A 144,179-nucleotide genomic window follows, 5' to 3' on the forward strand; every position below is an offset into this window, starting at 1 on the left:
GGCACGCTACAACATGTATGCATCTATTCTATGCTAAATGATTATGTGTAAATAATATGCTTTCCTGGCTTTATGTTTTTTCCGCATGATTTATGAATTGTCATATGTATCATAACCTAACACCTCCCTCCTCCCCTGCGAATTCTCTCACTCTCTATCTCTCTCTCTTTCAATCTCTTCCTCCTTCTTTCTCATATCTTCTTCTTCTTCTTCTAAATTCACATTCTGGGATTTGTTTTTCGTTTCTTCCGTTGCCCAGGTAATCCCCTTTTCAATTTTTATTTTCGGACAAGTGAAATTAGGGTTTTTAGTTCTTATTGGTTTGTTGATGTTGTGTTTACTTTTTCTGATGTTGTGTTTACTTTTTGTCGATGTTGTGTTTACTTTTATCCGATGGTGTGTTTACTTTTTCTGATCTCATGTTTACTTTTTCTGATCTTGTATTTACTTTATGTCGATATTGTGTTTACTTTTGATTATATTGTGTTTACTTCTACTCGATGTTGTGTTTATTTTTTTTGATCTTGTGTTCACTTTCTGTCGATAGTGTGTTTACTTTTGATTATATTGTGTTTACTTTTACTCGATGTTGTGTTTACTTTTTCCGATCTTGTGTTTACTTTCTGTCGATATTGTGTTTACTTTTCTTGATCTTATGTTTACTTTCTCATTATAAGGGAAGTAGGACCACCAGAATAAATAGATTTTTCCGAAAAAAACCTGCTTTTCCAAACCCAGAAAACGGATGGAATTCTAGGAGGTTGTCTCTTGCCTGCCCATGGATTCAGCAGATCGGAGATTGGCCCTCGAGTGCAAAGGCAGAAGGGTGCTCTCGCACTGCTTCCTAAGAGCAGCGTGGAGCCATCAGTGAGATACCACTCTGGAAAAGCTAGACAAAAACATCCAATTGGAAAGCTATAGTCATACGTGTGTGTATATATATATATCATGTCTTGTAACAAGGTAATAACTCTTTGTTATACTTTTCGAAATACCAACTATAACTGACATACCTCAAGAGCTTATGCTATTGGATTGTTGCACTCTTGATATAACTTAGGCAATTTTAAATGATGGTTGCCTTTTTTTTTTTTGTTGAGAAAATTGCCTGCAAAAAAATAGTATGGTTTGAAGAAACTAATGTGAGCTAAGAACAACATGAATTTTGAGGGCGGAAGTGGCCAACAGATGGTTAGTTAACCCTTCAATGTGTGTGCGAAGGTCTGAGAGTAAGTTGTACTCTTTAGGAACTGGTTTTTAAATCATATCTCATTCAAAGTAACATAAGAGCTATTTCATCGGCTTAAGAGATAGAGGGGTTAGCTCTAGATTGTTCCCGCTTTCTCATTAGTTTTTTAGCTTTCAGTTAACTATAGAATGCATTGGGAAAAAACTGTGTACTTTGACACAGTTCACCAATTGTTCAAGTAGAAAGTTCCTCTATTAGACTTTGTTGAATTCATCTGTCGGTTCTTATCCTTATTGATATGAAATGGAGAGTAACTAAACAACTTCTTAGAAAGTTTTGAGTTCATTGCCTTCTAGTATTTGGCATCTTGATAGGACCTTTAATTACCGCACTTCTAGGATTGCTACTTTACTTCTTAAAATTTTATATTCAGTAGCATCTTGTGAATCATGTCATGGCAGAAGTTTACTCAACCTATGTTACTACAACTGAAACAATGGATGCTTGAAGCGGACTCAACATGATTTTGTAGAGTTGGTTCGACATACCACTTCAATGCTAAGTAGACGAAGCAATTTTTTGACGGCGTACAACTTGAACATGCTATAGCTATACTAAGCTTCTTTTGACTATTTACAGGTTCACCAAGCTTCTTTTGACTATGTATATATATTTAGTCTCACTTTTGGATGTAAAAAAAAAACCAAACTCTTTGTAATTAGACATGCAACTACTTTTGATGAATAGAAGAATAATGAAGTATGTGTAAATATTCTAACTATATTTTGCAGACGTAAATACTTTAGCATTTTTTTCAATGTAAAAAAATGTAGATAATAATATAAATGATATTTTAACATTATGTTATTCTGTAAAAGTAAATAACTTTATAAACAAATCATTAAAATCAAAACAACACGTGCTTTTCACGTGCGTTTAACTAGTTTTATATAAAAACAAAAATTCAAAACCTACCAAATGAGTTGCAGACGGTAGAAACCTAAACTACGGTAGTATTTCTCTTTAGCTCTTTCCGGCCGCCGCCCGCCGCCCAACTCCCAACCGTTGTCTCCTTGTCGGAGTAACTCAATACCGCCGGTCACTCGGCTCCGGGAACGACTCAACATTTCTAACTCCATTGCAGGTACTTAATTCCTTTTTGAATTAGACATAAAATGATTCAGAAAATAGTTAGGGCTCTTCACTTGCTCACTACTTAATTCCTTGTAAAAATAGTGTTAGATGTTGTTAGCGTGGAGAACCTGATGGTCAATTGGTCATTTGTGTAAGTTGTGTTCTTGTATGAATGAGCTCTTTTACAAACTTTACATATGGTGTTTAGATGATTAAGTGTAAGATGGATTAATTTTGACGATATTTTGACTCTTAATAATTCACACAATCATTTATTTGTGGGAAATTGGGGTGATTTGCGAGGCACTTGAAGAATTTTGAATTGGAGTAGGTTATCTGAACTTATCAATTAATTGTATATGTTAGGACGAATTTTCTCTGTTTTGGATTATGTTATCATCTTTTGCGATTCCTTTTTGGACTCTTAGTAATTCAAACAATCAGTTCATGTTATCATATAAGCAGGGAAAGATTTTGAATTTTATTACTTTAGATATTCGCTATGCCTTTTTTTTTAATTGGAGTTTTGGCTTAAATTATTCTGATGTGTATTATATAATACTTAGTTAATTGCAAGTTATTCTGATGTGAAATGCCTAATCGGAGCAAGAATGTTAGTGATTGATTAGAACAATTATATGAAGTCTTTGTTGATATTTCAATGAATGAGTACAGAGAAGAGATTTCTCAAACACCAATGTTTGTTTAAGCTGACTAATGCCATTGTTTGTTGGTGTGTTCTTAATGAACTAGGTCATAGTTTTGTATGTGTTAGGATGAAATTTCTTTGTTTTTGGATCATCTTATTGTGATTCTGAATTTTCTATAGTTCATGTCCGAGTTTGAAGAGTAAGTGCAATTCCTGCATAGATAATAGACAAACTTGCAGATATGAACAGATTGGCAGGGGGTCAGTCAGGGGGAATGGAACACGGAAAGGGAGAGAGAAACTTGGAGATACACAGGGGTCTGGGAAGATATAGAGAGGGAAGGGTTACAATACAGTTGAATTCTTACCTTACCTTCAATTTTCTTAAAGGGTGACTAAGAGGAAAGGATAAGATGAAGTTGAATACATTCTGCAAGAATTTTGCTAAGCTACGATCAAAAGAGTGAAAGACTTTCACTAACATCAAGCTTAACAATGCTTGATTTTCAGGCACTTGAAAATCAAAAGTGTAAAACAGTAATGCTAGACATTTTTCTGGGTAAATTACAAACATTTTTGTTTTTGTTTTTTTCCTTAAGAACTTGTAACAACATAACAAAAGAAATTAGCATAATGCTTACGCATATTTGCCTTTCCTGAAATAAAAATCAGAAAAAGCTGCAATTAGCCCAGAAACCAGTTTCTTAAAGGGTGATCCAAGCATAGTCAGCTGGATGATACAAGGAAACAAGTACTAACTAGGTGTGAGTTCTATATGAGTCCATTAGAAACTTGTGCAATAAGTCTAGCATGCAATAAGAACCTGACTACTAGTTTTAAGTAAAAGTTGACTTAGAAATTGCATGCAGAATGCAGCTAGAATACATTTTGAACTTATTGTTTACTCATATTCTCTGCTTCTGATATGCATAATTCATTAATTCTAGTTTTTAATAGTCCGGATATGGCAATCTATCTGATGATATAAGTTGTGTGAATTGTGAAACTGATCAATACATCAAACCAATCAGTCTTGTAAGAGTATTATTACCCCTATTTTTAATTTTTGTTTTTTTTAATAGAAACTAGATGTTATTGCTCAAGTTCTATTCTATAATTGGGTTCTAAATGGAAGGTTAATTAGTCTGATGATATTTTGTTTTTCCTAGATTTTTTTCCCGTGAGTCTAATGCTTCGTCTATGTGTTAAACTGATAAAGCATGTCTAAGTATGGTTGGTGGAGTTTATGGATTAGGGTATTAGATATAATTTGCAAAGGAAGTCTCTGTTGCATTGATTAAAGTTAGTACATTTACTTATTCACTTTGGCCAAATTTTGCAAGCTAGCTTTCTTTTAATCAACCTGTCAATGTCATGTTGATAGTGTATGATAATAACAAGTATTTTTAAGTACTTTTTGTTGGGTTTTTTTTCTTAGCTTTTTATGACATGATTGTCCTAAGATTGATTAGGATTACTTATTCGAATTTTCTGATATGGTAAGTTTCAAATTGTTAAATATTTTGCTGGGTTTGTTTTTGGTGTTGTTTTATGTCTAATTAGTCTATACACACTTTATAATTCTACTTGAAATTCGTATAATCCTTTTTGATATAATTTAATTTTTCTGACTATCACCGTTCATCCCTCCATGGTCCAGGGCGGGGAACCCTCCTGGCCTGCCTCAGGGACGGGCCTGATCTATTAATATATTAGTTCGGATGTTAATTGAATGAGCGGTTTTATTGTAGCAGAGTATTAGACAGGAGATTTTTGATATTGCACAAAGGATCAAGATGTCTTCTATAAGAAATGCAATCTCGAAAAGAGCATATAAGGAGCGATCGCAACCGTAAGCCTACTTATTAAGTTCGTCTTTTGATTTGCTTTGTTTTCGAAATCCTTTTTTCCTAATTTTAATTTTAATTTTCGTTTTTGTTTCTTGTTATGGATTCAGGGATTCAAGGAAAAAGTTTGGGATCCTTGAAAAGAAAAAGGACTATGACATCCGTGCAAAAGAATACCACAAAAAGGAGGATACATTACGGGTAAAGTTTTCATTTCTAGTTCCTTTTACTTGTTGAACATTTGATTGTTTTTCTATCACCTTTGTTTTAGAAGTTGCGATCTTGATTGATTCCGGTTTGGATATTTTTTAACAGAGACTCAAAGAAAAGGCGGCGAATAGGAACCCTGATGAATTTTATTTTGGCATGATCAGATCTAACACAATTAATGGAGTTCATAGACCAGAGTAAGACATGTTCTTGTTTTGAGAAATGCCGTGTTCATAATGGTTTTCGGCGTTCTACTTTTAACCCTCTAGTACACCCTTTTTTTTTTATCAAGCTTCCCAATAAAAAACGTTCATAAATCATAATGGTTATGATCTCGGCATCCCCAAATTGCTTAATGTTCCTTCAGCTGTCATTGATTTGATTTTCTATAACCATAGGAGCGAGGCAAACAAGCATACACCAGAAGAACTTTTGTTGATGAAGACACAAGACCGAGGATATGTGCTTCAGAAAATTCTAAGTGAAAAAAAGGAAATTACTTATAGCTTAGTATTTCTGATATTATATATTTGTTGTGAAAGATATACAAACGGTTGCTTATTTTTCATTGTTGTTTTACTGTGTATACATTGCTGACACCATGTCCTCTCTGTTCACAGAAAGTGGAAAAGCTTAGAGCTGTGCTTCATTCTTCAGATAATCGACCCTCGAGCAAACACGTTTATTTTGCAGAAGACAGGTTTGTCTTTCAAACTTTGAGATTAAAGAGGAGTGGAGCTGTGGAGACTTAGCCTTCCCCTTCTCTTTCTCTCTCTATTTCTTATGGTTTTGATTGTACACTGGTAAAACTGTTTTCTCGTTCGATTGCCCTCCTATTTTCTCATCAGTCATCACTATATACAAAATAATTTTTGTAAAGAAACATGTACGAAATGTTTTGGTGCTTGTGATTTGAAATGCTTCTGCATTTTTGTTGCCTTTTCCCCATGTGACAAAAGGAAATTGCTAACTTAATAGCTCTAATTGAGGTATCTGGAAACCTTTTGTTAAACAGTGAAGAGGCGAAAGAGATACAATCAAAATCCTCAAGGGATGGAGAGCTTCGTACATCAGGGTCTGTACCTTCTGCTATCATGAGGTAAAAGGCTGTTTTAAAAAAAACTCGTTTCTTACTTATTTTGGCATTTTTAGTCCTTCGATTTTCCTTTTTCTCCTTTTTCTGAAGCAAGCTTGAGATAGGGGAGCCTTGTGTTTGTTTACCTTACCTTTTCAAAAGAAACATATACAAAATGTTATAGAGCTTGTGATTTGAAATGCTTCTACAATTTCGTTGCCTTTTTCAAAGTGACAAAGGGCAAGTCCTTCGTTTTTCATTGTTTTCTCTTTTGCTGATGCAAGAGGATTGATTTTCTCAGTTTAATAAATTTGTTCTTTTTGCATGATTTTTAACAAAAACGTTTGCATGTTAAGCCATCTTAGACCGAGTAAAAATGATGTAATAGCCTGTTGGTCTTGAATCTTAATCTCTTGGAATACTGAAGGACCTATGTACGCTGGTGTTCTCTTCAACATGTAGGACCTTATTTAAATAAGTTTGAGGTCCAATAAGGTCATATAAGCTAAATAAAGTCCTTTAACGTGTTATAAGTTCAATAAGGTCCTATAAGTTCCTATAACTCTATAAGTTCTAATAAGGTCCTATAAGTTTCAATAAATTACTGTAAGTTGAAGACCCTAAACATTCTGTCTTACGTCATCTGGAACTTCCAAAATGTTTGAACACTGTTGTGCCTTAGGAGACCCGGCGAGGTTTTGCTGAAGCCTAAAGGTATCGTCCCAATACACAACAGCACAACACCACAATATCTCCATTTTGTATTGAAAAAACTAGGTCGATTTTCTAGAACATGAACTGAAGTTCAGAGTTTTTAAACTCAACAAATCTGCAATTGATTTTAAAATTATGGTTTTATAGATTTTGTCTTGAATTTTATATTGCTTCTCCCAAAGCGCGTCCCGATTCGTTCCGCCCAAAAAATTCAATTAGTTCTTGCGGCGCGAGACAACTCTCTCTAAGGAACTCGGCAAAATAGCCCCGTAACTTCGGGAGAAGGGGCCAATATCTTATTACAAATAATTCCGACGTCTTCAGTAGAAAAAGAGGCATTTACTTATTACAAAGATGGTGTGATTTGATTTTCTGATGATTCAGTATTTGAATTATCACAATTCTGTGATCTTTAAAGCAAATTTAGAACGTTAGATTGTGGGTAGTAGTATTATAGTGATCTCTTTTGTTTCTTTCTTGTGCGTTGTGAACTGTTGTTTCCTTTTATATCTACTCATTTTATTATTTATTTTGGGCAGGAAGATGAAAGCTTCCTACAAGGAGTTGGAGGCAAGAGAGAAAAGAGTTGAAGATTTGGAGAGAGTCTATGCAGAGATGGCCTTGCAGAAAGAGCTACAGGTACCAATTCAAGCTTAACAACATCTAAAAAATTCTGATTATAATGCCCTGAGAGAGTAGAGTAGATGCCAGACGTTCTTGAGCCCCAAATTTACTGTACATTTGATTGTAGATGCCCATAATCAACTAGTTGATTTAGTTTACTGAGATGTTCTATTGTAGGGTTCAATATGTAGCGTTATTTTAATTTTATTTGGCATTTAAATAATTAAATCAGTACATACTAGAGCATCTGATAGAATTACAGTTGATATTAGAAATTTACTGTCTAATTTAGACTAAAGTCTCCCTCAAATGTCTGTTGAGCTGTATTTAGTCATCATGTGGCCAAATTCTATGTTTTGTGTCTCTTTTCTATCCCTTGTAAATTTTGTTCTGAGTTTTTATCTTTGTGTTGATGCAGAAGAAGGGTAGGAAACGCAAGCTACGGGAAGATGAGATTGTTTCTCCCACCGGTAGGCCAGTTTACAAGTGGCGGGCAGAACGTAAACGATAAAAATACCAAGTATTTTATAATATATGGTTTGTAATGTTAACAAATAATGTTCAGGTCATTTATTCTAGTTTTAGTTAATGTTAATCAACTAATAACTTTGGTAATATGTAAGAATGTAGACTTTGGGCTATTTAAGAATGCAAGACCAGGCTTGCTTAAATGTTTCCGTTTGTGCCATGAATGATGCACTTGGATTTTTTCTTGTTATATTGTTTGCATATTATTGTTGGATGTCAAAATGGAGATCACTTGCTAAGTGATGAACATGGGAGATCGGTGCAGATGCTATGAGCGTCTTTACTTTGGTTTGCCTCATACGTTGCAGATTACCTCATCCGCAAATCAAGAGAACACCATTTTGTGATAATGAATTAATGGTTATTTTTGAAACCCTCAAAAGAAAAAGAAAAAAAACTGCACCAGCCGGGAATCGAACCCGGGTCTGTACCGTGGCAGGGTACTATTCTACCACTAGACCACTGGTGCTTGTTGTCTTTCATTAGTAAATTAAACATTTAATATGTAGTAGTTTGTCCATGTTGAATAGACATCTAATCTTTAGTAAATTAGTAACCCGTACACTTTCAACTTTGTCCAAATTTACCATACCGTTCCACTCTAAGTAATTCCTTGACAATTTGATTGTATTCACTTGTTTAGCATTTTCGATTGTTGTAGAATTGTCCCTGATACCAATTCCAGCACTTGCAATGGTGTCCATAGGCAACAGTTTTTATGAATAGGACATGGGAACATATTTGCAGACACGTTAAGTTGATGGAGTTATAATATCCTCGCAGTTCATCCACACCCTTCCAGATCTTCAATACAACCGAAGACCGTTAAGTTTCAATTTCGGCGCACCTATATGCTTCGCTTTGAAGTACTCACCTATAAAATCGTTTGGACAATATATTTGACCTCAAGTATTGTCCAAAACAAAGTATATCCTCAATTCTGTTGTACCATATTACATACTCCGTATTCTAGTATTAGAGTTTCACTAATATACTATTTCGTAAATACATATTTGTACGACATATATATATTCTAGTATTAGAGTTTCATTAGAACACTATTTCCTAAATACACGTTTATACGAGATATATATCCTAGTATTAGAGTTTCATTAGTATACAAATTATACGTTGATGTATGTGAAAGCTGAAACTTTTCATTTAGAAAAGATCCAGATACAAATAAATAAGTAGATTTTTTTGTTATTATTATTTCCATGTTTCACTTACTTTTGTTCAACGCTTTATGAAATGACTTTAGAGTCTTTATCTTAATCGTAGTTATCTGAGGAGCTAAGTTTAATTTCTAAATGACTTGATCACCCCTGGGTAGGTTTAACTTTCTTGGGCTATTGAGGCCCAGTACACCTGTCCAAATTTTTGACTGCATAGGTATGCATGCAATTCTGCATGCATATGAGTTTCAACTGCTTCGTCTTAGCAGTTGCAGCCTTCCTTTTTAGTGCATTATTTTGTTTCCTTTTTTTAAATTTTTTTTAAATCTTTTTAAATGTTTTTATCACGATTGTTTTCCAAAAATAAATAAATTATAATTTAAGTAAGCTGCTAGCACGCATAAGGAACAAACAATTAAAGTAATTTAATGAACATTCATGTTCAAAAAATGAACATGTCATTTATTTTCTATCTGCTTCCTCTATTTTAGTTGATGTTGCCTATTTTCTCTTTCTATATGCTTCTAATTTTTCTGCTTGCTTCCTTTCGGCTTCCACTTTTTTCGCTACACCGGTCTCTTTTCTCTTTCTATCTGCTTCCTTATTTGCAGATTATTTTCTTGTTGTTTCTGCCTTCAATTCTTCTTCAATTCTTGCAACCCCTCTTAATACCACATCTTTCATTTTTCTAAATCGGTTTTTTTTCTTTTGTTGGCGCATTCATATTAACCTATTGTTGAACATTATTCTGTATAAGTTGAACATAAGACTTGAGAAAATGAACATCACACAAAAGTGTCTTATATATTTATGAACATTCTTAGTTTTATAAGTTGAATTTAGTTGAACACGATTCTTTATAAGTTGAAAATGATTCTTTATAAGTTGAACATGAGACTTGAGAAACTGAACATCATATCACACAAAAGTTTTCTTATTTCACTACAAGAAAAAAGGGTTTTCGTGGTGATTATTTTGGTCTATAGTAGCGAATATATTCGCTACGAAAACATTCCCCAGCAATTAGCTATTCGAGGCGATAGCCACCGTTGCTGTAGCCTTTAGTAGCGATTATTACATTCAATGGGGTAGACCAAAATAATCGATACGAAATACTATGTATAATAGTATCGCTTATTGTAGCGATTATAATCATTACAATTCCCTTATTTCACATGCCAAATATATTAGTTTTAGCGGCAAAAGAATCGATGTTGTTGGTAGCTATAGTAGGGAATGCAATAACTGCTATTAGATATCTATCGTATCGATTATAATCACTGCCATAGGTAGACCTGTCAAAAATCGACCCGACCCGAAAATCGACCCGAACCCGACCCGGAAATACTGGGTTCTGAACTAGATTTTGTGACCCGTAACCCGATTTTATCCGAACCCGAGCAACCCGAAAAGTAATGGGTCAAAACCCGACCGAACCCGTTTTGGACCCGATCGATTGAAAATCATTGCATTTATAGTAATAAATGAGATTATGAGAAAATTTAAGCATAATAAACATGTTGTTTTTACTATTGTTGTGTGTAATATGATTTTAATTTCAATTATACGTCATTTAATGGTTGGATTTGACTAAATATAAACTTGTGTAGGAAAATTTGTTAATTTGTGCCCATATTTTGTATATTTATCACCTAAAGTAATGAAAATATAATGCGCGTTTTAAAATCTCTCAACCCATTGGGCCGACCCGAACCCGAAAGTTCTGGGTCTTGAACAAGCATTTGTAAACCCGAACCCGAAAGTGACCGACCCAACTCAACCCGAACCCGAACGTAATTTTTGATAACACGACCCGACCGATCCGTTTGACAGGTCTAGCCATAGGTTATTTATTGTTGCAAATTTAAGTGATACTATTAATTTCGTAATTGATACATTTGCTTGGATAACAATCCAGATTGACAGTCTATAGCAGCGATTATAATCGCTACAAAATACTTAGGCTTGTCAAAAGTTGCCGCTATCAAGCATGTTGACAACTATAATTATAAATGAATATAAATTTAAAATCCTAGATAATTATAAGATAAAAAATAATATCACAAATAAATAACTCATATAGAGTAAATCATAAGTCATTACATAGGTGATATATAATTGTCTAGTCTTAAAAACTTAACAAAATGTTGTTTAATAATTTGCAAATGGCAAGATAAACAACTAATCAACTACTACAATGTAACAACGAAATAACTAATAAGTCGATAACTTCATGTGCTTCCCCAAATAAGTAAGACTTCATCGTTGCCAAATAAAGAGTTATCTGCAAGTCCAAAAAATGTACGATAATTAATATCACTAGTAAGAAAATATTTCTCTACAATTAATACACTGCAACATACAATACAAATAGCAAGCCACTCAAAAAAAGGGCAGAATTTCAATAAAGAAAGTAGCAAACTAATACAGAGTTGAATAATGGAAAATAAAGGGTAATTCCATAATCTTAATATAGGAAGTAAAGGTCAATGTATTAGTATGAGAAATCCATGATAAATAACAGTTTATTTTTATTATCTATCATTCATCAGCAAAAACTTCACAAAATAATGAATATATTTAGAGGTGATTTTGTATGGAGCAACATTTCTGCCACAGTTACAAGTAGGGGATCACCGCTCAAACGCTGAAGACAAGTTGGTCTGAGATTCAGGCAGACGAATAGCATAGTTCATTAACAAAGTCCAACTACTTGTAACTAATCTAACAATAACAAATACGGATCACAAGTCAATTATACTGAATCAATAAGAGGAGAGAAAGAATGACACTTAGACCTCACCAGAAAACCCTCATGATTCAATTTCTTAAAAATAAATAATTTTCAAAGTCAGAAAATAATTTTCAGCAATGAAGAAGCTCTAGAATATTCAACTTTCCATATTGCTCAATGTTTTTATGACACGCATTTTCAACTATTTCCCCCCATAAGGAACCCTGATTGAACATCCCAAGTATGCATGATAATAATAAGGTCACACTATAATGCTTACGTAAATAAGAATTCTCCCTCTTTTTAGAATCTTATCTAATCAAAGAGTTAAAACTAATAGTAAGTACCAAGGGAATTTGGTTATAATCATGTGCATAAGATTTTAGACGGGGAAAAGAAAAAGTTGATGTTGTTGCAGTCATACCGTGATGAAATTTCCAGTCTTATGACCGTCAACACAGTAATAGTTGTTTATACTATTAACTCCAGCAGGAACCTTCTTAAGATTAGTAGGTTGGGGTTATCAGCAACAACAACAGGCCTTGTTGCTTCTCTCATAACCAGTTCAGCGCAGATGTTGGCTGGAGCTTTAGTGGCAGCAGGCTTCAGAGCATCTCTGTCCAATGCCACAATACCATAGAATTATGTTAAAAAGGCACAAAAGATGCAGACGCTTTTCCAACATTGTTATTTGAACATACAATAGAGCTCTCAGACATAGGAGCCATTCTTTAAATTTGCAAGTTCAAATTTGTTAAGACTTTGTGAAGAGCAATAACAATAACTTGACCTGGCTGGCAGGCAGCAGAGCATCACCTAGCTGAAAGCAGCAGTAGTAGCTAGCTGACAGCAGCAACACCTAGCTAGCTGACAGCATCAGCAACAACTAGCTTGTGGAAGATCCAACAGCTAGCTTCTAGTTGGCGGCTAATCCAGAAGCTCGAGCTACATGTTTGATCTGATTCAGATCCATTCGAGAATAAGAAGGACAAGCTGGTTGGGAGATCCTGAAGCAGTCAACACACCCAAAAACACTAACTTAAGAAGGAGATACATTGAATTTGACCTCACATTGATAGTTTAGATAAAGTATTGTCAAACTTTGTATAATTCTAACTAACTTATAGCTAATTTAAGGTGTGTATATCATCATGCGAAGTGTCAATAATTAAGGAAACAACAAAACTAACCACAACAAATCATGGTAAAGAACCCAAACTCTCCCTCCAACATCAAAGGTAAATGCAAAACATGTAATCATGCCCAATGACCAATTAACAGATCTTGTTTACTCGGAACCAATACGAACTCCAGAAATATGTCTCAAAGATTTTAGTCAAAGAAATAAAATTTAAATGACAATAACAATTTGTAGTTATGTAGCTGTCAAACCCGTTATCTCGAAAAATAAGCAGCCCGCAAAGGTTAATTAAATATACCTTTGGATCCTTTCCATTCAACATCTTTCCTATTTGACGTGCCATCAGAGTCTTGCCAGTACCAGGAGGCCCAAAAAGAAGCATTCCTTTAACATGTTTGATTCCCAATCTACAGTAACCAATGCAAAATACAGATGAGTAATTCATAATATAAATATTCCAAAGACATATCAACTAAAGCTAAGATATTACTTGCTAGTAACATGTGGAGGGGAAAACCCTGGAGGCAAAAGCTCTTCGAAATATATCTGCAAACTCTGTACCCAGACCACCTATACTAAGTTCCTTCAAATGGAATTCTTTTTGTTTAAACAGGTTGCTGCTAGCTGATTCACGCTGATTGATTATCTGAAAATCACATTAAGATACAATCATTTCTCCATCAATGCTTCTACAATCTCATAATATTAGCAGATCTGAACACAATGAAGACAGATAACAATCACTTGATTAGTAATCAAGTTCTTGCAATATAAGTTCAAGCTCGAGTACAAAGAATTGGAGACAATACCTTTATCCCACTTCCACCAGCTGCCTCAAAACTAATGTATATGTCCGCTGACATTATCCCCCTTTCACTATCTTACTTTTCCTGTCCCTCAACAACAACCTAGTTGACCGTGAAAAGAAAGTCATTGCCTAGGTACTCAGAACCTGCAGAAAGTAAGTCATCAAACAAATTGTTAAGAGGAAAGAGAAGCACGACTTGCTCTCTATGAAAGAAGCAAATTTTGAACATGGTCTTCCGGTGGTCTCAAGAAAAGATGGCCTATAGATTCTTTCCATGGATATTCCAGCTAACAGCTATGAAGATAAACTGCTAATGTTGAACAAAGTTGATGATATTTTAAATTAGGATAATGGTCTTTATCCTCCAATGACCAAGCTTAGATCTCATAGTTAAAAGGGGATCAGAGGTTTAAGTCAAATCTTAAGAGTGTGGAGATTACGCCTAAAGAAAATATGTTTTGCTAGAAATTGATTAATAATGCACTTGTTTTGAAGAAAAAAACTAACTAGAAGAGGGAATGTAAAATCACACCATGCCATTTTCTCCGTATAAAATGAAGACAGTTGAGATCATATATTCAAGAATTATCTTATAGCTAAGCACATTTGGAATGCAAGAACTCAGTACGATTACAGGTATGGATAACCTCATCCCTTTTCACAAATGTATGTGCGTTTGGAAGAAAAAAAATCTAACTAGAAGAGGGCATGTTTTGCTACAAATGTATGTGCGATTTTAACCCGTTCTTTGGAGCTATGATACTCAAAAACCTTTAGCTAAGAAAAGATACCCGTGCCATATGCTTGACATTCCAATATGGGGACACACGACATGTCATTCTAAACTAAACCACAAAAGTTCCATAACTGGCCAATTGTGAGTTGTAACACTCAGACGTGTACACAGTCGAACACTAGTATAAGAGTCAAGTAACACCATAGTTAAAGTCTACCTCAGATTAGCAATTGGTTGCTAGACTAGAGATATTAGAGACCTCTTAGATTGACTGCAAGTTTGTGTTATATAAAGGCAGTAAAGATAAGGAGGATGGATCAGCCGAATGTCTGAGTGCTATTTGGAAATTAGGAATGTTTCCTTTAGTTTTGATATAAATGACTGTTAAAAATCTTGCCGGGGTTAGGAATTTGGGTTTGGATAGCAACTGTAAAAAAAATACGAAAGGGGCCAATAATATCTATAAATAAAAAGATATATCTATTTGAATTTCCATTGTCCTGATGTCAGTGTTGTTCAGCTAGTCAGCTACAGCTGATGCAGCAGTGCAGCACCAGAGGATTCAAGCATGCAAATAATTTTCCACGCATATATATACAGTTATACACACACAAACTAAAGCGGGAAACACAAAATTTAAATAAAATAAACTTGCCTGGTCTGAGTTACAACAATGGCATCAACCTGATAACCAACAAAAAAAATCAGAGTTCATAGAAACAAACTGTACGGCCCCAGAATCAATATGCATAGAGGTAACGGGTTAAGTAGATTACGTAGTTCTAGAGACAACAACAAAGAAAATGGAAGCATCGAGTGACCAATAAGCAATCACCTTTTTCTAAAAGTACACATATCTGATTTGAAACAATAACCAGCAATACAAAATGGAAAATGAACACACCTGTTCTTCTCTTGCTTTTGCTCTTGATAAATAGTCCAATTCAACAGTAAGCACTGCAAGTATAAAATCTCGAGGAGGTGCAAATCTACAAACAAGGGAAAATGAAAAGGAGTCAAGTAAAAGTTTCAAGATCACAAACTAGAAGATAAACCACCCAACCTTCTGACAGGAATCGAATCCCCAATTGAAACCCGCAGATAATTCCGTTGAACAGAATTAAGACCTATGCTCCCATTGGGTATATCATCATGAGAGGTGTCAACAATTAAGGAAACAACAAAACTAACCACAACAAATCATGGTACTGAACCCAAACTGTAAAAGCAATTCAAAATGAACCAGAGGATGAAATCTCAACCAAAATTTGAACAAAAATATGGATATTTAACCAAAATTCGAAAAGAAATAGGAAAATACAACCAAAATTCGAAAATAATTGGAATATAAAAGAGGGAAATCACCTGGAAATTCGTGAAATTAACGGATCAATTTGAGGGCAGGAGAGAAGCGATGACAAAGGAAACTGAATTAATATGTAATTATCATTCATATATCGAAAAGAATTAGGAAAAATCAACCAAATTTTGTAAAGGATTACCGGATTGGGAAAATTCACAAATTTCGAAAATAATTAGGAAAATTAAACCAAAATTCGAAAAGAATTAAAATAAAAGAGGAAAATTACCTTGAACTTGTGATGAAACTGCTGCAATGGAGTTTCGTGAAATCAGTTTAATAATCCAGGATGAAAAAATCGACCAATGTTTGCGTGAATTATTCACACCCTCTCCTAGAATCCCGCGCTTCGAGTTCAAGATTTTGGTATCAACTGGTGTCACCTATGGAGGATGAGAGAAGACTGATCTTAACCTTGATTTGAGAAGATGGAAGGCAGTGGAGGGAACTGAAAAGTTTTGAGCGAAAAAGTTTTGAACGAAAAGTTGAGCGCAATTTGTGAAATAGGACAATATACGGGGAATAATATCTAATTAGTTTTTTGTCTTGATTAATTAAAGGCTAATATAGCGATTATAAAGTGGGATAATTGTCTATATTATTTAACACACACTATTAACTTATAGTAGCAATTATATACTCGGTACTAAATATTCGCCACGAAAAGGTAAATTCTTGTAGTATTTGTGAACATCATCTTTTATAAATTGAGTATCATCTTTTATAAGTTGAACATGATAAATTATAAACTGAACACACAATATTTAAACAACGTCACTTTTGATCTTTCAGTAAAGAATAATGAACAGCTGCTTATTACTATAGCTGCTTGCTTTTTAGTTGAACATGATTATGTACATAATTCTTAAGTTGAACATGAGACTTGAGAAACTGAACATCACTAAAAAGTATTGAACATATATTAGCTTTATAAGTTGGATTTTGTTGAATATGATTTTGTATAAGTTGAACATAAGACTTGAAAAAATGAACATGATTCAAAAGTGCTCTTATTTGTGAACATCATCTTTTATAAATTGAACATCATCTTTTATAAATTGAATATCATCTTTTATAAGTTGAACATGATGAGTTATAAACTGAACATGATAATATCTAGACAATGCCTATTTTGATATTTTAGTAAAGAATAATGTACACCACCTGCATATAAAATCTGAACATGATCTTTTAGTAAAGAATAATAATGAACATCTGTTTTTAAAAATGATTTTGGCTCGTTGTTTGGTGGTATACTGCTTTCTTATTAATGTTGTTGCTTGGCTTTTAGTTGAACATGATTTTGTATAAGTTGAACATAAGACTTGAGAAACTGAACATCACACAAAGCGTTGAAGATATAATAGTTTTATAGGTTAAATTTAGTTGTAAATGATTCTTTAAGTTGAACATGAGACTTGAGAAACTGAACATCACACAAAATTATTGAACATATATTAGTTTTATAAGTTAAATTTCGTTGAATGTGATTTTTTATAAATTGAACATAAGACTTGAGAAACTGAACATCACACCAAAGTGTGGAACATATCATAGTTTTATAAGTTAATTTAGTTGAACATGATTCTTTATAAGTTGAACACGAGAGTCGAAAAACTGAACATCAAACAAAAGTGTTATTATTTGTGAACATCATCTTTTATAAGTTTAACATGATAAATTATAAACTTAGCATAACAAATGCAAAATTAATACTCAACAATAACTACCACAACCACCAAGAACAACAATCCCAACCACAATACCAACAATAACAACAATATCAAGTTACCAAATTTAGTTCATTCTACAATTCTGAACACTGGACTTTATAAATTAAACATGCCCGGCGATAGATCTAAAATCGGAGCATAAAATTGTTGTTCAAAACAATGAACTACATATATTAATTTGAACATCTCCAACCACGAAATCAATTAACGGCAATATTTAAATTAAAATCGCAATTAAATTTGGTGACGAAACTAGCAAATTATTAAACACGAATTCGCAGCAAATGAACATCGAATACCTGCAAATTAAAGATCGATTTACAAAGGAAATTCATGAATTTCATACAAAGAAACATGGATTGGCGTAAAGAGAGGAGAGAGATATTCGACGAATTCGATCAAAAATTCGCCGAAATCGATCAGAAATTTGACAGATTCGATCAGAAAATCAACAAATCTGACCAGAAATTCTGCAGATCTGACCAAAATTCGCCGGAAACGCATGAGCAACCGTCGCCGTGGAATCCACCGGAGTGAAATTGGAGGTATAAATAGAGAGAAATATGTAATTTGATGAGAGAAAACAGTAGTTTGATGAGAAAGAATGTGGAGATTTTGTTGAGAGAGAAAATGGGGTTTGATGAGAGAGAAAATGGTGAGAGGTTAGAGGAGAGAGAAAAATGGGTATGTTATATAAAATGCAGTGTTTTTTAGCTCCTATACATCTAGTGATAGATGCATACCTATGCAACCATTAATTATTACTTCCTCTGTTCCACAATAGATGCATCGTTTCTCATTTGGGCACTATTCATCAATCAACTGTGACAATCATTTTTTCACTGTTGTGTAAGAAAAAACATAGTCAAGTGAGATCTTGTTAAATTCGTATTAATAATGCAAAGATTCCAAATATCAACTTTTTATAATTTTTACTTATACGCATTTAGAGATAATAATGTTCAAAGAAGAGTATTGGCATACGTGCAAATAGAAATGATACATCCTTTGCGGAACAGAGGATGTACTAACTACCTGCATTTCAAAGAAGTGGGCCAATCCGTTCTCTTACAATACTTATGTTTGCGCTAATAATTTTTTTTTTTAAGGAAAATACACAAAAGTTAAAATAGTATTATATCAAAACTGTAGCATAACTTATCTAAAAAATAAAATAAGAAAATTTACTGTCTATATGAGGATCAACATTATGTTTGCGCTCATAAACTTCCTTTTTATGTAGTACGGACTACGACGTATTCTTTTTTAGTTGTTCTATTTTGACTTTGCGCTTATATTCCGTTGATTGTACACTGATAAAAGAAATTAGATGTCTGATTTAAGATAATTAAGTTAATATTGTGTATTTATCTATAAATAACAATGATGATATGTATGAGGAAGTATGTTACGTTACACGTAAAATTGTTTGTAAACTAATAAAATGATAAAAGGAGTAGTTACGAGTCTGATCTATAAATCCAACCAGATATACTTGCGAGTAGAGCTGTTAAAAACTGACTCGATCCGAGAAACCGACCTAAATCGACCTATATATTTAAGGACCCAGATCCGACCCGAGACCCGAAATTTCGTAAAAATAGGAAACTTGTAACCCGACCGTATCCAACCCGTTAAAACCGACGACCGATTTCGACCCGTTAATGCATGACCCGGACCCGAACCTGATACCCGACCGAAATATAACCGATAACAAAACTGAGTCAGCTTACCCGACCGAAAAATGACCCGAACCCGATTCAACACCCGACCCCATGTCAACCCCAAACCGATTATAACCCGATGAACCTGTTATTGACTCAATTCGCGACAACCCGTTATCTGAATTTACACGACCTATTGACAACCCGGTTTGTCATTGACCTAACTAAATAATAACTTAAATCAAGTTAATATATTTTTTATACTCCCTCCGTCCCGGAATACACGCACCGGTTTGACTTTTTGCACTATTCACATAATTCACTTTGACCCTCTTTTATTTCTAGTATATGAAAACAAAAGTTAGCATATAATATATTGTTAGCTTTATCTTAACATGTATTTTCAAAATATTAATATTTCATAAGTTTTTTATAATATATAGTTAAAGATATTGGTAGTCAAAGTTGTGCATTAGCAAGCGTGTCGACTCGAACCAGTGCGAGTATTCTGGGACAGAGGGAGTAATTACCTAATCTATAACAAGTGAAAAGCGTTAAACCAAATTTATAAAAGTTAATTATAAGGTTAAAACTTGACTAATTCTGATAGTTATCGTACCCGGTCTTAACCCGTGTCCGATAGTGAACCCGACCTGAATTTTAACCGACCCGGTAATTATCCGATCCGAACTTGACCCGACTCATTAAGACCCGAACCCATAATTGTACCCGATTAGAAAAAGACCCGACCCGAACCCGAACCGAACCCGACCTATACCGAAATGGAAAAATAATCCGACATGACCAGATAAATTTTCAACCTGACCGAACCCGACCTGCACCCGGTGATAAAATGACCCGACACGACCCGACCAGATCATGACCCGAGACCCGAGATGGATCAGACCCGGACCCGACTCAAGTAACCGTTTTGACAGCTCTACTTGCGAGTTTACATTGAATTGACTATGAGAGGTGCACCGTGCACAACCCTACCATCACTTTGCCCAAAAAAAAAGTCATTGTTATTTGCATTGTTTACCTATAACAACTACGTACGCTACGTTTATTTTTACACTAGATTGAGCCTCCTAACAATACTTAGTGAGCCAATTATTATAACCACTACAAAAAATTATACTAATTAACAACAGTAAATCCAGTCGTTAAAGGTCAATGATCGTTGATTAATAATGGAATTTCCTGTCGCGAACCCGTCATAAAAAGGGACCGTTGTTAATGGAAAATCCCGTCATTAACCCGTCATAAAAGACATTTGCGACGGTTGTACGTTCCCGTATTTGTTTGGTTGTTCGCCCCGTCGCAAAAGGCTTTTACCTCCGAATTTTTGATCCGTCGTAATTAGGTTGTTGTTAAAGATACAAATTTTTGTAGTAATCCATGTACGTTACGCTCAATTCCATCCTACAAAAAACTACGTTACGCTCAATTCCATAGCTTTGCATCAAATAGGATAACTACGTTACGCTCAATTCCATCTTACAAAAAACTACGTTACGCTCAATTCCATAGCTAGAAAGCTTTGCATCAAATAGGATAACTACATTACGCTCAATTCCATCCTACAAAAAACTTCAAACAATTGTGAGATTTATCGATCAATCTCCTTCATCTTTGAATCTTATCTTGGCAAGAGATCAGTTATTGAATCTAGCTCATTTGCTGACGTACTCCCTTTAGTGTTCGTATCGGAACTAGCAATGACAAATGCTGGATGAGAAGGCACCGGAAGTGTGATAGAATGACTACTAAGCATCAACATTGCTGAAGACATTGTTGGTCGAAACTCCACGTTTTCTTGAACACATAATAAGCCCATGTGTATGCATCTTATTATCTCAGTTCTTGACCCTGTTGATAATGTTGGATCAATGACAGATAAAGTTGTATCTTCTCTCCAATTTCTCCATACATGTAAGACATTATATATGCAATATTTTAGCAATAAGTTGAATTACATTAATTACATACTCCCCCTGTTCCATATCATTTCCCACTTTTTCATTATGCGCGATCTTCAATGCACTACTTTGACCATTAATAGTTGTATTTTCACATTAGTAAAAATTATAAAAATCGAAAATTATAAAGGTCGCAACATGCGACCTTTAAGCCGTGTCACAATGATGGCATGACATGCTTATGTGTCATGATTTAAATTGAAAATTAAAATATTTAACATATATAACCTATTGTACATGTTAAAAAAATGTAGAAAAATCTTAATATTCTAATTTGTTTCCTTTTTCATATCGACTACTTTATTTAAATATTTTATAGTAAAAATATTGCATTGATAGTAAAAATATTGTGATAACGCATATCATATGTGGCGCATATATGTACCAATTAAACCCCGACACGTAAGATTGCGATAACTAAATATTATCGCAACTTGCTACCTTTATCATTACCCTAAATATAATTGTCGCAACTTGCGACCTTTATCATCACCTGATGAAATATGGAGGAAAAGCTCCTCAAAGACTGCAGCAGTGCATTGGTCCTCAAAGACTGCAGCAGCACAACAGTGCATTGGAGGCTTTCACTCACCTAATTTTGTCCTGTAGTGGTGAAGGTTATTTGTAAATATTACCTGATTGTACTAGGTATCAATCCCTAGGTTTTAGTGTGTATATATACCTTGTACATCATTGTAACAATCGCTTTTTCATTGAATGAAATAGGATCAGCCGCCTAAGCCCTTAAACACAAAATTTCTCTTATTCAGTGTGTGCTTGGTTACAGTATTAAGAATCATTCGATTCTTCATGGTATCAGAGCAAGGTTGCGTATAATCAAGCACTGTTTGAGAAAAATTGTGAGCAAAGTTGAACCCTTCTAAACCAAACACTTTTCCCTTCTGTTCTTCTCTTTTGAATCTGCTAAAGTTTGAATCTTGGAACATTTCTGTCTGAATGTCGAAGATTACTTTATCTGATATGCAAGACCCTCTCTACCTGCACCCATCTGATGGACAGCATTCTGTGGTTGTTGATAAACTCACTGGAGCCAACAACTACAAGGAATGGTGCAGATCTATGGAGGTAATCTTGGCCTCCAAGAGATAACCGGGGTTTGTCACTGGTTTAACTAAGAAGGACACCACTGATAGTGTCAAGCAAGAGCAGTGGGAGACTTGCAATAGCATGGTGATAGCATGGATGACTGGCTCCATGACTCCTGAAGTCAAGAAATCTGTGATGTTCTTGAACACTGCCAGTGAGATATGGAAGCAACTGGGGAAGAGATACCTGCAGACAAGTGGAGCTAGAAAATACAGGCTGAACAGGGAGGTGTATGAGATTAAACAAAGAGGCCAACCCATCTCTGAGTACTACACTCGGATGGGAACCCTGTGGGGAGAAATTGAGAGCCTAAACCTCTACCCTCCTATCACTGAAATGACCCTTGAGATCAATGCTTTTGTTCAAGTCTTGAACAAACAACAGGAAGATCAACACCTGTTCCAGTTTCTGAATGGATTGGATGAGGACTATGCTGCACAAAGAAGTCAAATCCTCATGCAAACTCCCTTACCAAGTGTGGAAGAAGCATGTGGTATGCTGCAGCAGGAAGAATCCCAAAGGGAAACCCTCTTTGAAGTCAAAAATGAGGGGGAGTCAGCTGCTATGTATGGCAAAGGTCAAGACACTGGATGCACTGTGTGTGGAGGCAAGACTCACCTCTCTGATAAGTGTTGGAAGGTCATTGGTTATCCAAAGTGGCACCCTCAATACAAGAATCAACAAAGAGGCAAGGAGAAGGATGGTGCAACTGGAAACAAGTGGAACAAAAGCAAAGCTGGACAAGGTCACAAGGTGGCTGCAAATGTTCAAGCTGTGCAAGAGAGTGGTGCATTCACTGCAGAACAACTGGAGCAACTGATCAAACTTCTCCCATCAATGTAAGTGAACCACAAGAAGTCTAGCTATGACACAGATGAGGAAGTGGACACTGGATTTGCAGGTATGATATCATGCTCCAATGCTTTTAGTGTTATGAAAGGTTGGATCATAGACTCAGGAGCATCATACCACATGATTGGAAACAACAACACTTTAGAACATGCTGTTAAAGTCCATGGGAGTTCAAAAATTAACTTGCCTAATGGGAAAACTGCTAGCATAACTCACATAGGGACTGTCACTCTAGGAAATGATTTAAAGTTGAAAAATGTGTTATATGTCCCTGAGTTTAAACACAACTTGATCTCTGTGGGTAAGTTAATACAAGATAATAAGTGTGAAGTTTAATTCCATGATGAATTGCGTGTGATTCAGGATTGTGCAACTCTGAAAACTAGAGCTTTGGGAAGGTTACATGGTGGTCTGTACTACTTGGAAGAAACTGAGAAGAGTGATGCAGCAGTAGAGAGAACAAATAAGAGGCAAGGTCACCAGCAGAAGCAACCTAATTTAGCTAACAGTGTAATACAAACCACTATTGTTGACTGTAATTTAAATTAGCTAATTTAGAATTGTGTACTATTTGGCATAATAGATTGGGGCATGCTCCAATGAACAAAGTTATGAAAACTGGTTGTATTGCAAATGTTTATTGTGATAAGGATGCTGTTTGTTTGACATGTCCTATGACCAGATTCACCAAACTTCCCTACCCTGTTAGTTATTCTTGTGCTAGCTCAAAATTTTAACTAATACATCTTGACATATGGGGCCCATATAAGGTGAATGCTAGAGGGAACTACAGGTATTTCATGACCATTGTAGATGATTTTTCTAGGGCAACTTGGCTACACCTGTTGAGAGAAAAATCTGAATCATACAACACAATATGGACTTTGTCAAATTTGTGAAAACTCAATTTGATGCAGTAGTCAAAGTAATTAGATCTGACAATGCCTTAGAGTTTGATGATAAGCAATGCAAAAAGTTCTTTGCAAATCTAGGAATTGTGCACCAAACATCCTGTGTGGATAGGAAAAATCAGAATGGAAGAGTGGAAAGAAAGCATAGGAATGTGTTGGAAATGGCAAGAGCTCTAAGATTTCAAGCTGGACTATCACTCAAGTTTTGGGGTGATTGTGTCTTGACAGCAACTTACATCATCAATAGACTTCCCAACGCAGTGCTGAAAGGTGTAACACCTTATAAGAAACTGTTTGGCAAGAAACCAGATTACTCAGCGATGAAGGTATTTGGATGTCTGGCAATGGCATACAATCCTAATGTGGGGAAGGACAAGTTTGCTGCAAGAGCAGTTCCATGTGTGTTCTTAGGTTACCCTATTACTCAGAAGGGCTACAAACTCCTGAACCTGAGCACTCAACAGAGATTTGTCTCCAGAGATGTAAAGTTCCATGAAACAGTATTCCCCTACAACAAACACAACACAACTCTCCCCTACAGAGAACCCTTGCCTGTTCCTATGCCCACTGTAGTTGAAACTGATGGACCTTCAGAGTGTGATGAAACTGAAAATACACCCACTGAATCCCCACCAAACTCACCACAATCCATGCCAAGCTCTCCTGAACCTTCACCCTCTCAAACACAAACACATGTCCAAGCCACTCCAGAAGCTCCAAGAAGAACCTCCAAACCTAAAAAAACCCCTTCTTGGTTGATGGATTATGAGCATAACATACCAGACTCAACCACAGACAGTGAAGTCACTCATGTAGCCAACATGGTGTTCACCATAATGCAACCTTCCTTTGCCAGCTTTCTTGCTGCCCTTATAGGTGCTGATGACCCCATACAGTTCAAAGAAGCAGTTAAGTTGGAAAAATGGAGAAAAGCTATGAATGAGGAAATAGAGGCATTAGAGAGCAATGGCACATGGGAGATAACTGATCTTCCTCCACGGAAGAAAGCTATTGGGAACAAGCGGTTGTATAAAACCAAGAGAGACAGGTATGGTGCTTTGGACAGATACAAAGCAAGACTGGTAGTATTGGGATGCAGACAAAAATATGGAGTTGACTATGGGGAAACATTTGCTCCTGTTGCAAAAATGACAACAGTGAGAGCTCTCCTAGTTGTAGCTGCCATAGAGGATTGGATTGTGGTGCAAATGGATGTCAAAAATGCTTTCCTACATGGGGAATTAGAAGAAGAAGTGTACATGACTCTCCCTGCAGGATTTACAAAGTGGAACAGTAAAATCACAGAGAAAGATCACACCAAGCCAACTCAAGTTTGCAAACTCAAAAAGTCACTCTATGGGTTAAAACAAGCCCCCAGACATTGGTTTGCAAAACTATCATCAACCCTAAAACAATTCAGTTTTGAGCAACCCAAAACTGACTACTCTCTATTCACTCAGGTGGTGGGAAAGTATTTTGTAGCTATGTTAGTCTATGTGGATGACTTACTCATAGCTGGAAATGATGAATCATTAATACAGCAAGTAAAAACACTTATGTCCTCTCATTTTCACATGAAGGATTTAGGAGCTTTGAGATACTTCTTAGGAATTGAGGTGGATAGGAGCAATCAGGGATTCTTCCTATCACAAAAGAAATATGCTCTGGATTTGATCAAAGAATATGGAATGCACAAGGCTAAACCTATGAAAGTGCCTATTGAAGCTCATCTTAAACTCACACCTGAGTTAGGAGATAGTCTCCATAATCCCACAGAATACCAGAGATTAATAGGGAGATTAATCTATCTCACTATCACAAGACTTGACATTTCCTATGTAGTCCATACTCTAAGCCAGTTCATGCACAATCCAACTACCACTCATATGCAAGCTGCAAAGAGATTACTCAGATACCTTAACTACTGTCCTGGTCAAGGAATACTCCTAACTTCTAAATCTGCTGCAAAAATCACTGCTTATTCAGACAGTGATTGGGCTGGATGCCCTATGTCTAGAAAATCCACCACTGGGTTCTGTGTACTATTGGGTTCTTCTCCTGTCTCTTGGTAGTCCAAAAACCAGCAAGTGGTGGCCAGATCATCAGCCGAAGCAGAGTACAGAGCCATGGCTCTCACTGCATGTGAAGTAATCTGGTTGTCCCAACTACTCAAGGACCTAGGACTCAAAAACATAGGCCCTACTGTCCTCAAGTGTGACAACAAAGCAGCCTTATCCATTGTTGCTAACCCAGTTCAACATGAGAGAACAAAACATGTTGAATTGGATTGCCATTTCATCAGAGAAAAGGTTACTGATGGATGCATCAGTACCTCTTATGTCCCATCTAAGGATCAAATTGCTGATCTTTTCACTAAACCCATGTCCATGGCCCAACATGATCACCTACTTCCCAAACTTGGAGTTCTACCATCTCACACCAAGTTTGAGGGGGAGTGATGAAATATGGAGGAAAAGCTCCTCAAAGACTGCAGCAGTGCATTGGTCCTCAAAGACTGTAGCAGCACAGCGTGCATTGGAGGTTTTCACTCACCTAATTTTGTCCTGTAATGGTGAAGGTTATTTGTAAATATTACCTGATTGTACTAGGTATCAATCCCTAGGTTTTAATGTGTATATATACCTTGTACATCATTGTAACAATCACTTTTTCATTGAATGAAATAGGATCAGCCGCCTAAGCCTTTAAACACAAAATTTCTCTTATTCAGTGTGTGCTTGGTTACAGTATTAAGAATCATTCGATTCTTCATCACCCTATGAAAGGAATTTAATGATGAGATCCTACAAGTTTATGTAACGGAGAAAGTACGTACATATATAGAAAAAGAAATTAAATACGGAGTATCATGCTTGAATACTTACATAGCTTATTAGGTCGTCTGTGTATTCCTCGTTATGGAACCCAGAATTCCTTTGACCCGTAATGATTCCAAAACTAGCACGCCGAAGCTGTAAACATCTGATTTTACAGAGAATAATCCATGATATACATATTCTGGTGCCATATATCCACTGCATAAAAAAAGTTATTTAAGTTAAAACTTTGAAACCAAAGGAGAATACGCAAGGTTATGGAGTAGTATGATAGACTTACTGGGTACCGACGATTCTATTAGTGTCTCCCTGAGTTTGATCAACACCAAACAACCTCGCCGTGCCAAAATCAGCAATCTTGGGATTCATTTCAGCATCTAGAAGTATGTTGCTTACTTTAAGGTCACGATGGATAATACGAAGTCGAGAATCTTCATGTAGGTAAAGGAGGCCTCGAGCTATCCCTGTTATAATTTTGTAGCGCGTTTCCCAGTCCAAACTTGATCGTTTGCTTTCATCTGAACACAAACGATTACGAGGGAGTCACGGGTGTAATTAGTAAGTACGACGTAGCTAGCAATATCAGTCTTGTAATGTTGAACAAAAACTGTTAATCCATTATTGGATTTATTTCAATCATTTTATTTCAAAATATCAACTTCTAATAATTTTTACTAATACTACGCACATATTTAGAGAAATGAACGGTCAAACTAGTGCGTTGGAATTTCAGCAAAATACAAGTGAGTAGTACTCCGCTTGTGATCGTCGCATATGCGACATTCACTTCCGGTCCAAAGCCCGCCTGTGAGTGTCGCATATGCGGCATTCACTGCCGGCCCCAAGCCCGCATAAAGGAGGAGGGTTACGGTAGGTTGGTGGTGGCCAGCGGTAACACTAAGTCACATATCATGACATAAATCGACAATGGAATATCGTGGGGGCGTCCCCTTCTCAGCGACGCGCTGAAGGAAATATGTCCTTCACCCAAGGTGCATTAAGTCTAATACCAAGGTTCAGATTAATTGCGAACAATTAATTCAGTGAGATCAAGTGATCGGAACAGCTAGCTGGAGCAATGCTTCCGATCAGTGAGTTCTAATGGATATTGAACTCACAACTTACTCTTGACTGAACCTACAAGGTCACACCAATGACACGTAACAGATCACCGGATTAAATGAATCGGAAATTCATTTAATAGCTTTTCGGGAAATGGTTGGAAACGTATTATACGATACGACCTTTGTCGGAATCGTATATCGTATCGCGAATATTCGTAAGCTGGGCGACACGAATAAATCTTATCGTACGACGGTGATTCGTCGTATACGAACGATAAATAATATATTGGAAATATATTAAATCGCGAATACGAAGGGCATTGGAGTTGCCGGCCCGTCGAGCCAAGCACGTAAGGGTGCAAGGCTTAACGAGCCAGCAATCTCGCGAGCAAGCAAGGCAAGCCCATTGGGCGCGAGCACGCAACAGCATGCATAGCGCAGCAGCAGCGACGAGCGAGCAAGGCCCACGGCCCAGCTGCTCGGCGCGCGCGCTGTGGGCTTCGGCCTGCAGTGTGTCGCTGGGCGCGAGCGTGTATCCGTTGCTTGGCTCGCACGGCTTGCTAGCCGGCCTTGCTTCTTGCTTGGTCGGTTAGTAAGGTTAATGATATAACCTTACAACCTAGTTTCCAACGCACAACACAATTCATACACTCAAACCCTAGAGACACAGAGAACCCTAATTCTCTCTGTGCCTCCAAAGTGAGTTATTCCCAAAAGCAAAGTATCTTGATCAATTGTCTAAGCTACGATTATCAAGACGGATCTGACGTGTCGGTGAACCAAGTAGAGGAACGACAAGTGGAGTTCTTTGTTCGTGTTCGTTGACGGATTAACGTGGAAAACACGCTTCGAATGTAAGTTTGCTTAATCTGCGCTTTATACATGTTTCCTGGCTTTGGGGATTGTTCCGCACATGTTATTATGTTTAACTGTATTCCCTTACAGTGGTATCACGAGCCTTATGTATTCAAAGCATGAATTAGCATGATTATTATTGTTTTTGCATTGTCGAAATTTTTGGAATTTTTGTTGATTTTTCGGAATTTTTTCGAATTATGGGATTAATTGCGAAATTGGCAGTTCCGAAATCAAAAATATTCGCTTTTTTGATTTTTAAAACCCTAATCGAATGGAAAACGATTTTCTAAGATCAATTCATGGGAATAGAATTGCGAAAACAGGCCTGGAAGCATCGTTTTTTGGGCGTTTTTGTTAATTTTTCATTAAAAATTAAAAGTGTCGGACAGTAATTCTATTAAAAGGTCCACCTAATATACTCGGAATTGTTTGAAATTTTGACACAATGTTTTTAGGTAGATGCTTGATCTATGGTTAAATTTTCAGATTTTTCCGATAAGTATAAACCCTAATTTTTGCCTTTCCCCAATTCGTAAAATTTACAACCCTAATTAAATTTTAATTAATTTTGGTTTAATAATTCGGTTAATTGGGGAAGGGTGTATAATTTCATGGGTCAGTGGAAAATTTTAAAAATTATTGGATTAAAATTTTGATTGGTTTCGTTAATTTTAATCGCACTTAAACCAAATTATTAATAATCTGAAATTTAATTGTTTATGAACGATATAAAGTTTCGGATTTTATTAATTAAAAGTTCAAACTTTAAAGTTGATTCGATCGTTCTTGAAAGTTTGAATATTGTTAGCCCTTGATTTATTAATTTTACGAAATTGGATTGTCGTTAAAGTTTATTAAATTGTTAAAAATCGTTGTTTTTCGAAAATTAAATCGTAACTTTTTTTTTGAAAAATAAAATTAATGCAAGTTCGTGAATTAAATTTAATTTTAATTAAGATTGGTCCGTTTTACGAACCAAAAACACGAACATGGGCATGATGGAAGTATGGCTCGTCGAGCCATACGAGGCCATTGTGCTCGTCTAGCCATGCGACACGGGCAGCAGCAGCAAGGCTGCGTTCCTCGTGCGCGCTAGGCAAGGAACGGGCAGGCGAGGGCGCTTGCGGGGCTACGACGAAGCAAGGGCAAGCCTTGCGACGTCCAGCACACTCGATGCACAACACACGCAACGCAGGGGCAGCATGGCTGCGGGTACGCGGTGCGCATGCGGTGCGAAGGGGCTGGGGGCGCGCGGGCATTGCTCGTGTGCTCTTGCGCCTCACGCACGATGGGGCTGGGGTGTGCGGGCAATGCTCGTGTGCTCTTGGGCTTCACGCAAGGCGGGGCTGGGCGCAAGCCTAGCCCGATTCAGCAATTAGACTTTTTTTTTAATCGTTTAATTCGTCGGGCTTCGTATATTTGCATTAATTTGGGCTAACAGGATATTTAATTTAATATTTTATTTGCTTGGGCCGGGCCGCGAGTTTTAATTTAATATTTCATAATTAATTATCCGGAATAATTATTGGTTTGAGTGGGAGCCACTAATTGAAATTAAAATGATATAATTATTTAAATTATTTCGTAGGTCGCATTAATTTAATTAAATTCAATTTTAATTAGAATAAAGTCAAAGGATTAATAATTTGGAAATTGATTAATCTTTTAGGACGCGTTTATGTGAACGTGAATTTTAATTAATTCACGTAAATACTTGCATATTTACATGGGCCATTCGTTTTAGCATACGAATGGATGAATGCGTAGAATATATATTTTATGCAATGCAGGTACTCCAAGTGACTAGTATGGCCAATTTAGGATAGTTAAATACGGTCTGCGCACCAATCTATCTTTGAATGTAAAGTTTTAAATATGGTCTGCGTACCATGGAAATTTTGATGTAATTTATTATTTTCAAGTATTTCTAAGTTTAGAACTTTAAGTTAGCATTTGAACGAAGATTCAAGACGATGCCAAGCTAACAAGGAGGTGATGAAGATTGGATGCTTCAAGACAAAAGTTTTGGGCCATACTAGATCACCAATTATTTATGCAATTTAATATATATATATATATATATATATATATATATATATATATATATTATGCGTGAATGTATGAATGTATGTATGCTTTGCATGAACAGGTTGTTTCCTATGAATCGATTAGTTTTAAGTTCACTAAATAATCGAACCAACATAGAAACAACTAGGTCCAAGTAATATTGAGTTTTAAAAAATTGCCTTCCAAATCAACACTTACAAAAATCTAGGGATCTCAATGGAATGGAGTGTCGGAACGGAGAAACAGGACCTTACTCGATATGGTCAGGTCAATGATGGGTCAAGTCGAACTTCCTTTACAGTTCTGGGGACATGCGTTGCAAACTGCATCACTCACACTGAATCGTGCTCCGTCAAAAGCTGTTGAAAAGACTCCATACGAATTATGGACTTGGAAACTTCCAAAGTTGTCTTTTCTGAAGATTTGGGGTTGCGAAGCATATGTCAAGCGATTAATTTCGGACAAGCTACAACCTAAATCTGACAAATGTTTCTTCGTTGGGTATCCAAAAGAAACTATGGGGTATTACTTCTACAACAAGTTAGACAACAAGGTATTCGTTGCTCGTGACAGTGTCTTTTTGGAAAGAAATCATATTTCCAAATTGACAAGTGGGAGAATAATAGACCTTGAAGAGATTCGAGACGAACAACGAACTCGGACCTCTTTAAAAGCAGTTCAAGTTGATGAACCTCCAAGGTCTTTAGAAGAGCCAGTGGGAGTAGTTCCTCAAAACGTTGTTGCCCCTCGTAGGTCAAATAGAACTATTTTTCAGCCGGACAGATGGACAGGCGTCCTCTTGACTGAAAACTTAGACGTTCTCATATTGGATAGTGATGAACCTTTGACTTACAAGCAAGCTATGACGAGCCCAAGCTCCATTAAATGGTTAGAGGCCATGCAATCTGAAATAGACTCCATGTCTGAAAATCAAGTCTGGGATTTGGTTGATTTGCCGGATGTGAAGGAAATATGTCCTTCACCCAAGGTGCATTAAGTCTAATACCAAGGTTCAGATTAATTGCGAACAATTAATTCAGTGAGATCAAGTGATCAGAACAGCTAGCTGGAGCAATGCTTCCGATCAGTGAGTTCTAATGGATATTGAACTCACAACTTACTCTTGACTGAACCTACAAGGTCACACCAATTACACGTAACAGATCACCGGATTAAATGAATCGGAAATTCATTTAATAGCTTTTCGGGATTTAAGTTGGAAACGTATTATACGATACGACCTTGCATCGTAATCGTATATCGTATCGCGAATATTCGTAAGCTAGGCGAAACGAATAAATCGTATCGTACGACGGTGATTCGTCTTATAGGAAACGATAAATAATTTATCGGAAATATATTAAACATGGATACGAGGAGCGGCCCACGAGCCGAGTGCACGAAGCACTCAAGGCCCATGGGCGCGCGCGCTAGGCAAGCAAGCAAGGCGACACAACAGCGCTGGCCCATGGCTGAGCAGCTGTGTGCGCGTGCGGGCCAAGAGCACGACACAGCAGCAGCAGCGCAGCCCACGGCCCAGCTCGCTGCGCGTGTCCGTGTGATGCTGCGCGGGTTTGCTGGCCGGCCTGGCCTACGGGCTTGGTCGGTTCATTAAGGTTATGTAAATAACCTTATGACCTAATTTCCAACTGAGGCAATCACAATTCAGATTACACACAACCCTAGGAGAAAACAGAGAACCCTAATTCTCTCTGTGCCTCCATAGTGTGTTCATCCCAAAAAGCAAATCTCTTGATCGATTGTCTAAGCTACGATAATCAAGACGGATCTGATCGTGTCGGTGAACCAAGTAGAGGAACGACAAGTGGAGTTCTTTGTTCGTGTTCGTTGATAGATTATTGTGGAAAACACGCTTCGAATGTAAGTTTGCTTAATCTGTGCTTTATACATGTTTCCTGGCTTTGGGGATTGTTCCGCACATGTTATTATGGATAACTGTATTCCCCTACACTGGTATCATGAGCCTTATGTATTCAAAGCATGAATTAGCATGATTATTATTGTTTTTGCATTGTCGAATTTTTTGGAATTTTTGTTGATTTTTCGGAATTTTTTCGAATTATGGGATTAATTGCGAAATTGGCAGTTCCGAAATCAAAAATATTCGCTTTTTCGATTTTTAAAACCCTAATCTGAATGAAAAAAATTTTCTAAGATCAACTCATGCGAATAGAATTGCGAAAACAGGCCTCGAAGCATCGGTTTTTGGGCGTTTTTGTTAATTTTTCATTAAAAATTAAATGTGTCGGATAGTAATTCAATTAAAAGGTCGACCTAAACTACTCGGAATTGCTTGAAATTTTGACACAATGTTTCTGGGTACATGCTTGATCTATGGTTAAATTTTCAGATTTTTCCGATAAGTATAAACCCTAATTTTTGCCTTTCCCCAATTCGTAAAATTTACAACCCTAATTGAATTTTAATTAATTTTGGTTTAATAATTCAGTTAATTGGGGAAGGGTGTATAATTTCATGGGTCAGTGGCAAATTTTAAAAATTATTGAATTAAAATTTTGAATGGTTTCGTTAATTTTAATCACACTTAAACCAATTTATTAATAATCTGAAATTTAATTGTTTACGAACGATGTAAAATTTCGGATTTTATTAATTAAATGTTCAAATTTTAAAGTTGATTCGATTGTTCTTAAAAGTTTGAATATTGTTAGCCCTTGATTTATTAATTTTACGAAATTGGATTGTCGTTAAAGTTTATTAAATCGTTAAAAATCGTTGTTTTTCGAAAAATTAAATCGTAACTTTTTGAAAAAAAAAATTAATGCAAGTTCGTGAATTAAAATTTAATTTTAATTAGGTTGGACCGTTTTACGAACCAAAAACACGAACATAGGCATGATGGAAGTATGGCTCGTCGAGCCATACGAGGCCGTTATGCGGAGCCGTGCCATGCGACACGGGCAGCAGCACGAGCTGCGTGCCTCGTGCGCGCTAGGCAAGGCAGGGGCGGGCGATGCCTGCGGGGCTGCGACGAAGCAAAGCTCGATGCTTGCGACGTCGAGCGCCCACGATGCACAACACACACGCAACGAAGGGCAGCTAGGCTGCGGGTACGCGATGCGCATGCGCAAGGCATGACGCGCGAGCGATGGGCGAGGCATGGCGCGCGAGCGATGGGCGAGCGATGGCATGCTATGCGGTGCGATGGGCTGGGCGCGCGCGTGCAATGCTCGTGTGATCTTGGGCCTCTCGCACGACGGGCTGGGCGCAAGCATAGGCCGTTTGATTAAATTTTTTTTTTTTAAATCATTTAATTAATTGTGCTTCGTGTATTTGCATTAATTTGGGCTAACGGGATTTTTAATTCAATATTTTATTTGCTTGGGCCAGGCCGCGAGTTTTAATTTAATATTTCATAATTAATTATCCGGAATAATTATTGGTTTGAGTGGGAGCCACTAAATGAAATTAAAATGAAATAATTATTTTAATTATTTCGTAGGTCGCATTATTTTAATTAAATTCAATTTTAATTAGAATAAAGTCTAAGGATTAATAATTTGGAAATTGATTAATCTTTTAGGACGCGTTTATGTGAACGTGAATTTTAATTAATTCACGTAAATACTTGCATATTAACATGGGCCATTCGTTTTAGCATACGAATGGGTGAATGCGTAGAATATATATTTTATGCAATGCAAGTACTCCAAGTGACTAGTATGGCCAAATTTAGGATAGTTAAATACGGTCTGCGCACCGTTCTATCTTTGAATGTAAAGTTTTAAATATGGTCTGCGTACCATGGAAATTTTGATGTAATTTATTATTTTCAAGTATTTCTAAGTTTAGAACTTTAAGTTAGCATTTGAACGAAGATTCAAGACGATGCCAAGCTAACAAGGAGGTGATGAAGATTGGATGCTTCAAGACAAAAGTTTTGGGCCATACTAGATCACCAATTATTTATGCAATTTATATATATATATATATATATATATATATATATATATATATATATATATATATATATATATATATATATATATATATATATATATATATATATATATATATATATATATATATATATATATATATATATATATATATATATATATATATTATGCGTGAATGTATGAATGTATGTATGCTTTGCATGAACAGGTTGTTTCCTATGAATCGATTAGTTTTAAGTTCACTAAATAATCGAACCAACATAGAAACAACTAGGTCCAAGTAATATTGAGTTTTAAAAAATTGCCTTCCAAATCAACACTTACAAAAATCTAGGGATCTCAATGGAATGGAGTGTCGGAACGGAGAAACAGGACCTTACTCGATATGGTCAGGTCAATGATGGGTCAAGTCGAACTTCCTTTACAGTTCTGGGGACATGCGTTGCAAACTGCATCACTCACACTGAATTTTGCTCCGTCAAAAGCTGTTGAAAAGACTCCATACGAATTATGGACTGGGAGACTTCCAAAGTTGTCTTTTCTGAAGATTTGGAGTTGCGAAGCATATGTCAAGCGATTAATTTCGGACAAGCTACAACCTAAATCTGACAAATGTTTCTTCGTTGGGTATCCAAAAGAAACTATGGGGTATTACTTCTACAACAAGTCAGACAACAAGGTATTCGTTGCTCGTGACAGTGTCTTTTTGGAAAGAAATCATATTTCCAAATTGACAAGTGGGAGAATAATAGACCTCGAAGAGATTCGAGACGAACAACGAACTCGGACCTCTTTAAAAGCAGTTCAAGTTGATGAACCTCCAAGGTCTTTAGAAGAGCCAGTGGGAGTAGTTCCTCAAAACGTTGTTGCCCCTCGTAGGTCAAATAGAACTATTTTTCAGCCGGACAGATGGACAGGCGTCCTCTTGACTGAAAACTTAGACGTTCTCATATTGGATAGTGATGAACCTTTGACTTACAAGCAAGCTATGACGAGCCCAAGCTCCATTAAATGGTTAAAGGCCATGCAATCTGAAATTTAATATATATGCTTTACATGAACATGTTGTTTCCTATGAATCGATTAGTTTTAAGTTCACTAAGTAATCGAACCAACATAGAAACAACTAGGTCCAAGTAATATTGAGTTTCAAAATTGCCTTCCAAATCAACACTTACAAAAATCTAGGGATCTAAGATAGTAGGTTTACGCTAAAGCGAGGTGCTATTTTAGTTGACTTAGATGGTAAGGCGTCCTAAAGGAGCACGTTGATTGTGGTTATAACTCAAACAACAATGGAATTAAGTTGTGGCAATGGGATAAATTATGGCATTAATTTATTAACTAAGAGTAATTTGGAGATTACTAGCAATAGGTTTTGCTTACCTAAAATCTTAAAATACTTAAGACATGCTAAAGCTGCTTAAGGATTTAGGACTTTTGGGGTCTTGGAATCGTTTCATTCATTTCGGACTTTTTGCATTAATGAAATATTTTAATAGCTTTAATGATTGCATGTTTTGCTTTTATTTCAAAGTTATTGAATTGTATGAATGGTTATTTATTGCAAATTCTTTTCGATTGTAGTAATAAAAAATGGCCGCAAACAATAACACTTTCAACCTGCGTTCAATTCTCGACAAAGAGAAGTGGAATGGCAACAATTTCCTCGACTGGCAAAGGAACTTACAAATAGTTCTTATGCATGAGGAAAAAGAATATGTCCTTGAGGAAGAGTTACCGGAAGAGGCTGGGCCGGAGGTAACTCAAGCTGCCCTTAATCGTTGGATTTAGGCCAACAGGGATGTCAAATGTGTGATGCTTGCATCCATGAGTCCTGAACTTCAGAAAACGTTCATTAACTCGGATGCTTACCAAATCATCTCGGAGTTGAAGAACATGTTTCAGGACCAAGTCAGAATCGAAAGATTCGAGACTCAGAGGTTGATCCTTGAGACTAAGCTCAAGAAAGGAGAACCAGTGAGCCCACATGTTCTTAAAATGATTGGACTCTTTGAGAACATGAGAGCTCTAGATTCTGACGTCTTAAATGAAATGGCTATTGACATCATTCTCCATTCGCTTCATAATGGCTATGATCAGTTCAAGTTGAATTACAACATGAACAGCATGGAGAAATCTCTTACTGAGCTTCACGGTATGATGAAAACCGCTGAAAAGACGCTCAAGCAAGAGAATAAGCATGACATGCTTATGGTGCGTAAGGGCAAGAACTTCAATAAATCAGGCAAGAACAAGGGCAAGAAGGGTAAGGGAAAAGCTTCGCCCTCATCCAAGTCCAATGGCGCCGGTTCTGGTAAACAGAAAAGGGCGACTCGTTCTCATGCCGACTCTGAATGCTTCTACTGCAAGAAGAAGGGGCATTGGAAGAGGGATTGCTTGAAGAAGAAGGACGATGAGAAGAATGGGAACGTTGCTTCTACTTCAGGTATGTATGTTATACATTGTAATCTAGTTAATTCTACTTCTTGGGTATTAGATACTGGTTGTGGCTCACACTTATGTTCCAATCCACAGGGACTAAGGAGAAGTAGAAAGCTGGATAAAGGCGAGATGGATCTACGCGTGGGAAATGGAGCACGGATTGCTGCATTAGCCGTAGAATCTTATTTTATTTCTTTGCCTAGTGGGTTTGTTATGGAACTAGAAAACTGTTACTATGTTCCTAGTATCACGAGAAACATAATTTCCGTTTCAAGTTTGGATTCTAAAGGTTTTAGTTTTCAATTTAAAGACAATAGTTGTTCTTTTGCTTTGAATGGAATGTTTTATGGTTCAGCACAACAAGAAAACGGTCTTTACGTGCTAGATACGAGCAAACACATTTATAACATAAATACCAAAAAGGCTAAAACTGGTGATTCGAATCTCACATTTCTGTGGCATTGTCGATTAGGCCATATAAACATAAAGCGCATGGAATTACTTCAACGGAAAGGAATTCTAGAATCATTCGACTTAGAGAAGATTGATCAATGCGAATCTTGTTTACTTGGCAAAATGACAAAGCAACCTTTCTCTAAGGTGGGAGAAAGAGCAAGCGAACTACTAGGGCTAATACATACGGACGTATGTGGGCCTATGAGTACGAAAGCTAGAGGTGAGTTCAGCTATTTCATAACGTTTACGGACGACTTCAGTAGATATGGCTATATTTACTTAATGAAGCACAAGTCTGAATCGTTTGAGAAATTCCGAGAATTTCAAAATGAAGTAGAGAATCAACATGGCAAGAAAATCAAAGCTCTAAGATCGGATCGAGGAGGTGAATATCTTAGCCACGAGTTTGATGACCATCTTAAAGAATGCGGTATTCTTTCTGAATTGACTGCTCCGGGGACACCTCAATGGAATGGAGTGTCGGAACGGAGAAACAGGACCTTACTCGATATGGTCAGGTCAATGATGGGTCAGGCTGAACTTCCTTTACAGTTCTGGGGACATGCGTTGCAAACTGCAGCACTCACACTGAATCGTGATCCGTCAAAAGCTGTTGAAAAGACTCCATACGAATTATGGACTGGGAAACTTCCAAAGTTTTCTTTTCTGAAGATTTGGGGTTGCGAAGCATATGTCAAGCGATTAATTTCGGACAAGCTACAACCTCAATCTGACAAATGTTTCTTCGTTGGGTATCCAAAAGAAACTATGGGGTATTACTTCTACAACAAGTCAGACAACAAGGTATTCGTTGCTCGTGACAGTGTCTTTTTGGAAAGAAATCATATTTCCAAATTGACAAGTAGGAGAATAATAGACCTCGAAGAGATTCGAGACGAACAACGAACTCAGAACTCTTTAGAAGCAGTTCAAGTTGATGAACCTCCAAGTTCTTTAGAAGAGCCAGTGGGAGTAGTTCCTCAAAACGTTGTTTCCCCTCGTAGGTCAAATATAACTATTTTTCAGCCGGACAGATGGACAGGCGTCCTCTTGACTGAAAACTTAGACGTTCTCATATTGGATAGTGATGAACCTTTGACTTACAAGCAAGCTATGACAAGCCCAAGCTCCATTAAATGGTTAGAGGCCATGCAATCTGAAATAGACTCCATGTTTGAAAATCAAGTGTGGGATTTGGTTGATTTGCCGGATGGGTTCACACCTATCGGATGAAAATGGGTCTTCAAGTTGAAGAAAGACAAAGATGGAATTGTATACATATACAAGGCTAGATTGGTAGCAAAAGGTTACAGGCAAGTTCACGGCGTTGACTACGATCAAACCTTTTCTCCAGCCGCGATGCTTAAGTCTATTCGGATAATCCTTGCGATTGCCGCTTTTCATGACTATGAAATATGGCAAATGGATGTCAAAACTGCCTTCTTGAACGGTGTTCTTGAAGAGACTGTGTTCATGACACAGCCGGAGGGTTTTGTCGATCAAAAGAACCAAGGAAAGGTATGCAAGCTTAAGAAGTCCATCTACGGACTAAAGCAGGCATCAAGGAGTTGGAATAAACGATTTGATGAAGCAGTCAATAAGTTTGGCTTCAATAAGAATCAGGACGAATCTTGTGTATACAAGAAGGTCAGTGGGAGTAAAATTGCATTCTTAGTCTTGTATGTTGACGACATATTGCTTATTGGAAACGACATTCCTATGTTGGAGTCTGTAAAGACTTGGCTTGGGAAGTGTTTCTCAATGAAGGACTTAGGAGAGGCACAATACATATTGGGCATCAAGATCTATAGGGATAGATCTAAAAGGATGATTGGACTAAGCCAAAGCACTTACATTGACAAAGTGCTAGCTAGGTTCTATATGATGGAAGCCAAGAGGGGCTATCTACCCATGTCACATGGCGTATATCTAAGCAAGAATCAGTGTCCCAAAACATCTGATGAGCGTAGAAAGATGAGTGGAATTCCATACGCTTCGGCTATTGGATCCATCATGTATGCTATGCTTTGTACAAGGCCGGATGTTTCGTTCGCACTCAGTGCAACGAGCAGGTACCAGTCAGAACCAGGTGAGGCGCATTGGACTGCTGCCAAGAACATCCTAAAGTACCTGAAAAGGACTAAGGATCAGTTTCTGGTTTATGGTGGTACAGATGAGTTGATTGTTAAGGGCTATACGGACGCAAGCTTTCAAACCGACAGAGATGATTTCAGATCACAGTCTGGGTTTGTGTTCTGCCTCAACGGCGGAGCAGTAAGCTGGAAAAGTGTTAAGCAAAGCACTATTGCGGATTCTACAACTGAAGCCGAGTACATTGCTGCCTCAGAAGCAGCAAAGGAAGCTGTTTGGATTCGGAAGTTCATCGAAGAACTTGGTGTTGTCCCCTCCATTAAAGGACCAGTGACTTTGTATTGTGACAATAGCGGAGCCATTGCCCAGACAAAGGAGCCTAGGAGCCACCAGAAGTCCAAGCACGTACTGCGGCGATTTCATATACTTCGAGAGATCATTGAAAGAAAGGAAATCGAGATTTGCAAGGTTGGAACTGACGACAACGTCGCGGATCCATTGACTAAACCGTTGCCACAAGTGAAACACAACGCACATGTAGCAACCATGGGAATCAAGCATGTTGGAGAATGGCTTTGATTTTCTAAGTATTGTTTTAGAACATCTGTTAGATCTATGTTTAAAACAATTGGTTTAACCATTTCATATTTATGAAATTTATTTATTTCATATTCATTTAATTGTGGTTTAGAATTAAATGATAAGTTTATGTGATTAAAATCATTCAAATGGGATGTCAAGATGGATTCTTTGGCAAAGAAACACCCATAAGTGAACTTGAATATTGAAGTCACAAAGGATCCCTAATCCAGGTCATTGAAAGGTGGACGACCAATGACTAATGAAGATTAGATTGCAAGTAGATTACTTAGTTCCGTTTCTTGAACTAGAGTGACTGGATGTCAGAATCTTTTGCATAGATACTTATTGGATCTTGTATCGGATTGACCATGAGAACGCTTTAAGAGATTAAAGTCATGTCATAGGTAGTTCTCATTAATGGTGATTAGAAACCGTTCCTCAGAACATGAGCGATTATGTCTGCTCGTTTGAGAATTAGTTCGCTTTGATACTAGTTAAACGTCGCACTGAAAAGGAGGCTATAAAAGCAGTTATTGGGCGTACTATGAATCAAAGTGAGTGTTCATAGATTGCAAGAATGGATTGTCTTCCTATCTTTGATAGGATATGGTGTTGTTGTGTAACAAGGCCTCTCGGAGAGTTAGATACTGTAAAATGCATGGCCGTGCTCAGAATGGTTAGGCTTAACCTTCTGCAAAAGTTTAACAGTTGAACTCTGTAATCCGAGAAACACTTCTGGACCTAATAAGGATGACTTGGATCTTACCTTATATTCAGTAAGTAACACTAAGCGGCAAAGGAATGTGGATGCACACTTGTCTGAATGACAAGTGGGAGATTGAAGGAAATATGTCCTTCACCCAAGGTGCATTAAGTCTAATACCAAGGTTCAGATTAATTCCGAACAATTAATTCAGTGAGATCAATTGATCGGAACAGCTAGCTGGAGCAATGCTTCCGATCAGTGAGTTCTAATGGATATTGAACTCACAACTTACTCTTGACTGAACCTACAAGGTCACACCAATGACACGTAACAGATCACCGGATTAAATGAATCGGAAATTCATTTAATAGCTTTTCGGGATTTAAGTTGGAAACGTATTATACGATATGACCTTGCATCATAATCGTATATCGTATCGCGAATATTCGTAAGCTAGGCGAAACGAATAAATCGTATCGTACGACGGTGATTCGTCGTATACGAAACGATAAATAATATATCGGAAATATATTAAACGCGGATACGAGGAGCGGCCCACGAGCCGAGTGCACGAAGCACTCAAGGCCCATGGGCGCGCGCGCTAGGCAAGCAAGCAAGGCGACACAACAGCGCTGGCCCATGGCCGAGCAGATGTGTGCGCGCGCGGGCCAAGAGCACGACACAGCAGCAGCAGCGCGGCCTACGGCCCAGCTCGCTGCGCGTGTCCGTGTGATGCTGCGCGGGTTTGCTGGCCGGCCTTGCCTACGGGCTTGGTCGGTTCATTAAGGTTATGTAAATAACCTTATGACCTAATTTCCAACTGAGGCAATCACAATTCAGATTACACACAACCCTAGGAGAAAACAGAGAACCCTAATTCTCTCTGTGCCTCCATAGTGTGTTCATCCCAAAAAGCAAATCTCTTGATCGATTGTCTAAGCTACGATAATTAAGACGGATCTGATCGTGTCGGTGAACTAAGTAGAGGAACGATCAGTGGAGTTCTTTGTTCGTGTTCGTTGATAGATTATTGTGGAAAACACGCTTCGAATGTAAGTTTGCTTAATCTGTGCTTTATACATGTTTCCTGGCTTTGGGGATTGTTCCGCACATGTTATTATGTTTAACTGTATTCCCTTACAGGATGGGTTAACACCTATCGGATGCAAATGGGTCTTCAAGTTGAAGAAAGACAAAGATGGAATTGTATACATATACAAGGCTAGATTGGTAGCAAAAGGTTACAGGCAAGTTCACGGCGTTGACTACGATGAAATCTTTTCTCCAGTCGCGATGCTTAAGTCTATTCGGATAATCCTTGCGATTACCGCTTTTCATGACTATGAAATATAGCAAATGGATGTCAAAACTTCCTTCTTTAACGGTGTTCTTGAAGAGACTGTGTTCATGACACATCCGAGGGGTTTTGTCGATCAAAAGAACCAAGGAAATGTATGCAAGCTTAAGAAGTCCATCTACGGACTAAAGCAGGCATCAAGGAGTTGGAATAAACGATTTGATGAAGCAGTCAATAAGTTTGGCTTCATCAAGAATCAAGACGAATCTTGTGTATACAAGAAGGTCAGTGGGAGTAAAATTGCATTCCTAGTCTTGTATGTTGACGACATACTGCTTATTGGAAACGACATTCCTATGTTGGAGTCTGTAAAGACTTGGCTCGGGAAGTGTTTCTCAATGAAGGACTTAGGAGAGGCACAGTACATATTGGGCATCAAGATCTATAGAGATAGATCTAAGAGGATGATTGGATTAAGCCAAAGCACTTACATTGACAAAGCGCTAGCTAGGTTCAATATGATGGAAGCCAAGAGAGGCCATCTACCCATGTCACATGGCGTATATCTAAGCAAGAATCAGTGTCCCAAAACATCTGATGAGCGTAGAAAGATGAGTGGAATTCCATACGCTTCGGCTATTGGATCCATCATGTATGATATGATTTGTACAAGGCCGGATGTTTCGTTCGCACTCAGTGCAACGAGCAGGTACCAGTCAGAACCAGGTGAGGCGCATTGGACTGCTGCCAAGAACATCCTAAAGTACCTGAAAAGGACTAAGGATCAATTTCTGGTTTATGGTGGTACAGATGAGTTGATTGTTAAGGGCTATACGGACGCAAGCTTTCAAACCGACAGAGATGATTTCAGATCACAGTCTGGGTTTGTGTTCTGCCTCAATGGCGGAGCAGTAAGCTGGAAAAGTGTTAAGCAAAGCACTATTGCGGATTCTACAACTGAAGCCGAGTACATTGCTGCCTCAGAAGCAGCAAAGGAAGCTGTTTGGATTCGGAAGTTCATCGAAGAACTTGGTGTTGTCCCCTCCATTAAAGGACCAGTGGCTATGTATTGCGACAATAGCGGAGCCATTGCCCAGGGAAAGGAGCCTAGGAGCCACCAGAAGTCCAAGCACGTACTGCGGCGATTTCATATACTTCGAGAGATCGTTGAAAGAAAGGAAATCGAGATTTGCAAGGTTGGAACTGACGACAACGTCGCTGATCCATTGACTAAACCGTTGCTACAAGTGAAACACAACGCACATGTAGCAACCATGGGAATCAAGCATGTTGGAGAATGGCTTTGATTTTCTAAGTATTGTTTTAGAAAATCTGTTAGATCTATGTTTAAAACAATTGGTTTAACCATTTCATATTTATGAAATTTATTTCATATTCATTTAATTGTGGTTTAGAATTAAATGATAAGTCCATGTGATTCAAATCATTCAAATGGGATGTCAAGATGGATTCTTTGACAAAGAAACACCCATAAGTGAACTTGAATATTGAAGTCACAAAGGATCCCTAATCCAGGTCATTGAAAGGTGGACAACCAATGGCTAATGAAGATTAGATTGCAAGTAGATTACTTAGTTCTGTTTCTTGAACTAGAGTGACTGGATGTTAGAATCTTTTGCATAGATACTTATTGCATCTTGTATCGGATTAACCATGAGAACGCTTTAAGAGATTAAAGTCATGTCATAGGTAGTTCTCATTAATGGTGATTAGAAACCGTTCCTCAGAACATGAGCGATTATGTCTGATCGTTTGAGAATTAGTTCGCTTTGATACTAGTTAAACGTCGCACTGAAAAGGAGGCTATAAAAGCAGTTATTGGGCGTACTATGAATCAAAGTGAGTGTTCATAGATTGCAAGAATGGATTGTCCTCCTATCTTTGATAGGATATGGTGTTGTTGTGTAACAAGGCCTCTCGGAGAGTTAGATACTGTAAAATGCATGGCCGTGCTCAGAATGGTTAGGCTTAACCTTCTGCAAAAGTTTAACAGTTGAACTCTGTAATCCGAGAAACACTTCTGGACCTAATAAGGATGACTTGGATCTTACCTTATGTTCAGTAAGTAACACTAAGCGACAAAGGAATGTGGATGCACACTTGTCTGAATGACAAGTGGGAGATTGAAGGAAATATGTCCTTCACCCAAGGTGCATTAAGTCTAATACCAAGGTTCAGATTAATTCCGAACAATTAATTCAGTGAGATCAATTGATCGGAACAGCTAGCTGGAGCAATGCTTCCGATCAGTGAGTTCTAATGGATATTGAACTCACAACTTACTCTTGACTGAACCTACAATGTCACACCAATGACACGTAACAGATCACCGGATTAAATGAATCGGAAATTCATTTAATAGCTTTTCGGGAAATGGTTGGAAACGTATTATACGATACAACCTTTGTCGGAATCGTATATCGTATCGCTAATATTCGTAAGCTGGGCGACACGAATAAATCGTATCGTACGACGGTGATTCGTCGTATACGAAACGATAAATAATATATCGGAAATATATTAAATCGTGAATACGAAGGGCATCGGAGTTGCCGGCCCGTCGAGCCAAGCACGTAAGCGTGCAAGGCCTAACGAGCCAGCAAGCTCGCGAGGAAGCAAGGCAAGCCCATTAGGCGCGAGCACGCAACAGCACGCATAGCGCAGCAGCAGCGACGAGCGAGCAAGGCCCACGGCCCAGCTGCTCGGCGCGCGCGCTGTGGGCTTCCCCCTGCAGTGTGTCGCTGGGCGCGGGCGTGTATCCGTTGCTTGGCTCGCACGGCTTGCTAGCCGGCCTTGCTTCTTGCTTGGTCGGTTAGTAAGGTTAATGATATAACCTTACAACCTAGTTTCCAACACACAACACAATTCATACACTCAAACCCTAGAGACACAGAGAACCCTAATTCTCTTTGTGCCTCCAAAGTGAGTTCTTCCCAAAAGCAAAGTATCTTGATCAATTGTCTAAGCTACGATTATCCAGACGGATCTGACGTGTCGGTGAACCAAGTAGAGGAACGACAAGTGGAGTTCTTTGTTCGTGTTCGTTGACGGATTAATGTGGAAAACACGCTTCGAATGTAAGTTTGCTTAATCTGTGCTTTATACATGTTTCCTGGCTTTGGGGATTGTTCCGCACATGTTATTATGTTTAACTGTATTCCCCTACACGCGCTACACCTCTTAAGCTTGGGTGTAGTGAAAAATATGTGAGGGTTGCTAGGTGGTCGCCTAGAAGCGGCGCGCCATCCCTACACCTGGGGGTGGCGCAAAATATGCAAGGGTGCGCCACACTTTCTAGGACTGGGTGTATTGGAAAATATGCAAGGGTTGCTAGGTTGTCGCCCGGAAGCGACATGCCACCTGAGGGTGGTGTTAACTATACAAGGTTTCATGGTAAGGGTAAGGGTAGTAGGATGCGTTTTAGGACTTGGAACATTGGCTCTTTGATAGGGAGATCGAATTAGTAGAGGTTATGAGAAGGAGGAGAATTATCATATTATGATTGCAGGAGACCAAGTGGGTTGGAAACAAGGCAAGAGAAATAGGTACATGGGGTTATAAGCTTTGGTATTCGGTAAAAACTAGGGGTATGTATCCTTATTCACCTAGAATATATTGATGATGCAGTGAACGTGTCTCTAAAGAGTAATCGAATTATGCGTATTAAGCTTGTGATAGGGGATGAAGTTGTAACCATTGTGAGTGCCTATGCACCACAAGCGGAACTAGATGCTTCAACTAGATAAGAATTTTGGGAGGATTTGGAAGAAGTGGTGCAACGCGTCTCTAGAAATGAGAAGCTGATCATTGCTGGGGATCTCAACGGCCATGTAGGCTCAAGTCGCGATGGATTTGAAAGCATTCAGGGTGGTTTTGGGTATGGGTATCGGAATGAAGCGGGAAATGATATCTTGGATTTTGCATTGGAATATGAATCGGGTATAATGAACACTTGGTTTGAGAAAAGACACTCTTACCTAGTAACCTATAGGAGTGGAGGTAATACGAGTCAGATCGACTTACTTTTAGTAAGGATTCCTTTGAGACAGTGCTACACCAATTGTAAGGTGGTTTTGGGTGAGAATACATCAACCCAACATAGACTTGTGGTACTTGATTTTCGAGTTAGAAGTTATATAAGGATGAGAAATTAAAGCAACTAGTGGCTCCTAGGATCAAGTGGTGGAAACTTCAAGGGGAGCAACAACTAAAATTCGTGGACAAGTTAGCAAGTGAAGGTATTTGGGCCGGTGATATGGATTTAGATATAGACTCATTATGGACAAGAATGTAGCACACCATAAAGGGAGTGGTGAAAGAGGTCCTAGGGAAATATAAAGGAATCATGCCACCAAGTAATGACAAATCTTGGTGGAACAAAGTCGTGCAACAAGCTATAAAGAGCAAACGAGAATGCTATAAAGAGTTGGGAAAATGTAGAGCTATTTAGAACTACGAGAAGTACAAGGAGGCTAAAAGGGAAGCAAAGAATGCCGTAAGAGAGGCTAGAGCAAAGGTGAATCAAGATATTTTACTCAATATTGGATACAAAAGAAGGGGAAAATGACATATATATACTTGCTCGAATGAGAGATAGAAAGACGCGAGACATCGGGAGGGTTAAATGTGTGAAAGATGTTGATCATAAAGTTTTGGTGGGAGATAAGGAAATGAAGGATAGATGGAGGTTCTACTTTGATAACTTGTTCAACGGGGATCAAAGGCGAGATATTGGAGACACGAATATACCTCGAGATATGGTTAACCTAGAATTTATGCGAATAATTCAAAAGAGAGAAGTCGAAATGGCATTGAAAAAGTTGGGATGCAAGAGGGCAGTGGGGCCTAATGGCATACCTATCGAAGTCTGAAGATGATTGGGAGAGAGAGGGGTGGTATGGTTAACAACTCTATTGAACAAGATTTGGGAAAGTAATAGGATGTCATTAGAGTGGAGGAAAAGTACTATCATCCCCTTGTACAAGAATAAGGGTGATGTCCAAGATTGTGCCAACTATTGAGAAATCAAATTAATGAGTCATACTATGAAACTTTGGGAGCGTAGTATTGAGAAAAAATTAAGGAGAACTGTGAAGATTTCTGAGAACCGCTTTGGATTTATGCCTGGGAGATCGACTATGGAGGCCATTCATCTTACAAGGAAACTAATGGAGAAATAACGAGATAAAAAGAAGGATTTACATTTGATTTTCATTGATTGGGAGAAGGCGTAAGATAAGGTACTCAGGGAAACTTTTTGGTGGTATTAAGTAGGAAAAGAATTCCGAGGAAGTATATTGATATCATCAAGGACATGTATGAGGGAGCTAGCACGAGTGTGAGAACTAGTGTTGTTAAGAATTAAGAGTTCCCCATTACGATTGGAGTGTATCAAGGTTTCGCACTTAACCCGTTTCTTTTAGCTATAGTCATGGACGAATTGATGAGGTCAATTCAAGATGGTATACCATGGTGCATGATGTTTGCAGATGATATTGTATTTATTGATAAAACAAAAGAAGGAGTGGAAATTAAGTTGGAGTTTTGGAGAAAATAATTTGGAATATCGGGGTTTTAGGTTGAGTAGAAACAAGACGGAATATATGAAGTGTAAGTTTAGTGGAATCCAAGACAGAGAGACAGGGCAATTACCTTAGATGGGAAAATTTTCCAAGGTTCTGAAATGCTCCGTTATTTAGGATCTATTATCAAGAAGGATGGGGAATTGGATGGCGCTGTGGCTCATAAAATCAAAACAGGTTGGTTGAAGTGGAAAAGTGCCAAGGGGTTCCTATGTGATCCAGGCATGCCCCAAAGATTGAAGGAAATTTTTTACCGCAGGACAGTTCGACTGGCGTTGTTATACGACACGGAATGCTCAGCAGTGGAACATTGTCATGTGCATAAGATGAATGTGGCGGAGATGCACATGTTACGTTGAATGTGTGGGAATACAAGAAAGGATCGTTTGTGGAATGAGATTGTTAGGAAGAAAATAGGGGTTGCACCACTTGAGTTTTAAGATGATGGAAAATCGTTTAAGATGGTTTGGGCATGTAAGCAGACGATCAAGTAATGCTCCGGTTAAGAGGCTAGAAGGGTGGCAAAGTGATAGAATTGCAAGGGGTAGGGGAAGACCTAAGAAAACCTGGAGGAAGGTAATTGAGCACGATATGAGCTTTATTGGGATTGAGGAAAGTATGGCATTGGATATGACAAAGTGGAGGGAGAGAATATACATATATTGATGACTTTATTTGACTTATACAACTTCCATTTTTAACTCTTCTTACTTTCACTTTTACTTATTTATTTATGTTATTTATTATTGTTATTATTATTATTATTATTATTATTATTATTATTATTATTATTATTATTATTATTATAACAAAGTCAAATATTTTACAAATAGTTAGTGGGAAGCCGAGATACAATCTGGGCCCCCACTCCTCTGGCTATAGCAAAACCTATCCTGGTGCAAATATGAGCAGCAGCACGAGTTCCAATGTCCTGTGTCCTAGAAAACATCTAAATCCGCTTCAACAACGCAACAACATCCTTATCTAGCTCCCCCAAAGAAGAGAAAGAGAACGGAAGAAAGCCATAACCAATGGCCCTGCAACGTGCTTCATACTTGACCCGCTTCCGAACAGCCGCATCAGTCACAACCCGGCCAGGAGCAAAGCCAGACAACCCAGGTGTGTCAAAGGAGATGATCCCGTCAAGTAAGTCATTAATTATTATTATTATTATTTTTAATAATTTTTTGTAGATGTACTTATATATATATATATATATATATATATATATATATATATATATATATATATATATATATATATATATATATATATATATATATCCTTATCTTACTTTCATTAATTTCACTTCCCTCTTCCTTGTTTATTCTTTTAACTTCCCGCTCATTTATGGTTTGATGGGTGACAATGACGATCTCTTACGACGATTCATGTGAGCCGACCCCAAAATATTTTGGGACTAAGACTTTGTTGTTGTTGTACAAGTGAGTAGAACTTATGTAAACAGAGAGAGTACATATTTAAAAGAGAAATTAAACCATACCAAACAAGAAGTGATCGAGGCTAGTGTTGGGAACAAACTCATAAATGAGTAGTCTTTCATCTTCTTCTAAGCAGAAGCCAAGGAGCCTAACCAGATTCCTGTGTTGAAGATTAGCAACTAACAAAACTTCAGTCTTAAACTCGTCATCACCTTGTCCTGATTCCCTCGAGAGTCTCTTCACCGCAATTTCTTGTCCATTTGATAATGTTCCCTGAGTTAAAAAAAAATTGAATGAAAAATTGTAAATTTTGTGGAGGTAAGATAGTAAACTTTTATGTTCAAAAAGAGTAAAACATAATTGGGGGTGTTTGGTTAGGAGAGGTTTGAGGGAAAAAGAGCTTTTTGGGATGAATTAGAGGTTTGATCTTTAGAAAAAGCTGATTGTGAGTGTTTGGTTAGGAGAGGATTGGAAGAGAGTTTTGGTGTGAAAAAGCTAATTTTAAAAAGGCTCAATATAGGAGCTTTTTGCAATTAGAGGTTTGAGAAAGTGGATGAAAATGACTATTTTATCCTACTATTGCCTATAATTACAACCACTATCAACCTTGGTACCCTACATATTTTTCTCCTAAAAACATTACTTATACTTTCTTTTTTATTTCACCCTATTTATTAGATTCGCTTTTTGTTGTAATAAATTTTATATTAGTACTTTGAAGCAATTGAAGTATATTACAATCATGCTCAAAATTTCATTAGTACGTAGTACTCCCTCCGTTTCTTTTTGTTTGTTACGTATTCCTTTTAGGGTGTTTCACAATGTTTGTTACGTGAGAGAATCTTTCTTTTTATAAACTTATTATACTACTCCCTCCATTTCTTTTTGATGTATCCATTTGGAATCTGGTGTGGTTTTTAAGAAAATTGGAATATTGGTTTGTATGGGTATAAGTGTAATGATTGGGTGTAAGAGAAATGATTGGGTGTAAAAGATTATAATAAATAAAGGAGTGAGAAAATAATAAAGAAATAAGGTAATAGAGAGGAGTGATAATGATGGGTGATAAAGGAGGTGAGAGAGTGGGTATATGGGAAAGGGAAAAGAATTAAATATTATGGGTGGGGAAATAGGTGGGAATATGGGTAGAATCTTTAGGTATTTTGGTAATTACATAGAAATATAAAGGTATTTTAGGATAAAATGTATGTCCAAAAATAGAATAGATTCTAAATGGATACGACAATATGAAACGCTTAAAATGGAAACGGATACAACAAAAAGAAACGGAGGGAGTATCATTTTTTGTGCCATCTTTTAATTTTAATTGGTCCAATTTTTTCAACTCATTAAATATCTTTGCAATTTTTCAAGTATGTTAAGTTAGCAATCTTTGTGTTGTTTCATTATTGGTTCATTTTGATAAATAAAACAATCTTATTGGTTGTTGCAATGATTAGTGGATTGAGGTTTTACTTGGATTTATTTTTTTAATAAAAAAGAAAAAGAATCTTTATTATGCGCTAATAAACGTGCAAAAGTCAAAACGTAACAAACAAAAAGAAACGGAGGGAGTAGTATCTATCTATTTGAAAATTATATATTATTAAAAAATTTAAATTAAGAATAATTTTGTTTTTAAAAATAAATTTATTTTATTTAGTCAATGTTTATTAGAAAAATATAGAGAGAAAAAATTAACACAATAAAATATTTGTCTAATGTTAATAAGAAACAAAGCATGTCAATGTCCTTAATGGTCATTTTACATATGAAACAGCTAACAACTATCAGCTAATTTACCAAACACTTTTACACAAATAGCTAACGCAACCAGCTAGTCAAATCAGCTAATACAAGCAGCTAACCGCTAACAGCTAGTCAAAGCAGCTAACAACTCCTAACCAAACAGGGCCAATATAAAGAACATTTTAAAACAGACTAAAATAAAAAGGGTAAACATCGAACAAAGATTGTAGTACCTTGTAAACTATACCAAATCCTCCTCGGCCAAGTTTATTAGCATTCGAGAAGTTGTCTGTTGCCACTCTAATGCTGCCGAAACCATTGTGTAGATGCTCAAATTTTAAGCTTTCATCTTGTTCATCTAGCTTGATCGAAGGTTGAAAATATAGAAGGAATTAACATAATAATAGACCAGATATAATCTTTACCAACTTAAGAATAGATCATCATAAACAGAGAAGAATTTTATTTTGCTTACTTGAGTTTTCAAACTTTTTCTTTGTCTTTCTTCTTTTACGCAAGTAAATGAATCCTACTACGAGAACAACTAATATAGCCGTTGAAACTACGATTGGGATAACAACCATTGCCGTGCTACTTCCATTTCCTGTAGATGATGTGGTAGGTTATGATTCATATGACAAAACATAAATCATGCGGAAAAACCATAAAGCCAGGAAAGCATATTATTTACACATAATCATTTAGCATAGTTTAGATGCATACACTTTGTTGCGTGCCCTCCCTAGCTGCGCCCGAACCGAACAAGAACAAGTCTTTAGGACTCCAAGTGTCTGAAGGAAATAATGCCCTTGGTCCAAGTATGCATTCTATGTTAAGTCTAATAAATGCGGTTCAGTATTAATTAACAAGTTAATAATTCAGTGAGATCAAGTGAGCTGAATGCCTAGCTAGAGGCCGCTTCAGTTCAAGTGGAATTAATGATATTAATCCACAGCTTACTCTTGACTGAACCCGTAGGGTCACACAAATAGTACGTAAACGGATCAAGTATTTAATGGCATTAGATACTCCATCTATGGATATTCGGAATCGACGGATCTTGGTTTCAGTGGGAGCTGAGATCGTCACAGGCAAGAAATGAATACTCCGGAAACGATGATATTGCCGGAAACGGAAATATGGATCGTATCGGAAATATAAATATTATCCAAGTCGTAGATGTTGCCGGAAACGGAAACATGGTACGTATCGGAAAATATTATCGGAAATGGAAATATTGCCAGAATCGGAAATATTGCCGGAAACGGAAATATTGTCAGAATCGGAAATATTATCGGAATCGGATAATAATTCCGGAAACGGAAATATTAAATATTTGTTCGAAACGGAAATTGATTCCGGAATCGGAAATATTAAATATTGTTCGTATCGGAAATGAATTCCGGAATCGGGAATTTAATCGGAAGCGTATCGTACGAATTAGCATCGGACGAGGCCCGCTAGACGAAGGCCCAGCACGAAGCCAGGCCGTCGCCCAGCGAGCCAACGCACACCAGCGCACGCCAAGCCTCGCCCAGGCCCAGCGCAAGGCCAGGCCCAGCCAAGGCCTTGGGCGCGCGCGCGCAGAGCGCAGCAATGGGCCGAGCGTTGTGCGCCTAGCGTGGGCCGCAAGGCTTGCGCGGGTGTACGGTGCTCGTGCATTGCGTGTGCAGGAATCCTGAAGTAATCAGAATTCGAAGTGTGATTAAATCCTAAAACTATTAGATAATGATTATTTAATTAGAGTCCTAGTAGGGTTATAATTAAATAAATTAGTATCCTAATAGGATTCCAAAAACCCTTTCCATAACTATATAAATACGTGCCTAGGGTCACATATTTTAAGAGATTATTCAAGTATTCAAAGTGAGTTTTTGAGAGAAAATTCAGACACATTTCTTACCTAAGAGTGCCGAAAATCTTTAGTACCTTAAGGGCGATTCTAGTTGGTCAATCTTAAGGCGGATCCGGACGTGCTGTGGACTATCTACGGAGGGACGACACTTGGAGTCCTAAAGACTTGTTCTTGTTCGGTTCGGGCGCAGCTAGGGAAGGCACGCAACAAAGAGTATGCATCTAAACTATGCTATATAATTATGTGTAAATAATATGTATTCCTGGCTAAATGGTTTTTCCGCATGATTTATGAATTGTCATATGTATCATAACCTAACAGTGGTATCACGAGCCCCTTATTATTTTCATAATCTAAATTGCATGAACATGGTTAAATATTACAAATTTGCATGAATTAAAAGGGGTGATTAATTTTCGTAATTGTTAATTAATTGCAAATTGCGTTTATTTAATTATACGTACGCAGTTTTTCGGCAGTTTCTTCGTTACTCATCCAAATCGAGTGATTTTTGTGTCAATTCCGCATGTAAAAGGCATTCTAAAATTTTGACAAAATTAATATTTTTCTGCCGAACCCAGAATTCTCAAATTCGAAGCCTAACTATGACTTTTCGAAGGTTTTAGTTTTTCGAATGCAAAATTTCGTAAATTTAAGATGTTAAATTAAATATTTGCGATTCTTGTTGATAAATCTTGAATTTTTGATTGACCTACTGTATATGTTTAACAAGTTTGAATGCCTAGCCTTGTTAATTATGCAATCTAATTTGTAATTATGATTAATTTGTTGAAAATTAGAATAATTTAGAATTAATTTGATTTTCATAATTAATTATAATTTAATTAGAAACCTATGATTAAAAACCACCATAAAAATTGTAAATTTATGATAAATTTTAAATTTTTATGACCTAGGCTTGAATCCATAATAATCGGAAATCAATTGAATAATAAATTTTCGATTTTTCGCCCTAAAATTATGAAATTAATATTATTTATTAATTTGTCATTAATTTTAAATATAAATTTTAAATTTTTTATGCGATTCGTTCATATAACTTGCACGCACAAAGCAATGGACGCTTCGTGTTACCCTTAAGGGGTGTTGTATAGTGCGGGCATGCGACGACGAGCAAGGGAGCTCGTCGCCCGTGCGGCACGAATGCAATGAGCAGGGGCATGGTGCACGAGCACAAGGCAGTAGCCCTTCCTTGTGTCGTGGGCCACGAGCTATGGACGAATGGGCATGGGCGAAGGCAAGGCACGGCAGTCGCGTGTGGGCAGCAAGCGAGCTGCGCCACAACGCGCACTGCCTCGCGCAAGCGCGCGCAGCCTCTCGCGCAGCGAGCGCAAGCTCGCGTGCCACGAGCGCTGCGCCCAGCGTCGATCGCGTGCAGCGAGCAATTGCTCGCGCACAGCGAGCGATGGCTCGCGCACAGCGAGCGATGGCTCGTGTGCATCGAGCGCTGGAGCGCGCGCAGCGAGCGCTGGCGAGCGCGCACAGCGAGCGATGGCTCGCGTGCATCGAGCGCTGGCGCGCGCGCAGCGAGCACCACTTGTGCGATGGCTTGCGATGGAAGATGCAACAGCTATGCAACGAGCGCATGGGCTGCGCGCACATGGCCAGCGATGGCTGTGTGCGTGTGGCCCATGGGCGTGCGATGCGTAGGGTGTTTGCGTTGCGATTAGATCGTTTTGAATGTTTAATTTGAAATTTTTCAGTTTACGTAATTTTAATTAATTTTAAAATTAATAATTTAAATTATTTTCTTGGATTTTAATTTTGAATATTGTAATTATAATAAATTTTATTTATTCTAATTATTTTACTAAAATAAAAATCATGAATTAATTTAAATACGACTGAAATTAAATTAAACTTTTTGGATTCAATTATAAATTCATATGAGCTTTAAATTTTAATTAAATTTGTATGTTTCCGGTTAGACTAGAAATACATTTTTATGTTTAAAATTAGTAAAGCATATAAATTTATTGGTTTAAGTGGGAGCGCTTTTTAGTCATAAACTCTTGATTAGGTCTACGAATCCTTAAGGTTAAAATAACTTGATTAGAATTAATAAGGACTGAATAATTGGTAGATTATTGGTGCCCTTGATTAATTGCTGCAAATGTTTACGTGATGCATAATGTGTTTTACTAACCAGCTATGTGGGCCATTCATGATAATGAATGGGTGAATGGTATATATTGTATATGTACTGTTTTGCAGGTTATGAAGTGACTAGTATGGCCCAAATAGGATAGAAAATATGGTCTGCATACCATTAATTTGAATGTAATTGGTCTAAAGTACCAAAGTCGTTTTTCAATTCAAATATGGTCTGCGTATCATCAAATAGTTGTAATTAGTTTTAATTATAGCTTATCCTATTTGAAGAAAATGGTGCCTCCCACGGAGATTTTCAAGACGGACTTTGAAGTTAAAGCTTCAAGATGAAGTCGGGCCATACTAGATCACATTTATCTTATGCATGCTTTAAGTTATTTATTGCTTTAAATATGTCTTAATTATGCATGAGATTGTGGCTTGATTATGTTGCATGATTAAGGATTTTAGTTCACTTAAAATCTAACCAACATAGTAAGAGCCTTAAGTTCCAAACTTAAAAATTGAGTTAAAAGGTGCCATGCCAAAATATACACTTACTTGGATATCCTTTACATCAATCTAGTAATAGTTTTCGCTCAGCGAGGTGTAACTTATTGGTCCTAAAGGGGCAAGGTACACAAATAATTGTGAGTACATGTTAGTTTTGGTGAAACTCAACGATATAAGTAAGGAGTCCTTTTATGTCGTGGCAAAATCGATAGGTTTACCTAATAAGTTCTTAGACGTACCTATCAACTAAGAGTGGTTTCTAGACTATTAGCAAAAGGCTTTTGCTTACCTAAGATGTTTTAGGATTAAGTCGACAAACTGTGCTTAGTTCTTCAATGATTTTAGGATCTTGGAATCATTTTATTCACACCTGCCGGAACAATAAATTCGAATAAAATGCTAATAACTTGTTGAAATTGCATGATTGCTTTGATTTTCAAGTTATTATTCATGATAAATGTTTAGACTTTGCATGCTTCAATGTATGTTTTAATTATTGTTTATAATTAAATATCTTGCACTGCAATAAATCCTTTTAGAAAGGTAACAGTAAATTTCCTCGATTGGTAGTGAATCCAAGAACGATTCACGGAAATGAGAGAAAGTGAGCAATTTAAAATGTACGTTTCTTTTAGCGACTTTTATGGTTGTTTTCGAATATCAAAATCGAATGGCAAACCAATTGGTGCTTGTGAATTCAAAATACAATGTAGTTTTGAGATCATAAAGCATTGAGTTTAATACGCTCAGCTTTACCAATGATTAACAACCTAATATCTTTGTCCATTTAATTCTCGAATGAGTCTAGTCCCTAGACATTCGAATAGATCGATGCTTAGAGAACTTTAGAAGCTTCTGGTAAGATCATCTAGTTGAAACAAAATATTCAACATAAATTAAAATGGTAAAGAACCTTGTTGGTGACATTGGACATGTCTAACAAAGTATAAAAGTCAACACTAAAGAATTCAATTCTTAAGACTATAAGAAAGGGTACAAGAAATAGGAAAAAGAGGAACAAATGAAAGGAATTTACGATTCCGTTTCTACCTATAAATTTATGTTTAAAGAGAAGTGACCTAGCAATCAAACTTCATTGGTATCATATACCGCTTAAGGTTCTTACTTCGGTAATAACTCAAACAATGGAAGCTAGGATACACTAATGACCTACAAGTGGGAATTGAAGCATGGCAATGCTACATTAGTTGTAGGGTCATCTAGTTTGTTTTAAGTCCTTTCAAAGGCTGGAACTAAATGGCTATTTTGTTCCATAATCAGCATACCTAAATTTCTGCTTCAAACACAGAAAGACTCACATTCAGAAGAACAAAAACAATGCTTGTTTGTTTGTTTGTTTATTTGAATGAAATGGTCATTTACGGAATGAGTCAATATGCTTGATTAAAACAAACAACTCTTTAAAGAACTTTACTAGGTTCAAATCAACCCCTTGATTTGAGTTCCACTAATCTTTGGCATTGTTTCTTAGACCATATCAACAAGTTAACATTCAAAAGCTCTATTTTAATGGACTTTTGAAAGTTGGTTGATTTCTAGATCAACTTAAGACAAGCTAGTCTTACTTTTTGAAAGTAAAAAAAGATATGAACTATTGTTAGAACGCCTAGACGATAGAGTTCAAAGCTAAAGAAAGATTTTATGACTTTATTATTTCACATGGATTTGAGTGAATATAGGTTTATTGACTCAAATGTGATATAAGTTGAATCTGTTTGGGTAGTTCCAAGATTCAGAAGTATAAAATCCACTTGGCAAGAAATCATAAAGATCTAGGTTAGATCATGTTGATGATTACTTGAGACCAAATATGATCATCAATGATTGTGTGTTGTAATTTCACAATCTAGGTCCATAAGATATGGCATATCGTAGTTGGAATAATCGAAGTCAATTAGTACTTGATTCGATCAATGATGAATCATAAAGACTTTTCCTATAATTTCTAAAACAAAATGCTCAACTACCACCAAACTAAACCAAATTCGTCAAAGCTATTGAAAAGTAATTTCAGGATATCTTTTCAATTATATATATCTAAAGAGTTGCTAAACTCAGTGGGAGCTTAGTGTTTGTTATTCAACAAACTAAGGCCCAAGTCTAGATATATGTTTTATTGTGATTTATTCAAATGAGACACAAGGGTATTGTTTCTACCACGAATTTTTGAGAACATAATGTTTGTTTGCTCGAAATAATGTCCTTTTGGAGATTCGTTTCCAAAATGACAAGTGGGAGAAAATAGACCTCGAAAGTCTTCGAGGCGAACAACAAAAACGGACATTCCGGAGGCTTTTCGAAGTGCTTCAGAAAAACCGAACTTATTCTTTAAGGACTTTAGAAGTGGCTTTAAAGAATAGACATCTCTTAGAAGACTTTACAAGTGCTTCAAGGAGAACAGAATATTCAAAGGACTTTCAAGTGGCTATTGATATTCTATTGTTTGATGTTCTATACCCAAGTAGGCATAGAATTCAAGTCACTGAAACTATGCAATTCTTCTATTAGATAGTAAAGAAACCTACAACTTGCAGTCAAACTAAAAGAAGTGACTTGTAAGAAAGCTATGACGAAACCCAGATTCCCTAAAATGGTTAGAGGCCATATATAGACTATATGTTTAATTGGTTAAAAGCCATAAAACATACTCAATGTTTTGATGACAAAATTGAAATTTTGTTGATTTGCAAGAATAGTTTCACACCTATTGGTTGCAAGTTTGTTTTAAGGATAAAAACCATCAAACATGGAATTGTGTTCACACACAAAGCTAGATTAGTTGCTAAAGGTTAAAAGCAAATTCATGGCATGGATTGTGTTGAAACCTCATGCAAAATCGTAATGCTTAAGTCTATAATTCAAGCAATGATTGCATATTGGTACATATGGCAATTGGATGACAAAACGTATTCCTCAATCAAATGTTGGAATATAATATGTACATGGTATGTCATAGAATTTGTGGATCCAAATAAATGCTTGAAAAGGAAAGCTAGCTTATAAAATCTAAGTACAGATTTAAGCAAGCAATTGGGAATTGGAGCTGTATTTTAAGTGAAGCTAATAAGCATTTTAGTTTCATAAAATATACATGATTCTTATAGATATATAAGAAGTTTAGTGGGAGTACTTAAAACTTAATTGGTCCTATGTGTATTACACACATATCTCTCTATTGTGAAATAACATTCAAATGCTAATGACTTAGATTTGAAATTATTCATCAATGATGGACCATGGCGAAACTTAGTACATACTGGGTATTAAGATCTATTTACAAAGATCTTATGATATTGTTTTGGATTAAGTAATGGCATTTACTAAATCAAACACGAAAGTCTCCATTGGAGATATTCGACCCATGTGAATAAATCTAAGTAAAGGATGTTTGAACTATGTATAAGCATTTACTAAGTTAAACATCAAAGGATCTAAATAAGATTCTTAACCTATATTATATGTCAAAGAATTTAGCTGAATTTAGTATCTACTGAAACTAGATAAGCTAAAGTTACATGAATAGAATTCAATTGGGAATTATTCTGCAAAAGAATTTATCATGTATGATATAATATGAGGATCGCCAAAAACGTATCGTATGACTTTAGCCATGACGAACATATACCAATCTCTATTGATCTAAGTAAAGATCAACTAGATTAAGATCAAGAATACTTATGGTACTTAAAAAGGTACATAGGAATAGTTCTTGATTCAAGGAAATAAAGATATGCTAAATATTGATGCTACACGCATAAACACTGGCAAAGGATCAAGCAAGACCCTTTGGAGTTAACCATTGATAAGGACGAGCTATAGAGCATCATGTTTTGAAAATAGCAACATGGGTTGGAGACCATGAGTTGTTGCGTGGGAAATTAAAATAATAATTTCTATGTTCTAAGATATAGTTGGAGAATCTTCCACATATCTATGAACTGCCTGGATAGGTAAATCCAAACAAAGCATCACTAGCAACCTATACAGTTGAAGTAAAAGTAATTATTGCCTAAGAAGCAATAAAACAGGGTTGTTTAAAGTTCATCACTGAACTTGGGTAGATCACCTATCTGCTGGCTTGATGGTTCTTCATTGAAAAATGCGTAGAACCACTCTTGAAGCAAGAAAAACGTCTGCTAACTTGATGGTTCTTCATTGCAAAATGAGTAAAACCACCATCGAAGTAAGAAAGACTAGATCACATAATAAACAAACTCGAAAAGATCTTATCATCATATCTCGAAGAACATTCGATGAAAAGGATATTAAGGTTGGCAAAGCATGATAACTAAACCTATACAACAAGTGAGAAGCAACACTCACGTTGTAGCACTGGAAATCAAGCATAGCTTTGAATTTTATGAATTGTTTTAGAAGATGGGTTTGAGGCCCATGGTTATAAAACATTGGGGTTGAACATTTATCATATATGAAATGTATTTTCATATTCCATTTAATCTTGGTTTAGTATTAAATGATGAGTCCCTTCAAATTTGACGATATATTCAAGATAGACTGTCAGGACCAGTCCTGTGACTAAGAAATGTCTATCAAGTGAACTTGAATGTCAAAGGTTGAAAATGGTCCCTAGTCGGAGTTTTCTATAAAATTGGACGCATAGAAAACGTTAGACGATTAGAATGCAAGATGACCAGTAGTTCTGTTTCTTGAACTATGTGGACATGGCAATGTCATAATCATTTGCATAGATACTTACTTTGGGAAGACTAGTATCGGACAAGACCTATGAAACTTTACTGTAAGAGATGAAAATATGTCATAAGTAAATTTCATTAAAATTATTAGACACTAAATCCTCAATACCTGAGTGATTTGAGATTACTTGTTTGAGAACTGGTTGCTTTGACGTTGACCAACCGTCGCACCGTAAAAGGAGGCTATAAAGGCAACGCTCAGGTAATCACCTATCAAACGAAGTCTAATCTCAAGATCGCAAGATTGGGATTGTCCTCCCATAAATCGGGATGAGATGCTTAAAATTTGTACAAGGCCACTCGGAGAGCTAGAAACTGTGAAATGCATGGCCGTGCTCGGATGAATCATAGGCTATGATTATCTGTTTATTTGATCAGTTGAACTCTGAAACCGAGAAACACCTCTGGACATAATAAGGATGACAACTCTTACCTTATGTTCAAGAGCAAGCATCGAGCGACAAAGGAATTAGGAAATGCACACTTGTCCCTAAGGACAAGTGGGAGACTGAAGGAAATAATGCCCTTGGTCCAAGTATGCATTCTATGTTAAGTCTAATAAATGCGGTTCAGTATTAATTAACAAGTTAATAATTCAGTGAGATCAAGTGAGCTGAATGCCTAGCTAGAGGCCGCTTCAGTTCAAGTGGAATTAATGATATTAATCCACAGCTTACTCTTGACTGAACCCGTAGGGTCACACAAATAGTACGTAAACGGATCAACTATTTAATGGCATTAAATACTCCATCTATGGATATTCGGAATCGACGGATCTTGGTTTCAGTGGGAGCTGAGATCGTCACAGGCAAGAAATGAATACTCCGGAAACGATGATATTGCCGGAAACGGAAATATGGATCGTATCGGAAATATAAATATTATCCAAGTCGTAGATGTTGCCGGAAAAGGAAACATGGTACGTATCGGAAAATATTATCGGAAATGGAAATATTGCCAGAATCGGAAATATTGCCGAAAACGGAAATATTGTCAGAATCGGAAATATTATCGGAATCGGAAAATAATTCCGGAAACGGAAATATTAAATATTTGTTCGAAACGGAAATTAATTCCGGAATCGGCAATATTAAATATTGTTCGTATCGGAAATGAATTCCGGAACCGGGAATTTAATCGGAAGCGTATCGTACGAATAAGCATCGGACGAGGCCTGCCGGACGAGGGCCCAGCACGAAGCCAGGCCATCGCCCAGCAAGCCAAGCGCGCCACACGAACAACCAAGGCCACGCCAGGCCCAGCTGGCCATGGCAGCGCGCGCAGCGCGCGCAACAATGGGCTGCGAGCATTGCTGCAGCTCTCGTGGGCCGAGCGGCCGTGTGGGCTGTGCGCGGGCATGGCCTACACGCTTGCGGGTCATGCTCGTGTAGAGTTTGTGTTCACATACGAAACCTAAAGAGTATAGGATTTGTTTAATGATTAAAATTCCTAATCCTAAAAGATAAATTAATTAAATAAGAATTCTACTAGGATTCTAATTTAATTAATTCGTATCCTAGTAGGATTCGATTACTTATTCCATGGTCTATAAATATGAGTTGAGGGCTCATAATTTATATCGAGTATTCAAGTATTCAAAGTGATTTTTGAGAGCAAAAATTCAGTCATATAATTGCCTACAATAGCCGAAAATTCTAAGTACCTTAAGGGCGATCCTAGTTGGTCAAGCTTAAGGCGGATCTGGACGTGCTGTGGACTATCTACGGAGGGACGACACTGTTAGGTTATGATACATATGACAATTCATAAATCATGCGGAAAAACCATTTAGCCAGGAATACATATTATTTACACATAATCATATAACATAGTTTAGATGCATACTCTTTGTTGCGTGCCTTCCCTAGCTGCGCCCGAACCGAACAAGAACAAGTCTTTAGGACTCCAAGTGTCTTCCCTCCGTAGATAGTCCACAGCACGTCCGGATCCGCCTTAAGATTGACCAACTAAAATCGCCCTTAAGGTACTAAAGATTTTCGGCACTCTTAGGTAAGAAATGTGTCTGAATTTTCTCTCAAAAACTCACTTTGAATACTTGAATAATCTCTTAAAATATGTGACCCTAGGCACGTATTTATAGAGTTATGGAAAGGGTTTTTGGAATCCTATTAGGATACTAATTTATTTAATTATAACCCTACTAGGACTCTAATTAAATAATCATTATCTAATAGTTTTAGGATTTAATCACACTTCGAATTCTGATTACTTCAGGATTCCTGCACACGCAATGCACGAGCACCGTACACCCACGCAAGCCTTGCGGCCCACGCTAGGCGCACAGCGCTCGGCCCATTGCTGCGCTCTGCGCGCGCGCGCCCAAGGCCTTGGCTGGGCCTGGCCTTGCGCTGGGCCTGGTCGAGGCTTGGCGTGCGCTGGTGTGCGTTGGCTCGCTGGGCGACGGCCTGGCTTCGTGCTGGGCCTTCGTCTAGCGGGCCTCGTCCGATGCTAATTCGTACGATACGCTTCCGATTAAATTCCCGATTCCGGAATTCATTTCCGATACGAACAATATTTAATATTTCCGATTCCGGAATCAATTTCCGTTTCGAACAAATATTTAATATTTCCGTTTCCGGAATTATTTTCCGATTCCGATAATATTTCCGATTCTGACAATATTTCCGTTTCCGGCAATATTTCCGATTCTGGCAATATTTCCATTTCCGATAATATTTTCCGATACGTACCATGTTTCCGTTTCCGGCAACATCTACGACTTGGATAATATTTATATTTCCGATACGATCCATATTTCCGTTTCCGGCAATATCATCGTTTCCGGAGTATTCATTTCTTGCCTGTGACGATCTCAGCTCCCACTGAAACCAAGATCCGTCGATTCCGAATATCCATAGATGGAGTATCTAATGCCATTAAATACTTGATCCGTTTACGTACTATTTGTGTGACCCTACGGGTTCAGTCAAGAGTAAGCTGTGGATTAATATCATTAATTCCACTTGAACTGAAGCGGCCTCTAGCTAGGCATTCAGCTCACTTGATCTCACTGAATTATTAACTTGTTAATTAATACTGAACCGCATTTATTAGACTTAACATAGAATGCATACTTGGACCAAGGGCATTATTTCCTTCAGTCTCCCACTTGTCCTTAGGGACAAGTGTGCATTTCCTAATTCCTTTGTCGCTCGATGCTTGCTCTTGAACATAAGGTAAGAGTTGTCATCCTTATTATGTCCAGAGGTGTTTCTCGGTTTCAGAGTTCAACTGATCAAATAAACAGATAATCATAGCCTATGATTCATCCGAGCACGGCCATGCATTTCACAGTTTCTAGCTCTCCGAGTGGCCTTGTATAACTTTTAAGCATCTCATCCCGATTTATGGGAGGACAATCCCAATCTTGCGATCTTGAGATTAGACTTCGTTTGATAGGTGATTACCTGAGCGTTGCCTTTATAGCCTCCTTTTACGGTGCGACGGTTGGTCAACGTCAAAGCAACCAGTTCTCAAACAAGTAATCTCAAATCACTCAGGTATTGAGGATTTAGTGTCTAATAAAATTAATGAAATTTACTTATGACAGATTCTCATCTCTTACAGTGAAGTTTCATAGGTCTTGTCCGATACTAGTCTTCCCAAAGTAATTATCTATGCAAATGATTATGACATTGCCATGTCCACATAGTTCAAGAAACAGAACTACTAGTCATCTTGCATTCTAATCGTCTAACGTTTTCTATGCGTCCAATTTTATAGAAAACTCCGACTAGGGACCATTTTCAACCTTTGACATTCAAGTTCACTTGATAGACATTTCTTAGTCACAGGACTGGTCCTGACAGTCTATCTTGAATATATCGTCAAATTGAAGGGACTCATCATTTAATACTAAACCAAGATTAAATGGAATATGAAAATACATTTCATATATGATAAATGTTCAACCCTATTGTTTTACAACCATGGGCCTCAAACCCATCTTTAAAACAGTTTATGGAATTCAAAGCTATGCTTGATTTCCAGTGCTACAACGTGAGTGTTGCTTCTCACTTGTTGCATAGGTTTAGTTATCACGCTTTGCCAATCTTAACATCTTTTTCATCGAATGTTCTTCGAGATATGATGATAAGAACTTTTGAGTATGTTTATTTTGTGATCTAGTCTTTCTTGCTACATTAGTGGTTCTACGCATTTTGCAATGAAGAACCATTAAGTCAACAGACATGTGATCTTCCCAAGTTCAATGAAGAACTCATATAAACAACTCTATTTTATTGCTTCTTAGGCAATAATTACTTTTACTTCAACTGTATAGGTTGCTAGTGATGCTTTGTTTGGATCTACTTATCCAAGCAGTTCACAGATATGTGGAAGACTCTCCAACTATATCTTAGAACATAGAAATTATTATTTTAATTTTCCACGCAACAACTCATGGTCTTCAATCCATGTTGCCATTTCAAAACACGATGCTCTTTAGCTCGTCCTTGTCAATGGTTAACTCCAAAGGGTCTTGCTTGATCCTTTGCCAGTGTTTATGCGTGTAGCATCAATATTTAGCATATCTTTATTTCCTTGAATCAAGAACTATTCCTATGTACCTTTTCAAGTACCATAAGTGTTCTTGATCTCAATCTAGTTGATCTTCACTTAGATCAATAGAGATTGGTATATGTTCGTCATGCCTAAAGTCATACGATACGTTTTTGGCGATCCTCATATTATATTATATACATGATAAATTCTTTTGCAGAATAATTCCCAATTGAATTCTATTCATGTAACTTTAGCTCATTCAGTTACAGTAGATACTGAATCCAACTAAATTCTTTGACATATAATATAGGTGAAGAATCTCATTAGATTCTTTGATGTTTAACTTAGTAAATGCTTATACATAGTTCAAACATTCATTACTTAGATTTATTCAAATGGATCGAATATCTCCAATGGAGTCTTTCGTGTTTGATTTAGTAAATGCCATTACTAAATAATATCATAAGATCTTTGTAAATAGATCTTAATACCCAGTATGTACTAAGTTTCGCATTGGTCCATCATTGATGAATAATTTCAAACCTAAGTCATTAGCATTTGAATGTTATTTTACAATAGAGAGATATACATGTGTGATACACATAGGACCAAATAAGTTTTACGTACTCCCACTAAACTTCTTATATATCTATAAGAATCATGTATATTTTATGAAACTAAAATGCTTATTAGCTTCACTAAAATACAGTTCCAATTCCCAATTGCTTGCTTAAATTTGTACTTAGATTTCATAAGTTAGCATTCCTTTTCAAGCATTTATTTGGATCCACAAATCCTATGACATGCCATGTACATAGTTTTCTTCCAACATTTGATTGAGGAATACGTTTTGTCATCCAATTGTCATATGTACCAATATGCAATCATTGCTTGAGTTATAGACTTGAGCATTACGATTATGCATGAGGTTTCAACACAATCAATGCCATGAATTTGCTTGTAACCTTTAGCAACTAATCTAGCTTTGTGTGTGAACACAATTCCATGTTTGATGGTTTTTATCCTTAAAACAAACTTGCAACCAATAGGTGTGAAACTATTCTTGCAAATCAACAAAATTTCAATTTTGTCATCAAAACATTGGTTATGTTTTATGGCCTTTAACCATCTAAAACATTTGAGTCTATATATGGCCTCTAACCATTTTAGGGAATCTGGGTTTCTTCATAGCTTTCTTACAGGTCACAAACTCATTAATAGTTTGACTGCAAGTTGTAAGTTTCTTTACAATCTAATAGAAGAATTGCATAGCTTCAGAGACCTGAACTCCATGTTTCTTCACTATCTAATAGAAGAATCTCATAGTTTCAGTGACTTGAACACTATGCCTACTTGGGTATAGAACATCAAACAATAGAATATCAATAGCCACTTAAAAGTCCTTTGAATATTCTGTTCTCCTTGAAGCACTTGTAAAGTCTTCTAAGAGATGTCTATTCTTTAAAAGCCACTTCTAAAGTCCTTAAAGAATACGTGTTCGGATTTTCTAAAGAACTTCGAAAAGCCTCCAGATTGTCCGTTTTATGTTTGTTGTTCGCCTCGAATACTTTCGAGGTCTATTTTCTCCCACTTGTCATTTTGGAAACGAATCTCTAAAAGGACATTATTTCGAGCAAACAAACATTATGTTCTCAAAAATTCGTGGTAGACACAATACCCTTGTGTCTCATTTGAATAAATCACAATGAAACATATATCTATACTTGGGCCTTAGTTTGTCGAATAACAAACACTAAGCTCCCACTGAGTTTAGCAACTCCCTAGATATATATTATGAAAAGATATTCTGAAATTACTTTTCAACAGCTTTGACGGATTTGGTTTAGTTTGGTGGTAGTTGAGCATTTTGTTTTAGAAATTATAGGAAAAGTCTTAATGATTCATCATTGATCGAATCAAGTATCAATTGACTTCGATTATTCCAACTTTAGATATGCCATATCTTATGGAGCTAGATTGTGAATTTTACTACACACAATCATTGATGATCATTCTTGGTATAAGTAATCAACAACATGATCTAACCTATATCTTTATGATTTCTTGCCAAGTGGATTTTATACTTCTGAATCTTTGAACTAGCCAAACAGATTCAAATTTATATCACTTTGAGTAAATAAACCTATATTCACTCAAATCCATGTGAAATAATAAAGTCATAAAATCTTTCTTTAGCTTTGAACTCTATTGTCTAGGCGTTCTAACAACAGTTCATATCGTTTGTTACTTTCAACAAGTAAGACTAGCTTGTCTTAAATTGATCTAGAAATCAATCAACTTTCAGAAGTCCATCGAAATAGAGCTTATGAATGTTAACTTGTTGATATGGTCTAAGCAACAATGCCAAAGATTAGTGGAACTCAAATCAAGGGGTTGATTTGAACCTAATAAAGTTTTATTGTTAAAGATTTGTTTGTTTTAATCAAGCATATTGACTCAACCCGTAAATAACCATTTCATTCAAATAAACAAACAAACATTGTTTTTTGTTCTCTGAATGTGAGTCTTTCTGTGTTTGAAAACAGAATTTTAGGTATGCTGATTTTGGAACAAAATAGCCATTAAGTTCCAGCCTTTAAAAGGACTTAAAACAAACTAGATGACCCTACAGCTAATGTAGCATTGCCATGCTTCATTTCCCACTTGTAGGTCACTTGTGTATCCTAGCTTCCATTGTTTGAGTTATTACCTAAGTAAGAACTTCAAGCGGTATATGATACCAAGGAAGTTTGATTGCTAGGTCACTGCTCTTTAAACATAAACTTATAGGTAGAACCGGAATCGTAAATTCCTTTCATTTGTTCCTTTGTTTTCCTATTTCTTGTACCCTTTCTTATAGTCTTAAGAATTGAATTCTTTAGTGTTGACTTTTATACTTTGTTAGACATGTCCAATGTCATTTTATCAAAGTTCTTACCATTTATGTTGAATATTCTGTTTCAACTAGATGATCTTACCAGAAGCTTCTAAAGTTCTCTAAGCATCGATCTATTCGAATGTCTAAGAACTAGACTCATTCGAGAATTAAATGGAAAAAGGATTTTAGGTTGTTAACCATTGGTAAAGCTGATTGTTAAACTCAATGCTTTATGATCTCAAAACTACATTGTATTTTGAATTCACAAGCACCAATCGGTTTGCCATTCGACTTTGATACTCGAAAACAACCATAAAAGTCGATATAAGAAACGTACATTTTAAATTGCTCACTTTCTCTCATTTCCGTGAATCGTTCTTGGATTCATTACCAATCGAGGAAATTTACTGTTACCTTTCTAAAAGGATTTACAGCAGTGCAAGATATTTAATTATAAACAATAATTAAAACATTCATTGAAGCATGCAAAGTCTAAACATTTATCATGAATAATAACTTGAAATTAAAGCAATCATGCAATTCAAACAAGTTATTACATTTTATTCGAATTTATTGTTCCGGCAGGTGTGAATAAAATGATTCCAAGATCCTAAAATCATTGAAGAACTAAGAACAGTTTCTCGACTTAATCCTAAAACATCTTAGGTAAGCAAAAGCCTTTTGCTAATAGTCTAGAAACTATTCTTGGTTAATAGGTACGTCTAAGAACTTATTAGGTAAACCTATCGATTTTGCCACGACATAAAAGGACTCCTTACTTATATCGTTGAGTTTCACCAAAACTAACATGTACTCACAATTATTTGTGTACCTTGCCCCTTTATGACCAATAAGTAACACCTCGCTGAGCGAAAACTATTACTAGATTGATGTAAAGGATATCCAAGCAAGTGTATATTTTGGCATGGCACCTTTTAACTCAATTTTTAAGTTTGGAACTTAAGGCTCTTACTATGTTGGTTAGATTTTAAGTGAACTAAAATCCTTAATCATGCAACATAATCAAGCCGTAATCTCATGCATAATTAAGACATATTTAAAGCAATAAATAACTTAAAGCATGCATAAGATAAATGTGATCTAGTATGGCCCGACTTCATCTTGAAGCTTTAACTTCAAAGTCCGTCTTGAAAATCTTCGTGGGAGGCACCATTTTCTTCAAATAGGATAAGCTATAATTAAAACTAATTACAACTATTTGATGGTACGCAGACCATATTTGAATTGAAAAACAACTTTGGTACTTTAGACCAATTACATTCAAATTAATGGTACACAGACCATATTTTCTATCCTATTTGGGCCATACTAGTCACTTCATAACCTGCAAAACAGTACATATACAATATATACCATTTACCCATTCATTATCATGAATGACCCACATAGCTGGTTAGTAAAACACATTATGCATCACATAAACATTTGCAGCAATTAATCAAGGGCACCAATAATCTACAAATTATTCAGTCCTTATTAATTCTAATCAAGTTGTTTTAACCTTAAGGATTTGTAGACCTAATCAAGAGTATATGACTAAAAAGGGCTCCCACTTAAACCAATAAATTCATATGTTTTACTAATTTTAAACATAAAAATGTATTTCTAGTCTAACCGGAACCATACAAATTTAATTAAAATTTAAAGCTCATATAAATTTATAATTGAATCCATAAATTTAATTTAATTTCAGTCGTATTTAAATTAATTCATGATTTTAATTTTAGTAAAATAATTAGAACAAATAAAATTTATTATAATTACAATATTCAAAATTAAAATCCAAGAAAATAATTTAAATTATTAATTTTAAAATTAATTAAAATTACGTAAACTGAAAATTTCAAATTAAAATTTCAAAACGATCTAATCGCAACGCAACAATCCCACGCAACGCACGCCCATGGGCCACACGCATACAGCCATCGCTAGCCATGTGCGCGCATCCCATGCGCTGCGTCGCATCGCTGCTGCTCACCATCGCAAGTCATCAATCGAACACGCGAGGTGGTGCTCGCTGCGCACGCCAGCGCTCGATGCACGCGAGCCATAGCTCGCTGCGCTCGCTTGCCAGCGCTCGATCCATGCGAGCCATCGCTCGCTGCGCGCCTGCCTTTCCCGCACGCGAGCTTGTGATCATCGCACGAGGCAGCAGTATGCGAGCTGGCATTCGCTGCGCGCGAGCCATGGACGCTGTGCGTAGCGCTCGTGGCACGCGAGCTTGCGCTCGCTGCGCGCGAGGCTCCGCATGCTTGCGCGAGGCAGTGCGCGCTGTGGCGCAGCACGCTTGCTGCCCACACGCCCATTGCTCACAGCCCACGACACAAGGCAGGGCTGCTGCCTTGTGCTCGTGCACCATGCCCTTGCTCGCTGCATTCGTACCGCATGGGCGACGAGCTCCCTTGCTCGTCGTCGCATGCCCGCACTATACAACACCCCTTAAGGGTAACACGTAGCGTCCATTGTTTTGTGCGTGCAAGTTATATGAGCGAGTCGCATAAAAATTAAAAATTTATATTCAAAATTAACGACAAATTAATAAATAATATTAATTTCATAATTTTGGGGCGAAAAATCGAAAATTTATTATTTAATTGATTTCCGATTAACATGGATTCAAGTCTAGGTCATAAAAATTTAAAATTTAACATAAATTTACAATTTTTATGGTGGTTTTTAATCATAGGTATCTAATTAAATTATAACTAATTATGAAAATCAAATTAATTCTAAATTATTCCAATTTTCAACAAATTAATCATAATTACAAATTAGATTGCATAATTAACAAGGCTAGGCATTCAAACTTGTTAAACATATACACTAGGTCAATCAAAAATTCAAGATTTATCAACAAGAATCGCAAATATTTAATTTAACATCTTAAATTTACGAAATTTTGCATTCGAAAAACTAAAACCTCCGAAAAGTCATAGTTAGGCTTCGAATTTGAGAATTCTGGGTTCGGCCGAAAAATACTATTTTTGTCAGCCTTTTACATGCGGAATTGACACAAAAATCACTCGATTTGGATGAGTAACGAAGAAACTGCCGAAAAACTGCCGAAAAACTGCGTACGTATAATTAAATAAACGCAATTTGCAATTAATTAACAATTACGAAAACTAATCACCCCTTTTTAATTCTTGCAAATTTGTAATATTTAACCATGTTTATGCAATTTAGATTATGAAAATAATAATAACCTGGCTCTGATACCACTATTAGGTTATGATTCATATGACAAAACATAAATCATACGGAAAAACCATAAAGCCAGGAAAGCATATTATTTACACATAATCATTTAGCATAGTTTAGATGCATACACTTTGTTGCGTGCCCTCCCTAGCTGCGCCCGAACCGAACAAGAACAAGTCTTTAGGACTCCAAGTGTCGTCCCTCCGTAGATAGTCCACAGCAAGTCCGGATCCGCCTTAAGCTTGACCAACTAGGATCGCCCTTAAGGTACTTAGAATTTTCGGCTATTGTAGGCAATTATATGACTGAATTTTTGCTCTCAAAGATCACTTTGAATACTTGAATACTCGATATAAATTATGAGCCCCCAACTCATATTTATAGACCATGGAATAAGTAATCGAATCTTACTAGGATACGAATTAATTAAATTAGAATCCTAGTAGAATTCTTATTTAATTAATTTATCTTTTAGGATTAGGAATTTTAATCATTAAACAAATCCTATACTCTTTAGGTTTCGTATGTGAACACAAACTCTACACGAGCATGACCCGCAAGCGTGTAGGCCATGCCCGCGCACAGCCCACACGACCGCTTGGCCCACGCGAGCTACAAGCCCACGCGAGCTGCAGCAATGCTCGCAGCCCATTGCTGCGCGCGCTGCGCGCGCTGCCTTGGCCTGCTGGGCCTGGCCTTGCGCTGGGCCTGGCGTGGCCTTGGTTGTTCGTGTGGCGCGCTTGGCTTGCTGGGCAATGGCCTGGCTTCGTGCTGGGCCGTCGTCCGGCAGGCCTCGTCCAATGCTTATTCGTACGATACGCTTCCGATTAAATTTCCGGTTCCGGAATTCATTTCCGATACGAACAATATTTAATATTTCTGATTCCGGAATTAATTTCCGTTTCGAACAAATATTTAATATTTCCGTTTCCGGAATTAATTTCCGATTCCGATAATATTTCCGATTCTGACAATATTTCCGTTTCCGGCAATATTTCCGATTCCGGCAATATTTCCATTTCCGATAATATTTTCCGATACGTACCATGTTTCCGTTTCCGGCAACATCTACGACTTGGATAATATTTATATTTCCGATACGATCCATATTTCCGTTTCCGGCAATATCATCGTTTCCGGAGTATTCATTTCTTGCCTGTGACGATCTCAGCTCCCACTGAAACCAAGATCCGTCGATTCCGAATATCCATAGATGGAGTATTTAATGCCATTAAATACTTGATCCGTTTACGTACTATTTGTGTGACCCTACGGGTTCAGTCAAGAGTAAGCTGTGGATTAATATCATTAATTCCACTTGAACTGAAGCGGCCTCTAGCTAGGCATTCAGCTCACTTGATCTCACTGAATTATTAACTTGTTAATTAATACTGAACCGCATTTATTAGACTTAACATAGAATGCATACTTGGACCAAGGGCATTATTTCCTTCATGATGAAGTTAAGAAACCGCTGAAATAAAGCTGGTAAGTGGTAGGGGCTGAACTTGGTAGGGTGGACTCGTGTTCGATCCCCGCAACAACAATTGGGAGGGGACTAGAACCTATCCACCCAGAACTTGCCCCGAATCCAGATTAGCTCTAAGGATGAACCGGATGCTAAAAAAAAAAAAAATCAAATTGTGAAGTTATATTTTAGAACGGAGGGAGTATGTGTTGTTACTTTTTATGAACCGAAAAATTAAATTTAACTATGTGTGTGTTCTATTCAACTCATTTTTCACTTATCTGAACTTATTTTTCATAAAAGAAACAAAAATAAGGTGAATAAAAAAGTGTCTAATTATCCTCTGGCCATTTAGATGAAAATAATATGATGAGACAATCCTCTGGCCGTTCCAAATACAAACTTTTATATAATTCGGTCTTATATAAAAGACCACCTTGATGTCATATAAGTTAAGTAATGAAATCAATTACTCCCTCCGTTTCTTTTTGTTTGTTACGTTTGGACTTTTGCACGTTTATTAACGTATAATAAAGATTCTTTTTCTTTTTTTATTAAAAAAATAAACCCAAGTAAAACCTCAATCCACTAATCATTACAACAACCAATAAGATTGTTTTATTTACCAAAATGAACCAATAATGGGAAAGCACAAAGATTGCTAACTTAACATACTTGGAAAATTGCAAAGATATTTAATGAGTTGAAAAAATTGGACCAATTAAATTTTAAAGATGGCACAAAATTTGATAGTACAATAAGTTTATAAAAGGAAAGATTCTCCTACGTAACAAACATTTTGAAACACCCTAAAAGGAATACGTAACAAACAAAAATAAACGGAGAGTAGTTAAGTACTGAAACTAATTAGTTAATCACTGAAACCAATTAGTTAAACAATAAAACTAATTAGTAAAACACTCGAACTAATTAGTTAAGCAATGAAACCAATTAGTTAAGCAATCAAAGTGGTCTTTACGGTAAAGCGGTCTTACACAAAAGTTACCGCATTCCAAATTGATGAAACGTGTAGGCTAAATCTATACCTAGTATTTAAAAAGGAACACCATAGATTATTAGAATCCATGTGACATCTCATTATTAGAAGTCATGTGGCATCTCTCATTTCATCCATCATTCTTTTTTTCCAAATTTTCTTTATTGTTTCTATGATTTACAACTTCTAATGCCTCTTCCACTCCATTTTCGTTATTCAACATCAAGTTATTAATAGTCTAATATACTCATTAGTCTCTTCCACTCCACCCCTTTAACATCCAATATTATTCAACATATAATTTTTATATTTTTCCAATCTTCAAATTACACCTCTATTTAATTTATATTTACCAAAAATCAGAAATACTCACTAATTAAAACTTCAAAAGTCGTCTGAACAACCACTATACAACCGCCCGTTTTATGAGCGGGATCAAAAGCTAGTTTAGATGAAAATAACAAGGTTTTAATGAACGATTTATGGCAATGATGCTAGAAACCCTAGAATATTCCTAATTTCCAAAAATACAATCCTTTAGCAAATCACAAGTTCTTATTTACAAGGGATATACAATAAATATTGTACACCGAAGTAAAAGTTGACTCAAAATACATAAAAGTTACCCTTATACATGTAAAAGTTATCTATTTTTTATTGATAAATTTTTTTCATTTTAACAAAAAAATTCTTCAAAATCATTAATAATGTATAAAAATTAATCATTTAACATGTTAATCCATCAATCTTTTTCATAATATAAAAGTTAACCAAAACATAGTAAAAGTTACAAAAAACTAGGTAAAAGTTATTTTGGTGTACGATAAATTTATTGTACAACTTGTGCACACAAGACCTTTTCTTAGCAAATAGTTCCATCCTGTCCAAGTCAGCAGCTTTGAAAAACGTCAAAACACTAGTCCAATTATGATGTTTTTATAAGGCGAATCTGTTTTTAACTACTCCACTTGTGTACCATACGTACGTACAACCACACTGTTCTATTTACAATTCAGAGTTTTGATGCGATGTTCGAAAGTCAAAATTTGTTCTCTTGTACATGTAATTATGATTTGTCTATAACAACTTGTGTAACAATCATACAGAGTTCTGTCTGCTAGATTGAATGAGATCCAAAAAGCCCTTGAGTCTAGACCAACTTGTAGGCATCTTCTTGAAATTAATGAGGAACTCTCAAAACATAACAGAAAAAGTAAGATGTACTTTTCAAAACATACCCCTGTTCACCAACAACAATTATTCAACAACTCTTTATAGGTGGAACCAAGCCTTGACCTAGGTACCTATCTAGGCTTTCCCATAACAGATAAAAGACCATTCTAAACCCAAACTTCTACTCCCTCCATTTCTTTTTTATGTATCCATTCGGAATCTGGTGTGGTTTTTAAGAAAATTGGAATCTTGGTTTGTATGGATATAAGTGTAATGATTGGGTGTAAGAGAAATGATTGAATGTAAGAGATTATAATAAATAAAAGAGTGAGAAAATAATAAAGAAATAAGGTAAGAGAGAGGAGTGATAATGATGGGTGATAATGGAGGTGAGAGAGTGGGTATATGGGGAAGGAAAAAGAATTAAATATTATGGGTGGGGAAAATTAGGTGGGAATATGGGTAGATTCTTTAGGTATTTTGGTAATTAGATAGAAATGTAAGGGTATTTTAGGATAAAATATATGTCCAAAAATAGAATAGATTCTAAATGGATACAACAATATGAAACGCTTAAAATGGAAACGGATACAACAATAAGAAACGAAGGGAGTAGTATATGTAGGAAAATAAAAAGCAAATTAAGTTCTTGGAAGGCTAAAAGTTTGTCCAAAGAAAGAAGGCTAGTGTTGATCAAATCCACCCCCACTTCCATTGAAAGCTACTCCATGCAAGTTCTGTTTCTTCCTAAGAAGACCCTTCATGAAATGGACCAAATTTGTGCCCAATTCCTATGGGGATTTGATTCTGAGAATAAGAAAGTGTATTTAATAGCCTGGCTTAACATTTGTAGTGAACCTACTCTTGGAGGCTTAAACATCAAATCTACAATGATTATGAATCAAGTAGCTATGACCAAGAATTGTTGAAAATTCAATTCTTCCCATAACCTAGCTACTAGTCACAGATTTGGTCCATTGGATCAATGTCATCCCCTTACCTACATTTAGCAATGGCACCCCTTTCTGCTCCCTCTCACAAGTGTTAGGTTATGAAAAATCTAATGTCATGCGGAAAACTATAAATGTCAAAATCCAAATTAAATGCACATAATCATTTAGCATAATTTAGTGAACACACTTTGTGATGCGTGCCTTCCCTAGCTACTCCCGAACCGAATAAGAACAAGTTAGAACGCCAAACACCATCCCTCCGTAGAAATTCCACAACACGTTCGAATCCGCCTTAGGTTCAACCAACTAGGATTTAATCTAAGGTATTATCAATTCGGGATCTCGCTTTTGATGTGATAGGCAAAGTATGAAAACTCATGTGTATAGTATGATCATAGACCACGTATATATAGGAAATAGGAAAACCCTAAGTTTCAATAATCTTAATAATAATTTTAGGATACATTAGATTTTAGGAAACATGCACAAAATCTTTATTTTAGGCTTTAGGCAATTTTCACAAAAATACCAAAACCCAAATAAACCATTTAATGCAACCGGTAGCTTGGTTCACAAGCTGCTTGCGTAGCAAGGCAACTTGGCACGCAAGCTACCCATGCGTGCTTGCACAAGCAGCGACCCACTGGCCCAGTAACGCTGGCCAGCTTGTTGCTGCCATGCGCGATGGCCCTTGCTTGCTGGCTCGCTGGCCCAACATCTTGGCACTGCTGCCACGTCCCATTGAGCGATGGGCCATTGCTTCGTGTAATGGTTCGTCGCTCGTTTCGTGCTTCCGATTCGTTTTCCGTTTCGAACAATATTTACGTTTCCAGTAATATTTCCGATTTCGACAATATTTCCGATTCCGATAATATTTCCCTTCCCGGTAATATTTCTGATTCCGACACAAACCATATTTCCGTTTCCGGCAATACTTTCGACTTCGATAATATTTATATTTCCGTTATGAACCATATTTCTGTTTCCGGTAATATCTTCATTTCCGGAAAATATTCTTTCTTTGACTTTTGACTGTTTGTTTAGCTCCCACATGAAACAAACATCCGTCATTTTCGAATATCCATAATTAGAGTACTTACTGAATATAATATTCACCTAAATACTTGATCCGTTCACATACTATTTGTGTGACCCTACGGGTCCAGTCAAGAGTAAGTTGTGATATTAATACATTAATTCCACTTGAACTGAAGTGACCTCTAGCTAGGTATTTAGATCACTTGATCTCACTAAATAATTAACTTGATTAATTAATACTGAACCGCATTTATTAGAATTAGCATTAAATGCATTAAATGCAAACTTGGACCAAGGGCATTATTTCTTTCAACAAGGGCACCACATTGACACTAAAACTGCTTATAATCACATTTGGAACTCCAAGTTTCCTCATACAGTCATTGAAAGAAAGTGGACCTCCATGTGGAAATCTAGGTGCCCTCCCAATATTAAGTTCTTCTTATGGTTATGTCTGTGGAATAGGTTGCCTACGACACATCATTTAGCTAGCAGGCATATCATCCCCATGGGATATTGCAAATTCTGTCCCAATACCATTGAGACCATGGAACACTTATTCATTAATTGTCATAGAGCAATTGAGTTTTGGACTAATGTCTAGTTTATCCCCAAAGTTAATCCTACCGATTCAGTTTTTACCACTTGATTTTTGGAAAATGTGTTAGAAAGGAAATAGATCAATGATTTAAATATACAATATGCTACTGTTTTTAGCTTTTGTTTATGGAGAATTTGGTTAAGAAGAAATATGTGGATCTTTTAGAAAGAGAACAAACCCATTCTCTTTTGAACTGTACAAACCACAATCTAGCCATTGAATTTTCCCAACATGACCAAATACATGTCCTAAACAGTAAACCAATGCATGTTTTCCCAAGACATGATCTAACTAACTTTACTTTGAAAGTAGATGCCACATTCTGCTCCACATCCTTGCTTGCATCCTATGTCATTATTTGCAGGGACAAGAACAACATATACATATATGGAGTGGCTGGTACAACCACATCAGTCTCACCTACTGCTGCAGAAACTCAAGCCATCTTGCTCGCAATCTCATGGGTCAGTGTAAACCAGTGGCAAGGAGTGCTAATTATTTCTGATTGCAAAGTGGCAATTACAGCATAATGAGGAGGAACTTGCCACCACTTGGTTATCTAACCTATATGGAAAATGCAGGGACATCCTAAGAAGCCAAACAAACCTTTGTTTGAGATTAAAAAGAAGAGAGAAGCTAAAGGAAGTGGATCATGTGGCGAGGAAGGCCAAGGCCCGGCTGAGTCTGTTACATCGTGGAATTAGTTTAACCCTACCCCCTTGCAAAACTAGTATAATCTCATCCTCAAATGACATATCTTTTTTGGAAAGTTAGCTCCAACCAGTAATTATGCCTTAAATGGTAGTAATTTTGTTCCACACGGAGTGGAAGGTGATAAGATCAGCACAAACATATGATGTATTATTTTGATGCCTTAATCAGTTGAAGTGACTCTTTTTAACAAATAAATAAATAAATCATACGGAGTATTTATATAAATTTACCTGATCGAGGAGGAGGCGGTGCTAGCCATGGAGGAGGAGACGTCGACGCTGGCAACGGTGGCGGAGGTGATGATGATGTAGTAGTAGTTATGTTGTAAAATAAATGATCCTCGTATCTCATACTGCAACTTGACCCAACAACGCGTGCTCCTAAACTCGTATTGCAACAACTAGGAAACACAGTACTAATAATATCCCCAAGACAATTGAAGCAGTTTCGATACGACAAATCCGGTAAGCATTGCGCAAGTGCATAAATTCTATGAAAGTCGTCGTAAGTATCATTTCCAGTCGCGTACTTAAGTCGAGAATCACCGGAAGCGGCTTCATTCTGAAGCCTGCTCAATAATGATCCAAGTACCTCATCAAACTCAACAACGTTATCGGCAGTCACCGCATTATTGCTTTGTAAGTAATAAGCAGGTTGCATGTATGTGACTACTTCGATTGTGTTATTAGCATAATTTAGCATACAGTCGTCGTACCACCCACCAGCTTCCCTTTGTGTTGGGCAAAGTCGTTGAATCATACTAATTGAGTTATTGAGGCATCGATGACAATCTTGGAATGTCATATCGCATCCGCATAGCGCTTTGCCGTAAACCAAAAATGGTGGACTTGAAGAAAATTTATTCAACACATTCACATCTAGGAAGAAAATTTTGAACACCAAAAAATAATAAACGCGTGCTCTAGAATTATACCGAAGAGAAAATTCAAAATGGGGATACTCATTTGGCGTGGTAGTAGGGGGTGTTATGTAGTCAATGACACTTCTTATAATATATTGTACTCCCTCCGTCTCGGAGCACCGCTTTTCTTATAAAGCCATCCCTGATTATTTGCACAGTTTCTATAAATGATAAATTTTTATTAATATTATATCAATTACCCCTTTTCACATGTCATTTTGTGGTCACATGCACCCTCCCCCTACTTCTTACCCCTTTTAAAAAGTTGACACATGTCAATATCTGTATTAAAAAATACCCCACTTTTAACAACTCCCTCCGTCCCATTATTATAGTGCCGTTTGAACAAAAACACGGATTTTAAGAAAAATGGAATATGGTACATGAAAAAGTGGAATAAAATACAAATAATGATTGAGTTGTATGGAAAAGTGGAATAAAGTACATGAGAAAGAGAATATAGTACATGGAAAAATGAAATATAGTACATGTATGGAGTTTTCAATGCATTTTTAATTAATATAGTACATTGGAAAGTAGGGACCTTAATAACCAAAATTATAAATAGGACTATAATTTTGGGACGCCCGATTTTGGAAACAAGACTAAAATTTTGGGACGGAGGGAATACCATCTAATTAATTAAATAATAAGTCCATTATTTTATATTAAACTATGTACCGCGCCGGTCAAATCGGTTCAAGTATTCTGGGATAGAGGAAGTATGTAATAATGTAGACATGTAGTATTATAATATTTCCGTTACCAAATAGTTGTACATTATGGCGTAAGATGAGTTTTATATATTGCCTACTAGATGCATGGACCAAAGTCTTGATTGAGATCCATTGTCATTTTTTTAAACTCGACATACATTAAATGTTAAAAACTATAATTTAGAAAAATCTAGGAACATGTAATTGTAATCTAGAAAAATCTAGGAGCATATAATAAAATATCTAGACTATTCTAAATAAATATCTAAGAGTAGAAAAACCTAGAACTATCTACAATGGGAAGAAAGTAGAATAGTTTAGAATAGAATAGTCTAGAGAAGTTGTTGAGTAATGAGGTTTTGATGATTGTAAACTAATGATGATTATCTATTTAACATGTGTGTCAAGATGCGCGCAGGATGAACAAGTTATGATTGAAACAAGAAACAAGTAACACGAGCAATGAGAAGTTATTGTTCACTAAAGTGAAGATGGCTACGTCATACATGTTGTTTATATGTAAATTAGCATTTACATTGGTAAACTTCATGTGGTAAGTACAGTGACAAAGGAAGAACGAAATGATACTTTATATGGTCCAGCAGGAACAACCAGAAAGAGATCAGAAACTGTTTATCAGAGTTCCTAGTTGTCTGACTGTTCCTGTTCCTAGTCACATGTACGACATGTACTTGTATGCGTTAATAGAGTTTAGGAGTGCATATAATACTTTCATATTTGCATCCTAATATGTTTGTTATACTGTAGGTAAGAGTCCATATTGGGATAAGTTGTTTATTAGACGTAGGATTTTGCATTAGTCTAGGTCTCTCATATTATCCTATCATAAGTACATATAGTTGTATGTGCTTAGGACTCTTCATATAGTTAGATATGCATTAGGAGTCTTCTAGGAATGCATATCATAGCTGGTGTCATTTATCATATATTATGATGTATTGTAGACGGTTTAGGAGTCTAAGAGTTTTAGTTTGCATAAGCATTTTAGGAAAGATTAAATGCTTAGAGTTTAAGCTTTCATAATTAGTATTATGCGTAATATAGGACTGTTTAGATTCACTGTATTTTAGGTATTTGAGTCACATAATATTTGCCATACATATTAAAGTTCTTATTAGGGTAGGAATATTATTTATGTATTAATATATTATATTCCATATTATCCTATGTGTATTTTAGTCAAGCAAATATTATAATATATGATTTATGCATATCTATCATACTTGACTCAATATCTAACGTGGTTTATTATGCATGCAAAGAAATGATAAATGACGTGTGTAGGTAAGACTTTGAAGAAGACCCAAAGACTTACAGGAAGAACGAGGATTCAAGAGTTAGAGAATCCAAGAGAAGAGGAACTTGGACTCGAGGAGAATTAAGAGTACAAGTACAGAGAAAGAGAAGAGAAGAAAATCTAGTAGCATTAGTGTGCTTAATAGATTTGTTTTAGAAACTGAAAGTTCGGAGCTGGTGGAACAACGTACGTGGAACAGTGTCAATGACGAGGGTACTGGTCCTAGTCTGCACGTAGTATATAGGATTGCATGAGTATAGTATTTAGATCACGTTACCTTAGAGTTTGTGTCCTAATAGAAGTCTAAACATAATAATACTAAGTCATGTACTAAGGAGTTTTAGTATATTTAGGATTATGTGTTTGATAGTAATTAGGATTGCATTAGTTAATGGTTAAATAATGTTTATCTTGTTTAAGAGTCATGATAGGAAAGGAGTGTCGTTTAGATAGAGTTTTCATTAATATATCTACTGCATAAAGAGATATTATTCGATCATATGTTTGTTAGAGTCTTAGGATAAAAGTCTATCATGATAGAGTTCTATTAGGTCTAGGATTCCTAAATAAAAGATAAACATAAAATATATCTTCTAGGGTTAATAGATAACATGCATCACTATATATACTGCATTCATAAGTCTAGGAAAATTGTCTGACTTAGTGGTGTTACGTGCTTAAGTTAAATCTACATTATAACCCACGTTAGTACCGTCAGTTCCTGTTCCACATACGTAGTTCCTGCTCCAGCAGAATTCCAGATTCTATTTGTTATTCTATCTTTTATACTTGAGAGTTGGGAAGGGGTTTGAGTGAACCTTGTAATTGAGAGAATCAGCTTGAGTCGAGCTGAAGAGTTGAGAGAGAAGATCTCTAGAGAGATCATTGAGAAGGAACGGTTGAGGGACTGTTCATAAGGGAGTTGAGTTTAGGGAACTGTGATTTTCCTAATTAGTAAAATGGTTTAAGTCCCTACGGGGCCGTGGTTTTTCCTCTCTATTAGGGTAGAGAGGTTTCCACGCTAAAATCTCTCTTGCAATCTCTTAATGTTTTTAATTCCGCGAAAAAGTAGATCCAACATCTACAAACACTAATTCACCCCCCCTCTTGTGTTGTTCATCTAAACTAACAATTGGTATCAGAGCCGGTGCTCTATATTTTACAGGTAATCCTGATGAGTGATCCGGGAAAAGATGAACAAAGTTATGAAAGAAACAGTTCCCACAATTCTGCTGTTCCTGATGGACGAAAAGGAGGATAGCACGTATTTGATGATGATGATTAACACAAAGATTGAAGAAAAATAATTGGAGGTAAATTTTCAATCTTTATGATATTATTTATGTTCGCTCTTAATTGTTAAATATTATGAACATCATACGTTATATATTATTGGCCATATGTGTGTTCATTCCGTAACGCAGAAATAGAAATCAACGATTGATTGTGAGCAACCTTGAATTAACCATGTTCATTTACAAGTTTTCAATAGGGCTTTGCTTTAAATTTAAAATAGTTCTTGCGGTTTTGAAGAGGAACAAAGTGGTCTTGTTTGTTTCACAATTCCAGCAAAATTAAAATTTTCTACTAGTCTTGTCGATATTAAAAATATTTCTATTTTTCCAAAAGGTTTGAAATATAATTTTATTATCTTGAATCTGAAAAGTTTGATTTTTAAATAGATTTTAAAAATTGCAAAGAATTTGTTTCATAAATATTTTACCAGGAACATGTGTGCAACAAGACTTGTTAAAAGCAATATTGATTTGAGATATCAAAAATTGTTTTTGCAAATTGTCGAAAAGGTCATGTAACCTGAATTGAACCACGTGACCATGAACACCAAAATTATTGAGATGGAACTGAGATTCGTTGTTCCTTGTGTTGTTTTCGGTAAAACAATTTTTGGTTCCAAAAGAGTTTTGAAATCTGTGTTTAAAAATTATTGAACTTCTTCATAATGCAAATAAAAAGGAAAAATCAGATTTTCAAAATAAAATTTTCAAAATTTGAATTTACTAGGAACAACCTATATATCGTTTATGGAACAAGTCATATCAATTTCAAAACACGTTTTACGAATCAAAATAAGTTTCTTATTGGTGAAGTGTTGAACACATGTAGAGAACTTATATGGAAAATTCCGACTTTGAGTTTTGAATTGACTTTGATGGAACTAAGACATGTTCCTACAACTGTTTCTAGTAAAGATGACCTTATCTATTTTAAGAATTTGAAATCCGACTTTAACTGTTTTCACTACTACAAAAAAGGGCATAGAGTACTGTTGAAATACACCTTATAGGACGCCTTAGAGGCGTTCTCCAACTCAGCGCGCTATAAAGTTTATAAAACGGGTAAAAGAAGCGTTATATATACCTAGTTATAAAGTACGATGATAAGAGATAAGCGTCCTCTATTCCCTTCCTAAAATCAGAAAATGGAGAAGGAATATAGAACGCTTAACGTACATAACCGTCTCCTATACTTTATTATAAAGCGCGCCTTCCGTACATAACCGTCCTCTATTCTTTCTGTTAAATATTGAGATACAGAACATCTTCCGTACATAGGCGTACTATATACTTCATGTTTAATATTAAGATAGAAAGTCGTTTCCTTACACAACCATTCTATATTCTACCCCTTTTTTTAATATTATTTAAAAATAGCAGCACACGCATCCCTAAAATAGGATACAATTCTAGTATGTAAACCAAATCTAAAAAGATATAATAAAAATGATATCCACACGATCTGTCCAAAAATCCTTTCATTAAATAACGAAATAATATTGTTTATTCAATAACAATCCTATTAATCATTGATAAAATATAAATGATCCAAGGTACATCAAAAAAAAAATCCAATATCACTACAAAAAAAAACAGATTCTGCAGCAAGAACAGATTATGTAGCAACAACAGCTTCTGCAGCAACAACAGAAACCAGACTTGGTTCATCTGCAGGACTGAACTGAGGTAACCATCTCCTTGAGCTAGCTTAAGTCACAATAGATCATCGTCATCATGATCTTCCTCTTCATCATTATTTGGTCGGTGATATTCGCTAACGTATGAGATCCACCTCTCCCTTAGCTCGTCAATCGTAGTTTGAGAATACGTGGGAGCTTTGATAAAATACTACAAGACAAGTTAAAATGTAAGAGTAAGAAATGAACATGATAGCAAGCAGAAATAGTATTTAACAAAGAACATGCAGCAAGCAACAGAACCAGTAAGTGATGAGTATATACAAGCAGGAAAGTACATATACAACCAGGACAGTTCATATACAAGCAGGTCAGAACCAGTAAGTGATGACTAATATTTGCAATTAGATGTGCTAAGTCACGCTTAAAATTTCTCAACTCAAGCAAAGTAAGTGCGAGCAGGAAGTAATGAGTATATACAAGAAGAAAAGTTTTACCGCAGGTTTATTGATGCAGGTGTGAAGATTCATCTGCAGGTGGCTGATTCTGCCTATAATTTTCTCGGTATTTCTTTCATTGAACTTGTAATTAAACCTTCCTCTATCTGCTACAAAGGCCATAGGCTCAGTATGAGATGCATTCAAATTAAATTCAATGCGTCTAACTTTCCTACGACACTTATGACTCCATGAGATACACATTTCCCTAATATGCCAGTTACTGTCAAATTGACCCCAAGATAGATAAATTGAGTATCTGTAACTTTTACCAGGTCCAAAAGCTCTAGCACAAACAGTATGCATCCGAATCACACTGTTCATTTTCCTCTCAACTCAATTTTTAGAGGTCTAGAGTCTTCACACCTTTGTACCTGAGTAGAGAGTCACGCTGTGTACATATCAAGAAAGAGTAACCGGAATGGAAGCAAATCTTTGCTATTACTCGACAATATAAGCAAATAATTGCAGCACGGTACAGGGATAAAATTTCAGTACCATCAAATTCACATTCTCACTATAGTTAGAGCAATGAAAATGTTTATCAATAAGCCTACAAAATCTTGGATTGATCTGTTACAACGCAATCCCATAGCATACTAAAGATTAAAGCAACAGAAATTCTAACGTTTGTCAAACAATTAGCGGAGACCTTTAAATATTCAAGCAAACCCAAGAGAATTACCTCCAAGTGGGTCAGCATGTCAACTACAACACCCAAGTCGTATGTAAATGCCTTAGTAATCATCATTACCATGTACTCTGACTTATGTAAATGCCAAGCAGACTCAGCAAATGCCTTAGTAAGCAGACTCAGTAAGCAGACTCATGACTTATGTCAAGCAGACTCAATAAATGCCTTAGTAATCATCATTACCATGTACTCTGTGTATATAATGTAGTCGCGTCATATCTAGCATAAGTACACCTAATGGAGAATGAATGACTTCAGTAGTAATGAAGGTTAACATGCTTAGGGACAAGGGAAGATCTAGGAAATAGGGAAAAAGTCTGAAAAGATTCACTATGATACATGTGTACTTTGATTTGCTGCAGTCTGAAAAGTTCACCCACTGCTTTTCTGCTAAGTTACTCAGGCTCATTTACTTAAGATAACCCTAGCTCTTCTATATTCAGACATGACTATGTCAGTATGTCTGTATGTTCACTTGACATTTCATTTTGGATCCAATAAATGTAGAATTTTCAGTTTATAGCAGGGAGGTGCAGACAGACAGGTTATGTAAAAATTCTCTAGAGCAAATATATATATATATATATATATATATGACAACAAGAAAGAAGCTACAAGATGATAAGTAGAAGCTGGTTTTCTTTAGCCATCTTTCCATTTTAAAGTCTTATTAAGAATATGTTTCTCCAAATAGAAATTTATACACAAATTTACATTATTTGGCCACCTTGCCATTTCAGTAATATAGTTGTACGTACCTTCCTAGCATAGCCACCATATGCCATACCACCAATTAGAGAATTGCATGAACTAGATATTTCTCAGGTCAAGATCTCATCATCCGGGTTCCCTGCAAAACGGGTTTAATAAAGGGTTAAGTATTTCAATTAAAGACAAAACTAGAGCAATAAGGACACTTAAAGGGTCAGAATATTACTCATGGTTTGAAAAAGTCTGTGTTCCTTCAACCCTTTTATTGTGTGAGCATTTGTGCCACCAGCCAATTAAAGAAATCATGTGAAAGTTAACTATTGATAGAAACAAAAGAAGATAGAAAAAAGAAAAAAAACAGCAACAGAAAATTGACCATAAATACACTTCACTGAAAGCAATTATTCTGAAAACATCTAAGAAGAGGATACATTTTATTTTTATTGCTTTTTAGTTCAACTTTGTTCTATTAATCGAAACCTAACTAACCATCATCGACTTAAGTTGCAAGGAGTAAACAAAAACTCCTTATGTAGGACTTATACCTGAAAACTGAGCTTAACTTTACAAGGAATAAACAGAGAGCTGTGCTAAGCTAGTCTTAATTGTCGTCTGTTGGGCAGGAAAAACAGCGCTCAACTCTTACCAATTACCAAACAACCAATTATGAGCCCCCTCACTACTCAAACATCAAGAGAACATCAAATATACAACTTTTTCTAAGAGTGGAGGTCAGGTAAATGCATTTTATCCATAAGGCAGAAAGGGTCTGATATTTATATTCAATGTCTGGTAAATGTTAAGGGTGTCCACCACATTTGGATTCCCGAAGGAAAGAAACTATCACCTCGACTAGTCTGATTATGTACCGTGATTAGTGTTATGAACTACATTCATCAGCAAAGCTGCAGAGGCGATGTTCCACTTCAATGGCCTCGTCTACATGTTATATGATGCAAATTTATGGATAAGGCACTCAGGGTTATATTGCCTGGCTATAGGCTCAAAGAAAGTGAGGGTAAGGTGTCCGTATTAGCATTTCACCAACAAAGGAATGCTCACATTGGGTATGATCTGAAGAACAACTTGTTCAGTTTAGCCTATTCAGGAGCTTGTCCTGACGACACTGTCGATTTTCGGCAAAGGTGAAGGCAGCATGCGCTTATTCTAACAACTACACATTGCATCTACATATAACACTCAATAGACAACAAATCAGTACTAAAAGTAGAAAATTCAAAGATAATCCAGATCCTTGAAGAATTCAATTTTTCATTATCCCCTTTCTTTCCCTAACTGCAAATTTCAATTTAATCAAACTTAAATCATATTAACTAAAAAATTCAGTTTAATTTGACTAAATTCACCAGATTTTTTTGCAATAATCCTACTAAATTAAATGTAATTCGATTTAATTATTACACCCTCCTTTATGATTCGACCTAAAACATCAATTCGACATTACAATTTCGTAATTAAGAACATTATTAGTTGCAGGATAAAGATTTAGAACAAAACTAAGAATACTAACCTCGAAATTCGGAGTGTGGAGAGGCGATGGTCACCAGAGGTTGAAAAGAAGCAGCGGAACAGTAGCGCGGTGGCGGTACATTTGTGCGGCGGTGATCTGGTGGTGGTGCGCGATTATAGTCTAGATTTTGCGGGAGATTGAATTTGGGGGTTTTGTTAGAAGGGTTTTTGTTTTGCACGATTATGGTTAAGGTTTTGTAGGAGATAGAGTAGAATGTTTAGGTTTTGGTTTTGCTAGAGGTTTTTTATTCTAAGGTTTGATTAATTTAATCCCGCAGAATTAGTTTTTTTTTTTTTTAATGAGAATATAGTACGCAGTTATCAAGGACTTAAAACACCGCTCTATATGTTATTGATTTAAATATTGTATATATTAAAATTTTTTTTTTTATTATGGTAAAAAATATGAAACGGTTAAGTGATGTAACCGTTCTGTATTCTTTCTCCCATAGAACTGTTATTAGAGAAAACCGTATTCTATTATCCTATGAAACGCTTAAAACACTTAACCGTACTCTATTTAGCGTTACATATTCTAACTTTTGTAGTAGTGTTTAAATACGATATTTATGTGTCGTCAATGGAAGAGAAGGTTTTCAAATCATTTCAAAAATTATCAATCTTCATCTCACTAGAAACAGTACAAGGAACAGATCTGGAGGAACTGATTGTTCCTACTTATGGGAACTGAATTATTTAAGCACTGTTATTTTAATATTTTCAAGGTGTATGCCTAAAGTCAAGAAGGTTATGCATTATGAACTATTTACTTATTCAGTACCATATGAATGCATAATTAATCTTGTTAGTATTAGTAGTATAGTAAAACATGTTTAAAAAAAAAAAAAAAAAAAAAAAAAGGCACATCTGACTACTCCTACTAACAACAAGGGACTCAAGCAAATTTGAGTACCCAAGACCAAGAACTGATCTATTTTGCAGGCCATATGTGAGAAAAGACAATATAAAGCTCATGACAAAAATGTTATTCATGCACATATTTGAAGACATATAAGTGTGTCTCACGAAAAAAAAACTTTAAAAGAGATTCTAGCAGAGAAGTTGTGTTACATGTTTATATCATCATGCAAGAGATCTATAACGAAGAAATGGACAGCAAACAAATCACACAAAAAGGAAAGGAAAGATGGTGTATCCCTTAAGGTCCGTTGAAATATCAGGAACAGACGCAGTAGGAACTGGATAAGGAAACAGTAAAAAGTCAAATCCAGTTCCTCCACAACAAGTCAGTTCCCTGTAATCAAGATGGATGAAAACAACGAACAAGCTCATATGGATCAAATTGAAGTTTCCAAGACTATGATAAGGAGAATGAATTATGAGTGATATTAAGAAGGGAGCTTAATCAAAATCCTTATTTACTTTGTGTGAATTACTTTGTTTCCTTTATTTCTTATATTATTAACTTCACTTTGTGTTTGGTTAGTTGTGCAAATTAACGATAAGGTTTTGAAGGAAAAGAAATTGAAGCGTTAAAATATGTTCCACGTATCAAGGGAACAGAGACCAAGATTTGGCGGAACGACTGAAGTACTTAAGAATACAGGAACGAAAACCAACGTATCCATAAGAAGGCTTTGACGCTGACGCACAAGTTCCTGGTCCAACTCATGAGGAACTCAATTTCAGAAATATAACAGAAGTTCGGGAACAACTCTCTTAGTGAATGGACAACAAGGAACATCAACAAGGTGTACTGTTGTAAGTACAAAAGAGACTATCAAAAGGGAGTATTCACGTCTAGAATTTTCTGTATATTTATGCTTTAATATATATTTATTTCTTGAAGACTAACCTACTAACCTTATAATTGCACAAAAGATTACATTTGGGTCTTAATTTTAGATTACATCATTGTGAGCGAAAACAAAGATGCTTTACTGGTTAATAAAGACCCCAAACTGGCCAATGCAACTTATTCCTCAGATCTACGAGAGACAAACCAAGATGAAGAAGCATGGTCAAGCATAAAGACCAAAGGAAATAGAACGAGTTCCTGTTCAGATGAAAGAGGAACAGGGAACAGGGAGCAGTTGAGACGAACCATTCAGCATCACTTAGAGCGTTCCAGCAAAGAAGAAAAGAACGCGAACAAGATCTCAACAAATTAAAAGGTGTCACAAGGAGCAACTGGAGTACATGTGAAACTAACACTTAATGAAACTCGTAAGCAAGCCATCAATGATCAAACCATATCCAATGTTTTCAAGCAAGTTTGAACCATGTGAGGTATAACACTCTTACTCATATTAATGATGTGTCAAATTGCATGAATATCGCACCATTTATTTTAAGCAACTTTCTAAATGCTATTTCATGTGAATAAATGCTTTTGATGCTATCACCAAGTAGTAAAGGAACAAGACTTGCTGAAACTAACATGAGCATAAAGTACTCTTTTCCCAAATGAACTTTTTCGTTTAGGGCCCTTGTACACTTTTCAATTGAAGTAAATCATGCACGCCTATAAGTCAATGTGTCACACTCAATTCTCATGTTTTAAAAGACATATTCACTTGCCCAAAATTATTAGAGGACTCGTTGAGAAATTTGGATGTTGTCCCAATACAAAATTCCTAAGTTGCCAAAGGAACAATGAAAGAAACGTTGAAGGAACAAGGCAGTAGTGTTCCTGAAATATTGCACTTCTTTTTAAATCTTTTAGAGGGAACAAACTTTCAATACCAATATCATTCCCCAAGTCAGGTTTGTGTTTTCGTGATTGGGTTGAGCCTACCCAGGCCGAGCCATTAGCATAATTCTACAATCTTATGATTGTGGGTGTGTGCTAAGTTCAATCATACTCTACAATCCTGATCTTGTCTTTCTCCATATCATCTTTCAATAATTTTGAATGTTCTTTCCTTATCTCATATCATATGTGTACTCTACCACTTCACACTTTCACTACCCTTGAACTCCAAAAATATATTCTTCTTTCCTATGGTTCGACGATGCATGAAGAGTAATAATTATGAATATGTTTTGAGAGGGAAGTCAAATATGAAGTAGAAGCAGCGGGTTATTATTTATCAATAAAAGCTTTGAAGGAAAATCACCGTATGATGTACGTATCACATAGAAATTTACTAGGTATCATATGGAACTTCACTTCTACAAGGTTCCGCATGAAAGAAGATGGTAAGGAACTCAGGGGGAATAAGGTAGGGAACATTGAACATGATTTTGATATTCGATGGTGGAACTTATATTTAATGGTAAGTCCTTTCTATATTACTATATGATCTTATACTCTAGGAAAGCTCAAAATTTTGTAATGACGCCTTTGTTTCAAAAAATCAAAAAAAAAAATCAAAAAAAAAAAAAAAATCAAAAAAAAAAAATCAAAAAAAAAAAAAAATCAAAAAAAAAAAAAAATCAAAAAAAAAAATCAAAAAATCAAAAAATTGAAGCAAAGGTGATCAATTCTTGTACTTTATTATTTTCTCCTAGAATTCAATTATTATGAAGAATATCAATGAGTTACAGAAATTTAAACTCATACACTCGTTGAGCAGTAAAGGAACAGACGGTTCTAGGACCAGGAACAGGAAAAGGAAGCAACACTAATGTTAGTTCCTGTTCCACTAAACTTGGTAAGTTGAACAGCCACTGCAGGCACTGATTTCAGCAGTCAGTCCATGTTTCCCTATGATGTCAGTTCCTTATGGAAGATTGGTGATATATGGGAACTTGGTACGATAAGGTGCTACATACAAAGAGATGGAGGTGTGTTGGGTTTGGTTTCATATTCATTAAAAAGCTCTAATGATTGTTGAGGACCTCATTTAAAAGAAGAAACCACAAACACATCATCTACCCTTGGTTCCCTCTACTCGATTATTCACCAAGCCTTTTCTTCACACCATTTCTACTTAATTCTCGCCCTTGGCAATTAATAATGAAACCATTTTCTTCTAACCTTTTTTTGATATTATTTGTCAAGTTACTTCATTGCTTCTAACATTGGGTCTTTGGATTGTGAATTGGAATTATGTAGCAACAACATCCTTAGTTCAAAATTGGAAACTCGAGGACTTTTGGGACAAACAAGTGTCTAACCTATAAGGTGGTGTGTGTGACATATAAACTCAGGGTGTGTATGGTTAACCTAAAAAGATTGTGTGCAAAGTAACCCTTTTCGATAATGCCAAAAGGGGGAAGAGTATGTATGATGCTTATTGTTTGATATAATACAATCTAAATCCTTATCTATATGGTGTTTATTAGTATTGCTCTTACTATGTCATTATACTTGTTCATAAGTTGTTGGTTTACAAAATTAAGGGGGAATAAGTGTAATCGATTTATTGCTTAAATTGTGATAAGCATCATTAGTTTGTCATCATCAAAAAGGGGGAAATTGTTGAGTAATGAGGTTTTGATGATTGTAAACTAATGATGATTATCTATTTAACATGTGTGTCAAGATGCGCGCAGGATGAACAAGTTATGATTGAAACAAGAAACAAGTAACACGAGCAATGAGAAGTTATTGTTCACTAAAGTGAAGATGGCTACGTCATACATGTTGTTTATATGTAAATTAGCATTTACATTGGTAAACTTCATGTGGTAAGTACAGTGACAAAGGAAGAACGAAATGATACTTTATATGGTCCAGCAGGAACAACCAGAAAGAGATCAGAAACTGTTTATCAGAGTTCCTAGTTGTCTGACTGTTCCTGTTCCTAGTCACATGTACGACATGTACTTGTATGCGTTAATAGAGTTTAGGAGTGCATATAATACTTTCATATTTGCATCCTAATATGTTTGTTATACTGTAGGTAAGAGTCCATATTGGGATAAGTTGTTTATTAGACGTAGGATTTTGCATTAGTCTAGGTCTCTCATATTATCCTATCATAAGTACATATAGTTGTATGTGCTTAGGACTCTTCATATAGTTAGATATGCATTAGGAGTCTTCTAGGAATGCATATCATAGCTGGTGTCATTTATCATATATTATGATGTATTGTAGACGGTTTAGGAGTCTAAGAGTTTTAGTTTGCATAAGCATTTTAGGAAAGATTAAATGCTTAGAGTTTAAGCTTTCATAATTAGTATTATGCGTAATATAGGACTGTTTAGATTCACTGTATTTTAGGTATTTGAGTCACATAATATTTGCCATACATATTAAAGTTCTTATTAGGGTAGGAATATTATTTATGTATTAATATATTATATTCCATATTATCCTATGTGTATTTTAGTCAAGCAAATATTATAATATATGATTTATGCATATCTATCATACTTGACTCAATATCTAACGTGGTTTATTATGCATGCAAAGAAATGATAAATGACGTGTGTAGGTAAGACTTTGAAGAAGACCCAAAGACTTACAGGAAGAACGAGGATTCAAGAGTTAGAGAATCCAAGAGAAGAGGAACTTGGACTCGAGGAGAATTAAGAGTACAAGTACAGAGAAAGAGAAGAGAAGAAAATCTAGTAGCATTAGTGTGCTTAATATATTTGTTTTAGAAACTGAAAGTTCGGAGCTGGTGGAACAACGTACGTGGAACAGTGTCAATGACGAGGGTACTGGTCCTAGTCTGCACGTAGTATATAGGATTGCATGAGTATAGTATTTAGATCACGTTACCTTAGAGTTTGTGTCCTAATAGAAGTCTAAACATAATAATACTAAGTCATGTACTAAGGAGTTTTAGTATATTTAGGATTATGTGTTTGATAGTAATTAGGATTGCATTAGTTAATGGTTAAATAATGTTTATCTTGTTTAAGAGTCATGATAGGAAAGGATTGTCGTTTAGATAGAGTTTTCATTAATATATCTACTGCATAAAGAGATATTATTCGATCATATGTTTGTTAGAGTCTTAGGATAAAAGTCTATCATGATAGAGTTCTATTAGGTCTAGGATTCCTAAATAAAAGATAAACATAAAATATATCTTCTAGGGTTAATAGATAACATGCATCACTATATATACTGCATTCATAAGTCTAGGAAAATTGTCTGACTTAGTGGTGTTACGTGCTTAAGTTAAATCTACATTATAACCCACGTCAGTACCGTCAGTTCCTGTTCCACATACGTAGTTCCTGCTCCAGCAGAATTCCAGATTCTATTTGTTATTCTATCTTTTATACTTGAGAGTTGGGAAGGGGTTTGAGTGAACCTTGTAATTGAGAGAATCAGCTTGAGTCGAGCTGAAGAGTTGAGAGAGAAGATCTCTAGAGAGATCATTGAGAAGGAACGGTTGAGGGACTGTTCATAAGGGAGTTGAGTTTAGGGAACTGTGATTTTCCTAATTAGTAAAAGGGTTTAAGTCCCTACGGGGCCGTGGTTTTTCCTCTCTATTAGGGTAGAGAGGTTTCCACGCTAAAATCTCTCTTGCAATCTCTTAATGTTTTTAATTCCGCGAAAAAGTAGATCCAACATCTACAAACACTAATTCACCCCCCCTCTTGTGTTGTTCATCTAAACTAACAGAAGTGTAGTGGTGGAAACCACCAACATTGTACTACTATAAATATGTAGCATTGTAAAGCATTAGTCAATACAACAAGAACAATTCCCCACAAAAGTCTCTTTGTAATTCCTCTTCCATACTCAAAGATCATCAACATTACTCAATCAATTAATCACAAATAAACTAAAGCCCACTACATCTTCCTAAATATTTCCAACATTTGGTATCAAGAGCCAATTATTCTAAAGCTTCCAATACAACCAATAATTCTTGCATACAACCTAATCCACCACTTAAATATACATGGCCTCAAACACATTCAACTATCCCCAAGTTAATTGGGTACCTTTATTTAAAGGGGAAAAATACCAACAATGGTGTATGCAAATGAAATCTGTATTTATCTCACAAGATTTGTGGGAGCTAGTCCAAAATGGGTACGAACAACCCAAGGATGCCAATGAAGAAGCTACTTGGGATGAAGCAAAAAGGAAGCAATACAAACAAAATAGGATAAGGGATAACTATGCCTTATCCTTAATCTATCGTGGAGTAGATGAAACAATTCTTCCTACCATCATGGCTGCTACAACGGCCAAGGAGGCTTGGAGCATCTTGGAGACAAAATATAGAGGCTCCGAAAAGGTAATTCTCTTTAAACTACAATCTTTATGGGGAAGATTTGATACTTTAAAAATGTATAGAGATGAAAATCTTCAATCATATTTTGATCAAGTCTCAACCATCGTTAATCAAATTCGATCTAATGGAGACACAATAGAAGATGTTAAAATTATAAGAAAGATATTAAGAAGTCTTACAGCAAAATATGATCACATAGTGGCTGCAATAGAAGAAGCTAATAAAGATTTATCAACACTCACTTTAACTGGGCTAATGGGTTAACTCTTATCTCATGAAGAAAGAATGCGTAATTTTTCAGAAGAGCCACTAGAACAAACTTTTCAAGCTAAACTAAGATTTTCTAACAATGGAGAAAATAAAAATGGTCACGGTTTAAATTATCAATCAAGAAGAGGAAGTTCATATAACCGTGGCAGGGGGAGAGGAAATTATAAAAATAAAGGGAGTCGAGAAAATAATCAATCAAGTTCATATCGCAATTTGTGCAAGAAAAATGGCCATAATACAAAAGATTGTCGGTATAAATGTAAAAGGTGTAACAAGCACACTCACTTTGAGAAAGATTGTTGGTACCGACAAAAAGAAGAGGCTAATTTCACCGGAAGTAACACAAACGCCGATCAATTATTTTATACTTGCTTAAATGCCCAACATGAACCAAGTGGCACTTGGTATATTGATAGTGGTTGTTCAAACAACATGACTGGCAATAAAAATTCATTTGTCAGTCTAAATGAAAACATAAAAACTCAAATTATACTTGGTGATGGAAGTAGCCAAGATGTTGCTGGCAAAGGGACTATTTCCGTTAAAACAAAAGACGGCTCCTCTAAATTCATTCATGATGTTTTCTATGTCCCTGGGCTTACACAAAACTTATTAAGTGTAGGCCAACTAATTCAAAGAGGCTATATGGTGAAATTTGATAATAATATATGCCTCATATATGATAAGAAAAATGGCCAAATAATTGCAAAAGTCCATATGGCTCCTAACAAAATATTTTCTTTAAAAATGCAATTAGAAAATAATATGACTCTCTCCTCCATTGTTGATGAATCCACACTGTGGCATCTAAGATTCGGGCATTTAAACTTTGACAGTTTTAAACTGTTAAAGAAAAAGGAAATGGTGGTTGGACTGCCACCAATAAATAATGAAAGAAAAATATGTGAGGGCTGTATATATGGCAAAATGCATAGATTGTCATTCCCTACATCATCCTGGAGGGCTAGAGCTCCGTTAGAGCTTGTTCATGCAGATATATGGGGCCCTACCAGAACACCGTCTCTCGGCGGAAAAATATATTTTCTATTGTTCGTTGATGATTTTTCACGCATGATGTGGGTATATATCTTGGAGCATAAATCAGAAGCATTCTCTCACTTCATGCAATTTAAAGCCCTCGTGGAGAGACAAAGTGGGCATTCTTTGAAAATTTTAAGAACAGATCGTGGGGGAGAATTCACAAGTAGTGAATTCAATGACTTTTGTAAAATGCATGGTATTAAAAGGGAATTGACAGTAAGACGCACACCTCAACAAAATGGTGTTGCGGAAAGGAAGAATCGAACAATTGCTAAAATGGCCGTAGCATGATGCAAGGGAAAAATCTTCCTAAATATTTTTGGGCAGAAGCTGTCCATGCAGCTGTCTATATTCTTAACAGATCTCCAACAAAAGCAGTCAGGGAAGTCACCCCCTATGAAGCTTGGCACAAAAGAAAGCCAAGAGTTGAGCACCTTAAAGTTTTTGGGTGCATTGCATTTGCCCACATCCCGAAAGAAAATCGAGAAAAGTTGGATGTAAAAGGAGAGAAATGTATCTTTATTGGATACAGTCACGAATCAAAAGGATATCGTCTCTTAAATCCTGAATCCAAGAAATTAATCATCTCTCGAGATGTGAAATTTGATGAAGGAGCACAATGGAAATGGAACGAGAATGATCCAGAACTTTCTCAAGGAGACATTCTTCCACTAGGCCCAAATGGAGAAGAAGGCCCAATTCAGTCAGCAACACAATCATCATCAAGTCCATCATCACCAAGGAGCCCAAGATCACCTTCCAGTTCACAAGACACAACATCAACTTCAAGTTCTTCAAGACCAACTCAAGCAGTTCGACAATCTCAACGTGATCGGCGTCCTCCATCCTACTTGGAGAATAATGATGCAATTATGATATCATGGCTCTCTTTGCCGGTGAACCACTAAGCTTTCATGAAGCAACACGAGAAGACAAATGGATCGAAGCAATGAACGAGGAGATTCGAATGATTGAGAAAAATAACACATGGGAGCTCGTTGACAAGCCTGAAGACAAGGAAGTGATAGGCCTCAAATGGGTCTACAAGATCAAGGAGCACAAAGATGGATCAATTCAAAAGAACAAGGCTCGTCTGGTCGCAAAAGGCTACTCACAACAACCAGGAATCGACTTCACTGAGACATATGCTCCAGTCGTCCGCATGGAGACGATCAGGTCAGTTCTCGCACTTGCGGCTCAACTTAAATTACAAGTTTTTCAATTAGATGTTAAATTTGCATTTCTCAACGGGGAGCTCAATGAAGAAGTATATGTTGAGCAACCTCAAGGATATGTCATTGAAGGCCAAGAAGAAAAGGTATATCGCCTTCGAAAAGCCCTTTATGGGCTCAAACAAGCTCCTCGTGCATGGAATAGCAAGATTGATGGCTATCTTCTACAAAATGGCTTTACAAAAAGCCCAAGTGAGCCATCACTCTATATAAAGACCCAAGGGTCACATGATTTTCTCATCTTGTGCCTCTATGTAGACGATCTTATCTACATGGGCACAAACTCAAGAATGGTCGAAGAATTCAAGAAGGCCATGATGTCGAAATATGAAATGATCGACCTTGGAGAGATGAAATACTTCCTTGGGATGCAAGTCAGGCAAAGACCAGGAAGGATATTCTTATCACAAGAAAAGTACGCAGACGATCTACTCAAGAAGTTTCACATGGAAGATTGCAAGCCATTTGTCACACCAATGGCGCCCAATGAGAAGCTCTCCAAATATGATGGCAAGGAGAAAGTAGATGCCTCAATATATCGAAGCTTGGTCGGATCTCTCATATATCTTACACACACAAGACCTGACATCGTACATGCTGTTAGCATCGTGTCAAGGTTTATGAGCGAACCTAGTAAAGCTCATCTCACAGCAGCAAAAAGAATCCTCCGGTATGTCAAAGGCACAAAAAGCTATGGAATATTATACAAGACTGAAGATGACTACAAGCTCACGGGATACACCGACAGTGATTGGGATGGTAGTATCGACGACAGGAAGAGTACAAGTGGCTATGTATTTCAGTTGGAAACTAAAGCCATTTCATGGTCATCAAAGAAACAAGCGACTGTGGCTCTATCATCATCAGAAGCAGAATATATTGCAGCAACAAGTGCATCATGTGAAGCAGTCTGGCTCAAGAGAATTCTTGGTGATCTACGACAGTCGACAGAAGACCCAACAAGAATTTATTGCGACAACATGTCTGCCATAGCCATGACAAAAAAATCCAGTCTTCCACAGCCGCACGAAGCATATCGAGATACGTCATCACTTTATCCGAGAACTAGTCGAGAAGCAGGAGATCGAGCTACAATTCTGCAAGACCGGGGAGCAGCTCGCAGATATCTTCACAAAGGCAATCTCAACAGAAAAATTCATCCAATTTCGTCGACAACTTGGAGTTCAAGATTTTTCAGATTAAGGGGGAGTGTTAAAAACTATAATCTAGAAAAATCTAGGAACATGTAATTGTAATCTAGAAAAATCTAGGAGCATGTAATAAAATATCTAGACTATCCTAAACAAATATCTAAGAGTAGAAAAACCTAGAACTATCTACAATGGGAAGAAAGTAGAATAGTTTAGAATAGAATAGTCTAGAGAAGTGTAGTGGTGGAAACCACCAACATTGTACTACTATAAATATGTAGCATTGTAAAGCATTAGTCAATACAACAAGAACAATTCCCCACAAAAGTCTCTTTGTAATTCCTCTTCCATACTCAAAGATCATCAACATTACTCAATCAATTAATCACAAATAAACTAAAGCCCACTACATCTTCTTAAATATTTCCAACATTAAATTGTCTTAGACATAAAACTTAATTACACCATTAAGCATACATATAGAAAAGCAAGTTGTCTAAATTATACACAGAAAAATGATATGATGACCAACTTGGCGGCCGGGACATCATCAATATTAATATTGAATTATATGACGTAGAGAATTGGTTTTAAACAGACACATTTTCAGTCAGGTCAATATTCAACTTGGAGTGCCTTTACCACTGTTTTCAAGGATCCCGGAATCATCCATGGAGTCGTTCAGGGAACTTGATCATTAGGCAAGTTACAGGAGTGAAATAAGTCTTTGAAGTAGTTAGCTAATTTATCAGCTTTAGCTTGATTATGTGTCTTATCACAAAAATTTCATGTTGTCCTACTTTTACCTATAAAATATGTGTCACGTCTATTGTTTCTACCATGTAAAGATGGGTTATTGAATTTTTTTTATCAACAATCGGACCTCCCTTTCTCCTCCATACCTGTTTGGAAAACTAAAGTATTGGGATTTGTATTTGGGCCAAATTCAAGACTTTGAAAAATCAGGTCATTGTGAAGAATTTGAAATACAAACTAAAATGATGTTATTTGAAATTAAATCTTATTTCTTCCTCCCCTCTTGTTGGCCTAATCGTCATAATAGAAAGAAAAAAATTCTTCATTTTTCCTCTTTAATTTTCCTTTCTCTGTCTCCTTCCACCACTGATGACCACCTGCATTCATCTCTCCTCCTCTCTCAACCTCCATCGATTCTCTCTCCTCTCAAACTCTATCGATTCTTTCTCATCTCAACCTCGTTGTAGCAACCATTGACATTCTATTGATATCGGCATTGATCCTTCCATTCCCTTTCTAATCCTTGTTGGGTGTCAGTTGTTTGCTAACTCTTTGGTTTTTGGCTTTGTAAGATTTGTTCTAATCCTTGTTGGGTGTCAGTTGTTTGCTAACTCTTAGTTGAAATGGTCCGATCTAGTTGGTTAGTTTCTCTTGGAGTTAGTTTAGGTTGTATTTGTTTTTGAGATTAATATTATTCTCACTCAGGGCCGGCCTGGGGGTTGAATTGTATTTGTTTTTTTTAACCTGTTTTATTTCCTTTCTTTAATTTTCTACTCTTTCCCCTTTCTTTATCACATTTCTTGATGTTGTTTTTTAACATTGTCCTCTATTTCTTCACATACAACTTAAAAGAAATTATGATATTTTAGAGTAGATTTTAATTTTCATTTTCTACGTTTCGTTTGATATTAATCCACTTCTTTTTTAAATGAATTTTATCTTATGGGTTCTTTACTTAAATGGGAAAAAAATTTATGTGCAAATTTTTAAACACTGTGTCATTAAGAAATACATAGTACGTACTAATTATTATTTGTATATTTTATTTTGCATAACTAATTGTTTCATGGAACTGTATATTCATATATGTTGTTACATATGGTTCAAATATTTAAAGGAGAAATAAATATACCCGAAAATCCATATGTAATATGGACATACGGTGGATATTTTAAGACCGCGCACCACATATAAGGGCCCCTTTGAAACCCCTTTATCGTGATTTGTCCTGGACGGCTGGACCCCTAAAATATCAGGACCGGCCCTATTCTCACTTGCTTAAAAAAAATCACATACGATTTCTATGAATAAAATAAACGGTTTTTTCATGAAATGCCCCTGAGGTTTCACGAAATTCACCAAATACCCCTGCGCGTTTCAAAATACATAGTATACCCCTATTTTCTCATATTGTTCATAATATACCCCTAGACTTAACGGACGTTAGTCCTCCGTTAGTTGCAATTTACCATTTTACCCTTATGTGTTGTTTGGTACAATTCTTTACTTAAATCCCCACTCAACAGCTCTACCCACCCAAACTTTCTCTCTCATCCCACCCAACCCACCAAAACACTCTCTCTCTCTCCTCCCACTGAACCAAAACCACTCCTCACCGTCGTCACCACCTTCCCCTGCTACCGTCGCTTCTTCCTAACTTTCCAAAGATGAGCCTTTGTTCTCTCATTTCACCCTACCCCTGCAACACCACCATTATCATCACCAACAAGGCAACAACAAAAAATGACGGAGTATCCAACAACTACACCAACAATTACAACCCTAATTTCAATTCCAGTCATCAAGAATCGCCTCAAAAATCTTCAATTGGTGTTACCATAGCTGCTGCTACACTCTCATTCAGCCTCTTATTATCTCCGCCTGTTTCGGCTGCTGCTAATTTGACGGCTTCTGATCAATCGTCCGATGAGTATTTCCGCGAAGATGAGGGATTATTGGGGGATGATATGGCATTATCGGTGCCCAAATTGTGGACGAATGAGGGTATTGTGAGGCGGCTCGTTCACCAGTTCTTCTTCAGTTTCATCTCTTCCTTTTAAATTGTGGATGAATTCTGGCACAATTGTCTCATATGTTGTACAGAATTCGAGGGAAGAGAAGGAGATGAACTCTGGTCCAACGAGTCCCACTGAAGATGGCAGTGAGGTGATTTCTTTGGTGGTATTTGTAACTTGGCTGAGATCTTTTCAGCTTTTGAATGATTTAGTTATAGGGTTTTTGAAATCAGGGGATGTTGATAGGGCATTGTGGGTTTTAGGTGTGGTTCAGGGAATGGGTTGAGTCCTAAAACTGCCATGCTGATTTCGGTTATTTCAGCTTTGGGAAATTCTGGGAGGGCCGAGGTTAAGTCGATGGCCAGGTTTGCGAGGTGGTGGTGGTTTGCCAAAGAGGCGTGGGCCAATTCTTTTCCCTTGTTTAAGCTATCGGCTGCTTTTGAATCACCAGAACTACTGTAGTTGGACACCGAGACCTCAGCCACACTGTCCGTGTACTCCGAATCTCACCCATGAGAAGTTAAAGAGAGAGAATTTGTTTGGGAGGATAAATTGAGTGACTCTGGCGACCAAAGCGATTGATCCAAGAGGCCTTCATTTGGGGTAGTTGATAAGTAGTCCTCCTTCTATGCAATGTTTTTTCCTCACCCTTGTCATCGTTAGGAAACACTAGTTTAGCTTTTAGCTATTATCTGATTCTTGAAAAAAGCTTGGCTTCTCAGCTTTTGATCCTTAAGATTATTCACCTCCACTTTCGAAGTCCTTAGAGACAATTTGGCAGTCGAGGAAGCTGCAGTCTTCATGACAGCAGGCCTAGAAGTTCTTGGATTATCACCAACATTAGTCTTACTTATCTTGTTAACGAACCTAAAGAAGATTTTTGTAAAGCTTTTTAAGCAATGTCATGTATCTAAAGTGATCTTGGAAGAATACAATACTCAATTTCTTAATTTACAGGAGGCTTAACTTTGTAATATCCCTGTTTATTGATGGAATATAATCTATGTTTATTGCTGGAATTTTTTTACAAACTGCTCTACTTCATTGCGAAGAAAATTAGATATGTAAACTAGCCGTTAGATTCAAATTTTGCAGTTTAAAAGCAGATTGGGTATTTGGTTCAAGCAAGTTTACAAATAAGTGTATATTATGCAAAAAGTTTATAAATATGTGCATTTGGTGAATTATAAACATGACTTAACGGAGGACTAACGGAAAGTCATAATAGGGGTATTTGGTGAACAGTATGAAAAAAATAGGGGTATACTATGTATTTTGAAACGCGCAGGGGTATTTGGTGAATTTCGTGAAACCTCAGGGGCATTTCATGAAAAAACCGTAAAAATAAAGGGGGCGAAATGTTATTTTGCCTTCTTTGATAGGAACAGAGAGGGCGACTTTAAAAGGTTTGTTGTCTTTGATAATAATAGAAGTAATAGAAGGGCGACTTTTTTTGTTTCGCCTTCGTTGATCAATTATTTTAAAATAAAAGCAAAACAAAAGAATTTAACTCCAGATCCAGAGAAACTCCAGTGCTCACCCAGAAAACTATTCGTAAGAATCCCAAAATTAAAAAACAAATTCCAGAATCCCAAAATGACGGCAATGAAATTTAATTTCCTTATCTTCAGCTTTCTCTCTCCCTAAATCTTCAATTTGGAAGCTCTTTTCTCCCCTAAATCTCTAATTTAGCTTTCTCTCTCCCACTCCATCTTTAATTTTGCTGGTCATTAACCCTAATTTTATACGTTTTGGTTTGCGAAATTCGTCTGAAATTGGTAGATTCGCCTGAAATTCGTCTGAAGTTCGCCTGAAATTCGTCTGAAGTTCCCCTGAAGTTAGTCTGGTATGGTATTTTATCAACCTCTTATTCTCTTTGCGTTTTTTTGTGAACTGGTATTTCAATTTTTAACCTAAGTGACGAATTAGGAGATGTTTAAGCACTGGTGTCATATTGTTTTTGATTTTTTTTTTTTTTTGTATTTAATCATTATTTGCCCTGTTTTATTGCGTTTTTAGTTGTAATTTTGACGATTTGGCTATTTTATTTTGTTGTTGTTTTGGTTGATATAAGTTTTTAGTTGTAGTTTTGACTCGTGACTCATGGTTTGTGAAGAAAAATTGGAAGATTTAGTGCTTAGTAAAATTTCGGGTGGATTATTGTTGTTTTTTGAGGGGTTAAATTGGTTTTGAGCAGGAATCTGGGTTTTTTGTGCGTTGACTTATGGGCTCAATAATTCTGTTTATTTTGCTTGAGAATTTGTGATACCAATGTTTTATGTGATGGCTGATTAGTAATTTCTGAATCCACGTTAGATTAACTTAGCTGCTGATCTTGGCTGCTCTTGTTTAGTACTTGTAGATTTTGATCAATAATAACTGAGTATGCATATAGGTTGATTTTGTTGGGGCAGTATTTATTCATGAAAAATTATGAACAAACAAAGCGCAAATCAAAGGCATCTATGAATATGAAAGTAAATATGGAGTATATAATTAAGTAATTATTGAACCCAAACTCAATTTTCATGGAATAAAAATCAGTTTCATTTTGTAACACCTAGATTTTAATCAGTAAAAGTATGTTTTAATGGAATGGATATGCAATTGGACATTAGAAGAAGTCATAGACCACTGAAATTCTTACTTTGCAAAATCGGTTTAAATCTAACGCTATGCATCATCAATCGTATAGAATCGCGTTTAGTGTAGCAGAGTACAGCTCCATGTTCAGTGGAGGGAAAGAAATGGCAGGAGATTTCATCAAGTTCAGCTCCATGTTGAAGCAGATGCAAGTGTTAATTTTTTACTAGATGCCTGCCGTTTAGCAAAATGTAGAATATTATTCCTTAGTTTTGTGAAAAATTAAAAATTAATTTTCCTGATTTAAGAAACAGGTGAATTGATGAGGTTCAATTAGTTTTAAGGAGATAAGTTTTTACCGAGTCTTATTAGGCTCAACCTCAAAAAATTCATAAAACGGGCGAAGGGTAACACAAATCCTTGAGTCAAAAATTCATAGAAGTACTACTTGTGAATGATTCAATGTAGTATGAATGATTAAGTGATTGTGCATGTTCAAGTTTCTCATTGCTGTTAGAAAATACTCAAGACTCCGTTGTGTGCCTCCGTTGTGTGCCACATTACTGCTTTGTAAGCTGCTTTACTTTTCTATTATCACTTTGCTTATCATATTCTGCTGCTCCTGGTTTCATTCTACAATTTCTGTATGTTTTCATGGTTTAATCCTTTGCTAAGTTGGGAGAAATTGATTTTAAATTGAATTAATAAGATCAAAATTGAACTTGAAGGTTTACCACTTTCAATTCTGGAAATGTAGGGTGGTCCAATTATTAGCTTGATTACCATTTCCAGTTTCTTATTTTGGGTTTGTATTAGATTGGTTTGTTCTAATTGTTGCAACTAAAAAAGAGCAGAGGACGGACTTTGTATTAGCAGGTGTTAACTTTTGTTGCTGCTAACTACTACCTGTTGTTGCTGCTAACTGCTAACTTCTGTGTTGCTGCTAACGGCTAACTTCTGTGTTGCTGCTAACTACTAACTGTTGTTGCTGCTAACCGCTAACTTCTTTTGCTGCTAACTGCTGCTGTATTAATTGCTAAGGCATATTCTAAGAAATGTCTTCTGATTTTGTAGGAGAAAGTACAATGAATCCGGAGACTCAATCATCGTTATCGCAATTAGAATGTAACAACAGTAATCACCTTGTAGAGTCTACCACTCAACAACCAAAGAAAAAAAAATACAAGGTAGAAATACGTCAGCAGAATCAAGCAATTTTCTACATCTGTTATAACAACTTGCAATATTCTACTCTAGAATTCCCAATTGTTAGTACATACACTGCTAGATGATCTACTTTAAGAGCCGAAGTCAGTTAATTATAAACAATTTCATGTTTCCACACACATCTTCTGGATTTATACAACTGAATACTCCCTCCGTCCCGGAATACTTGACCTGTTTTCCTTATCGGGCCGTCCCTTAATACTTGACCTGTTTCTAAAAATGGAAATATTCTAACAATATTATATTATTTCTCACTCCACCCCTATTAACCCACCTACCCCTACTCCATACAAAAAATAATTAAAAATTCAACTCCTACTCTCCCCCAACCCCACCTCTTAACTCACCTCCCATTAACTATATTAAAATAATACCCCACTAACAACTAATACTTATTAAATTAAATAAGTCAATTCAAGTCCCTTAAACTCTGTGCCGGTCAAACCGGGTCGAGTATTCCAGGACGGAGGGAGTATTAAAAAAAACATATTCTTAGAATGGAAAAACAGATTCTAATATTTCTATCTCTATGCGATGGACTTCAGCTAGATGAATGAAGTAAACTGCCAAGCTACAAGTCTTACAGTCTGGTATTGCAGATATGAAATTCCTTTCTTAATTTAACTCTAATTTAGCTTAATTAGATAAGGCATACATATACTTAGGAAACTCTAAAAATCAAATAACCTGAACCACACAATTACACAATAAACCTTGAGAAATAAACTAGAAATTTGATCTTCAGTGAACAACTAAGTAAAACTATAACAACTTCCTTCCCCCCATCCCCAACAACAATAGAGAAATCCTCGGAAGATACATCATTTTCTATATCTGTTTTGTTTATATTCTTTTGTTTTCAGGTCCCTTTCGAGGTCCACGCAGAGCACTTAAATATAAAAAGTTGAGAAGTGTGCAATCAGGAAAGGTCAAAGTTCGTATTCCAGCAGCTTTGGGAGCTATTGTGGGCGATCGTGCAAATCAATTTGTGGCCGAATGTGCTGATTGGGTGAAAGAAATATGCCCTCTTAATGTTACAAGTTGGAATGACATGCCTGAAGAAGCAATAGATCGATTGTATAGTAGGATTAAGGTATGGCTTACTAATTCAAGGCTGCTACCAGTACTTTGATTATTCTCTCCTTACGCTTTGTCTGGTGTGTGAAAAGCTAGAAATACATGGAGATCTTGACAATGTCTAGTGGCAACAGAACAACAGAAAATTATGTATACATCATAAATGAATTGATGGTGACAAGCTTAAACTATACTTACGACTGTTTATCTAAGGAATGTCAGGAACATGTCACTATAAACCTACAGTGTTCGTGGTATGAAAAGCAGATGAAGAAGTCAGCTGAGGAGCTATGAAGAAAACAAGTCAAAAGCTTATGGAATGATTAAATCGAGAATCAAGGAATGTGAAGCTTAGGAAGTCTTATAAACTCGAAAGGTATAAGACCAGTGTAGTTCAGATATTGCTTAGTATGGGAACAGAGTATTTCGTAAAGGTCAAGTTAAGATTTATTTAGATAAAGTCTTATCTTAAATCAAAAGTCATTCGGTTTTGTTTTTCAAAGGATAACGTCGAGTTTAAACTGAATTTACTATCCTACTTGAGGTTATACTCTTAAAGAATTTGAGTTGCTCTACAACTCTTGAAATCGTAGAAGATTGATTTTTACCAAAACGCGTTTTAATGACTTATTTGTAAAAATCTATCTTTTGAAAGAGTCCTAATTAGTGTTGAATTAGAATCAAAGGTTTCTAGGTTAAACACTTAGAATCATATAAATAAACCTCAAGTTCTTCACGAAAGTTTTATCAGACTGATTAGCATTAATTTGGGGCTTTCAGGTATCGCCTTAAAGTCCTAATTTTTAAGAGTTTGTTCCTGTTCCCATATAGAGCAGTATTTGTTACTTGGTTTTATATCTTGCGTTTGTTTTAGTCAATACCTAATCTTTACGATTAAAGTGTTGAGTTATTGTATGATAAGCCTGAGTCAGGCTTACTTGAGCAAGAGAGAAGATCTCACGAGAGATCTATGAGGTGAAGCAGTTGAGGGACTGTTTCCATAAGGGGAGGAACAACAAGGGGTTGTTCCTAGTTATCTGTAATCAGAGGCGATTCACAGATTGTGGCCCGAGTAGATTAGGTTTGTAAAAACTGGGTTGTTTTGCCTAATTAGTGAATGTGTTTAAGTCCCCAAAGGGGCCGTGGTTTTTTTTCTCTCTATTGGGCCTAGAGAGTTTTCCACGCTAAATCTTGCTTGCATATTTTACTGTTTCTGTTCCTAATCGTTTAATTTTTATAAAACCGTAAAATATCAATTCACCCCCCCTCTTGAGGAACTCTGTGAAACTAACAATTGGTATCAGAGCCAGAACCCTTTAACTGCAGGTAACTCTGACGGGAGAAACGATTCTAGAATTATGAACACTACGGAGAAACTGGAAGAGGGGTACTCAACACAACGACCTCCAATGTTTAGTGGCAAATACTACTCTTATTGGAGAAACAAGATGGAGATTTTCATCAAGGCTGAAAACTATCAAGTATAGAGAGTTATCGAAATAGGAGACTTCCAAGTCACTAAGCTGAATACCTCTGGGGAAACTGTTCCCAAGCCGATTGCAGAATTTGACAAAGCTGACTATGAATAGCTTGAACTCAATGCCATGGCTGTCAAAATTCTACATTGTGGACTAGGTCCAAACGAGCACAATAGAGTAATGGGCTGCAAGAATGCGAAACAGATTTGGGATCTGCTCCAAGTCACCCATGAAGGAACAAACAAAGTCAAGAGATCAAAGATTGATCTCTTAATCCACCAGTATGAGTTGTTCACCATGAAATCTTCTGAAACAATTCAAGACATGATTACTCGCTTCACAAGCATCATCAATGAATTGAATTCCCTTGGAAAAATCATAACTCCCGAGGAACAAGTTAGAAAGGTTCTAAGAAGTCTTCCACTGGATCCTTGGATGGCCAAGGTCACTGCACTTCAGGAAACTAAAGACTTCACCAAGTTTAACCTGGAACAACTGGCTGGATCTCTCTTAACCCATGAATTACAATTGAATGCAAGACCCTCAGAGAATACCAAAAATAGAGCCCTTGCTCTAAAAACTGAAAATGATGAAAACTCTGAAGAAGACGAGGAGACAACCCTATTTTCTAGAAGATTCAGAAGAATGTTCAGAAACTACAAAGAAGGAGACCACAGAAGCAAACTAAATCGAAAATTCTCCAAAACTGACACTGGATGCCATAAGTGTGGGAACCTGGAACATCGCATTAGGGAATTTCTCTCTGGGAACAAGAACGAGGAAAAGGAAAGGAAACAGGAATAGATAGATTCAAAGACAACAAGAACTCCTTCTCCAAAACTGAGGTAAGGAAAGCCATGATTGCTGCATGGGGAGACTCTTCTTCAGATGAGGAACAGGAACAACTGTAGACACCTACTTTTGTCCCCATTCCCGCAAGGGAAAGGTTCGATGATGAAAGCATAAAAACTCCACTTGACAACGCATCTCCTATAAAATAAACGAATCTCGATTCCCCATTTCATTTTACCCGAAACCTGCTATTTATGGAAACCTGCTAAAAATAGCAACTGCCGTAAAAGGTAGCTTCTAAAAGTGGCAAATCATAAAAGATAGAAACCTGTCAGAATTAGGTGTTGCACTCCAACATAAATCCTAAATGAGATAGAAAACCGCGAGAATCCTATTCCTAATAGGATTCGGAAATAAGAGTTACGTATTAATTAAAATCCTAACAAACCTAGAGTTCGTAATGGGCCCAGACGCATTCTGTCACAAAATTGATACGCGCTAAAAGACTCGAATTAATCTCAAACTCTACGGATTTTAGGAATCCGAATCTGACTAAACAAAACTGCCCAGACCCTATTTTCAACGCCTGGCTCTGGGCGCCGAAATCTTCGGCGCCCAGGCCTGGGCGCTGAAAATACCTGGGTACGTCTCTTTTCCTAATTCTTTATGGATTAGAACTCTGCAATTCTATCTTTTCACGAACTCTTCCCTATAAATAGGCCCCTAGTTTCGACGTGAAACAACACACAACAACACATAATATATTCCGAGTATTGACTCAAAACCCCTTAGCCTAAGCCTCTCGCTGCGAAACTGTTCACGCGTTCTGTCGCAATCGATCCATAAATCGAACAGAACGTATCCTGTCCCATAATCGAGATTCGTTAAATAAAAAGGAGAAATAGCAAAGTCAAAGTGGTTAGTTTTCTGAGAACCGTGACGCACCTCTCAAGGGTGCGTCGTAATGTGTCCCTTTTCGATGATTTAACCGCTTTCCTCACCCTTTTTATGAACTGTTAAACTAACCTAATATGATTGTTCTATCACGCCTAACAAATATAATATCTTTGGGAAATCGGATTATCATGCTAGATCCCTTAATGTTATTTAAATCAGATAATCACGATCGAATTAGTATTATATGTTGCATATTGCTAAAATCAACTCAGATTAGTTTAATAGTTAACGCATGTCCCTTCAATTATTTATGCTGAGCTAGTAAGGATATCCTGCCTCTGGAGTTATCGACGAGCGAATTACTCCTCTCGGTAGTTACAGTCCCCCGAACCCTCAATCTCTACCTTGCGGGTGTATATTGAGAGATCCCCACACCAAGGATCACAAGGGAACCTACGACCATCGTGGTCAAACATAATTGCACTCCCTTTATGTCGCGATAACCGGGTTTTGTCAGTTTTTCTCATTGTCGTTAAAAACTGAATGGCGACTCCTATATTACTAGTCAATTGGGTGTATACTCACAGGAAATCCAATTACACTTGATTGAATAAAAAGAATCGTCACACCCACGAGGGACAAGGTCACGCATTAGCCTCGCGCTTTTTCGACCCCCTCACAGTGGCGACTCCGCTGGGGATAGTGAAGGAAATACTCGTGCCTGTAGGTAATCAAAATAGCTGAAGGGTGAAACGATCCTACCCCGCGTTTATTTCCCCATCAAGTTGGGACGACCTGAAAATCAGCATATTAATGTGAACGGGCAGAACATCATAACGAATCTCGGCTCCCTCGGGAGTTGGGACTAAGGATACCTTTTTTCGCCAATAGGGGGGGTGCATACGCCGCGCATGTTTCCACTCGGTACTTGTGCAGGTAGTACACCTATCCCGAACCCAATCGCTCGCCCATTAGGTCCCTCTCGCCTGCATGCCCCCTTGGCTTGCACTTGCGGTTTTGGCCTCTTGAGCGAAATTCGTCTGTTGAAGACACTACCTCGACCGGGGCATGTGTTGGATCTACGATAGAAGCGGTACCAAGCCAGGCACAAATATTACCCATAGAAGCCTATCATAAACTACGTGGCATATTTAATTTTCAAATCCATGTTTGTAATGTAGTTATGTGTAGCGAAAATGTGCTTGTGTGTGACAAACTATCCTAGAAAACCAACGACCTTAAAAACTGCCCAAACATTCATAGACTAATTTGCCAAAGAGTTATACCGAAATACGTGTTCCGCAAACCCGAATGATCGCCACAAAATAAGCGACGCTCGGGATGGCCTGTAACGAATCCCACAAACGCTGTTACGCGTAAAGGACGATTATTAGGCAAACACGCAAATCGAAGTCGCATAAACAGAAAACAGAAAACGAGAACCGGCCAGGGACGCATTTTCAACGCCCCTGGCTGGGCGCCAAAATTTCTCACGCCCACTGCTGGGCGCTTAAGTTGTTGCTTGGCTTTCTGGTCAGGCGCTGCAGCTTCGGTGCCCAAGCAAAAAGAAAGTACGTAGCACAAAAAAAATGTTCATCAAAAAGAATTGCTACGAGGGCGTAAGAAAAGCACTTGATTTCAAAAGGCGACTCGCGAAAAATTAATAACTCTTTGTGTCGTCGTTAGGCCTCCTACGACGGCAATGCTCAGCACCAAAACCGAACATGCTAACAACTATGAATGTCACACAGACAAGTGTTTCGAAAATCCAAAGAATGACCAAAATAGAAAAAAAAAACTCCCAAAAAGTGTACCGACAGAAGAAAGAGCGAAAAAGTGAAAAACCAATTTAGAGAGTCGAAGTCTAGACTAAGTAATGCTTGAAACTTTGGGAACCTAAACTTTAGCTTATCTTATGCCTAGGACCGGTCCTGCCACTTGGTGCTGATCAGGGAATCAACGGCTAGTGCGTCTCGAAGATACATCACCAACATCAGGTTTAGTAACTCCAAGCTCCGTCCGTCGTCCCTCATTTCAAGGATCTCCGCTTCCCCAACCTCGATTCGCACCTCCAAACATGTCCATCGAAGATTTGCGAGACCAGATGGTCCAAATGACCCAACTCATGGGCCAACTGAAAATGGAAAATGAAGCCTTAGCGGCTGCGCAAGCCAAAAATGACCTCGAAAACGAGAAGAGGATTGAAAAAATGGTCCTACAGCAAACCATGGGGAGAAAATACTTCTCCCTCGAGCCTGAACCTTTTTCCGGCAAATTACCAGAAAAGTTCAGTTCATCTGACTTACCAAAGTTCAAGGCCACGGATAACCCCCGTGATCATCTATTGAGCTTTGTGAATACCATGAACTTGAAAGGCGTGGACAAGTCCATGTACCTACCTGTCTTTCCTTTGTCCTTGGAACCTGTGCCGCTCAAATGGTACTATCACACGGACCCTAAGCTCTTCCCCACTTAGGAAGACTTTGTCAATGTCTTCATCAAGCAATACTCGTCGAACATAGATTTCCAAGTCACCATGCGCGAGCTGGAAGTTCTCTTCCAAAAGAAAAATGAGGGTTTCACAACCTACTTTGCTAGATGGAGGGACCAGGCGGCCCAGCTAATCAATAGGCCTCCCGAAACAGAATTGGTCCAAAAATTCATTGGCAACTTGGACCCGGCTTACAGACAACACCTTAGGTACCTGGGACTCGACACTTTCAAAAGGGTTTATGATGTGGGAATAAAAATCGAGGACGACCTCGCCAAAACCATACAGAGCAAACCTGCATATAAGACCAACACCTATAATCGGGGTAACACACCCCAAGCCCAAGAAGTCCATGCTGTAGAAGAGGCTCCCGCCCGAAGATACCCTGTAAGATGGGTCCGAGACCGAAAGTTTGCCCCACTCGGGTCAACTTTGGTACAAGCCTTTGAAAGACTAACCAATCAAGGAAAGTTGAGACCTATAGGCCCCACCCGTGACCCTCCTGTCAAAAACAAATATTGGGTCGAAGGTACTTACTGCAAATTCCATCAAGGAAATGGGCATGACACTGAAAACTGCTGGAATCTAAAACATACGATCCAGGACATGATAGAGGATGAAGTAATACCTCTCCCTAACGTTGGCAAACCCAACAACAACAAGAGCCCACTCGGCTCTTGTCACATCTCTCTCGACCAACCAGAGAATTTCGACCCCACGGTGTATATTACACCTCAAGGTGCATCACTCGCTGTGGTACCTATGGATCGAATCGAGAGGGAAGTGTGCGGTGTGTGGAACGATGATGCTGAAGATATTTACCTATCTCAAGTCTCGGGCCAGGACCTCTTCACTGAAACTTGGCCCGGGTATGCTCTCATTGACACCACCCCTCAGGAGCCCGAGGTCGACAACCTCACCCGATCCGGAAGGATATACCAACCGGATATTCACCCACCTCCTATGGACGACATCCCGGTTAGGCAAACTCCTGAGAACGGGCGGCACGCCACCGTCGCAGAAGTCATTGAAAATCCTCTCCTGAAACAACTAAAAAGAACCAAGGCTGAGATTACCATCTGGGATCTTATGTGTACTTCAAAGGAACATCGCGAAAAGCTTATTCGCTCACTTGACCTCATCTCAGTACCCACAGATATCACACCTGACTCATTGGTTAGCCATGTCACGAGAGATGCCGGAGAAAAGCCATAGTTTTCACTGATAAAGACTTACCCAAAGAGGGAGGTGCTCACAATAAAGCCCTTTACTTAGTGGTTGGATGCAAAGGACAAACATCCCCCTAGCACTCGTAGATAATGGTTCGGCGGTTAATGTCTGCCCATTGCGAACCGCCCATTGCTTTCCAAACCTCCTCACAAGGGGTACGAGCTTATGATAACTCCCGAAGGCCCGTATTGGGAAAAATCAACCTTACCATACAAACCGGGCCTGTGGCACGCACCACGGAGTTTCAGATTATCGACATCAAGCCCACTTTCAACCTCCTCTTGGGGCGACCTTGGCTCCATGACTTAGGAGGTGTGGCTTCGACCTTGCACCAAATGGTTAAAGTTAACCATAACGGGGTAATACTGGAAATCCGCGCCCCTCCTCTCGACGTCAGTTGTACTATGGTTGGAACGGCCGAAACTGCAGATGACCTTTATGGGTTTCAAATGGAAGAAGCAATGCAGTTCATAGAAGATTATGATCCAGCATTCCTAGACCCGCATGCATCCCGAGCCATCCCTAGAATGATGTTGGCTCAAGGTTATTTCCCAGGAACCCCATTGGGCATAAGGAAGAAAGAATGCACATTCCATCCTTTTCCCGACAAATCTACTCCCTTTGGCTTAGGTTATGAAGCAACGGAGGAAGATATTGCTGACCGCCTATCTAGGCTACGCCTTAACAAAGCCAAACAAACCACCCTCCTTCCCCCATATCAAAGGACCCTTAACGGGATGTTTGTTCGGGAAGGAGAAGAACACCCATGCTGTGATTTACCTGAACCCTTCGTTCAGGATGGCTTGCTAAAACCCGGATTTGAAATTTTCCATGACTGCCACACCTTGGATGAGGCACCCCACCTCACCAAGACTAAAACAGCTGAAATATTGGACAACCAGGCTCTATGGACATTGTTTAACGAATCGAGGCCTATGGAGAACGAGACCGTGATGACTACCCTAGCTTTACAAGATGAAGGTTTCGATCCAACCCGGTTAATCTCCCCTGCATCAACACTAGAAGAGGTCGGGAACGGATGGGTGAAGACATATCAGTGGGTCAACGCAAAAGGAATGGAATTCAAGATGAGTACCGGTGAAGGACCAAAGTTTTATGAGACTAAACCCCAGGCTTGAGCCACATAGAGCACCATTAGTAAAAAGCGTCTAGTAGTTCTTTAGATTGATAGAAAAATAATAGAGACTTTAGATGGTCTTAAGGCCCTTTAGAATATGGGTCAGTTTTATTTCATTGTGTTTTCCTTACTTTCCAAATCAATAAAGGCGTAATATTTCTCCTAATTTTTTTATTCTAACACTAAATAAACACCAAATGTACTTGCAAAATAAAAAATAAAGAAGCGGCCCACTATAGGCCCAACAAACAAAGCCCACTCGGTTTTGAAATAATGCCATGTGAACCAGTTCTCGAAACCCACAAAATAAACCACACTATCCCATCTTCAAAACCTAAAAAGCCAACCAATGTCATCATGAGAGCCAATCCATGCAACCCAAAATCAAAAAGAAATCAAAAATTTAAAACAAATGCAAATGTTACCAAAAAAATAAATTCATAAAACATAGAATCCACCGACAGCTGTTTCACATAGATTCCATCACACCCTCCACAAAGATCTTCATAAGTTCCGCACCCTAACTCCATTTTCAAAACTGTTTTGAGTCACTAATAGAAAAAATTAATCTGGACAAAAATGCGTTTCACGCTAACAGTCAAAAAAGCCTCCAAAATAGCCTCAAAATTAACTTTAACTACAAAGCAAAATATCAAGACACAAAAAACGAAATAGAAATAAACGCAAGAACATGTGAAGCAAAAACGTCAAAATTGACCGCCCAAGTTATTTTCAGCGCCCAGGGCTGGGCGCCGAAATTTCTGACGCCCCAGCCTGGGCGTTGAAACTCTCTGCCTGCCAAAAGTTTTCCTTTTTCTGAAAAGTGCTCGTCATTTTATCCGCACACAACGGAAAAATAACGAACACTTGGGGGGTACAGTACGTATCCAAATAGGTTTACCAACAAATTGGTCGAATTTTACGCAACCTATGGAAAACGGCCGATGAAAATAATGGCAAACACTTCACTCATTTGACCGATTAAATAATATGTTTCCACTTTGGGACATATCTACCGAAATTCGGCATACGAGAACTTATTCTAAAGCTAAGAACTACGCGCGACCTGATTCTGACAAGATACGTAGGCAATCCTTACCAAGGATTCGGTCCAAATAATAATAAAAAATTATATTCTTTGTGTAAAAAAGTGTTAGATATATAAACAAAATTGAATGGAAACTAAAAATACGCCTTTATTAAAATATAATAAGAAGGAAAACAAAGTGCTAGGAATAAAAACAAACACAACTGAAATAAATAGAGGGCACCTACACCCTAGCAAAGAACTACACTACTCTAGTTCTTCCGGATCATCAAATAAAGTCTTGAAGAGAGCAATGTTCGCAGGATCCACCCCCATAGTCTTCTGCGCTGCCCCAATATCAATCTCCATAAGAACTGACTCCTGGACACTAACTTCCAAAGATGCCAAAGCTTTAGAAACATTCTCAGTTATAGCCCGCTCAGCCTCAAGGGCACAAACAGTGGTGGGAGAAGGATTACTATCATCAACTGGACTAGCCACTGTTTCTACAGGCGGCTGAGCCTTCCTAACCCATACATTGTTCCGGCGACGATCTCCGCGTGATCTTGCATTTCTTTTAACAACAGCAGGCCCCTTCATGTTAGGCATCTTTTTAGGCCTGACACTGGAACGGGGAAGAACTTCCTTTCGCTTTCGATCAGGACGAGCTTTCACAGTCTTAAAACTATAGGTACGAGGTCTGGCGGAATCAGGACCCTCATACTTAACACGAATACGAGGTATCAAAAGCTCACCCGGCTCCCCATTACGAGCCTCGGTCCTCACATCCTTGTCATCGAAACTCATCCACAATTTATAGTTTTCAGAAAGACCCACAAACCCATTGGTAGCTACAGCCCAACGCGGGAGACCATCATAATACCTAGCCCACGCTAAGACCCGTGTTTGTGCAAAGGTCGCTACCTTAGGTGGTACCGTATCAGAAAAAGGGATAGTCTGCCTTAAACCATATTGACGCATGACTCGGTAAGGGAAAATATAAATGGGACAAGACGGCCCCAACAAAGAAACATAAACCGATACATCAGACCCCCCTGTCATAGTAGTCAAACCCCACCATGGTACCACCCACTTAATAGAACAAATGCCATAAGTAAAAAAGGAGGTCCATTCGGCCTCGTCCTGGCCTTGGTGCAAGTATTTTCGGTTACCCAAAGCTATAGGGCGATAATGTTTAGGATCGGCAGGAGCTTCCAAAAGTCTAAGCCGTTGCGCGAGCCAAATCTGCAAAAACAGGTACGATCGAATCATGTTCCTGGGGCGCAGTTTCAACGCCCTGGACCAGGCGCCGAATATTCCAGCGCCCAGCCCTGGGCGCTGAAACTCAGCCCCAGGCAAAAAAATATATAAAAGTGGCGTATGTGTGCGCAAAGAAAAAAAATAGATTACCTGCAGTAATAGGGGGCTTCCCTTAAAAGTTTCGGATTTGGCATCCTTCTTCAGCTCATCCGCACTCAGCAAAGTCTCAGCAACAACCAACGACATAATAGAATAGCAACTTTCCATCTGGCTAATCAAGGGGATCAGCCTTATGTCACCGAACTCACCATTATTATTCGACAGCAAATAATGATTCAACAAGCAAAATACAAGGGCTCGAATGTTCAATTTTTGTTCGGTCATATTCTTACTAGGCCTAAAATGATGTTTTACGAGTTTTGCCAAGTTAACCTTATCGTCTACAACAAGTTCAGCAAACATGTTATCATGTAGCCCTAGGAAAGCCCTTATGGTTGTTTTACCCTCTTCAATAGTGCCAGGGGTAACAGGAGTAGCATTAGTAGGATAACCAAGGATCGCAGCAAATTCATCAGGCAAAGGACATATTTCATTGCCCCGAAAGGAAAAAACATGATGATCGGAGTCCCAAAAGTTTAGGGCAGCATGTAGAAAATTATAATCAATATTAATTTGTTGTAAGCCTAAAAGTGCCTCTAAGTGGTATTCTTTTAACAAAGCTTTTTCTGTGGGAGTAAGGGCTCGTAGCCAACGCCTAACAGTCCGTTGGAGTGAGAAAGTAGGGATCGACATGGCAAAAGTAGTAAATAATCAGAGCACAGCAAAAAAGAGAGAAAGAATTTGAGAGTGGTGGAAAATAAGGACGTACCTAGCCCCCTATATATAGCTGAACGCACCCAATAAACATCCTGATCCCATTCGGAAACGTGTTTAGAAATCCGAAAATCAAATATTACCAGGAAAGAACTTTCAGCGCCCACCTCTGGTCACCGAAATTTTTAACGCCTGAGCTGGGGCACTGAAAATGCAGCCCAAGGCCCAGATTTCACAAAAACACGGAATAGGAAAGGACTTAAGACCGTGTTGCTAAAACACGAGGCCCTATTACAAGTAAGATCAAGCCCAAAGCACCTTTAGCTCCCAAATAAGCAAAAAATAATAATAACATTGAAACTTGGTCGAAACTTAGACTCATCTCAGAAAACGCTCATGTACACTTTTCAAAAGCAAGTTAAATATCATGGTCATTCTTCGAAACACCAAAAATATGTGTCGTCAAGTCATTGGTTTTCCAAATAGAAAATGTCTGTCTGTCAAAGGGATAATCCGGGCCAAGCCAAAACCGGATGTCGCCTGAAAGCTAGAGTCGCACTCCACGGCTTCAATAAAATAGCACACTACTATAGGAGGTCGCTCGCACATACGAGCGTGACCCCAAACATGATTACAAGACGCGAAAAACAACCGACGAGCCCCAACACTTGGGGTCTCGCGAAAAGTGGACTCCAACAAAGAGCACGCAATCAAAAACACATTCCCAGACTGCGCCACGCACCAGATCATGTTTGGATATCTAAAAAAATATATTGTGTGGACCCACTTATAGGACACATCTAATCAGGAAATATTACGACCCACCAACAAGTTGTAATCACAAAAGCCCTTCTACATAGGCAAAATAAGAAATTAAAAATGGGCTCGCCCATTTTCGGCCGGCGGGGTCTACGGCGCAAACCACATAGGTCCTTATTTTCAAAAAAACAAACAAAATAAAATTTCAAAACAGATTCGTCCACTTCTATCGGACGGGGGGTCCACCCTCAGCGGACAGGCTCGCCATCTTCAGCCGGCGGGGTATACGTCACAAACCGCGTAGGTCCTTATTTTCAAAAACATCAAAACAGATTCGTCCACTTCTATCGGACAGGGGGTCCACCCTCAGCGGACAGGCTCGCCCACCTTCAGCGGGCGGGGTCTGCGTCACTAACAGCGCAGGTCCTTAGTCGCTGCAGCGATAACTTTTATCGGTTTTCCCTTTTTCCGAAAATCAAAGGATCGGTTTTCCCTTTTTCCGAAAATCAAAGGATCGGTTTTCCCTTTTTCCGAAAATCAAAGGATCGGTTTTCCCTTTTTCCGAAAATTAAAGGATCGGTTTTCCCTTTTTCCGAAAATTAAAGGATTGGTTTTCCCTTTTTCCAAAAATTAAAGGATTGGTTTTTCGTTTTTCCTAAAAAGAACGATTGCTGGATTTTCCTTCGTTTTACGTCCTATAAAAACAAGGGGGTTTTCTCGTTTAGCTAGCCCAGAAAATGAGAATCTTTAAAAACGTTTTACCTCGTGATTGGGCTTGGCCAGGCCCAATTACACTTTACAGCTTTAATTTCGAAAACATTTGTAGCTACTCCCAATGACAAAGTGAGGGAGTTTCTACGCACCTTTAGATTCTTCCAATGACAAAGTGAGGAAGTTTTTATACTATCAGTTGACAAATCCCAATGACACGTGAGGGATATGTCGACACTTCAAGTGATGACCCTTAAGTCAAATGTTATCCCTCGGGGGCTCGTGAGACCCTCGCAAAACAGGTCACATACACCATGGCTTGTGTGACGCACTCCGTCTAATAATTTGACCATCGTCTTACTCCAAGACTCAGTCAAAGTGGGGGCTAACTGTAGACACCTACTTTTGTCCCCATTCCCGCAAGGGAAAGGTTCGATGATGAAAGCATAAAAACTCCACTTGACAACGCATCTCCTATAAAATAAACGAATATCGATTCCCCATTTCATTTTACCCGAAACCTGCTATTTATGGAAACCTGCTAAAAATAGCAACTGCCGTAAAAGGTAGCTTCTAAAAGTGGCAAATCATAAAAGATAGAAACCTGTCAGAATTAGGTGTTGCACTCCAACATAAATCCTAAATGAGATAGAAAACCGCGAGAATCCTATTCCTAATAGGATTCGGAAATAAGAGTTACGTATTAATTAAAATCCTAACGAACCTAGAGTTCGTAATGGGCCCAGACGCATTCCGTCACAAAATTGATATGCGCTAAAAGACTCGAATTAATCTCAAACTCTACGGATTTTAGGAATCCGAATCTGACTAAACAAAACTGCCCAGACCCTATTTTCAACGCCTGGCTCTGGGCGCTGAAAATACCTGGGTACGTCTCTTTTCCTAATTCTTTATGGATTAGAACTCTGCAATTCTATCTTTCCACGAACTCTTCCCTATAAATAGGCCCTAGTTTCGACGTGAAACAACACACAACAACACATAATATATTCTGAGTATTGATTCAAAACCCCTTAGCCTAAGCCTCTCGCTGCGAAACTGTTCACGCGTTCTATCGCAATCGATCCATAAATCGAACAGAACGTATCCTGTCCCATAATCGAGATTCGTTAAATAAAAAGGAGAAATAGCAAAGTCAAAGTGGTTAGTTTCACTACTACAAAATAGGGAATAGAAAACGCCAAATAGAGAACAGTTAAGTATGCTAAACGTTTTATAGGAGTATAGAGAACGCATTTTTCTCATAACAGTTGTACGAAGAAAAGAATAGAGAACTGTTACCTTACTTAACCGCCTTATATTCTTTACCATGACAAAAAAAAATTAATTAAATTAAAATACTCAGTAAAATATAAAGTTGTGTTTAACATAACTGTTTTGTATTCTTTTACGTACAAAACTATCTTACAATAAAAAAAAACTTTAATTTAAAACTTTTTTTTTATTGAGTAAAACATTATTTTGCAAATAATTATCCTTGATCACTTAACAAAATTAAACAATTTTTTAAAGAACTACGGAGTATATTTTACCAAGGTAGGCGGCAATTGAATTCTAAAATTTAGAGAGTTGCGCCAGATCCAAAAAGTGTTCCAAAACCCTTAACATTCTATACTGAAACCATTGTACTCACGCAAAAACTCCCGAAAAAACCCACAGAAGCAGTTAGACATCCACCACCGTCGCTACACATCTGCACCACCGCTCCATTGCGCCGTCCGCCTTCTGTCTACTTCCGACCTTCGCTGAGCGCTGGCTTCCCAATTCTGAGGTTAGTGTGGTTAATTTTGGTTTTTCATAATATTAATTCAACTAATAACCTAGGATTATGAATTAAAGAATTATAGCTTGTTAATTGCAAAAATAAAAGAGTAAGTAATTCTTTTGGTCGAATTATAGTCGAATTGCTTGATGAATTGCTGTAGAATTGCTTGATGATTTCTTGACGAATTGCTTGATGAATTGCTGTAGAATTGCTTGACGAATTGCATGACGAATTTCTGTATATTTGTTGTCGAATTGCTTGATGAATTGTTGAAGAATTGCTTTAAGCCTGTGGAGAAAGATGATTTATCCGCCCTGGTAATATAAAGGTTAATGGATTGAAAATACAGAAACAAGAAACACATATTGATGAGCCCGCTTTTTGAAGTTGTAATTATTGCTGGTAGTGATCGATTAACTTGGAAAAATCACGAAATACATCTTCATTTTTAACATCCTTCAACCTTACCACTCAACAAAAGGAAAGAAGCTTCTTCTAGATTACATATTATAGAGTAAACCATGTTATTTGCCTGATCACGAAACAACGAATATGTCATCAGTACTCAAGCAAATTCAATGTAATAATCCACCGGTAGGACAGATGAAACATAAATTTATGATTAGAATTAGAGAAAAGGGAAGAGCAAAGAAACATTGTATCAGATCTCTAATTCAAGAGATATGTAGATAAATGGAAATAGAATAACCATTGCTAGAAGACTGAATTAAATCTACCTATAATCAAGTTTGGGAGTACTGAGGTTGAAATCAAAATAAAAAACGAACAAGGAAAAATCTGTAAAACAAGAGAGATTAACTTAATGAGGCAGAAGAAATAAAAGAGAGAAAGCAGTTAGATGATCCTAACCCAAAGTGGAGTAGATGTGGGCGGCGGCTAGTGGGGGTAGGTTATCTAGGGTATACTCCATTTTTTACATAAGATGGTGAAAATTTTAATTCAAAAGGTATTGTATGAAAATGTAGTAGAGGGCGGGAATATTTAGCTAAAACATACGAAACGGTTGGCATGTTCACCGTTATATATTCTTATTATATTTATTAACTTAATTATTTTTTATTATGGTAAAAACCAACAAAGCGCCTATCTAAGAAGGACGCTCTGTATTGTCTCACTCACATAACTGTTGTGAGCGACAACCGTTCTATATAATTCTATAAAGCGCTTAATATATTTAGCCGTTCTATATCTAGCGTTACATATTCTTATTTTTGTAGTAGTGCTATAATATTTCCTTATATCGCTTTTGAATTTTATACTAAACAGAATCAGAAAAGAACCCTAGTTAAGTAATCTGGTCCAACTCTCGAATGAAGGTGCAACTTTTAAGATTGGCGAACTAATATACATCTTCATTTTTAAACTGCTTGATTCAATGTTGCATGCACATGTAAAACATGATAGTCAGGCCTTGGAGGTGATTCTAGCCCTCATGAGGGATGCAAGTTCTGCTGACTGTTTCTGCTACTGTGAGTGTCATCTTTCTCATATTCCTCATGATCTATTACCTTTAAGCCAGAGTCATCTTGCCCATCCCCTGCACCCTCTACCATATTTTGTTTTTCTACAGGCTCAACCTTTGGCTGATCATCGGCTGGTTCTAGTTCGCCAGTGATGGTCGATTATTTCACTCTTTCTGCTGCAGGTTCCTATATTCAGATGCTAATGTTCCTTGGAAAGAACTGTCTAGTACTTTCAAGCAACCTGTCCAGACAACACAGACAATAGAGAAAAGGAAGAGCTTTTGGTTTCACTCAAAGGTGTTCGGAAAGAAAACAAGAGCAGCTTGACGTTATTAATCTCCACTAGTGCCTTTAGGTCAACAAATCTAAATCTCACAAATTCACTACAAATTGTCAAATTACATGCCTTTCTTCTTTCATTCTTTCTCTACTTATACTACTGTCTAGTATAATGTTTTAATGACTATTTGTGTTGTAATAGTAACGGCTCGTGTGCACTCCTTGCCACCTACTGCTCTTGTTGTTTCTTTGTTGTTTGTTGGTGGTCTGCCCCTGCTGTCAGCCTTTGGGCCTCTCTTGGGTCGCCTACGATACACAATGGGGTCATAACACTATTGTTGTCATTATCCCAATCGTTGGGTCTATCACTTATCATAGTCATAATAGCTACATTATTCATTTTACAGAGGAAGAAGCAGAAAAAGTCTGCTACAAACCTTAACAGTAAGACATAATGCTAAATTTTGGTTTGCAGTGAATTAAAAGATTTTTGTTTCTTGACTACTTGTTATTTAGTTTGACCTTTGTTATCTCTGTCAACCCAGAGGAAGAAATTGAAACACTCCAGTCCTTACAGTATAATCTTGGAACCGTCAAGGTTGCAACAAACGGTTTTTCTGATGACAATTATCTCAGAGAAGGTAGATTCGGCACAGTTTATAAGGTAAACATACTTTCCTACAATCTATCAAATAATTGGTTGTGACCAGAAGTTAACTGATAATTTTTTTCTTTTTAAGGGAAAACTACCTGATGGGTAAGGAATTGGTAGATATGAATGATAACGTGGAAAGATTCACCAAATGTTATGCCATTTGATTTGTTTTGATAATTTGATTAGTAGCGGCGGGGTTTGGTTTGATTCTGGTGGGGCACAAGTTCGGGGAGTGGGGGTCGGTAAAGAATTTGTGGGACTTTGGTTTGGATATTTAGTTGGATTTGTAGATATGAATGAAAATGTAGAAAGATTCACCAAATGTCACGCCATTTAATTTGTTTTGATAATTTGATTAATAACATCCTGGTTTTGTTTCATTCTGGTGGGGGTTGGTTGGAGCATTATTGGTGAGATATTTAGGTTTAGACGTTTAGTTCAGTAGTGAATTAGTGCCATTTGGATTCAAGTGTCATAAATAGCTGAACGCTGGTGAATAAGATAGCATTTCTGTTAAATGGTTGTATCTGATTATTGTATTTTTGTGTGTACTTAGCACTGTCAAGATGGATGTTTACTGCTTCGAAGGAGATTAAAAAAGAAAGGGGCGTTAACCCAACTGACCTTGAGGAGAATCTTGCTCAGGTATATTCTGAAAATTGTATTGTCAACTGAGAATTAATTGTTGGAAAAGCTGTGAATGCACTTTTTTGTTCTTCTGTGTAGTCAATATTTGACCTTGAGACCAACAACAAGGATATGGGAACTGAATTGAAGGATCTGTTTATCAACTCTGTTGCGTAAGTGATACATAGTGTTTACGTTGATGCCATGCGAATTCAGTTTGCCTTGAGGTTTGAATCAAACCGTTTGATAAGGTTTCCTTTCACCTTTATGCAGTGAGGTTGACATTTCGAACAACAAGAAGGCTATTGTTGTCCATGTTCCATACAGATTGAGAAAAGCTATAGCAAGGAATTGCGGTGAAGAGGCTATCAAGGAATTCAGTTCAGGGAGACGTACTTACAGTTCAAAAATGAAATTCTGATATTAGCTAAGATTCAGCACAGAAATGTGGTGAAAAAAAAGGATTCTGCTTGGAAGAAGAAGAAATGCTTCTGATTTATGAGTTTGTGATCAATAAAGCCTTGACAATTTTCTGTTTGGTACGTAGCATTCCTGTAAATACCAAAGGAAGAGAAAAAAGAAAGAAATTAAGGCATTATGTAAATATTTAAATTTTTTTTCCCTTTCCATATTATAAACGCATAGGAGTATCTTGTAAAACATACATTGCTTTTAAATATATTTAATTTTTAGTATTATATAATTTAAATATATTTAATGCTTATTTATTATATATATATATATAAAAGGGTGGAATAGAGGACGGCTATCTAAGCAAATCGACCTCTATGTTTACGTAAAAGAGGAAGAATAGAGTACGGTTACCTTAGAAACCGTCCTCCATCTTAATGTAAAAGAGGAAGAATAGAGTACGCCTATCTAAGCAAGCTGTCCTCTATTTTAATAAATACATAACAGTTAAGTGCCTTAACCGTTCTCTATTCCTTCTAAATTTTCAGATTTAAGGAAGGGAATAGAGGACGGTTAACTGAGACCACCATACTCTATTCATATGTATACAGAACGCATGTCTCAACCGTCCTCTAAACTATAGAGATCGCTTAGCAGGAGAACGGTCCTCAGGCGTCCTCTAAAGCCTATTTCAACAGTTCTCTATTCCCTTTTTTGTAGTAGTGTTTTCTGAGAACCGTGACGCACCTCTCAAGGGTGCGTCGTAATGTGTCCCTTTTCGATGATTTAACCGCTTTCCTCACCCTTTTTATGAACGGTTAAACTAACCTAATATGATTGTTCTATCACGCCTAACAAATATAATATCTTTGGGAAATCGGATTATCATGATAGGTCCCTTAATGTTATTTAAATCAGATAATCACGATCGAATTAGTATTATATGTTGCATATTGCTAAAATCAACTCAGATTAGTTTAATAGTTAACGCATGTCCCTTCAATTATTTATGCTGAGCTAGTAAGGATATCCTGCCTCTGGAGTTATCGACGAGCGAATTACTCCTCTCGGTAGTTACAGTCCCCCGAACCCTCAATCTCTACCTTGCGGGTGTATATTGAGAGATCCCCACACCAGGGATCACAAGGGAACCTACGGCCATCGTGGTCAAACATAATTGCACTCCCTTTATGTCAAGATAACCGGGTTTTGTCAGTTTTTCTCATTGTCGTTAAAAACTGAATGGCGACTCCTATATTACTAGTCAATTGGGTGTATACTCACAGGAAATCCAAGTACACTTGATTGAATAAAAAGAATCGTCACACCCACGAGGGACAAGGTCACGCATTAGCCTCGCGCTTTTTCGACCCCCTCACAACAACCTAACGAAGAAACTGCTCACCTATGCCTTGTGGCTGAACACGAAGAAGATGGATCAGACTCAGAATCTGATAAATTCCAGGCAAGTCTTGTTCAAATTAAAAGTAGGCTTGAATCTCTGTCTAAATTAGAACCGTTTGACCTGCTTTCCTGTCTCACTAGTGACTATGAGGAACTCTTAAAAGACAAATTAGATTCTGATAAGAAACACCAAACTATTGTCAAGGAACTTACTGAAGAGTTAGAATGGACTAAAAACACAAACATAGATATCGACAATCGTTTCTTTAGTCTTTTTGATCAGAACCTTCATATAAAAGAAATCTGTGAAGCCTTGCGTAATGAGAACTCCTGGCTAAAACAAGAACTTATTGACCTAGAAATAGCCAAGACTAAAACCCTTTATAAAAGTGAACTAGAAAGAACTCAACTAGAACTAGTCAAGATTCACCAAGAAAAGACCAACCTAGAAGGAGAATTAGCTAGAAAGAATAGACACATAATAGAAGGAACACCAAAATGGATAGAAGAAGCTAGGACCAAACGCACAGAAGGATTAGGTTTCAATCACAAGAAACATCACCCTAGAAAGACCAGAGTAGATCTCTACAGTGACATAGTATGCACCTTCTGTGGTCTAATTGGTCATTATAGAGTCTCTTGTCCTAAAACCCAAAGAGGCTTGGAAAAGAACATCGATCTCACCAAGACTAAATGGGTAAAGAAAAGTGATTTAATTCCAAGTAAGGAACCCAAGCTATGCTGGGTTCCTAAGAACTCTAACTGAACTTATCATGCAGGTCGAAGTGAGGGGGAACAACACATGGTACCTAGACAGTGGTTGTTCCAAGCACATGACAGGAGATAGGAACAGATTTCTCTCACTCACGACCTATGAAGGTGGAACTGTGACTTTTGGCGATAATAAGAAAGGTAACATCATTGGTATTGGCAAGGTCGGTAAGTAAAAGTCTCACTCCATCGATAATGTATTTTTAGTTGAAGGTCTAGGACATAGTCTATTAAGTATTTCTCAATTCTGTGACAAAGGAAATTACGCAAAATTCTTCTCGAATAAATGTCTAATTATCAACAGTAACACTGAGACAGTGATCTTAGAGGGACAGAGAAAAAGGAACACTTATGTGGTTAATCTTAACTCTGTTCCTCACTCCAATCTGACCTGTCTCAGCGTTATTGAAGATTATCCATTGTTATGGCACAAAAGATTTGGTCATGCTAGTCTTTCTCTAATGAACAAGTTGAATTCAAAAAATCTAGTCAAAGGTCTTCCAAATACAATGTTCGCGAAATTATCAGTCTGTGATGCCTGCATCAAAGGTAAACAAGTGAGAACATCTTTCAAATAAAAGGGAGTAATCAGCACAACAAGACCGCTGGAACTGATCCACATGAATTTATGTGGACCAATGAGAACTCAGAGCAGGAGTGGAAAGAAGTATGTACTTGTAATTGTGGATGACTTCTCAAGATACACATGGGTGATTTTCCTAGCTAGCAAGGAAGAAACATTTGAAGAGTTCTTAGCAATCGCCTCTAGGGTTCAACGTCAAAACAATCACAAACTGGTCCACATCAGGTCAGATCATGGTACAGAATTTCAAAACAAGAAGTTCGATGACCTATGTAAAAAATCAGGAATAAATCATAATTTCTCAGCTCCAAGAACACCTCAACAGAATGGGGTAGTAGAAAGAAAGAACCGAACTCTTGAAGACATGACAAGGACAATTCTGATTGCTAGTGGACTCCCCAAAGTTTCTGGGCCGAAACTCTAAATAATGCATGTTATATACTTAATCGAGTACTAATTAGGGCTATCAAGAACAAAACCCCATATGAATTGTATAAAGGAAGAAAACCCTCAATAACACATCTCAGAATCTTTGGTTGCAAATGTTTCGTCCAAAACAATGGGAAGGATCAATTGGGAAAATTTGATGCACGAAGTGATGAAGCCATATTCTTAGGATATGCCTCAAACAGCAACACATATCGAGTATTTAACAAAAGGACCATGTACATGGAAGAAAGTATTCATATTATATTTGATGAAACTGACTCCCAAAACTTTGTTACAGGTACAACCACTGATGGAAACTTCGAACTAGGACTTACAAGAGAAATAGAAGATGAGGAGATAAGAAGAAATTCTCAAACAGAAGAACAAGCTCAAAATGAAGAAACACCTGAAGATGGCATAGTTGAAGAGGAACCGATGCAGACCAAAGATCACACAGAACCCAATGAACAAGTGGAACAGCTTGCTGAAGAAACAACTACACCATTCCAACCCAGACCTTGAAAACATCAAAGCTCACATCCACTCGACCAAATAATTAGTGATCTTGGACGAGGAACAACAACGAGATCACAACTCAAAAATTTTTGTGCTTTCTATGCTTATTTATCCAAGATTGAACCTAAAAATTATAAAGAGGCACTAACTAACTCTGATTGGATCATTTCCATGCAGGAGGAACTTAATGAATTCGAAAGGAATAAAGTATGTCACCTTGAGCCTACACCATTGAACAATCGAGTAATAGGTCTTAAGTGGGTCTTCTGAAACAAACAAGACGAACATGCAACGATCACCAGGAACAAAGCCAGATTGGTTGTCAAGGGGTACAATCAACAAGAAGGAATATACTTTGAAGAGACCTTTGCTCCGGTTGCCAGAATGGAAGCAATACGCATACTTATAGAATTTGCATCATACATGGGGTTCAAACTCTATCAGATGGATGTAAAATGTGCCTTCCTAAACGGAATTCTTAAGGAGGAGGTTTATATGGAACAACCACCAGGATTTGAAGATCCAGAATACCCCACACATGTATACAAGCTGGACAAGGCACTATACGGACTTAAACAAGCCCCAAGAGCCTGGTATGAACTTCTCTCTCATTTCCTACTAGACAATCAATTCAATCGAGGTAAGGTTGACAGAACCCTGTTCCTTAAATCAAGAAATACAGACATACTAATTGTTCAAATCTATGTTGATGATATCATATTTGGTGCTACTAATGAAGATCTTTGCAAGGAATTTTCTGATTTAATGCAGCATGAATTTCAAATGAGCATGATGGGAGAACTAAACTTCTTCCTAGATCTCCAAATTAGGCAAACGGAACAAGGCATCATGATTCACCAACAGAAATACATCAAGGATCTCATCAAGAAATATGGAATGGAGTCTGCTAAGAGCAATCACACTCTTATGGGTACAACCACGAGACTAGATGAGGATCAGGAAGGTAAGAGTGTGGACCAAACAAGGTACAGAGGTATGATTGGCTCTTTACTCTATCTCACAGCTAGCAGACCAGACATTGCCTTTAGTGTAGGGGTCTGTGCTCGTTTTCAATCTAACCCTAAAGAATCTCATCTTACAGCAGTCAAAAGAATTCTAAGATACCTAAAAGGAACTGATGATTTATGCTTATGGTGCCCTAACTATGATCACTTTGGCCTTAAAGGATACACAGATGCTGACTATGCAAGTGATTTAGTAAACAAAAAAAGCATATCAGGGATGGTTCAGTTCCTAGGAGCATGTTCCGTCTCTTGGGCATCAAAGAAACAAAACACAGTGGCACTATCCACAACATAAGCTGAATATGTAGCTGCCGCTTCCTGCTGTTCCCAAATGCTATGGATCAAACAACAACTAAGAGACTTTGGTATGAAATTAAAATGTGTTCCTATACTATGCGACAACACTAGTGCTATCTGCATATCAAAGGATCCAGTTCATCATTCAAGAGTCAAACACATTCATATACGTCATTAGTTTCTAAAAGACTATGTGGAAAAGGAACTAGTCAAGCTCGAATTCTGTCCCACAGAAGATCAAGTTGCTAACATCTTAACCAAACCACTAACAGGGACAAACACGACAAGCTAAGGTTAGAACTTGGTATGATACGAATAAAATGATACTTTTTGCCCTTACTTATCTTCTAACCTTACTGGAATATTCAAAAAAAAATATGGTATTCTTTTTGTAAATATTTTTCTTCCTATTTGTTTGTGAATGGACTAACAATCGGACTCAGATCGCAAAACCCAGTTGTGCATTACCACAGCCGCGTCTGCACATTTCTTTGGTAATTGCACTTGTTTACTAAACTTGCATTAATTCTAAGTCTAAGTGGGAAAACTAAAAAGGAATGGAAAGCATTTAATTTGGTTCAGCGAATCTTAAAAACCTAGTGCATGCATTACTGTTCATTTTTCCTCACTCAAACACGCTTCCCACACTCCGTTTCCCAACAAAAACCCTTCACATTCCAATCATTCCCCCTATAAACATCGCGGATTATCCCTAAAAATCCCAGAATTTAAATTTCAAAATTTCTATCTCTCCTATCCACTCGCCAACTACCTCTCCTATATATAATCATGACTCTCTATAAACTTCAATTCCCAAACCCTAGTGACCCTTCCTCTCCCTCAAAACCAATTATCACCGTCATACCTCTACAAACAATCTACCCAGAATCCATAGCTCCAAAACAACCAACACCCAAACCACCAGCTGCCAAGTCCACCGCCAAGTTAGCCACGAAGCGAAAACTGGTCCTGAAGAAGGAAGTAGTTGCAACAATTCAGGGGGAACCTCACCTTCCAATGGAGAAAGAGGTAAAACTCGAATCCACAAAATTTCACTATTTTCCCCTCGATCGCATGCTCCCTGGTCTGAGTATTGATTTTGGTTGGTGTCGAGAGGTCGGGTTTGTCGAATTACCAGAGTCCATTGAGTCATAGGGTTGGACATATCTGTTTGAGGTTTGTTCCAAAGCTTGCATGTATCCTGAAGCCATGGGGGAATTTTTCTCAAATTTCATTAACAAAGGGGAGGTATGCCAGTCGGAGGTAAATGGAAAGTCATTTAGTTTTGATGCTGAGAAATTGGGAACCTGGTTCAAAGTTCCTGTGTTGGGGGAGGAAGTTTATCACAAGGGGAAATGTCTAATCGAACTAGGAGGTGCTACTATGAAGGAAGTCTATTCATACTTTAGGGGTCAGGGAAAACACCCAAAATCCCTAAATCAATCAATCTTAACTCCCTTCCAAAAAGTCCTATTTAATGTGGTGCGTCGAGGACTTGTCCCGCGTCATGACAAACGAGCCCTAGCCAGTAGGCCTCATCTACATCTTTCTCCTTGAATCTCAACGCCAAATCAATTTTCCTATGGTCTTTATTGCACATCTCACCCATTGCATCTCTCAGAACAACATAGTTGGGTATGGCTCTCTTCTGACTTTTATCATGAGAAAGGTGGGGGTTGATCTCACTCGCTACACAGCTGAACCTCTCACCATTGCTCACATACTAAACAAAGCTTGTTTACATGGTATCAGTCTTAGTGTCATTGATGGGGTTGTCTGTGTTGGGAAGTTGTTGATTGGAGACACAACCCCACAGGATGAAGAAGTTGAGGAGGAGATAGAAGATATGGAGGAGGAGATAGATGAGGAAGAGGAGTTTTCGGAAGAGCAGGAGGCAGTGTCATTTCCCTGTGAAGAGAAAGAAGGTCAGTCAGAGGGTGTTCTTATTGACCTGTGCCCAAAAGAAAAAAGCCCTGCCAAAGCCACCTCATCTCTCAAGCCAATTCCTACCTCACCTGTGTCTCATCAGCCCATTCGTCGCAGCAGCCGTCTAGCCATTTCTTCAAAAGGCGTACCTCCAGTCTATAAGGTAGAAGACTCTGACTCTGATAGGGAAGGTGAAACTCAATCCGCTGCTCCCTCACAGGATGCTCAGTTCAGCTCCTTGTGGATCAACTGCACCTAGATAATGTTGTTCTCTTGGCCGCTGTCACATCTTTGCAAGAGTTGATACACAAGATGCAGCAGGATCAGGGTGAGTTCTTCAACGACATGACAGAGCGCCTAGCTGACATGGTCATAGAAGAGGTGGCTACTGCTGAGGATGCTGCACCTGGATCCCTCCCAACCTGAACCTGCCCAATTCGTTAATCACCCCACCCCATATATTTTGCTAGTTCTCGAACAATTTAAGCTTTCTCTGGTCCTTGAACAATTTTTTTTGATGTTTTGATGCGCCGGGTTTATGACTAATGTTCATTAGTGCGCTTTTCCTACGTTCTGGTAGTTGTCCAACACCGACTTGTAGGATTATTGCTTGTTTTGTATTCTATGTTGCTTTTTACTTGTTTTGCTTGCAAGGGTGCGGTCAAACTCGTTGATCGATTTGAGTTGCAAGATGCTTCTCCGATTGAAAGGGTAACATAATTCTTATACTTATTCTGCAATTATATTTTCTGAAATCGTTTTTCAATTGTACCCTTTTTGATAATTCCAAAGGGGGAAGATATTGGGGGCAACTTGTTTTCATAATGTTTATATTTATACATGGGTTCGAAACCTCAGTCTTTGCCATATTTGTTCCTGGTTGGTGGTTGGAGTTTAAGTGTATGTTGCACTATGTTTCATTCCTTAGTCAAAATAAGCATATTTCATTCTTGTCAAGTTGTAAGGTTGTCATCATCAAAAAGGGGAAAATTGTTGATTCCTGGGTTTTGATGGTGACAAGCTTAAACTATACTTACGACTGTTTATCTAAGGAATGTCAGGAACAGGTCACTATAAACCTACAGTGTTCGTGGTATGAAAAGCAGATGAAGAAGTCAGCTGAGGAGCTATGAAGAAAATAAGTCAAAAGCTTATGGAATGATTAAATCGAGAATCAAGGAATGTGAAGCTTAGGAAGTCTTATAAACTCGAAAGGTATAAGACCAGCGTAGTTCAGATATTTCTTAGTATGGGAACATAGTATTTTGTAAAGGTCATGTCAAGATTTATTTAGACAAAGTCGTATCTTAAATCAAAAGTAATTCGGTTTTGTTTTCCAAAGGATAACGTCGAGTTTAAACTGAATTTACTATCCTACTTGAGGTTATACTCTTAAAGAATTTGAGTTGCTCTACAACTCTTGAAATCGTAGAAGATTGATTTTTACCAAAACGCGTTTTAATGATTTATTTGTAAAAATCTATCTTTTGAAAGAGTCCTAATTAGTGTTGAATTAGAATCAAAGGTTTCTAGGTTAAACACTTAGAATCATATAAATAAACCTCAAGTTCTTCACGAAAGTTTTATCAGACTGATTAGCATTAATCCGGAGCTTTCAGGTATCACCTTAAAGTCTTAATTTTTATGAGTCTGTTCCTGTTCCCATATAGAGCAGTATTTGTTACTTGGTTTTATATCTTGCGTTTGTTTTAGTCAATATCTAATCTTTACGATTAAATTGTTGAGTTATTGTATGATAAGCCCGAGTCAGGCTTACTTGAGAAAGGGAGAAGATCTCACGAGAGATCTGTGAGGTGAAGCAGTTGAGGGACTGTTTCCATAAGGGGAGGAACAACGAGGGGTTGTTCCTAGTTATCTGTAATCAGAGGCGAGTCACAGATTGTGGCCCGAGTAGATTAGGTTTGTAAAAACTGAGTTGTTTTGCCTAATTAGTGAATGTGTTTAAGTCCCCAAAGGGGCCGTGGTTTTTTCCTCTCTATTGGGCCTAGAGAGTTTTCCACGCTAAATCTCGCTTGCATATTTTACTGTTTTTGTTCCTAATCGTTTAATTTTTATAAAACCGTAAAATATCAATTCACCCCCCCCTCTTGAGGAACTCTGTGAAACTAACAGTAAGCATACACATACTATTTTTTGAGAAGCAATGAATTGAAATTTATCTAATATAGACAAATCTTCATACGGGGATAGCTGTAATCATATTTCGATTTATCTGAATATCGAGGTGTTTGTTCACATACTACAGCTGGTTTGTCTTTATTTGCTAACATTTCTAACTCAGAAAACTTAGCTCTGGATTGTGTCATAGTGAAACTGTTCTGGGAACTCGATTGTGTCGTAGGGAAACAGGGAAATAGGGAAAGCATGTATAACAAGGAGTTTCTGGAATTTATAGTAATACTTCAGATATGTTTCAGCTGCAAAGTACATAATTAAGTTGAAGTATAATCCTCGATCATCAGAATAAAGAAAACGTTAATGAAACTGGAGATGTTTTTACTGCAAAGTACATAATTAAAGATAATACAGATGCAGAACAAAAGAAAAATGGAATATTGTAGTATTTCAAACTGGACTTCTCTTTTATAAGAAGCTGCCGTCTTCAACTTTTTGTAGTCTAAGTATGACTCCAGTGAAGTTGACGGTGCACACATTGAGAAAGCATTAAGGATTCAATGTTCTACCCTTTACAAACATCGGAGAGAAAGGCTGAAGGCGGCCTATTTTTCAAAGACCAGAAATTTGAAAGAGGTGGAGCGTGCCTGCCCAGCAACAATAGATCTTGCTCAATGGAGGTGGCTTATATATAGCTATTGGAACCTTCCTAAACAGAGGGCAAGTATTAATTATGAATACTAATATTTATTTTCATTGTCACCGTTTTAGTAATCTAATATATAGTGTTGTAAATAATAGGAAAGAAGTGAAAAGAATCGGGCGAATGCTCTTTCAAAGAAGATTCGGTCAGCTTGTGGTGCCAAATCAATAGCTAGGAAAATTTATGAATTGGTGAGCTTCTTGTCAAACTTCTTGTCAAACTTTACTGTTTATAATTAATGAATAACTTTACTTTTTATATATTTCCTAGGAACTTGAGGCAGAGGCAGGTAGTAATGAGCGTGAAGAGGAGAATGAGGCCACAAATGCATCTAGTTCAAATGCAACTACATCAACAACACAATCTAATGGTGTTCCTATGTATTTGAAGCTATGGGAGAAGACAAAGAGGTATTAATTTATCAAAGGTGGAAACTTATGAAAAGTAGGAAGGTTCTCAATGCAAGTCATGAAGCTAACTAATATGCAAAGCCCATCAGTAGGTTTGTCAAGGATAGTCTGGTTTCATACATTTTAACTCCTACACTCATCACTTTCTCTCTTCTTACTTTTATATTGTCGATAGGCACAAAAATGGGAAGTTTGATGACGAAGCTGAAATTAAGTACAACGAGTTTAAACAGTTGCATGAGAAAGAAGTTGGAGAGAAAGGTGCGGATAATGTTTCCGTAGATGTGGCCTATGAAAAAGTTCTTGGATATCGTCCAGGTTATGCACGGGGGTTAGGTAAAGGTCACCCGGTGTTGTCCAAGGGCAGGAAGAAAGGAAGGGCTGACTTGGAAGTAACTGTAGTGCAACTCCAGAATGAGAACAACACGATGCGAGCTGTGAGCATCATAAAGATGAAACTTTGAGAAGGGAGAATGAAGCTAAGAAGAAACAAGAAGAACTGGAACAAAAGCTTAAGTTAATCATGGAGAAAATTGGCCTTGAATCCTTGACATAAAGAGGTAATATTTGATACTTGAAATAAAATTGAAATTATTGTGAATATATACTTGTGGGGGTTGGGGTAAATACAAGTATTTTATGGGGAGACCGGCCATTTCCTGTGTTTCCCAAGTTTGGTTTATTTTCATGTACTTGTATAGGTGTTGCACAAATAATACTGCAAGGGTCAAAGATGGGAGGGGCATGTGATGGGGTACATTTCTCCTTCCTCAAACTTGGCCATATACAGTTTTTGGTCTGTGTGTGATATTTTTCTATTCGTGTTCTGCATATAAAGAACTAATGTTCATAACATGTTTGATCAAAACCTAACTTATTGTCTATCAACTGCAAAACAGGGTTTCATGGGCTTTGTGTATTTCATTTATCTTGCTCTGAACTAGGACGAAGGACCTTGACTGGAGGACAAGCCTGGTTCTACATATGAAGCTATAGAAAATGCTAAAAAGATCATGGATAAATACAAATAGGTTGTAAGCATATCAGTACCTCGTCTATATTCTGCTATTACTTTGAAACGTAAATATGTAGTTTGTTTGAAGAATATGTGGATCCCAGGAATCATGAATCTGCTATAAATTGTCTAGCTGAATCATGGAAACTGGGGCTTTTTTCTTCGGAAAATGACTGAGAGTCCAATCGCTAGGGGTAAATACTTGATTATGACACGGGCATCACACATATTTTGAGTGAAATTTCTTTGGCAGAACCAATGTTTCTCCCTCTTTCTGGTTTTAGCATTTGTAATCATTTTCCCCTTCATTTTTCTTGCGGAATGAATACAACTTTTTGCAAGAAATTTACTTGCAGAAGTTCTGTCTTTTTGTCCTAGCTAACCTAAAAGATTATCAGGGATTATATTGAAGCATTGTTTTGCTTATAACTTGTGTCAGTTTCATTAACCAGACCCCCAGATTCCCTTCTTTCTTGGGTGATGTATGATTTATTTTTTTTAAAATAAAAAATAGAACAAAGAGGGCGACTTCATCAAGTTGCCCTTTTTGATTTTGAACAAACAGGACACAGAAAATTGCCCTATTTAAACTGTTTTAGAGGGCGAAAAACTATCAAAGAGGGCGAGATTTAAGTTGCCCTCCTTGTTTTCAAACAAAGAAGGCGAAAATTATTTGCCCTCTTTGTTTTTGATAAAAAAGGGCGAATATATAGTGTTGCCCTGGAAAGCTAATAGGACGAACCTAACAGGGCGAGTTAAGGGCGATTATATTTTCTCCCTTAAAAGCTAAAAGGGTGATATTTTGATCACAGAGGGCGATTTTATTCGCCTTCTTTGATCCTGTTTGTTGTAGTGATATATATGAGTTTCCAACATGCATCCCCCATTTAAGAAGGTTAACATTTGTAGTTGGAATGTGAGGGGACATAATGATCCTATTACGGTCCCTGAGGTAAAAAACTTGGTCAATTTGCATAATATTCAGTTTATTGCTTTACTAGAAACTAGAGTAAAGGTGAACAACTTCAATAAAGTTACTAGCAAGTTTGGTGGACACTAGAAATCGGAGAATAACTACATCATCAATCCTAGGGGAAGAATCTGGATTGGGTGGTAATTTCTTGATGTAGATGTTCATGTTCTGCCTGTGCATGAGCAGTTCAATCATTGTGAAATAAGAGATAGAGATGGTTTGGTTTCTTTGTATGTTACTATGGTGTATGGCCTTCATACCATTCACACCAGAAAAAGTTTGTGGAGTTCTCTTCTAACCCTTATTGCAAGTGTTGGGAGTTACCCTTGGATTATTACTGGTGATTTTAATTCACCATTATCCGAAGCTGACAGTATTAATCGGTCTTCTGTGTCTGTAGCTGAGGTCAAGGATTTTGATGAGTTTATCACGGCTGCTGGCCTTTTCCCTCTTAAGAGTTTTGGCCACTACTTCTCTTGGCACAAGGGTGTTGGTGATGGGAAGATAGCTAGTAGGATTGATTGGTGTTTGGGGAATGCAACTTGGATTCACCAGTATAGTAGTGTTCATGTTGATTACCCGAACCCTTCCATTTCTGATCACTCCCCTATTTTGATTAGTTTCCTCCCTAATAAAGCTGAAGGTGGTAAACCTTTTAGGTTTCTAAACTACCTGGCTGATCATAGTCAGTTCTCTTCTACCATTCAGTCTGTCTGGAATGATAATACTGTTACTGGCTCATCTATGTTTAAGTTGTGGTGTAAGATGAAAGTGGTTAAGGTTAATCTCAAGAAACTTCACAAAGAAGAATTTGTTGGTATCACTGAGAGAATTTCTCATGCTATGAATGAGCTTGATGAAATTCAGACTGTTTTGCAATCTTCCTATACCCCTAATTTGTTATGTAAAGAAGCTAATTGTGTTGAGAATCTTAGCAAATGGCTAAGGGTTGATGAGATAGGTTTGAGACAAAAGCCCAGGATTCAATGGTTGCAACTTGGAGACTTTAATAATCAAATTTTCTTCTCCACTGTGAAGGACAGGGCTCGGCTAAACATGATTTCTATTTTATATGATGATAGTGGTGCTAAGTTGGTGGATCCAGATATCATTCAGTCAGAAATCTAGCTTGGTTTTTTACAAGAAGCTTCTTGTCTCCTCACCTCCTCTCTTTCTTCTATTCATGTTCCTACTTTGAGAAGTGGCCCTAGGCTCACTAATACAGCAGAAGAGACCTATGCAGAACTATTACAAATGAGGAAATTGATTTAGCAATCAAGGGGATTGAAAATGATAAAGCTCTAGTCCTGATGGACTTAATGCAGTGTTCTTTAAGAAGGCTTGGCCTATCATCAAACAGGATATTTACAAGGTAGTGAAGGAAGTGTTCACTAACAATACTATTCGATCTCCATCAGTACAATTGTACCTCCATTACTCTCATTCCTAAAATTCCAAATCCTACCAAGGTTAAAGACTATAGACCAATAGCATGCTGTAATGTGGTTTATAAGCTTGTCTCCAAAATCTTAACCGCTAGAATGCAAAGTGTTATTGGGAAAGTTGTTAGTGAATGCCAATATGGCTTCATCCATGAGAGGTGAATTTCAGATAATATTCTTCTTGTTACTAAGCTTATCAAAGGCTACACTAGAGCTCATCTTTCCCCTAGGTGTATGCTCAAAATTGATCTGAAGAAGGTTTATGACTCTATTGAGTTGGTGTTCCTGTACAGTGTTATGATTGAGCTAGGCTTTCCTAAGGGCTTTGCTGATTGGGTGTTCACTTGCATCTCAATAGTCTCCTATAGTATCTTGATTAATGGTAAACCTAGTGCACCTTTTAGAGCTAAAAAAGGGTTCAGACCAGGAGATCCTATGTCTCCTTTCCTTTTTTCTATTGGCATGGAATATCTGTCTAGACACTTGCAACAATTGCAACATCAACTTGATTTCAATTTTCACCCAAAGTGTGAGAAATTGGCTCTCACCCATATGCTATTTGCAGATGATATGCTTATGTTCTATAGAGTTGATTCGATCTCTCTTTCTTTGCTGCTGGATGCTTTTAATCAGTTCTCTTTGGCTTCAGGGCTAGAGGCAAATATGGATAAGAGTAACATCTATGTTGGAGGGGTGTATGGTAGTGAAAAAGCTACTATCATTGGTGTTATCAATATCCCTGAAGGAACCTTTCCTTTCAGATATCTTGGTGTGCGTCTCAAAACCAGGAAATTGATGTACAATCAGTGTATACCTTTGATTGATAAGGTGGTGGCAAGAGCTAAAACCTAGACTGCTAAGCACCTATCTCATGCAGGCAGGTTACAGCTTGTGCAAACTATTCTTATGAGTTTGCAGTCCTTCTGGTGTCAAATTTTCATTCTGCCTAAGAAAGTCCTTAAAGAAATTAAAAGATGCTGTAGATTTTTTCTGTGGACTGGTAATACTGATCTATCAAAGAAAAGTCTTGTGGCTTGGCACACTATGTGTTTGTCTAAGTGTGCAGGGGGGCTTAATCTCAAGAATATGTGCTTATGGAATAAAGCCGCAGTGGTAAAATTGCTATGGGCCATTACCCATAAGAAAGATAAATTGTGGTGTAAGTGGGTTCATAACTTACTACATAAAGGGTAGAGTTATCAGTGATGTTCATTGGCCTGTTTCCATGTCTTGGCCTTTGAAGAAGATTTTGACCTCACAGAAGCTGATTGATGATATTGGAGGGTGGAATGTTGTATGAAAGAAGGATTCTTTTTCCATCAAAACAATGTACCAACTGCTGATGGGCTCCTGTGAGAAAGTTAGGTGGAGGAGGTTAATCTCGCACAATAAATCTTCACCAAAGAGTCTTTTAATTTCTTGGGTGGTTATGTGGGGTAGACTGCCTACTCTGGATAGGTTACTTACTTGGAAGGTGGTGGATGGCAATGTGTGTCCCTTGTGTTATGGTAGTCTTGAGTCTGTGCAGCATCTCTTTTTTGAGTGTGGGTACTCTGCTGCTATTTGGTCCCATGTTCTAACTAGCTTGCACTTTAACAGACCAGTGGGTCAGCTTGATTCAGAGTTGATTTGGATGGTTCGAGCTGCTAAGAGAACTGGTGATAGGTTCAAGCTCTTGCTGATGTTGTTTGTTGAATGTATCTATGGCATTTGGCTGCAAAGAAATGCTAAGGTGTTCACTCATGCTTGTAGTAGTCCTCAAGATATGCTGAAAAGAGATCAAATTCAGACTTGCTTGTAGAGCTTCGGATAGTCAGAGACTTCTCTTGTTAGCTTAGTGGTTTCTTTTGTTTGGCATGTTGGTCTTGTTGTTTGCTGTAGTTGGACTTGAGTTTTGTGTATGCTGTTTGGTTTCCTGGTTGTTGTGCTAGCTTGCTTTGCTTGTTGCTAGTTCTCTAGCTGTTTATTCCTTGGTAATAACATATCATTATTTGCGGAAAAAAAACTTGTCATAAATAATTTAGTACTAAGGATCAAGTACATGATTTTTTTTCTCTTTAACAATTCATATATTATGATGTATGAGAATGGTAGAATCTTTATTGGATCATTGCTTAAACAATAATATATGATAAAAAAAATGTAGTAGAAAGGTCGATTATAATGTGAAAAATGTTATACAGACTAGAGTACGTAGCAAATGACATGTGAACATCATTTTCATCTAGATCTTTAATTCCTACAAAAACATAGTAACGCATAAATAAAGAACATAATTAGTTATTACGAAGTAATAAACCATTATGAAAGTATTAAGCTATAAAAGGGATAGATTGAAAACTTTAAAATGAAATAATAGATTGAGATCAACCAAATGTGTGATAATTATAAAATTGTATTTTTAAAAGAATGTGGCATTATATTTGTATAATTAGTAGTTATTCAACTACAACCAAGTTCAATACTCTATTAAAGTAAATGTATAACATGGTCATACATTATTGATCAAATATAAGGAGAGTAAAAAATATACTGTGTTTTGAGTGATTAGGATGAAGAGGGGGTTAAGTTTATATAGAAAAAAATGCTACTTATATTTTGTTTCTTGAGATATGATCGGTTCATGTGAATTATGGATTAATTTATGCTATCTCCAAATTTAGCTTAATCATAAATTATGATTGCAATTATCATAAAGATGGCTGAATTCATTTTTTGCAAATAGGTTGTTGACCCTAAAGTTTTGATGATGACAAAGCAAACTCCTGACAATTGGTTAAGTTATGTTGCATAATAGGTTCCGAGATCCTTAGAGGGATAATGCCAAGTTAAGGAGATCCTGAGTTGGATAAACTAAGCAACGTGAAATATAAGCAAGTAATTGATCCATGTCAGACACTACATTGAAGATATAATCATTAAGCAAGTTTATAAAGGCGAGATCCTTAGTCGAGTTCCTAAGGCGAGATCCTCATATATTATGTGGATCCTCGATGTTCCAGAGAAGGAACAAATTGGGAAGACTTCGAGTGAAGCTTCTAAAGGTGCAACATGAAGACTACAACATATGAGTTTATGTTTAGGATTTATGTAAGTATTTAATATTGTTTATACGTAATTTGGAACAAAAGGAACCTAAGTATTTTGGTACGTTTTAAATTGAAATATATTAACCATAAAAGAGTTTTAAGTTGGAAAATCTTTGTTAATAAATAAAATGAATTTAATTAATAAATGTAAACAATGGATTATGTTTTCATTCTCCTTGTTTCTCAAGCAAAAGATTTTTCATGATCCTTAAAACTCTCACACGTATTTCTGTTTAAACGTGCATTTAGTGTTTTGATTTGGTCTCCCCTGTTTCTCTCCAACTATGTCCATGTTACTGCGCAGTAACTGTTAGTGGGTAGTTAAGGAGAACATGGGTACCCAACCCTAGGTAAAACTCTCCTATAAAAGGAGAAGAGTTTTAGATTTTCAAAACACAACTGATTTCTACAAAATCTATCTTAAAGAGCTTAAACGTTTTAAAAGAGTCAGTTGGCAAAATAGAGTGTTCCTTGAGTTCCTTATTATTATAAGTTTTATTACGTACTAGAATCTATCTATCATATTGTATTTTGGGTATAAGGATTGAGTGATCCGTGAGTGACTTAGAGTTAAGTCAAAGAGAGAAAGAGTGACTTAGAGTTAAGTCAAAGAGAAAAGGAGCGACTTAGAGTTAAGTCAGAGAGAGAAAGAGTAGCACAGTAATCGAAGGGGATTGCTGTGGGGATCTCGTGTTCGAGAGGAACTCGAGTTAAAGAGTGTATTTGTAATAGAGTTATTGCATTAATACAAAAGAGTAGTGAGGTTCTTCTTGATTAGGGTCAAGAAGGTTCCTCCGTTTTATATCTTTCTTCGGTCATTGTTCTCAGTCTCTTTATTGTTTAAATTCCGCAAGAAACTTACCCAAGTTCCCAAGAAACAATTCACCCCCCCTCTTGTCAAGTGTTCCTACTGAACTATCAATTGGTATCAGAGCAGGATGTCACAAAAATACAGGAAACCCTGTTGAGAAAAGGTTCCTGGAAAGTATGAACGCTTACGAGAAACTCGAGGAAGGTTCTTCCACTCAAAGACCTCCAATGTTCAACGGGAAATTCTACACCTACTGGAAGAACATGATGGAGATTTATATCAAGGCAGAGAACTATCAAGTCTGGCGAGTCATAGAAGTCGGTGATTTCGAGGTAACAATGACCAATGCTCAAAATAAGGTAGTTCCTAAACCCATGTCTGAATTTACTAAGGAAGATTTTGAGAAATTTGAAATCAACGCAATGACTGTGAAAATCTTGCATTGCGGCCTTGGACCTCACGAACATAACAGAGTTATGGGGTGCAAGAGCGCAAAGCAAATCTGGGATCTCCTTCAAATAACTCATAAAGGAACTAATGAGGTCAAACGTTCAAAAATTGATTTATTAATGTCTAAGTATGAACGTTTTGAAATGCAACCAAGAGAAACAATACAGGAAATCTTTACTCGATTCACTAATATTACTAATGAACTAGTTTCTCTTGGAAGAAATATTCCCTCTGATGAACAGGTTAGAAAGATCCTAAGGAGCATGCTACAAGATGATAGATGGAGAACCAAGGTCACTGCATTGTTTGAAACAAAGGACTTCACCAAATTCAACATTGAACAATTGGCGGGATCCTTAATGACTCATGAATTAAATCTAGGAGCAGCTATTCCTGAGAACCCAGGCCTTGCTCTCAAGGCTGCGGAACAGGAGGCCTCAGAACCTGACGAAGATGAGGTTGTTACGTTGGTCAGAAAAATAAAAAGATTTTACAGGAACTCTAAACCTGGAAATCTAAGAGGAAGGAACTCAGTGAGAAAATCAGTGTGGTTCCAAGTCTGACCAAGGATGTTTCAAGTGCGGTGATTCTGACCATCAAATCAAAGACTGCCCTCAGTGGAAAAATGAAAAAGGGAAAGGCAAGGGAAAGGATCAATACAAGGAAAGATTCAACAAATCCACCTTTGCCAAGCCCAACTTCAAGAAGGCAATGATTGAAGCTTTGGAAGAAGCCACTGACTCGGAAGAAGATGAGGATCAACCAGAAGAAACAGCAAACCTTTGTCTTATGGAAAAGATCGATGAATTAACCCAAGATCCATCAAGTGAAGTAAGTTCCTCAACTTTTCAATCTCTGTCTGTAAATAAATTAGTGGAATTATTGATAGAAACTCTAGACAATTTTAAAAAGCTTAGCGTAATAAGGGCTCAAAGTGACAAGGCAATGGAACTTAGCAAAGAACACATAACCTACCTCAATAATGTTAAATCTGATGTACATAGTAGGTTCTTTCGGTTGCCTGACAGGAACACCTCTCTTAAAGACTCTTTTGAAAGAGTTAAAATTGTATATATTATTTTTGATGAAGCTGAAAATCTTGATGAAGTTCAGGAACAGGAAGATTTCGAAATTAGTTTAATTCGTTTTACAGATAATGATGAGGAAATCTCTCCTAGAATACATCAAAATGAAATAGCAGATCAACAAACACAAGAAACTGCTACTAACCAAGAAGTTCCTTTAAGAAGAAATCCAAGAGCTCCTGATCCCAAGGAACCAGAAAATGTTGATCCTGAGGAACCAGAAAATGCTGATCCTGAGGACCCGGAAGAAGATCAAGAAACTTCTGATGCAGAGGAACAAGGATCTCAGGAAACAGAAGGAACTGAGGAGACCTTATATGTTCCAGTAGCACAATTTCAACCTAAGCCCTGGAAACATCAAAGTTCTCACCCAATGGATCTGGTCATCAGTGACATTAGGAAAGGAATTCAAACAAGGTCTCAACTAAGGAACTTCTGTGCTTTTCATACGTTCCTCTCCACAATCGAGCCAAGGAACCACACTGAATCTTTGGAAGATGCTGATTGGATCACTGCCATGCAAGATGAGTTAAATGAGTTCCAAAGGAACAAGGTATGGCATCTGGAACCCAAACCAAAGAATAAAAAAGTCATAGGATTGATGTGGGTGTTCAGGAACAAGCTCGATGAACATACAACGATCATCAGGAACAAGGCAAGGTTAGTAGTCAAAGGCTACAATCAACAGGAAGGTATTGATTTCGAAGAAACTTTTGCACCTGTTGCTAGATTAGAAGCTATTCGAATTCTAATTGCTTTTGCAGCCTTTATGGGATTTAAGTTGTATCAGATGGACGTCAAATGTACTTTCTTAAATGATTTTCTTGAAGAAGACGTCTATGTGGAACAACCCCCTGGTTTTGAGAATCCCGAATCTCCGAACCACATCTATAAGCTTGACAAAGCTCTCTTTGGGTTAAAGCAAGCTCCTAGATCGTGGTACGAGAGATTATCCAAGTTTCTTTTACAAAATGATTTTAAACGAGGAAAAATTGATAAATTTCTATTTCTAAAATCAAAAGGATCCGACTCACTAGTTGTACAAATTTACATTGATTATTTACTGTTTGGTACAACTAATGAAAGTTTTTGCAAGGATCTTGCAAAGTAAGTAAGCAGAGAGAAGCACGGGAAAATGAGATTGGACCTCGGGATGATCAAGCTAAGATAAGTAAGCAGGAAAGTTCCTCACAAGGTATTACTTTTATAGATTTATGCATAACTATTATATACCATTATAAATACATGTGCGTAAAGCACAACTAAAGTTTACCATTGTTAAGGAACAACAGAAAATTTAGAATTAAAATATTTATTTAATTAGTCAGTAATATGAGATACGTGATTTAATTAGTTTCACTAAAATAGGAGGATCATGGATATATTCTTTTTAT

At 37.2% G+C, this 144,179-nt stretch overlaps 3 protein-coding genes, 3 long non-coding RNA genes, 1 other non-coding gene and 1 pseudogene across 27 annotated transcripts; 3 read left to right on the forward strand and 5 right to left on the reverse strand.

Moving 5' to 3' along the window:
• Nucleotides 1-2,158: 2,158 nt before the first annotated feature.
• Nucleotides 2,159-8,117, forward strand: LOC110790707 (probable U3 small nucleolar RNA-associated protein 11). Of its 3 annotated transcripts, none has more exons than XM_056833256.1 (9): nucleotides 2,159-2,333; nucleotides 4,633-4,824; nucleotides 4,930-5,020; nucleotides 5,135-5,226; nucleotides 5,428-5,519; nucleotides 5,648-5,729; nucleotides 6,045-6,128; nucleotides 7,358-7,457; nucleotides 7,861-8,117. In XM_056833256.1, the coding sequence occupies exons 2-9, from the start codon at nucleotides 4,769-4,771 to the stop codon at nucleotides 7,951-7,953; spliced, it is 690 nt and encodes a 229-aa protein (XP_056689234.1). In that variant the 5' UTR covers nucleotides 2,159-2,333; nucleotides 4,633-4,768; the 3' UTR covers nucleotides 7,954-8,117. The 3 variants fall into 3 exon arrangements, with proteins under 3 accessions (XP_056689234.1, XP_056689235.1, XP_056689233.1); XM_056833257.1 differs by having other exon boundaries at nucleotides 4,724-4,824; XM_056833255.1 differs by having other exon boundaries at nucleotides 4,727-4,824.
• Nucleotides 8,118-8,368: 251 nt separating this feature from the next.
• Nucleotides 8,369-8,439, reverse strand: TRNAG-GCC (transfer RNA glycine (anticodon GCC)). Its single transcript has one exon. It is a non-coding gene; the product is annotated as a tRNA-Gly (tRNA).
• Nucleotides 8,440-11,258: 2,819 nt separating this feature from the next.
• LOC110790703 (uncharacterized) lies at nucleotides 11,259-14,012 on the reverse strand. Of its 2 annotated transcripts, none has more exons than XR_008924566.1 (6): nucleotides 13,830-14,012; nucleotides 13,511-13,666; nucleotides 13,319-13,427; nucleotides 12,670-12,886; nucleotides 12,304-12,495; nucleotides 11,259-11,429 (listed from the first exon to the last, which is right to left on the reverse strand). It is a non-coding gene; the product is annotated as an uncharacterized lncRNA (long non-coding RNA). The 2 variants fall into 2 exon arrangements; XR_002533895.2 differs by having other exon boundaries at nucleotides 12,696-12,886; nucleotides 13,830-14,011.
• A 1,206-nt stretch (nucleotides 14,013-15,218) lies between these two features.
• On the reverse strand, nucleotides 15,219-16,402 carry LOC130459114 (uncharacterized). The gene is made up of 3 exons (XR_008922605.1): nucleotides 16,154-16,402; nucleotides 15,469-15,553; nucleotides 15,219-15,248 (listed from the first exon to the last, which is right to left on the reverse strand). It is a non-coding gene; the product is annotated as an uncharacterized lncRNA (long non-coding RNA).
• A 4,513-nt stretch (nucleotides 16,403-20,915) lies between these two features.
• On the reverse strand, nucleotides 20,916-79,032 carry LOC110790699 (cysteine-rich receptor-like protein kinase 44; annotated as a pseudogene).
• Nucleotides 79,033-83,809: 4,777 nt separating this feature from the next.
• LOC110776073 (uncharacterized) lies at nucleotides 83,810-87,670 on the reverse strand. 7 transcript variants are annotated; one of them, XR_008922648.1, is made up of 6 exons: nucleotides 87,417-87,670; nucleotides 86,112-86,144; nucleotides 85,933-86,024; nucleotides 84,705-84,854; nucleotides 84,481-84,590; nucleotides 83,810-84,194 (listed from the first exon to the last, which is right to left on the reverse strand). It is a non-coding gene; the product is annotated as an uncharacterized lncRNA (long non-coding RNA). The 7 variants fall into 7 exon arrangements; XR_008922647.1 differs by having other exon boundaries at nucleotides 84,753-84,871; XR_002529971.2 differs by having other exon boundaries at nucleotides 84,753-84,854; nucleotides 87,417-87,669.
• A 14,751-nt stretch (nucleotides 87,671-102,421) lies between these two features.
• Nucleotides 102,422-124,012, forward strand: LOC110800693 (cysteine-rich receptor-like protein kinase 27). 12 transcript variants are annotated; one of them, XM_022006000.2, is made up of 8 exons: nucleotides 102,458-102,841; nucleotides 104,653-104,765; nucleotides 105,669-105,898; nucleotides 122,435-122,471; nucleotides 122,573-122,691; nucleotides 123,239-123,327; nucleotides 123,409-123,482; nucleotides 123,583-124,012. In XM_022006000.2, the coding sequence occupies exons 3-7, from the start codon at nucleotides 105,857-105,859 to the stop codon at nucleotides 123,455-123,457; spliced, it is 336 nt and encodes a 111-aa protein (XP_021861692.1). In that variant the 5' UTR covers nucleotides 102,458-102,841; nucleotides 104,653-104,765; nucleotides 105,669-105,856; the 3' UTR covers nucleotides 123,458-123,482; nucleotides 123,583-124,012. The 12 variants fall into 12 exon arrangements, 1 of the variants encoding a protein (XP_021861692.1); XR_008924281.1 differs by having other exon boundaries at nucleotides 102,423-102,841; nucleotides 105,669-122,471; XR_008924286.1 differs by having other exon boundaries at nucleotides 102,423-102,841; nucleotides 105,669-122,103; nucleotides 122,230-122,471; nucleotides 123,239-123,482.
• A 14,665-nt stretch (nucleotides 124,013-138,677) lies between these two features.
• On the forward strand, nucleotides 138,678-139,151 carry LOC110800691 (uncharacterized). The gene has a single exon (XM_022005997.2). The coding sequence runs from the start codon at nucleotides 138,678-138,680 to the stop codon at nucleotides 139,149-139,151; it is 474 nt and encodes a 157-aa protein (XP_021861689.2).
• The last annotated feature ends 5,028 nt before the right edge of the window (nucleotides 139,152-144,179 follow it).

This window comes from Spinacia oleracea, chromosome 6 (assembly GCF_020520425.1).
Source record: "Spinacia oleracea cultivar Varoflay chromosome 6, BTI_SOV_V1, whole genome shotgun sequence".
Taxonomy (NCBI): domain Eukaryota; kingdom Viridiplantae; phylum Streptophyta; class Magnoliopsida; order Caryophyllales; family Amaranthaceae; genus Spinacia; species Spinacia oleracea.

Excerpts from the sequence above, each read along its gene's own strand:
- LOC110790707 (XM_056833256.1), top strand. The coding sequence starts at position 4,769 with ATGTCTTCTATAAGAAATGCAATCTCGAAAAGAGCATATAAGGAGCGA. Across the intron at positions 4,825-4,929 it reads TATAAGGAGCGATCGCAACC|GGATTCAAGGAAAAAGTTTG; the intron begins GTAAGCCTACTT and ends TTATGGATTCAG. Across the intron at positions 5,227-5,427 it reads AATGGAGTTCATAGACCAGA|GAGCGAGGCAAACAAGCATA; the intron begins GTAAGACATGTT and ends CTATAACCATAG.
- LOC110800693 (XM_022006000.2), top strand. The coding sequence starts at position 105,857 with ATGCCTGAAGAAGCAATAGATCGATTGTATAGTAGGATTAAG. Across the intron at positions 122,692-123,238 it reads GATTCGGCACAGTTTATAAG|CACTGTCAAGATGGATGTTT; the intron begins GTAAACATACTT and ends GTGTGTACTTAG. Across the intron at positions 123,328-123,408 it reads TTGAGGAGAATCTTGCTCAG|TCAATATTTGACCTTGAGAC; the intron begins GTATATTCTGAA and ends TCTTCTGTGTAG.
- LOC110800691 (XM_022005997.2), top strand. The coding sequence starts at position 138,678 with ATGTACCAACTGCTGATGGGCTCCTGTGAGAAAGTTAGGTGGAGGAGG.